Source organism: Schistocerca serialis, chromosome 2 (assembly GCF_023864345.2).
Source record: "Schistocerca serialis cubense isolate TAMUIC-IGC-003099 chromosome 2, iqSchSeri2.2, whole genome shotgun sequence".
In the NCBI taxonomy this organism is placed as follows: Eukaryota; Metazoa; Arthropoda; class Insecta; order Orthoptera; family Acrididae; genus Schistocerca; species Schistocerca serialis.
Window position 1 is genome coordinate 760,254,627 of NC_064639.1, and position 144,179 is coordinate 760,398,805.

At 39.7% G+C, this 144,179-nt stretch overlaps 1 protein-coding gene and 1 non-coding gene across 2 annotated transcripts; both read right to left on the bottom strand.

Annotated features, from left to right (window-relative positions):
- Positions 1-2,009: 2,009 nt before the first annotated feature.
- On the bottom strand, positions 2,010-107,446 carry LOC126457966 (uncharacterized). The gene is made up of 10 exons (XM_050094724.1): positions 107,056-107,446; positions 73,568-73,867; positions 72,222-72,856; positions 71,596-71,805; positions 56,572-56,829; positions 39,494-39,698; positions 34,760-34,932; positions 25,776-25,873; positions 17,895-18,156; positions 2,010-3,298 (listed from the first exon to the last, which is right to left on the bottom strand). Exons 1-10 carry the CDS (start codon positions 107,186-107,188, stop codon positions 2,750-2,752), a joined length of 2,823 nt encoding a protein of 940 aa, XP_049950681.1. The 5' UTR covers positions 107,189-107,446; the 3' UTR covers positions 2,010-2,749.
- On the bottom strand, positions 103,602-103,674 carry Trnat-agu (transfer RNA threonine (anticodon AGU)). The gene has a single exon. It is a non-coding gene; the product is annotated as a tRNA-Thr (tRNA).
- Positions 107,447-144,179: the final 36,733 nt, after the last annotated feature.

Genomic DNA, 144,179 nt, shown 5'->3' on the forward strand with positions numbered 1-144,179 from the left:
TTTGTACACTGCACAGTTATGCTTCTTGCTTCATACCTAGTGTTTATGAAACTAGAGGGTTATTTTGGAAGAGAGGGTCTAACTCCAAGCGATATACATCAAACATGCAAACTGACAAAAGAGACAACAAAAGACAAATGAACTGAAAACATACAACGATGAAGCATAAAATCATAATACTATTTGTAAATACACAGAGATAAAACATAAAATTGTAATAATATTCGTGACATAAACAAGAATGTGATAGAAGTAGTACTTATTCTGCTTTTCAGCAACATTGTGAGCAATGCTTCATTCGTACAGGCAGTGGGATGCATGCCTTTCTCTCCAAATCCTGGATACACTCTTGAAATATCTCTAAGAACTATCAGCAGAGTACCACAATGAAGAGATTTCCCTGTCAACTGTAACTTATGGAAACAGAGGAACTGAAAAATGTGTAATTCATTCCTGTTGCTGGGTCTGCCCTCTCTTTTAATAGATGATTCCAGCGAATTCCACAACTGCTCTATGTTTTGAGTATGCAGTGATGGATCGTCAAAAGATACAGCTCTACCAAGTGGTTCATCAACTCATGATCAATGCCTTCTCTCTTCAAACCTTGGTTGGGTTTCCATGCATCAGATATGACTAAACTTCCTCAATTCTTTTTTGATCCCTCCAAAAAACTAAAGGAGATCCACTTCGTTTTTCAGCTTCCTCCCTCTTCCATACTTATGAGACATGATATGTGACTTGTCGATTTCCTCTACCCTATTCTCACATCTGATGGGGATACTTTTGTTTGTCACTACCACATAGCATACCTTCCAATAGAAACCACAATAATCACACACAGTCTTGAATGAGACCTTATTTTCTGATGCTGTGGCTTATAGTGTATTGTCTTTTAGCCAGCAAGACACAATGATGACTCTGGTCAATGCCCAAATTACAGCTATCAAACCAAGTGTTCTTTTTAATCGCAGTCCTTTTTCTGCATTTGGTGCAATATAACTCCAACGGAAATTGAACACGGGCAGTTTTCTTGTATAGTTTCACACAGCTTTCACTGCAATCTAGTATAGTTTGTCACAGCTTTCACTGCAACGCTCGACCCAGTTTTTGGGCTCTTGATTTGGCAACAACACATCTATGCTAAACAAATTTTTAAATAAATACCACCATGTAAGAATATCCAAACTCAAAATTGTAGCACATTCACTCACTGTTACTGATAAAACAAAACAACACCCGAGCTTGCTGCTGTGAGTATCACGTTCGTCTATTGTTGTGTCCTTTGTCAATTTGCGCATTTGATACACATTGTTCGCAGCAATGCCCTGACATCAATTCCCAATGATTCTTGCAAATTACCAAGTAACGTTCACTGTAGGTGGCCTTCCTCTTAAAAATCAATAAGTAGTACACATGATCAACTAGGAACTACTTAACCAATGACATTAACATAGAGAAATTGAGGACAGTACAACAAACTGCAACATAGCATTCAACAATGGTTATTTCCAGACTACTAAACACAATATTATTGGACTGCCTTGACCAGACACAAAACACTAGGTGACCGAAGTTTTCCAACTTCTATCAATTCAGAACTAGAAATCAAAAAGCAAAGAAAATACAGATGCACCATACAATCACAGGTAATAATTAATGGAGGAAAGAGAGAAAACATGCTGTCCATATGTCTTTACATGCTGGTAAAAACATCCTTATTTGAAAGTTCAAAATCTGAGGCTACTGTTGCTCCCTCTCTGCATAATAGCTTCGTTAAACAAAACTATAAGAGGAATCAAAGTAATATACAGTGTGTTCCTGAATGTTGTTCTTGCTCATGTGTTTCTTTATTTCTCTGAAACACAAATGTTGGTGAGATACGTGCCATCTTCAATTTGAAAATAGGTAACACACAATTCTACATGTCATTTCAAAAGAAACATTCCACCACTCTTTGGAAACTTTTTGAGGTAATCACAGACAACACTGAAAGATTTAATCAACTGTTAATTTCCTTTATTCATCCTAAAACATATTTTACACAGTTCTTTTATCACAGTTCCAAACATAACTAATTCCATTTTTCAAAACCCTCAAGAAATGAGTTCCAACTATGAACAATAATATTTATTCAAGGAACTCATTTTCTGACAACTCACTGTACACCTAGTCTCATGGTAAGTTTCTAGCAAAATATGTGCAGAGTCAATATCTGCTTAAAAATCACTAATATACAAATACATATTGTAAATGTTACATTTCACATCAATAATTTCATTATACTCAGTGACTCATTACTTCCCGAGGTATGCAAGCAAAAACATACTGAAATGTTAAAAATAAATGCATAATAATGAGGTTTGTTATTTTAACATGATTGGTATTTTTTGCAATTTTTTTCTCGTCTATTTCATAAAAAAACCATGAAATATTGACTGAATTTTTCATTAATTATTTTATGGAAATGAAAAATATGTATCTTCAGTTACAATTAACAGCCAATAAACTATAATAGAATACATAAAAAGTCAAAAACATTTAAAATATTTTCTTCAGTTATGATAGTGATCCAACATGTTTGTTTCTCATACAAAAATATTTACATCAACCATTAATAAAATACTTTACAATGGACTGCACATCTCAATCTTATCTTTTTGTTTTTTATGTTCTGTATTTTGCAAAACTGCACAGTTTAATTAAAATAAATGAATTGGCACACAATATCACATACACAGACTGCGTTCTATCAGTAACAATCAATAGCATTGTATTCTTTAGCTTCATTTGAAGCTAGTATATCATCAAGTAAAGAACCAAAGTCATCAGAGTAATATTCAAGCCAACGATTCTTTTCTTGAATCATTTTCTGAATGTTGAGTGTTCCAAGAGCGTGAAGAAAATCTTCTGGACTTACACTGCTGCATATTGTTGTCACACGATGATCAAATGGATGTGGAACACTCAATTTGCTTCTGTATACATCCTGCAGAAGTTTCATATCTGATTGTTGGACTATAGAATTTATGACACAAGCAGAGGTTTCTGTTTGGCGCTTTTGTGGAGTAGTAGGAATAGAGTCAACCTCACTGTTGCTGGCAAAACGTGGTCCTTGCACTCTGCTAGCAGGCATGTCAGGAAATCTTTCAGCGCAACCGGACATCACCAAGTCTGGAAGATGCTTTGCAGCTGGTGACAGCAAATCATGTTCTGATAATGATTTTGAAATTGATGTTATAACAGATGCTGCTTTGCACACAACACGCATATTACAGTCTTGAATCAACACAAGAAGAACCTGAAATCAAATAGCAGTATTTCACACACCAATACCACTTGAAAATACATAATTTTAAATCAGTGATATATTTTGAGTAGTACCTTTCTTTCTGAATTGTCAAAGCTTGCATGGATTCATTTATTCATTCATTCATCTCGTTCCCATTAAGCAAAGAACCCTACATGACATGGAACGAGTCAAGGGAAATGTTAATAAAAGAAAGCAATTTGTAGTAAAGTAATCTGTAGACTTCATTAACAATGAGCATTTTTATTGGCACAGCATTGTTTACAATACATTGCTGCATGCCGAAAAGCTAAATCTTCAAGCTTTGAATCTAAATAATCAGATAATATGTAGAAGGTGTTTATAATGAGGTTTTTATAATTTTCTTTTGACTTGATAGAGAATCCCAACTTTTTGCTTTATGTTAGATGAGAGCTTGTTGAATACCTATACATACAAGCACATAACTCTGCACTGAAATGTAGGCATGGAGGCCACAGTCTGCATGAAAATTACTTTTTTGTTGTGTTTGTGCATATTGCAGTTCATCTGAAACTCTTTTATATTATCCGAAAAACAAGCCATTAAAGAATAAATGTACTGGGAGGAGTCGACCAAGTTGTAGATATCTTGTAATGACTGTTTTAAATATTTACAAAAAATCTTACTTTAATGAAAAGAGAAGTTTTACTTTAGTTAGTCCCATACCTCTTTCAATCATAGGATCTGTACACTGATTCTGAAGGCAAACAACACCATATTACATGAAATAACAAGAAATGAGGAAACACTTAAACAGGTAATTATAATACTAAGACTTGGAAAACTGAGAAAATTCTGTACAGAAGGCCAATAACTAGAGACCATCACTTTCACCTCATAAACCACTAATAAGTGTGAGGGTACTGTGTTCTCAGGATGCCTAAGAATTCAGTGATAAAGTTGTGAGTGCATTAAACAGTAGTAAATTGCAAAATTTGATTCTAAGCAGTCACAGTCAGCCTCATTTCATCAAACATAAAAAATTTACCACAACACTGAGGGATGCAGACGCACAAAACAGTGGAATTTGCACCACTGTGGTGTGTCTTGAGGAATAAATAAATAAAAAAACAATCAAACTATTGTTGCATAACAACAACTGTTGAAAAGGAAAGCCCCTGAGTTTAGAAAATGATATTATATAAAACTTCCTGGCAGATTAAAACTGTGTGCGCGACCGAGACTCGAACTCGGGACCTTTGCCTTTCGCGAGCAAGTGCTCTACCATCTGAGCTACCGAAGCACGACTCACACCCAGTCTCACAGCTTTACTTCTGCCAGTATCTCGTCTCCTACCTTCCAAACTTTACAGAAGCTCCCCTGTGAACCTTGCAGAACCAGCACTCCTGAAAGAAAGGATACTGCGAAGACATGGCTTAGCCACAGCCTGGGGGATGTTTCCAGAATGAGATTTTCACTCTGCAGCGGAGTGTGCGCTGATATGAAACTTCCTGGCAGATTAAAATTGTGTGCCCGACCGAGACGCGAACTCGGGACCTTTGCCTTTCGCGGGCAAGTGCTCTACCAGGTGAGCTACCGATACTGGCAGAAGTAAAGCTGTGAGACCGGGCGTGAGTCGTGCTTCGGTAGCTCAGATGGTAGGGCACTTGCCCGCGAAAGGCAAAGGTCCCGAGTTTGAGTCTCGGTCGGGCACACAGTTTTAATCTGCCAGGAAGTTTCATATCAGCGCACACTCCGCTGCAGAGTAAAAATCTCATTCTGATATTATATAGTTTATCTAAAAACAAAGATGATGTGACTTAACAAACGAAAGTGCTGGCAGGTCGATACACACACAAACAAACACAAACATACACACAAAATTCGAGCTTTCGCAACCTAAGGTTGCTTCATCAGGAAAGAGGGAAGGAGAGGGAAAGACGAAAGGATGTGGGTTTTAAGGGAGAGGGTAAGGAGTCATTCCAATCCCGGGAGCGAAAGACTTGCCTTAGGGGGAAAAAAGGACAGGTATACACTCGCACACACACACACACACACACACACACACACATATCCATCCGCACATACACAGACACAAGCAGACAAGACGGATACAATGACAACACTGTAGGCTATAGCAGTTTCTAGAGGAAATGTTCTCTTCTGCTCAAGCTACACCATTCTGTACATGCTCATTACCTATTTGTTAACACTGTGCAGTCCAAAGGCAAAACCAGTATTTGAGGCCATTCAATCTAGAATTTGTTTTATGTCACATTTTGTCTATATGTAAAAGTGTGCATATAATGGCAGCAAAATCATGAAGTATTTCACTTTCTGACATGCTGGCTGTAACAATCTGCCCAAAAATATTTCCCTTTACCCTATCTGCCAACCTTCAGAAGAGGCTGTCAGAAATCAAATAACAAATATGGAGGGGGGTCTGTGGGCCCTCCCCAGAAAATTTTAAAAATTCGAAGCCTGATTTGGGCCAATAAACATTATATTTCATACACTAACCGATCCTAATTAGAGAAGAATTTCCAAGGAAAAAAATGAAAAATTCAGGCCAAGTGAAAAAGGTTAAAAATTAGTTCCACTTTCCTTCTTACTATGATTGAAATGATAAGTAAATCCACGACTACCACCACTTGGAACATCTAAAGGAGCTTCCATCTTATTATTTTTTCAGTTTCACTCCATAGACCATTCATACTGTTTAATTATGCATTATCATTTCCATCACACTTGTCCTTATGGAAACTGATAAAACAAAAAACCCTTAGTGGCTAACACTACATACACCGTGCTTTTGAATTCTAAAAAGATGAATAAGTCCAACAAGCACAGGTAATGTCACAAAATTATCAACAGTTTCATTCAGTAATAATTCACTCCTGGCACAATTTTTAAAAAATTAAAGGAGATGTCCGTTATTATAACAGTATCAGCATCACGTGTATGATTAAGTAAGGATAAGTAGATGAACTGCACATTTTGTGACATCACCTAGTTAGAAAACCCACAACAGCTTACAGAAGAATGCCTTGAACCTTGTGAAGTTACTTGGTTTGAAAGCTGTTTTATTCCTATCCTTAAATTGACACTTGGAGAATCAAAAATTTTTGTCGTCACTCAGCATAACGGTCTTAGTTAAGTCTTGGCCACAAAATAATTCGCATACAGGTTTACTACATGCCCAGGAAGGAAATCATTACAATCTATACAATATTTTAGTAGCATTTGATAAGTGAAATATAAACAGTACCATTTTTGAATTTTTTAAAACAAACTGTGAAATACCTATTTCTAAGTTCCTTAACTCTGTTACTATTGTGACCATCTGTAACAGTTGGCTGCCATGCATTATAGTACTCGGAGGGCAGGCTACTTATGAATATCTTGCACTTCTGAACTCGCTGGGATCTTATTCAATACAGACGGCACAAGTCAAATGCTGTCAACTGCCAGCCACCACCCAAGTGACCTTTATGTGTCTCAGCAACCTGTCTTCTACAAACTGCACCTGCTGCTCTCATTGCTTTGGCAGCCTGGTATAACCATATCAGCACCAATGGTCACTTCTACAAAGTTTTAAACTGTATGTCCCAAGATGAGCCTATCGTCTAAATCTCTGGTATTTTCATATTAACTTACGAAGGTGTGTAGCTAATGGCAAAATAAAACCCTGTATTTTGTCCTTTGAATCAAGGGTGTACCCAGTGAGGGGCATGGGGGGCAGCTTCTTACACTCCTCCTCCCAGAAAACGTCTGAACTCATTCCCCCAGACTTGGGCGTTGTTTTTAAACCATCGACACATGGATGTCAGCACAGGGAAGTTTATGGAAATAACAAATTTTGGCAATAAGCAATCCGCTCTGCTACTGGAGGGCACTCTGACGTCACCATGACCATCATAATTTCTCACACCTTTTTTAAATAAAACATGCTTTACTGCTGCAAAAATATTAATTTTAAAAGTGTTTCATTTTCTAAAATAGGCTTATTCCCCGTACATTTGTAACAGATCAAATGACATACATATTTTGTCACTGGTCCATTTTTTAACTCAAACCATTGACTTAAAAATTCAAGAACTTGGAACACGATCTATTGAAATACATTAACACAAGGAATTAAATGTTGCATACTACTACCTACAAAAAACAATTCAAGTCTACCTTCTTGCCAGTGACGCTCTCATGCAGTGTGATAAATATTCCAAACTTTGGCATTATCAGCCTTGTAATGCTGCAAAATAATCGTAGACATGTGGAAGGAACAAGAAACATCAACCAGTTCCACCTAAAACATGTATTCTGCCTTTAATTGGTTTCAGTTATTTTATATATCTGTTGTCAAACAACAATACTGCATGTCATAATCGAGGACTGTATGTTATAACATCAAAGTACATTTACAGTTGACGATATTTTGAGAGAGGGACACATGCACATTAGTAAAGGAGCTACGCTGCACAGTTATGACCCGAACTGAAGTTCTCTACAGCACTTTTATTTTCTCAAATTTTTATTCAGTTATTCCCTATTAGCAGGATAAAACTACCATGTTGTTCTTTTTTGAGGTGAGTTGCTTTTCTTACTTGTTTTTGGTGACAGCATGAAGGATGAACATTCGCATTCTGCTGGAATTTTTATTATTTTTCGATGGATACTGGGGAACCACACTGTAGGTGTTGTACACAAGCTTCTAAAGATACTCCTTTTTCAGAATAAATTGCTGCATTTATGCACACGAACAAACTTTAATTCAAAGCCAGTTTTCTGATGGTTCGAGCACTACTGCATGGCAAAGTATTTATGGAATGTATCTACCTGAAACACTCTTTCATACAATAATGTTATTGATTATGATTAATGAAAGTTTCTTACTTAACCAAGCTCTTGGAAACGATAGGAGCAAATATGACCATTTGCTGCATTCAGATTGTCTTTTCTACACAATTCCAACAACAAAACTCCTCCTAACCTTGCATGCTACTAGGGAAATATGAAGTAAAATTTCTGTTACAGCTTAGAAAGGCACAGCCTAGCACTGTGTATGACTTACATACTTTACATACTTTACATACAAATTATGCCATCCATTGAAGTACTTGAAACAATGGAAAACAAAGATGACAATGCTGGTAAACTCAGTATATCTTCTACATACAACAAGTGCATCAAGCATCCCACAATGACGTCATACAAACAACAATCAGAACACATTTCCATCTGCTGTGGGCAATGGGTTAATGCGTCCCCATGGACGGGGCCAAGAAAGACATGTGCACCACAACGGCATAAAAGAGCCAAAGTCTCGGCAGATAATTAGTTTTGGGAGACAGTCTTTTGAATATATCAGTTATCAAGTTTGTGATTGCTTCAGGGAGTTATTGCAGTCATCAAACGGATATCAAGAATTTTTTTTTTTAGAAAAGATGAGCTTAGTTACAATACCTACTTCTTTGTTAATGTTTTTAAAAAGGCTGGATAATTAACCAAGTTTTTTATGTGTAATTTAAACTAAAATGTTATTTTATTATACTGTACTCTGCGACACAACAGTAGAATCACTAATATTTTGATGTTCTGTATATAAATTGATGTAACATGCAATATAGCATGACTACTCTCCAAAGCACACTTAAGTGTCTGGCAGAGAGTTCGTCGAATCACTTTCACACTATTTCTCTACCGTTCCACTTTCGATTAGCGTATGGGAAAAAAGAACAAATGCTCTGATTCCTACTTTATTACAATGAACATTACTCTACATGTAGGTGGCTGTCAACAAAATATTTTTGTATTTGTGCGAAAAATTTAAGAGACTAAAATTTCATGAAAAGATCTAACCACAATGAAAACACCTCTGCTTTAATGGTTGACATGTCAACTCGTGTGTCATGCCTTTGACACTCACTCATAATAAAGAAAAACAGAACATTATCGGGAGAAGATTCTCAGAGCAAAAGTACATTCTCTAAGAGAGTTCTTAATTTTGTATGAATAAAATATCTGAAGCATATTCCCTGAGGATGGAGTTCTTCTTCAGTACCTTCCCTCCTTCTTGAGAAGGCTCTCTGTGTGTGTTGCCTATCATATCTGGCTCAGAACACACACATAATCTTGTATTCATTAAACTCGTGCAAACAGGCAAAGTATTCAACGTGCAAGTATGGAACTGGCATCAATGTGTTCTACAGGGGCTGCACTACATTATGATTTTAGTTTTATGTGTGGCAACACATTATTAAGTTGAAACACAGGCAGTTTATGAAAATGCATTTTCTGACAAAGTTCCAGAATTTTTGGCATGTGGGAAATGTTTTTGATATTGAAGTTAGGTGAACAAATTATTGAACGAAAGCTTAAAAATACATCACATTTTCATCTACTCCAAAGTGGAAATCTGACAGAGCTTTCTAACAAGAGAGAATTTTTGTTAAATATGACTCATAATGCACATCAAGCACATAAGCTGTCATCCATACCAAAGCCACAAAAACAGTAGGAGACCATAGGCGCATCTGTGCTTGCTCGTCATCAGTGGGCCAAGTGTCTTTATGCTAACACAGGAAAACAAAGGTATGGTTGAGCCAAAACAATGCAGCAGGTTCCCATACAAAGACCTGCAACGCATCTACAAAAGATAATGTTATGCATCTAGTGCAACGGCAATGGTGCGGTGTACTACAAATTGCTTCCCCAATGTGTAGCTATCACTGCTGACATTAACTGTCAAGAACTGAGACATCTTGCATCTGCAATCCTGGAATAATGACCAGGAAGACTGAGTGAAGTGATGCTACTCCACAATAATTCCCGCCTGAATTCTGCTACAGTAACAAAAAACACTACACAGTAGTTGGGTTGGGAAGTCATTCGATACATCTTCTTCATCTTATCTTGTACCCTCAGATATTCATCATTTCCGCTCCCTATAAGACAACCTTGAACTTCCTTTCCAGATGAAAATGCACTCTGAACATGGCTCAACGAGTTCTTCACCTGAAAACGATGTGATTGCTACCGTCTTGTAATCGAAAAGTTACTCCTGTGTTGGTAGTCTATTGTCCATACTGAAGGAGAATATATTATTGATGACTGAGGTCTCTCTTATGTTTATCTGTGGTGTTAAATAAACTTACGGAAAATGCTACGAACTAATGCATCAACGCAGTAGCATTGTGTCTGTCACAACCTTTTAAAAAAGACACCCTAACTAACTAACATAATGGACTTTGAGTAGCAGAGCCTATTGTCATCAACACCAACTGAAGGAAATACACAATGAAGCTGGTAGCACATCCCAGAGTGCTAGCTGACCCATCAGCCACTGCTTGTGTAGAGAATTAAAAACAGCACTGACGGAATGCATCTCCGCACTGCACACATGTTGAGCGCCACATGCTGTAGCATTATTGTTAGCGTTGAACAAAAAAAGAGTACAAAATGCCTGCTGGCATACATCTGTCCACTCTTCCTTAATGGGTTTCCATGGCTAAATCGAATATAAGAATAAATGTTTAAACAAATAATTAAAGTAGTCTGGGGCCTCCAAAAGTACGGGGCCCCATTCTCATGGAGACCCACATCCTCCCCTCCCCCCACACTGCGGGGGCATTATTTGTGCCACAGAACTTGAGAATGTTTGCTAAATTTTCAACAATAAATGCATTCTCCACTTTATTCATGCGACCCACTGTCTCCCCTTTCGTGGTAATTCAAAATGAGCTGTCTTTACTTGAACTTCTTGGATGTCCTCCATCAGTCTATCTGATAAGGGTCCCACACCACAGAGCAATTGTTTATTGGAGGACAGACAAGCATAGTATATGCAGTCTCTTTAGTAGAGCTGTTGCATCTTCTAATTGTTCTGCCAATAAATTGCGGTCTTTGGTACACTTCACATTATCCATGTGATCATTCCAATTTAAGTTGCTCAAAGTTGTAATTCCTGGGTATTTAGTTGAGCTGGCAGCTTTTAGACTTGTGCGATTTGTAGTGTAACCGTAACTTAACAGATTCCTTTTAATACTCATGATGACCTCACACTTTTCATTGTTCGGGACCAACTGCCACTTTTCACACTGTACAGGTATTTTATTTAAATTATTTTGCAATTGGTTTTGATCTTCTGACAAGGATCGTATAAAACAATCTAAGATGGCTGCTCAGATTGTCATTTATATAGTTTAGGAACAGCAGAGGACTTCTAACACTTTCTTCAGAAATTGATGATTTTTATACTGGAACAACTCTACTGAATAATGCAACAAATAACATGTAATGAAATGTGCTTAAAATGTACTGAGAGAGTTAAAACACGAAATTACTTTAGTTCCACAAATAAACTGATTATTGCCTGAATTACAAATCCTATCTTCTTTGTGCCAAATTTATCCAATCAACCACAGCAGTTTAAGTGACAAGGATAAATTAAAAAGTTCACAAACTTATAATAATAATTTCTTATGGCTCAGGGACTGGTGGAAGAAATACTCTAGTTACTTCGCACTTGAAAGTTATTATATTTCCGATAAATCTGTCTGTCTTCCATTTATATTAGCTCTATTTTCATTCTATGGCTAAATATTAGGAAACAAAATTACATTTATCTATATTGTAGGGTCTACTGCTCATTAAAAGAAAAGGAGTCGAAATAGTGGCAGTGGAAGCGATGACGATCATAACAAAAGTGAAGTGTCGTGCTCAACACCTAAAGCTGATACTGAGCAACAATCAGATTCAACAGCAATACCTGTAACTGTATCAGACCCTGTCCATAATTCTCAGTCAGCATCCCAAGTAGAATGAGATTTTCACTAGGCAGAGGATTGTGCACTGATATGAAACTTCCTGGCAGATTAAAATTGTGTGCCGGACCGAGACTCGAACTCGGGACCTTTGCCTTTCATGGGCACTCCGCTGCAAAGTGAAAATCTCATTCTGTCTCCTTCTGAAAACATCCCCCAGGCTGTGGGTCAGCCATGTCTCCACAATATCCTTTCTTCCAGGAGTGCTAGTTCTGCAAGGTTCGCAGGAGAGCTTCTGTGAAGCTTGGAAGGTAGGAGATGAGACACTGGCGGAAGCAAAGCTGTGACGACAGGGCATGAGTCATGCTTGGGTAGCCCAGATGGTAGAGCACTTGCCCGCGAAAGGCAAAGGTCCCGAGTTCAAGTCTCGGTCTGGCACACAGTTTTAATCTGCAAGGAAGTTTCAGCATCCCAAGTAGCTTGTATGTTCAAAGACAATTTGGAAATTGCAATTAAAATTGACTGCAATGAAAATTATCTGGGTTGTTATATTGGGCTAATTACTCAGATGAAAGTGGAAAAGAAGGAAGAGCTCTTGCTAAATCCTTGGACCCCCTCAAGGAATTATGACTTTGAAAGTGATGCAAGCCATTTGCAAAGATTTAATCTTGCTTGGTTAGAACAATATGCATCGTGGCTGGTATATTCCAAGCTACTAAAAAATTCCCTACAGAAGCACTGTGTTTTATTTCCTGTTACTGGCACTGTTAGAGGCATTTTGGGATCATCTGTCATTAGACCACTCACAAAATTCAAGAATAAGCATGAAGACTGTCAGACAAATGTTAAAACCCAGCTTCACTTAAGAGCATGAGCTGCAGCAAATCTTTTCTTGAACAAGTACCTGTAGATGTCCAACTGCATAATGTGCATCAAAAAGTGATCAATGAAAACCAGCAGATATTATCATCAATTCCTTCTTGTATGATTTTTTATGGTACACATGATATGCCTCTTAGAGGAAAACAGGCAGATGATGGTCTTTTATTACATTTCTTGAATTTAATAATCTATTCTGGCGACGACAAGTTGAGGAGTCATCCGGAAAATTATTGCTGCAATGCTATTTACACTCACTAGAAATACAAAATGAACTAATAAATTTGTATAATGCTGTTATTAGGGAGAATATAGTCACTGACATTATGAAAGCAATGTTTTATGCGTTCTTGGCTGATGAAACAGCAGACATAGCTGGGAAGGAACAGTTATCAATAGGCGTGCGGTTCTAGCGTGAATGCAAAGTGAAAATCCAGGAAGAATTTGTAGGTTTTGTTGAAATAAAGTCACAAAATGCTTCATCAACCGTCAAAGCAACTGACAGTTTCCTAATCTTCCAGTAGAAGATTGTGTAGGATTTGGCTTCGATGGCTGTTCAAAAAAGGCAGGTAGAGAGAGCAGTGTGCAAGCCATTTTAAGAAAGAAGTATTATCGAGCCTCATATGTTCGTGGTTCAACACACATACTCAACTTTGTGGTGAATGATGCAAATTCAGTGCCAGAAATTAGAAATACTGTTGCCACTGTAAAAGACACTATAAACTTTTTTTTAGAGAATAAACTATACCACAGAAATATGCTCCAAATTTATCACGACTGTGCGAGATGAGATGGTCTGAAAAATATAAATCCGTCAGACTGTTTTCTCAACATTTTGCAGAGATTGTGAGAGCTCTAGAAAATTGTCCATGGAGGGACATTATGTGTATTAGTTGCATTCAGCCATTACAAAACTGGTGTTCCTCTTAGCTTTACAAACAATAGCCAAATCTTCAGCAGTTTTAGAACCAGTGGCTAATGTCCTGAAATCTAAGTTTATAGACATGATCGCAGTGAGCGAGAACATCACAGGAATCCTTGATGTTCTCAGTAATGACTGAAAGGAAGCAGACAGAACAACTAGTGAATTACTTGGAAAAGCACAAGCCACTGCAGAGGAAAGGGAAATAGAAATTGCTGTTCCACACTTTGCTTGTAACCAAAAATTCAGAAGCAATCTGCCTTCGGAAAGTGACAGCAAATACTGGCGACATTCGCTGGTAATACCGTACATTTAATCACTCATGTCATCATAAAATATTCAATTTTCACCAGAAAATACTCCAGCTATTGCTCTAAATACGTTACAGCCCTTGAATATGAGCAAAACTAGTAAAACAGAATTTCATAAACATGGCGAACTGTTCAAAAAAATTTGTAGTTTGGATGATATTGCCAGAGAACTGGACCTATGGTACAATTTATGGAGGAAAAAGAATATACCTGGAGCTAAATTAAGGGACACAGAAATCGTTGACCTGTTTAACGTGACCAATGTCTTTCTCCTTAGCATGAGAAAAGCACTACAAATTTTGAGCACTATTCCACACACAACAGTAACTGTGGAGTGATCACACTACACCATGCACAACAGTAACTGTGGAGCGATCCTTCAATATGCTTCAACGAGTAAAGATGAGACTTAGGAGCACTATGGGAGAAAAAACATTAACACTAAACTAAAAGATTTTGTTGTTATGCAAGCGCATTTGCATGTTTAAAATGTTTATTAAAAGCAATTTTTCACTGGTTTTCTGTTTTATTTGTTAAGAAACACTACTTGTTGTTCCTGCTCCCTGTTCCTTGAGACTAATATGAACCACTTGGACTGCCTTCATAAATACACAGAATTCAAAAAAGTTTCAGGATATTTTAATCAAAGTCCACTGCATGACTTGCAACCAAAGCAAGCCTTTTGACATTATGAGGTAAAAAAAGTTGTTAGCAATACAGTTATTTTCTCTCGTGCCACTGAATTCATTTCCTTTTGCGATTAAAGTAACAGTCACTAGAAAATTTTGTCATGTATCAAAATACTACAGCTGGATTGTTTGAATTCTGTGTCCATTCTAAGTTGTTCATAAAGTTATATCACAACAAAACGAAAATGATTAATGAAGCACAAATTCATGGTTTTCCCTACAATAGCTACAGGGAAAATTCTCTTCCAGGAAATGCATTGGTGCTGACCGCAAGTAAGTAGTCAGCATCTAATTCACTCAAGTAACTACATAGATTCACAGGAGTCCTGAAGCAACTAGGGATTCCCTGTACTCAGGAGTCACAGGAAACTGATCCATCTGCTTCAACCCAGTTACACCACTGATTTTAGCAATTTTATTCAGAACTTCTGATCATTAAAAACTTCAAAATTACATTATTTGGGCTTTAAAGTATTTGCTATCAGATGCTGACTGTGACATCATCCAAAGTCAGAATATAAGGTGTGATCAAAAAGTAATAGAAATTTTTATTTTTCTTAAAGAATCTTTATTTAATCATCAATATCAACTTTGTCCCCTTCAAAGTAATCCCCCTCCTCACATACAATACATCTGCACCACCACTTTTTCTAAACTTGAAAGCACTTCTGCAATTCACTTTTTGATATGGTGTTCCGCTCCTTCAGCGATTCTGTTTCCATCCCACAAACGGTGGCAAAACGAAGTCCTTTCATGGTTCACTTCAGCCTCTGGAATAGAAAGTAGTCACAGGGGGCCATGTCCAGAGGATACCGTGGCTGAGGCAACATAATAGTTTTGTCTTTTGGCAAAATATCAGGAACAAGCATTGAGGTGCGAGTGGGATCACTATCATGATGCAATTTCCACAAGTGACTTTGCCACAATTCTTGTCATTTTCTTCAGACTGCTTCACACAAACAGCTCGTAACTTCTAGGTAGTATTCCTTATTCACAATATGACCAACTGACAGGAACTCATGATGCGCTATCCTGTCTGAAGAAAACAGTGAGAAGACCCTTCCTTGTGATCAAACTTGTTGAATTTTTTTCAATTTTGGCTCTTCAGGCGTTTTCTTCAAGACAACTGGGCCTTAGTTTCGGTGTCGTAACTGTATACCAATGTTTTGTCACCTCTTATAACCTTCTTTAGAAGTTCTGGATTACTGATGACTTCACTCAGCAATTCGTAAGCGATGTCTATGTGATGTCGTTTTTGGTCAAAATTCAACAATTTTGGAACAAACTTTGCTGCTCCATGTTTCACCCGACACCCCCCCCCCCCCCCCCCCCCCCCCCACACACACACACACAAACTTGGCATCAGCCAAAGGATATGAACTGTCAACAATAAACAAAATATTCCACACAGCTGAAAATGCAAACATGCATCATGAACATGTGTACCAACAAGTAAAAAACTGAAAATTGAATGTATAAATCCTGAGAAATTAAAAAAATCCCTTTACTTTTTGATCACGCATCATATGTTGAAATGATTTCACAGTTTTTGAAAACACGTTAGAAACAGTAAGAATACATATCTACAAGGACTAATTGCAGCCACAGATCTCTACAAAGATATCCATTATAAATAAGTTTTAAAGTTCAAAATTTTGAATATTTTGTGATTTCCAATGGTAAATGTTTTGAAATGTGTAGAGCACCTTTCTAAGTTTCCACAGTGTATCACAGAAATGGGGCTTACATGTTTACCAGTAATTAATCAAACCCAAAACTCCAAGATACATGCATGGAGCAAATCCATGGTCCATAAAATTCTTGGAAGTATTTAATTTGATAGTTTAGTACTTCAAGCCTTCTCCACTCAAAGAAACCCATTATAAATTCACTAGTGCTTAAAGAAGTCATTGCCATTGCATAAACTACATTAAAACTGTTCAGATAAGGTGTCTGTCTGAAACCAACCAGTGTTGAGTGGTGTCATTTTATAGCAATAACAGGTAAAATGTAACTATCATCTAACAGTACACATTTAACTGAACATATATCTCATCTGCAGAAAGTGGTACTAAAAACATAGCTTATCTTCAAGCTATAAGTAGAATTTTACTGGTCTCACAATCAATCTTGCATCTAACACTTTACAACAGTACATACCCTGCAATGCTGGCACAAAATAATTATTATATGATGTAAGAAAATAGTAACACTGAAAATTGTCATCTGAAGTTACACAGCATTCACTTCTCTCTCTTTTCTTTAAAAAAAGGCTTCATTTGAAAACAAACAGTTCATGGCACTTTACATATCTGTTCCAATCACAATACATTTCATACTAGATAGAACTTTGCTTATACATATACTGAATTTTCCTTTTACAAAGAAAGAAATGAAGTGTATGTAATCATTCTACATTGTGTGTATACTAGGGTGCTTATGAAGGAAGTGCCTCAAACATTAGAGTGAGCATGTTGACAGATGCTTCCCTTTAGAATTAGGAGTTTTCGGTATGTTTCTCTGCTTGTTCTTGAGGAAACCATTACAATGTACAGCAGAAAAGGTGCCCATAATTACAAATCAGTGCATAGTTTGCAGAGCAGAATGAAATAGCCAGAGCGTAATCAGAGTGATTCCTTATAAGGCAAACATTAACAATGCCACGACATGACTAGCACATTGTTCATTAATGCCAATTTCAGTGATAAGTTACTAACCATTATTAAAAATAGAAGTTTTACAGTGTAATACAGTATCATTGAATGAGCAGTCATACCATTAAGAGTTGATGTCATATAGCTAACATTTTCAATTAGTTTCACAATTTCTGTAAGGTGAGCAGCTAGTTTGTAGTTTCGCATAATGTTCAGGTGCAATGACTCCAAGCTAACCCATAAATTAAGAGCAGAAAGTTGTTTGTGGGAGTCTCTTCTGCAGCAGTTGCCCCCCCCCCTCCCCCCCCCCCTCCAACAGTAACTGCAATTTAAATTGTGAAGCTCATTCACCAGAAGATTTTCACTTTTACTAGTAGAGCACTTTTTGAAGCTTAAGCTTACTACGTACCTGTAAACATCCAATTTGTGACAGTTCTGAGAGAACTTTTCTCAGGCGTGATTGTATTTCCTTTTCAGTCAATGTCACAATTTTACGATTCTCCTTTGAAAATGTGACACTAGGAAATGCACCATCAATCATGCCTTGATTTACCATTGCACGATCGATAACTTTTTCCCAAAAGGTAAGAGCATTTACTTGGACTTCCCAGTACAAATCACCAAGTGCAGCAGCAGACATTGTGCTGTACACAACAGGTAATATCTCTTTCCTAGAACACCACATTTAAAAATCAGAAAACAATAAGTATCTGCTACTTATTACAGAAATGTCCATATAGATGACCAAAATTATCATTAAAACACTGGACAGTATTTTTATATTAATTTAACTGATCTGACAATATAGAGAAATGAGACAGGCGTGAAGGAAAAAAGTACCATTTCTTAAAAACAAAGCTCATTACTATTGAAAAACTGTGCTTACTGAGCACCAAACATTCTAATGCTTCCCCTTTATAATAAACACCTACTATTATAATGTACTTCAGTTTGTATGAGAGTTTTACCTATTATTTTGCCAACAGGATGGTAAAGTTAAGGTACATGGGAATACCTTCTACATTCAGATTTTTGTAGTTTTTGACATTTTCTGATAACATGAGAAGAGACATAGGAAATTGAATGTACAATGCTACTGGAAGCTTTCAGAACATGGAGCCATCTCTCTTTTTTAGTTGCAAAGACAACAGTGGCGAAATAGTTCTGAGATTTTATGACAAATGGTTCTTTTTTGGCTTTCTTCACACGGCACTGAATTTATGTTTCTGTGTGATGGGGCAAAATGCAAGCTTGGTTTTCAAAGATCAAGGACCATGAACATGATGTCACCCAATTCTGTACTTGTTTGCCAGTGTTGTGGCGCACACTTTTGCTGTCAGTAAAACTTTCATAACTACCATTCAAAATCATACATCAAACAAATGAGAGATCTGCATGTAAGGTGACTTGATTATAATCCAAGTAGTAATTCCTATTTAGTTGTCAGCACTAATTTTTAATGAATTGCTGTTATCCTTGATCTGTGTCATAGTACGTAAATGATGGGTGGGTTTTAATATTGTCAGTTTTGTCTACAGTACTATCAAAAAACCGTCAATGTGGATACGTATCATTCATCTACTGCACGCAGTGCATAAAAGTCTTGATTTTTTTTTGCTGTTTTTATGCCAGGTTCCAACTAAATGCTTTGGTAGTAGACACTGTGTAAATTAATTAGGTTAATATGGTATCAGAAATTCTGGATAGACTACAGATAATGCTGCAAGAGGTTGTGGCAGGCACGGGGTGTGAGACAAGCAAGGAGGTGAGAAGAGGAAGAGAGAAGTGGGAGGAGGGATGGCTGACAGCTGGAAGGGCAGGCTGCAAGATAACGGGTCAGTAATTTTGCGTCAGTAATTTTGCCTTAGTGCAGACAGGAGGAGCAGCATGTGGCACACACAATGGTGGAGTGGTCAGTGGGAGATCACAGAGGAAGAGGGAGACTGCACAAGGGAAAATATGAGAGTAGGTTAACCGAATGAAGTGGGAGGCATGGGGTGTAGGGTTTGGGACAGGGACACAGAAGCCAAGTTTTTATTTATTCTAATAATGACAAAACAAAATAAATATTAACTGGCACTGAAATATAAATTTGAATCTTGTTCTTATTTAAAAAAATGTTCAAATGTGTGTGAATTCCTGAGGGACCAAACTGCTGAGGTCATCAGTCCTAAGATTTACACACTACTTAAACCAACTTATGCCAAGAACACACACACACACACACACACACACACACACACACACACACACACACACGCCCGAGGGAGGACTCGAACCTCTGGTGGGAGGGGCCGTGCAATATGTGACATGGTGCCTCAAACCGTGCAGCCACTCCGCGCAAATGTTATTAGTTTCTTCCACATTATGCAAATATCATTAATTAAAGCACTGAAATGCATATTTTTAAATGAAACAATATATGGTTACATAAGATATTTTGTTAAAATATAACCTTGAAAATGAGTCTGCCAACCCACAGTACAATATCTTCACCAATTGCTCAGCAGCTTGGCTCACAAAATGGTAATAACCAGTGTGACTTAAGTAATTCAATATGTTTCCATGTCTATTTTCCAGAATAATATGGAGTGTTAATCTAAAAACGAATCATGTGTTTTTAAAAAAAGGCAGACATCTGTGTGAAATTTTCATCCAAATTCGCGAGATGCAATTACTGCTGCATTTTCCCCCTTGCCTCAAGCCTCTTTGAAGTCTAGGTAGGAGTGCTTGAACCTTTGCAAGGTTGCTGGAAGAAACCAATGTCAGGCACTCAATCATAAATAAACTGACTGCCAACAGGGGCCCTTGTTTGTTAAAAGCTAATTACAGCTTCAACAAAAGAATGAGACAAGGACTTTAAAAACTATGCTAAAGATACAGCTGAAACAAAATAAAATAAAAATTGAGATCCATATTTCAGAGAACTGACGGCACACCTACAAACTATACGGTCTCTCACAAAGAACACAGATTTTGGTCTTCATTTTAAGAAACAGTGTCTGCCACTAGCAAGGCACCACACAGCAACTGATTTTTTCACATGGTCAATATTTATGATGTGTGACATTCAGAACTCAGATCTCAATCTATCACAGCAATTCAATGAAACTCGCAAAAATTATCAATGAAATTGACTTTGAAGTACTCTGAGTGACATATATTCATTAAAGGTACAACAATTTCTGATGGGCCACATGGCTCTGTTGATAGTGCTGAAGACTGATAATCAAAGTGTAGCTGGTATGAGTCTCACTTTACACAGAATCTCTCTTCCTCCCCCCCCCCCCCCCCCCCACCTACCTTCAAATACCTATGTCATTTACATAATCAATATTTACGTGTTAATTAAAACATATTTAATCATAATTTTAAATGAAAAATGCACATCTTATTTCTAATTACACATTGCACATGAAATTCCAATTTTCATTGCAAATACAAAATCCTAACTGCCACTATTTTGAAAAAGAAATGTTATTAGGATTGGTAATTTTTTAAAAACACAAATTAAATTTTTGGGGCACAAATGAAAAAAATTTAATTAGAAATCATATACTCTTTATTTGGACTGTATTCATTATTTTATACCACAGATATGGTCTCTCACACCAGTGATAAGCATGGTTAAAACAAGGCAAACAAACATTTGCACAGTAACAAGCATGCCATACTGCAATTTTTTCCCAGTATATCAATTGGAAAGAAAACTTCATTCACATTTCTCTTTTATCGGAAACTTTTGAGCAAACCATGTATATGTGATCATTCCAACCAAGATTGGATTGACAACTGAATGAAGTTTCATACAGTCTTCTCTGTCATTTATTTCATGACCTCCTTCAATCAGGTACACTTAGGCTTAGTTTTTGTCTTGCAGTAAAAATACATGACACAATGCATACCTGATCATTTCACCTACGATTGGAGTGAACAACTGGTGATGAACAATTGAATGAAGTTTTATGCAATCTTCTCTATCGCTTACATCACATCCTTTCTCGATCAGGTATGCTTAGTTTTGCAGACAATTAATGAAGTGTTTTACTTCATGGGAAAAATACACATCACAAGACTGTATTAAAGGGGTGTGTTTTGTTCAGTGCACGATGCTCCAAAAAACTTCACTGTAGAACATGGATTTGGTACGTGCTGCCCAAGAACCAATTAGTTAGAGACACTTGTCCACTTTTACATACGGCTTTAAAGTGTTGACTAAAAATCTTTAAACAGCTTTGTAGTAGACTCTCCCAATTTTGATGATGTGACTGCAATGTTTCGGTATTTCTTGAGATATTCAGCGACCGAATCTTGAAGCCTGGGTTCAAATGAACCTGTTGTTTTTTGTAGGAAAGGGCAATAATTTTGCTGATAGGGTAACAGAGTTCTGTGCAGGATAGGAATGGGAGATTTTATTCATTTTCAGTCTTGTCACTAGCATCACCTTTGATCCTTTACTCATCAGAGATCTTCAAAAGTTACTGGCACCCAGGGGAAAAGTGAAGCTACAAAAAACACTACACTCAAAGATCTATACTTTGATTAACTATGAAAATTAAAAAAAGAATTTTTTCAATAGCCGTTTGGTCTGTATTAACGGCAAAATTGGGATCAAAGTTTGGTATTTGTAGCATCCATACTTTCACTCATTGTTGTGATTTCTCTTTCCATTACAAACTTTACAATTTTTCTTTGATGAATCTGATACCTCTGTTTGAATTTCTGAAACCACCTATAAGAAGCTCTGAAATAAAAAATTTTCAAACTGAATTGCAGCAGCCTCCTAGTAGTAGTTCCTGGTCATACCTTGTGGGTAGCCCTGTCAAGCTTCCTCAGAGCAATGTTTCTTCTATTTCAGCAATTCCTCCACAACAGTTGTCCTTGTATGGTTTGGCCTTTTTCTCCTTTGGCTCATAATTTCCCAGCGAATAGATGCAAGTTCATAAAAACATTTTTTTGTCTTCTTCAATATACACAATTAACTTTTCATGTGTTACAAACTTTTCATGATGTAAAGTCTATAATGTATAACAGAACAATTACTGCTGACGATGTTGGTTCAAGATTATTTTCTGTGACGATTTTCTCGTAATTTACAAGGACACTCTCAAGTGTAATCTTGAAACTTCAGTGCATAAGGTGTCTTCAACATCATCATCTTGTGCCATCAAGGGACCAAGAAAATTTCCACTGTCCATGTCTAGCATTACAATCTTCTTTTTACCGTATTAGAAGATATTCATGCACATCATCGCAAAACTCTATCACAGGGTGTATACGTGGACAAGGGAAAAAAATTCCCAGATTTTTCCTGGATTTCCCGGTTAAAAATACACTTTCTCTGTGTTAAGTGACAGTATACTTTCCATTGGAACTTTAAAACATATCAACCCTTTGAATGGTTAAGGATTCATACGCCAGCGTACACCAATTTCCAGGCACTTTAGAAAACAAACCACCCCCACCCCAAAAAGAAAAGGATGCATTTTGAAAAGATCTTTGATGTGCAGCAACATCTAGACTGCATATTTTTGCATTATGAAAGTAAATATTTGAATTCCACCATACACAGCACGTTAGTTTCTGAAGCATTGCAATCGAGATTGTGATTCACTTTTGTAAGCCAATCATAACTCGTGTCATGTGATCTCGCCAGCTGATTCGATGATAGCAGATATTCAGAGCACAGGGCACGTGATATAGTTAGCCAATAGCAACATCACTGTTCACTAGCGTGAACACTTAAACAGGAAAAGTTCATGGTTTAAATTAATGTACATACTGTAGCACCAGGAAAAGCTAAGCTTTCACATATAATATTTGTCTTTTTTTGGTACATGATATACTTTAACCCTTTAACTGCTCTGGACGTGTTAACGCGTGCGTCTTTGTACCTGTCCCTGTGTGCTCTGAACGTGTAGACATGTTCAGAGTACCAGGTAGAAGGACTGGTGGCGCACGTAAACACATTCAGAGCACACAGGGACAGGTGCGCGCGTTAACACGTCCACAGAAGTAACAGGGTTAATATACATCATACAAATGTGTTAGTAGAATTTTAAATAATGACCTAAATGCCTGGTTTTCTGGGATCAAAATTCTTCTGGGCTTCAAAGTGTTAAGCTTTAAATGAGAATCAAATGCTCTGTGATTTAAGAAATTCAAAGCACATTCGCACATGTAACATAATTCATCTTGCATAAAATGAAACTTACTATAAACATAATGCTTTTCAACCACCATTTGCAATATTTTCCTGCGACCTTTAGAATTCAGCAGTTGTCAGAGAGCACCAGAAAATGGCGTTACTGCACGTTACTCCAAGAAAATCGGAATCTCATAAGCCACACTAAAATGGCTAATTTGGCTGAGAGAATACATTTGTATGTCTAGATTCACAGAGAAGTAGGCTGATATTAAGCTTTTCAGTGTGGTTTTCGGGCTGGATATTTTCTTGGAGTACCAGTACTGTATTATCCCATGTTTGGTTCTTTATTATGGCATAACGCCATACATGCCATAAGATTACAATGGGCACCTGTAATTCAGCAAACAGTTGAACTAGCCAATAGTGTGGAATGAAACAGTTTCAAATAAATTGACTGCCTCAGCAGAAAATATTAATAAAAGCCAAATTTCTTTAGCAAATCGACAAAAATAATTTCATTGTTCTGCAAGGCAATCAATGCTTGACTGCCAAAAACCTGGTAATAAAATAAAATCAGGAAACTGAAACTAACAACATATTTTACTCTTCCATAATTACATGAATGTATTTTAATTCACTTGCTAGCTCAGGGCCACAGAAATCAGTTTTGTTTTCATTTGAATGAGAGCTGTAAACAAAGAGGAAACAAGAGACTAATAAACCTAACAACTGAGACTACTCTGGGTACGCTCGAATCTGGCAGCTTGGGCGCACCAGAAAAATTTTTCTGGGTAGCATCTAGTTTCTTGTTGCTACTGTTGATGCAGCTAACAGCTGCACCTAAAGTAGCCATAAGTGAGACCAGGTACTGCTCATACGTGACTCAACTGTGCATGCGACTGAACACGCTGGCAACTGTTCAAATGAACCTAATGTAAACCATTGTGACATCATGCTCATCAGAAGCAGTTTGTTGTTATGAAGTACTGCATAGTCTTCGTCCTAAAGCCTTTGACACATTTTGCTGTTGGCAGATGCTTGTGTGTGCTCTGTTTTTTGTTATTATAAATGACACATTTCAATTGCAACTTAAGTTTTGTTTTGCTTTTCCTCGTTTTACGTTTTATTGCTGCAGTATCATTCTGCAGTGTGGGCTAAAGCAAAATTCTTTGTTCAGTATCAGTTCTTACCAGTCAAAATTACAAAAATTTAACTGGAAACTAAAACTCATAAATTCCCAGAATTCTAAAAAATTCCAGGGTTTTTACTAGTTTTCTCCTGGATGAAAAAACTCCTGAGTTTTTATCGGAATTTCTGGTTGTCCTGGGGAGAATACACCCTGTATCAGCTGCTTCACAATGTAAGTTAATGCTGCTGCAGCTACATCTATCCCTTGCAAAAGGTGTCGGCTCTATTCCATGCACTTAGGAATTCACCAAAATCTTTTTGCCTTCAGTTAGCTGCGGCCAGCTTCACAGGTAATTCTAATAGGGTAAAGGTTGGTGTACTGGCATTGGATCTCAGTTTCTACAACTGTCGTCAACACCATCAACTCATAGCGACACACATACTGAAAGTTTGTAAACATATCCAGATAACAAGTACTGTTAAATCTATCTGGAACAAGGCATTCTCTATTATTACATTTACACTCAACTCACAGGCAAAAATATGTGATACGTAGCATATTTTTGATAAATTTCACATTTAAATGACATATGTATCCAAACTGAATGAAACCACTGGCAAACGAAAGTAATACTGACTGAATTGAGACTCGAACATGTGATAACCACTCTCAAGTGCTACCAACATGACCAAATGGCTCATGAAAAATTGTCCTACCTTAGTGAATTAAAGTCACTAGGAAAACTTCAAATTTGATTTTCTCAAAAATTCTGAGAGTCCATTCGAACTGCTCTGGGATGTCGATATTTGATTGTGAACTTCACATACCATAAATACAAAAAATTACAGAAATACAATTGCTGTGTGGTCACACTGGCTGAAAAAAACTTGCACATTACCTTAAATAAAATGGCACATATGTTCTTAATTTATTCTATATCCAAAAACTACATATCTGAGAAGTGATTGGCATCCGTAGTGAATGTTAGCCTGTAATGCACCTGGAAAACTCACCTCAGCTTATCATGTTCATACAGTTCAGTCATTAGAGCTGCTGCTTCCTTTCGCACTATACCTTCTGTATCTTTTTTCAAAATGTTGGTCATTTTACCCTGAAAAAAAAAATGGGGTTCTACTATCAATTATTTCCTCGTTTTAGAGGTATAATACATATGAGATCACACACAGATTAATTATTACATGTTTAAAGATTCACAAAACATTTTGGCGAGGGAAATTTTTGTGTTGATCACTGTGTTCAGAGCACAAAATTTTAGTCAGCATCATTTAAAACAGGCAGTAGCATTACTGGTGGTCTCTGAAAATCTGGTCACAATATTTAATCACTACTTCCACTGTTGATGGTGAACTGTAAATGTGATTTAAATTGGTAACAGATGTGGATATAATATGCAACCAGTCACTTTTTTGAATTCTGATAGGCTCATCAAACAAAGGTGTTACAGGTACATTATTTGGAATTTGGACCATGTGTAGCTAGACGGTAGTGGCCTCCGAGGGGGAGGGGAGTGGGGGGGGAGGGGGGGGGGGGGGGTACGAAAGTGGACGCCACCTAACAGACTTCAGTACAAACATAATTTAATCATCGCTTACACTTGGTTTAAGACTCATTAAAGAAGAACATATATATAAGACACAGACCTGGGGACACTGGAGAATTTCTGACTTTTACATCAGAAGTGTTCAACCTTTTTGGGTTTGAGATCTACTACATGCAATTAAGTCTATTTAGAGATCTACAGACTTAAGAACATATAAAGGTTTCAACAGGAAACAACACTATAGCCAAAATTAACTATTTTAATTACAGAAAATACATAAAAGGTTATTTTCTCTCCATCAAAAGTTACAGGCCTGTTACTCAATTTTCAAGATACTACACAAGTGAAAAAATTAAAAAAGACACCGTAATAAATATTCAAAGAGTTTAGTGAAATACTTGACTTTGCACATTATTCAGTTTATAATAATCCGGTGAATAATTTGCCAGAACCGACCTTACACAGTCTGAAAGATGAGGCAGTTACTTGACATGTCAGTACTAACAGCAACCTCAGTTTCGATAACACTAGGTATTTAATGACCATTACCTCCGTCATGTACATTGTCGTTTCATGGAAAATCACAAAGATCTGTGTTGCCTACTGGAGGCAGAGTTCGTTCCGTCCTGCACCATGCTCCCCATCTCATCCCGCAGCACAGAGAGTGCTCTCCCCTCTCACTGCAACCCCCACACACTACCTAAAAAGTTACAGTACACAACTAGTAATCTCACCATGCAGGGGGAAAGACTGTTGCTTTGCGTGAGTGTTAAAGGTGGCAAAACGTAGATGGAGATTACAGAGATGGAGATGGTGTTATCAGATTTACCACCAACAAATACCATGCTAAATACTCATTGTAAACACTGGAACTTTACAAAAGCAACTCATTTAAACAGATTTCACACAAAGGTATTAAAAGATCGACTCATAAAGCCATGGCGACCAACTAGTCGATCACGGTCGACAGGTTGAGCATTGTAACACACAGATTTCAGAAACAGATTTTGAACTGCACACATATCCTGGGACAGATATGGACTCTGACCACAATTAGTTGTTTATGAACTATAGATTAAAACTGAAGATACTGCAAAAAGTTGGGGTATTAAGCAAAAGGAACCTGCATACAACCAGAGTTGTCGAGAATTTCAAAGGGAGCATTAGGGAATGATAAGATGAAATAGGAGAAAGGAATAAAGTAGAAGACAAATGGTTATGTTAGGCAATGATTTAATGAAACAGGGGAAAGGAATAATAGTAGAAGACAAATGGATACTTTTGAGAGCTGAACTAGTGAAGGCAGCGAAGACCAAGTAGGTAAAAAGACAAGACCTACTAGAAATTGTTGGATACCAGAGGAGAAACTGAATTTAATTGATAAAATGAGAAAATATGAAAATGCAGCAAATGAAGCAGGCAAAAGGCAATACAAACTTCTAGAAAACGGAGTGCAAAATAGCTCAGCAGGAATGGCTAGAAGACAAATGCAAGGTCATATAAGCATGTATAACTAGGAGGAAGATGGGTATTGCCTATACAAGGTGTTCGGAAGTTCCCGTTGCAAACTTCTTGGACTTGTAGAGGGGAGTGAATACATGATATTTTTAATAACAACCTGTGTCCAGAAATGCACTGTTCTCATTCTACGATGGTTTCAATTCCGATGTTTAGCTCATCCACTTCTGCTTGAGGAATTTAATTAGGTATGATGCAGTACAATTATTAGGTAACAATTCGAAAGGAAACATAACAAAACATCCATTTATCACTTAAGCACGTCGAGCCGCTGTTGTAACACATCAGTACTGTTCTGTGCATGCAGTATGCTGGGTTCTTTTTTGTTTTGGAATCATGCAGACATGTAATGTTTACATATTAATACAAACAAATATGCTTAAGTGACAAATGAATGTTTTGCTATGTTTCCGTTCGAACTGTAACCTAATAATTGTAGTGTGTCACGTCTAATTCAATTGTTCAAGCAGAAGTGGACGAGTTTCACATCTGAATTGAGAATGGAAATGGTATGTTTCCAGACATTGGTCCCTATTCAAAATATTGTGTACTAACTCGCCTCTACAAGTCACAGAAGTTTGTAATGGGAATTTCTGAACACCCTGTATCAAAATTAAAGAGGCCTTTGGGGAGAAGAGTATCGAGCTCCAGTACTAGTAGATGAAGATGAGATAAAAGAGCTGATTCTGTAAGAAGAATTTGACAGAGCGATGAAAGACCTATGTCAAAACAAGACCCCTGTGGCAGGTGACACACCCTCAGAACTACTGGTAACCTTGGGAAAGCAAGCCATGACAAAACTATTCCACCTGGTGTGTAACTTGTACATCTGGCAGAGTACCCTCAGACTTCAAGAAGAATGTAATAATACCAAATTCAAAGAAAACAGGTGCTTACAGATGTGAATATTAATAAACTATTAGTACAATAAGTCATGGTTGGAAAATACATGAATTATTTGCAAAAGAATGGAAAAACTGGCAGAAGTTGACCTTGGGTTCTGGAGAAATGTAGGAACTTCCAATGTGAAACTTACCCTACAACCTTTCTTAGAAGATAGCTTAAAAAAAAAGGCGAACCTCTGTTTATAGCATGTGTAGACTGGAGAAAGCTTTTGATAAAGTTGATTGGAATACACTGTTTATTTACAACTTGGCTGAGAAGCAAGCGAGACACAGTTGTAGCCTATCCCCAATCTTACATTTGCAAGCAGAAAAGGAAACCAAAGAAAAATTTGGAGAAGGAATTAAAGCTCAGGTAAAAGAAATAAAGCCTTTGGGGTCTGCCAATGACATAATTCTCTCAGAGACAGCAAAGGACTAGGGGGAACAGCTGAACGGAATGGACAGAGTCTTAAGAGAAGGATATAAGATGATCATCAATGAAAGCAAAACAAGCATAATAGAACGTAATTGAATTAAATCACATGGTGTTAGGGAATTAGATTATGAAACAAGACATTCAAAGTAGTAGACGACTTTTGCCATTTGGGCAGTAAGATAATTGATCACGGCTAAAGGAGAAAGGATATAGCAAAATGGAGAATTCCAACACACGCAAAGCTTTTCTGAAGGACAGAAATTTGTTAACATCAATTATAAATTTAAGTCTTAGGAAGTCTTTTCTGAAGGTATCTGTCTGGAGTGCAGACTCATATGGAAGTTAAATGTGAATGGTGAAGCAGTTCAAACAAGAAGGGAAAAGAAGCTTTTGAAATGCGATATTACAGAAGAATGACAAAGATTACATGAGTAGATCACATAATTAATGAGGAGGTATGGAACAGAATGGAAGAGAAAAGAAATTTGTTGCACAACTTGACTAAAAGTAGGGAGACACAGAGTTATCATTTTAGTATTGGAGGAAATTGGGGGATAAAAACTGTAGCAGGAGACCATGAGACAAATACAGTAAGCAGGTTCAAATGGATGTAGGTTTCAATAGTTACTCAGAGATGAAGAGGCTTGCCCAGGACAAGTAGCATGGAGAGGAGGAGGAGATTAGTGTTTAATGTCCTGTCAACGACCAGGACATAGCATGGAGAGCTGCATCAAATCAGTCTTCAGACTTAAGACCACAACAACAAGTAAGACACGACTTTTGCAAGGCTACTATAAACAATTCACTCATTTTCAAAGCTCTATATTTTCCAAAGTATTGCATGTACAAATGTGACTGATGCATGAATAGAAACATAAACTCACCAAGTTTGCATTGTGCCGACCAGCTGGCATTACAAGTCCAGTTTCTTGACATAATGCCAGCAAACTAACAAAAGAGTTTGTGTGTGTTGGTATACATATGTCTGTTACAACAGTGCATTCCAAAAGAATTATGGGAAAGACCTACCATGTAAACAGAGCACTGTGCACTGGTATTGACAGCTAGGTACACTGGTTGTCTCTGTAAACACACAAGTACCAGTAAACCATGTGTGTCTGACATAACTGTGGAGAGGGTTACATAAAGTTTTGTAAACAGTCCACAAATATTAATGGTCCACACAATCCATAAACTCTGAATAGGCAGCAAACTGTGTGGAAGATTTTATGATGGCGCTTATTTCTTCAACCATACCAACTGCAGCTTGTACAACAATTAAAACCGGAAAATTACAGCCGGTGCCTTCAATTTTGCATCACAATGCAGGAAGCACTTTGGATGAACATCTCACCTCCCAGTCGATATACAGCAACGAAGTGATCTTCCACTTATCTGGAAAGCTTAATCACCACTATGTGAATGCATGGAGCACCGAAAATCCTCGTGAAATCGTGCCACATGGATGAGATTCGCCAAAGGTTAATATTTTCTGTACAAGCAACACAGATGAAGTTGTATGGGCCTTTTTCTTATGAGAGAAAACTTTGAATGGGTACCTGTTCCCTTGATATAATGCAGTTGTGGTTGTTTACAAAACTGACTGCTGATTCCGAGAATTTGATCTTGTAACAAGAGGGAGCACATCTTCACTGGTGCATGTATGTTCAGTGATACCTAAACAATGAACTTAAGCATCATTGGATTGGGCATAGTGGTGAAGATGATGTGGTTCCGTTCCCTTGGTCACCTGATGTAACACATTGCATCATTTTTTTCCCCTTTTGGAGTATAGTGATAGTGCATTTACATACCCCCACTGCCAAGAACACTGGAGCAGCACAGAGAAGGCATTAATGCTGTTGCAATTACCACTGACAGGATGTTTCCACATGAGGTATGAAATGAACTTGACTACCACTTGGACGTGTGTTGTGTGACCAGAGTGGCACTCATAGTATATTTGCAGAGTGTAAAATGCTAACTTGGTAAGTTCATGGTCCTATTCTGTAAATGCAATACTTTGGAAAACATAAGAGATCTCGAAACAAATTAATTATTTATAGTAGCCCTTTATTTAACATATCATTAAATAAAAATGATCTGTAACTAACTTTGGAACAGCAAGCACTATGAGATTGTTCACTGACTGTAGTGCTCTCAACAGGAAAATATGTTGAATGATTGGAAGGAAATTCAAAAGGACTTAAACAAAGTTTGCAGTTAGAGTAATGAATGGCAGCTCTGTTTAAATGTGGATTAATGTAAGGTAATGCCTATAACAAACAGAATAAACCTGAGGGTATCTGACTACAATAGCAGTGGCAAACATCTTGAGCACATCACATCATGTAAGCATTACAGAATAAACCTGAGGGTATCTGACTACAACAGCAGTGGCAAACATCTTGAGCACATCACATCATGTAAGCATTATGAGTATGAAACAAGACAACGAGTTAAAATCAGTAGTAGAGAAGGCAAATGGAAGACCTGGATTTGCTGGAAGGATTCTGAAAAGTGTAGTTCACTGTACAGCAAAATGCATACAAGGCCCTATTGCAACCAATACTAGAGCATTCTTGTAGTGTTGGAGTCAACGAGGCATGACATATCGTAATGCCTTGACAATACAGAAAGCCAGCATCTGTGGAGGCCACCAGCCATTCCCATACATTTCCAGCTAGTTGAGTGGTTACACTATCATCATGAAAGAAAATGTATCTGCACCATTAACAGAACATGATCACTTAATTTTTTTCACAGACTTTATTGTGTTTAGCAGATGAATTCCCTCATGATCTCTGCACTCTAGAACCTCCAGGTAATATCTGTCAGACTTTCCTTGTTCATGAAGGAAAAGAGGGCACACAGATAGCTGCAAAGAAGAGAGCAGTATACATGAGTGAGACAGGAAAAAAGGAGATTACGATTTATCATCAGTTCAATGATCAGTCAATTAGAAACAGAGCACAAACCTAAATGTGTAAGTTGGTTGTTTGCTTTCAAAAGAAGCAGTCTAGCATTCGCTCAAAGCAGTTCAGGAAAATCAATGGAAATTTAAATCTGGATGGCCAGACAGGAATGCAAATGCTATCCTGTCAAATATGAGTCCAGTATCTTACTATAGTAAAACAAGCTTTGCCATTCTCATGCACTGTCGGTACTACATAGGGCTTTATATTCTGTACAGATCATTTACCAAAGTAAAAGTGACCTTTTTTCTGCCAAGTAATAGGTAGTCCCCATATGGGCCAAGAATGGCTTTATTGTTCATTTCAAAGCAGAAAGACACTATGACATGACATCTACTATTATGTGGACACTAATGTGGCAGTTTTAGGTGAGGTTGTGTTTTGACTATGATTGTGTAAGATGTTGCTTGGGGGGTCTCAACTAACACATTTATGACACTGCCAAACTAAGCAAGCAATTGTGTGGTAGCTGTTAGGAAACACTGGTTTGCTTTGGGTCGTGCATTGATCAGCATTTTCTTTTCTTATTTTTAAATGGGTGAAGAGAATATTTGTGGTCCAATCACAACAGATAAGATCAATAATCCATATGACAATTTATCAGTTTTCATTTTGCACAAATGGCAGCTACCAGTCCAGTGAGGAGGAGGTGCGGTTTGTTCCCCTGCACATCTCCTAGCTCCCATCTGGTAATGGAAGTTCTCGTTTGTTTACACTTGACTGCCACATTAGTCCACACTACACATAATGGCTACTACAATTCTTCACAAAGTATTGTATCGTTAGATCCATAGGTTTGGTACCTGTGGATCAGAAACACTAGCAGGCCAACTCTTTTACACAGATTCAAAAAGAGAGCTCAGAAAACAAGATATATTCAGGAAATTGTGGAGTTGTGATGCTTCCATGGAAGCACCAACTAAATGAGCTTTAAAACACTGTGGTCAATGGTAAATGTAACGTTCAACATGACATCAACTTGGCATAAAACAACAATGGTTACAAACATATTGGTATCTCAAAATAGTTCTAGATAGGTTAAGCACGAAGTCAAATTGAAAAAAATATAAGTGTACTAAAAAGAAATCAGAAAACAAGCTCTAGAAATGACTTGTGTTTTGTCCAATCCACCTATCGTGTGGAAAGCAAAAAATGTCTAGACCAAGTGGGTCCGACACTTTTCTTTTCCATCTTCTGGAAAAATTCTTGTACAGACTTCACAAGAATGGGTAGCTTTGAGATTCTTATCAATTTGATGTGAGGGTTGATTGACAAGCTTTGTAAAACATATATTTTTTAACAGCATAACAATGTACTTAACATAATCGACAATGAGATACAAATTTTATGCATTTAGAAAATAGTGTGTTTCACAACAATAAATTCATTTACAGCACTCTTAAATTCTTCATCTGAGAAAATCTTCTTCGTTCCAAATCATTTTTTGGGGTTAGGAAAGCGTTACATTAAATCAAATGAGGGATACTTGGATATTATTTCTAAGATGAACTGGTGCACTTCTGTCATTACAACATTCAATGTGTGAGCAGGCACATTTCTGTTGTGCAAGAGCATTTTCTTGCACAGTAATACTGATTTTACTGCTTCAACTCATTAAAAAAAAAAAAAAAATGGTTCAAATGGCTCTGAGCACTATGCGACTTAACTTCTGAGGTCATCAGTCACCTAGAACTTAGAACTAATTAAACCTAACTAACCTACGGTCATCACACACATCCATGTCCAAGGCAGGATTCGAACCTGCGACCGTAGCGGTCACGCGATTCCAGACTGGAGCGCCTAGAACCGCTCGACCACACCGGCCGGCGCTTCAACTCATAACATAAATGGTAAAACAATGTTGCATAACAACAGCCAGTCACTGTTTTATACTTCTCAAATTAGTCAGTCATGATAACAGTCAATAAGTTCCTATGTTACAAGAACAGTGTACCATCACTTTTTCACTGACAAAATGGTTTTCACTTTTTTCTGTGCATTATCACCAACTCCAAACTTGCAGTTCTGTCTACAGAAGTGCTCCTCAAAGTGCTCCATGAAGAAATTTGCGACTGCTGGAGGCAGTGGTGATCCCATGGCTGTGCCATCCGTCATCTCATAATATTCATCGCAGTACAAAAAAGTACGTTGTCGTTAGGACGCGCGTGCCACATTGGGTCTATCTGTTTGGCTACTGATGATGTCATCATGCCTATATAAGTGAGAAACGGTAGCAGCCTTGGCAGTCAGTGAACTCCTGAAGACGATGGCGGAGATGGTCATCGAAAGTTCGAGGATTTTATTCGAATTGACATGGCTTGAAAACCGAGAACGTTTTATTCATGTATGCCATCATGAAAGACTCCGAGGACAAACAGTCACATTTAGCAAAATTTCGTACTGCTTTGTAGAAAATTGTTCAGGTTTATCAATTCACTTTCTGAGACTTCATATGGTCTTATCATTTAATCAAAAGAATATTTATTGAATAACATATATTACAATACTAACGCATTAGTAAGGACAAGTGAATCTCCCTTGGTTTAGGCAATATTGATTTGCTCACTCATCCCAAAGCCTTTCACAATTTTCCACAGTCACAAAAATATGAGTTCATACTTACAGATAAGTCCTGAGCAGAAAGACATTCAGCCCAAAAGCGTTCAATTTTCACCATATGACATAAGCAGTTTATTGCAGATGCGCGGACATAACTTTCTGCATCATCTATTGACATTGCTACAACCAAACCAATTAACTCATGTTCCAACAGATGATCCTGGAAAACTGGGAATTCTGCAACACATAACAGAGATGTCTCTATCAGCAATAAACATGTGAGTACATCAAACACATATATGGCAAAAATGTTAATTTTTGGTGACTTTTAAATACATGTAATCAAGAGAAAAACAAACATATACAGAGCTATTAATATTTTGTATAGGTGGTGTTGTGATCTTCAGTCCAAAGATTGGTTTAATCCAGGTCTCCAAACTAGTCTATTCTGTTTTGAGCCTCTTCATCTCTATATAACCACTGCAACCTAAATGCACTTGAATCTGCTTAATGTAGTTAAGTCTTGCCCTCCCACTACAGTTTTTACCAATCAACCTTCCTTCCATCATCAAACTGACTATTCCTTTGATGCCGCAGTATGTGTACTATCGACTGATCATTTCTTTAGTCAAACTGTACCACATAATTCCTTTTTCCCCCATTCAAACCTTTAATAAGGCTAAAGTCTATGGAAGTGGAGACTATCAACTGAACGAGTTTTATTGCTTCACAACAGGCAGCAGTACGCCCTCAACTATGCCCTTGAGCCACAAGATGAAGTATTTACAGTTCACAAAAGGACACTGCCTGCCAAGGCAAAGCCACTAATGCTAGACAGAAAACAATGGACCAGCCAACATGCCAACCAAGGTCGCTGTCGCCTGAGCTAGCTGCACTGCCAAACTTTATGAACCGACTCTTGTACAATTTATCAGGCCATTACTGTGCACACCAGCCAGCTCCAGTGCCCAGTTATGCTTATCTGGCAAACTTAGGCATTAGACATCTCAACCATCAGTAGTGTAACATGAAGTTATGGATTCTCCTTGCTGGTCAGGCTGAGCTAGCTTATTCAGTTCTCCATTACACAAAATTAATCTGTGAAGTACTCTTCCAAGTTGCCCATTAGCAGTGGTACATTTTTTGTTAATAAACAGAAGTAAGTTTATTGTTGCTGGGATGCAGTAGAATCAGTGCTTCTTCATTAGTTACTCAAGTGCTCCAGACAAATACCTTCATTATGTTCAACTGAATCACAATGTCACTGCCAATTCCTTCTACCTGAACTTTAATTCTGTTTCTAAATATCTCTTCAGTTTCCTTTATTGCTTACTCTACACCAGGCTGATTAACACTGGGGTAAGCTACAACCCTGTCTCACTCCAATCTCAACTGCTACCTCCCTTTCATGTCCTTCAACTTTTATAACTGCAATCTGTTTTCTGTACAAGCTGAAGGATAATCTTTCACTTCCTGTGTTTTTCCCTGCCACCTTCACAATTTCTATTCCAGACAAGATTATTAAAAGCTTTCTTCTAAATCAACAAATACTATCAATGTACATTTGCCTTTCTTTGTCCTATATTCTAAGTTAAGTTGTACAGTCAGTATCACCTCACATGTTACTATATTTCTCTGGAAACCACACTGTTCCTCTCTGAAGTCAGCTTCTACTAGTCTTACCATTCTTCTCTAAATTATTTGTGTTAAATAATTCACAACTGTGTCTTATCAACTAATGATAAGATAATACTCACTTCTGTAAGCACTTGCTTTCTTTGTAATCAAGTTTATTACATTCTTCTTGAGGTCTGAGTGTACTTTGCCTTCCTCATATATCTTGCATATCTTGTGGAATAGTTTTGTCATGCTATGTTCTCCCAATGATTTCAGTAATTCTGAGGGAATGTTGATTACATCAGGTGTCTTGTCTTGACTTAAAGTCTTTAAATGCTCTGTCAAATACTTCTTGAAGTATATCTCCCATCTAATCCTCATCTACTTCCACCTTCCGTTCCATAATATTCACTTCAATGTTATTTCCTCTACATACGCCTTCTATACATTCCTTCAATCTTTCAGCATTTTTTTCTGTTTCTTAGTATTGGTTAACCTCTGAGCTCTTGATAGTCATACAGCTGTTTTTCTATTCTCCAAAAGTGTCTCTAATTTTTCCATAGGCAGAATCTATCAATCCCACAGTCATGAATGCTTCTACAGCTTTGCATTTCTCCTCTAGCCATTCCTGCTTTCCCATTTTTTTAGGCACTTGGAGTTCCTTTGGACTGCTTTATTTTTACATACTCTCCTTTCACCAGTTAAATTCAATATCTTCTATCATATCCCAGGATTTCTACTCAACCTTATCTTTTTTCCTATTCAATTCCTTGCAGCATTCACTATTTCATCTCTCAAAGCAATCCCTTTATCTTCTACAGTGTTCCTTTCCCCTGTTCAGTTCACCCATTGCCTTATGGTCCATTTGAAACTTAGAGCAACCATTACTTCTTTCAATTTATACAGGTCGTATCTACTTTCATGAGTCTTAAACCAAGAATTTGGAATGATTAAATTGCTCCTTATGCAAAATTCTACTGGGCTATTTCCCCTTTCATTTCTTTTCCCCCATTCCATGTTCTGCTACATTTTCTTCTTCTCTTCCTATTTTCTAGTGTCAAATTCAATAATACTATCACAATTAAATTTTTATCTCCCTTAATGATATGAATAGTTTCGTTTATCTCATCAATCTCATCATCGTCCATGGAGCTAGTAGGCATACCGACATTAACTACTGTCAATATAGCAGATTCAATAAATAATGTTCTGTTCAAGAAGCTTTAATAAAGGAAGTTAGTTGTATTTCCATAATTAACTTGTAAAAGAAGGTTTCTCTCTTAAATGCAACAAACACATTTACAATAAGTATTGTTGCTACAAAAAGATAACGTCACAGAGTGCTACAAGCATGCTAACAGAAATGATTACATTAGCCATTTTAAAATTTTATACGGACCCTGAACAGGATTTTCTACATGTATGTAATTACAGATCTTTGCTAATAGGTAGAAACATTTAGCATGAAGTAATTTTTTATGTAATAATTAATTTAATTTACTTGTATACACTATTATTAACTCTATCTACACCACAAATACAGATTGTTTCAGGAGGAACAATAAATGTTTAAGAAGGGAATAGCATAGACTAATTCAAATAAATATTCCACACAATGCGTCCAGTTTTCATCAATTACAGAAATACAGCTGTTACAACACAACTCAAACAAATATTCAAGGGTGGTGTTAAATAGTGGGAAATGATTAAGTTCTAAGTTGATTTTCATAAATTCCAACTTGGACTCTGAGGCTCTTTCGATTTCTCTTGACAACACCACATGTAGTTCATCTGAGGTCACCTTGGCATTCTTTTATGAGGGTAGTCATAATCCGAACAATCAATTTGTCTCTTGTGTTTACTTTTTCTTAGCAGACTTCGCCTTTCACCCATGCCATCATGCAAAAATGTAAAGGAAGTTTTGGAGACCTAAGTGGTTGAGAAACATAACCATTTCTGCCAATCCACCTTCTGGATTTATTTATTTATTGCAGGATGTCATGTTCAGATGATGCGTCACCTGACAACTAGAATGTGCAGAGGCCCCCGTCACACATCCTGCTGGAGGAACATACCCACATTTGTAGCCCAAGGCACCTCTTACAGTAACGCTGGAAGCTCATTTTGAAGAAAGTCTAGATGACGGGGTACTGTAAGACGACGAGTAACACAAGTCCAATCAACTGACTGTTTATCATATAACACCAGATATTTATGGAAGTGTGTTCACACATAAAGTGCACCATATTCTTGTAATGGAAATCCTGTGTGCAACCAAGTCCTCTACTTCATCCAAACTCTGTTCATTGCATGTTTAGTGAAATGTAACTGCTGGACACTGCAGAGTACCATTCAGTTTTGTTGGAACATAAGTACTCTTGACTCTAGTACTCTTTGGTTAGGAAATAGTCTACCATATTTTCTAGAAGCAGTAGCATTATTAAACCTGCACACAATTACCATGTCACCATACTCAGCATTTGTAAATATGTGCAGCATGCTTAAACAATACATTAGGATTGGTCAACAAATCACCATCAACAGTTAAAAAGTTTAATTGTGAATGGTCAAGCAAAACTTCACAAACTGGTCTTCAAAACAAAAATAACAGTCAATAAAAACCCACAGCAGCTGGAGTATCAATACTCATCTCTGTGACCAACTGTAGCTCTGTAAGAAAAATTGGACACATTTTATATAGAATGTTTTATATTATCAGATACTAAAATACTTACTATTCCTCCTGAGACAACCTACATACAAAAGAACTCTGGAAGCAAAAATCACTAGTATGCAAACCTATAAAGCATCCACCACCTCATAAAACAAATGACCAGCCACATACCCGAAACCAGGCCTCCTTAGTAGTTATGTCTGATGAATGAGATATTAGTGACTCAGTAAAATTTAAATGCAGTTCCTTGAGAGCATTATAGCTTATCACTGAATTTATAAAATGCTGTAGAGAATCAGTCAAGAAATTCTCTATCTAAGGTGCGGCCCCTTTTGTCTCTGATTTACACACAATCATATATTTTTTTAATGCCACCTGGGAAAAACAGTGAAGGCCAATGAAGTGGGAGACTATATATGTTAAGCATCCATATGTGAGACTTTTTCAGTCTGTCTGAATTCATTTTTAAATTATAGTATAATCAGGCACTCTGATTCTCACACATACTGATTTCAGATATTGTGACGACGTTCCGCAGCACCTCAAGGGCAGAGTCTCGTACCTCCCAGTTGACATCATGTAAGCGTTGCCTCACAACTGGTCCAAGATTATTTATTGAACTGTCCTTCACAGGGACCACTAAAAGTGCCAGATTTGGAGGCATGAAGGACACTAAAACTTCTCCCATAAGCTTCAGGGCCTGAACTGCATCCTATAAATGACACATCAAGTTATTATTGGATTACTACTTTAAAACAGCCTAAAATGTCTACAAAATAAAGTCTTTAATTTTAAGCAGAATGAATATTTTTAAAAGCCTCACAATCCACTTCAAATGTAACCTAATGGGCCTCCACAAATTAAACTTTTCTGTCAGAAGTGGCTGCTGTGATAGTTTGTGTAATCCATTAAGTCTGTCGGATTAATGTATTAAACGACACTCTGTTTATATATCATTTATTTTCATGAACAGGCAGTCTACAAGCCTTAGTCCTCATGCACAACAATTGACAATGGAGAAATGGCAGATAAAGATCTATAAATACTAAGTAAAAGAAGACAATTTAATAGCAAGAGATTAGGATTGTGAGAAATGAGACAAGTAAAAATGTGGTATGAGATGTGAAAAAAGGACAATCAAAACAAAGAAAGAAATAAAGCAATAAATTAGAGTGAGAAAAGGGAGATAGTGCATGTGTATAGCAAAAAAAGATGTATGGGGAGGAGTGGTAATGAAGAAAGAAACCCACACATCATATCCTTGGGAGGAAATGTCCTGAAGGAGAGGTCCAAGGAAAGAGAAGGTTTGAACAATGATTATGGTCAGAGATAAGCAATGATCAAGGTGTGTAGGGGAGTGAGTTTGAGCGAATGAATGTAGAAAGTTGTATGTGGTGTGAGTTATTTTTTTGAATCATTTTGTAGGTCCCTTCTTTTGTCATAATCAATCCATTTTCATCTGACTTCCACATAGGTCTCAACGATTAATTGTCTCACTTCAATTTGGTGGTATATTTTGTCATTTCTGATGCCATCCCTCCTTGGTTTCTGAACCACAATTTGTAGTTTACTAAAATTTCTGCCTATTTACACATATTTTTTGACTGAATGGCTTCTGTGTAGTACCTGCTAAAATTTAACAGAATTCTATTAATTCCAATGAGCTATCTGTTCTGTCATATCAATAGCATAGAACTTTTGTTTCTGTTGTTGTTTTTTAAGATGATTGTAGTCCAAAAGTTCGGTATTAATATTACCTTGCACAAAGAATAAAAAGTTCTAAATGGTAATCCAGTTATAATATCTTAATGCTAAAATTTTAAGATATTCTCAACCCAAAAACTCTAAGGAAATACAGGAAAAAGAGTACAGTTTCCACATCTGTTGTAAACATTTTGTTATTTTATTCATAGCTGTTATTTTTCAGCAACTGTAGTACATATTTCAGAATAAAATCCAGACATCATTAGCAAACATATTTTTATGTCAATTTACCAGTTTCAATTTGTCATGTTCAGAACCCTACAAAATTACGGATATCATAAATCTTTAGTGCTTGGTTACACATTTATGTAAATTATAAGAAGGGTATTACTTATTTAGTACTGATTTAACAGATGTCAATCTCTTCTTCACAGAAGCATAATGCCATGATATGTCCAAAAATGTCTATGTGGTATGTGATTACCGTAAACACATATTGACAGACTAATAATTTACAGTAACTGAATCATATCTATATACATTTCCAGCTGTTGTATTAGCAGCAACAACATATATCAAAGCACATAATGAGTATTATTAAGGTACATAAGGAAGTTATATACCATATATTTGAAACAACATGGCACACAGATCTAACACACAAAAGAAATGGGCACTTTTCACATTATGTAAGAGATGCTTTGCATTCAAGATAGTGTCTATTTTTAAAGCAAGTTGATCATTCAACAAATCTTTTGAATTTACATGAAAATCTTTACATACTTCAAATTATTCTAGAAGGATCATTTTGTACACCTTGTCAACTATGTGCAAAATCTCCATGTTAAGCACGTATGGAGGAGGAAGAGAGTGTTTCTCATTTTTAAGGTGTTCTGCAAAAGTTGGCTTATATGAATTCTCATCATCTTTGTTGACCAAGTGTTAAGATGGCAGGTCTTAAGGACCCCTCCTGTCTGTCCTACAAATAAAGTCAGACACATATACTACATTGTATTTCATATATCCCAGATTTGAGGAATATGTCAGTGGGAGATTTCTCATTATTTATAAAAAGCAACTGTGTTCTTCACCACCAATAATGTCACCCAGTTGCTCTAAACCAATATTAAGTTTCTGTAGTACCTTTCTTAGACTTTACATAAATGTATAACCAAGGCCTAAAGATTTATAATGTCCCTAATTTTGCAGGCTTCTGATGATGACAAATTAATCTGTCAAAACCAGTAAAGTGAAATCAAAAATATATTTACAACTGATGACTGAATTTTATTCTGAAACAAACATTTTGTACTAATGATTTTAAAAATGAAGTTGCTAATCTTTTCAGCTGAGTGTGTGCTCCTTAAAGTTAAATGCCCAAAGTCTCTGATTGCAGAATGAATGTTTTAAGAGGAACATGAGACATTCTGGATGCTTCTGTTTAACATAAGAGGTGAAATACATGGTTCTTCTTTCAGTTGTTAGCTTCTTAAAACATCTTTTTGCTCACTGTAAGATCCGTGTGAACCTTTTACAATTTCAGCTTTGACTGTATCGTCATTTTAAGGTGGAAGACAAAAGCATACTCAAACATTTCACACCATAATCGAGCACATTTTGGAACTTTCTTATATTTATTTAATCTTCACCATGTCTCCGTAACGTTACATTTCAAAAGCTCCTATTCTCTTCTTGGCTGTACTGTAAACTGTCCATGTATCACTTCCACATATATCTACACTACACATAAATACGAGGGCGGTTCAGAAAGTAACCTCCGATTGGTCACAGTGCGGGTTGTGGGGGGAGTAGCGACGCCATCTGTGCGTTCACGCACTCAACAGGTCAGTCGGCATCAAGCCGTGGTCGAGTGAACGTCGTACCTGCGCTAGTTTAGTTTTTGTGGCAGTTTGAAATGTGTGCTGCAATAGAAAACCCCGCCAAATGTGAAGTGCGTGCTGTCATAAGGTTTTTTACAGCCAAAGGATATTCTGCAGCAGCTATTCATCGTGAGCTTTGTGCCGTGTATGGACCAAGAGTTATGAGTGAAGGAGTTGTCCGTGAATGGGTACGTTTATTTAAAAGTGGACGAGAAAACGTTCATGATGAAGAGAGGAGTGGTAGACCATCATTGGTGACTGACGAACTCGTTCAGACAGTTGATGCAAAAGTTCGTGAAAATCGACGTTTCTCAATGTCGGAGTTGTCTACTGGTTTTCCACAGATTTCTAAGACTCTCTTGTACGAGATAGTGACAGCAAGATTGGGTTACCGTAAGTTCTGTGCACGATGGGTGCCCAAAATTCTTACCGACCACCACAAAACTCAAAGAATGGCCTCTGCATTAGACTTTCTGTCACGTTATGAGGACGAAGGAGAACCATTGTTAAACAGAATCGTGACCGGTGACGAAACCTGGATTAAGTACGTGAACCCTGAGACAAAAGAACAATCAAAGATGTGGGCACATTCAAATTCGCCTACCAAACCAAGAAAAGCCTCGCAAGATTTTTCTGCCAGAAAACTGATGGCAACGGTGTTTTGGGATGCCAAAGGGGTGTTGTTTGTTGAATTCATGGAACGTGGTACGACCATTAATCAAGACGTGTATTGTGAAACAATAAAAAAGTTACGACGGGCTATACAGAACAAACGCCGTGGTATGCTGACTTCCGGTATCGTTTTTTTGCACGATAACGCCCGTCCTCACTCTGCTCGCAGAACAACGGCCCTTCTTGAGTCCTTCAAGTGGGACGTTATCAACCATCCACCTTACAGCCCAGACCTGGCGCCAAGTGATTATCACCTCTTCATGCATTTGAAGAAATGGCTCGGGTCAAAGCGGTTTGATGACGACGAAGAGCTCAAAGATGCGGTCACAGGCTGGCTCCAGGCACAAGCGGGTGATTTTTATGCAGAGGGAATTTCAAAGCTTGTGAAGAGATACGATAAGTGCCTCAATCGCTATGGAGACTATGTAGAAAAATAGTGCAAAGATGTAGTTGTAAGATGTATATATTAAAATATTTTTATTTAACTTGGTGTATTTTTTTTAAATCAACCGGAGGTTACTTTCTGAACAGCCCTCGTATTTTCAGAACAGATTCCTTAACACTCAAATTCATCTTTCCCTTCTTCAGCAAAGCTTTCTTGCTATTGCCAGTTGATATCAAACATCATTTTATGCTCTCATTTTATTTCTGCTGTCATTAGTTATAATACAAAGAAAATAGCAAAACTCTCCTATTATGTCCAGCATCTCAATTCCTAATCTAATTCCTCCAGCTATCCCTTTTCATACCATTACTCTTGTTTTACTTTTACTGTCTCTTTTAAAGGTATTACTCATGCCTTTCAACTGATCTTTCAAATATTTCACTATCTGTAACACAATGACAATGTCACTGGCAAACTTAGTTTTATTTTTTCTTCTCAAACTTTAGTTACATTTTGGTTTCATTTTCTGCTTGCCCCATGTACAAATACTGATTAACAAGAGAGACAGTCTGTAACCTGTCTCACTCTCTTCCCAAATATTGCTCCCTTTCAAGTCCTAAGCATCTTATATTATCAATCTAAAAACACAAAATAAAAGAAAAACTGTGATGGATTATTAAATACGTAATACAGATGGAGGAGAGTTAAGCTATAATAACATGCAATACCCCATTGCACACACCGAGTTACATAATAACAGTGATGTCAGTTCTTATACTCCATTCAAAGTTACTTTAGGACTGCGACTTTGGCAGGAGCGCACAGAGATGTGGAGCAGAGTTGTCACAGAACAAACACATGCTCTTAAATTTCACTCAAATAGCTCAAAAACACTAACTACTTGATGTACAAAGATGGAATTAGTGTCGTGTGTTTTGGAAGAGTTTGTTTTCATTTTAGTTTATGTATGGCAAAGATTTTTAACACAATACATGGAAAGGATACAAAACAGCATTTCCTGGTGATGTCACCCGGGTAACTTTTTTGTTATTGAATTTAGACGAACACATTATGCAAACAAAATATTAAAAATTCATCAGGTTTTCATCTGCTCCAAGTTGGATCTCTGTCGGAAAATACTAACATGAGAAAATTTGAGTTAAAAGTCATGCTTAATCCTCTGCATCAAGAACTAAGCAGTTGACCACTTAGTTTCATTACAAGAAACAGTACACTATGGTGATAATTAGCTTGTTATTTTAAATTCTGATCATACTTTTTACTTATCTCTAACACAACAACATCAAAACATTTATGTCAATAGCAGTGAGGAAGTTTGTCTAATTGGTTTGGAAGAAAGAAGAATAGTGATATGAAAACACACTATCTCAATAGAGCAGCAATCATATTGCATACAATTAGAGAGAGACTTCTTTTGTGTGTTAACGACTGTGTTCCTAAGAGGAACTTTTATTCAAACTCAAAACCTAGGGGGGGGGAAAACAATTTTACTGTGCAGGTAGTTAACACTGGAACTGCCGATGGGACATTTTTGTCCCGCAGCACAAGTTTTGCTCCTCTCCTCCTCCTAATGTTTTACGGCATGGACGAAACTCCATGAATTTTAATATTTCATGGCCCATTTTATTTTCAAAAAGCAATCAACATCGTAAATTCCATAGTTTTTGAGAAAAAATAAAACACCTAGAACCATTTACGGGGCATTTTTGTCCCATTGAATAGCCTAGGCCTACCAATGCCTACACATTATTGGTAGCCTTTCTTGTGTCTGGTGCTGCAATGCAGATATCAAACTAAGTGCAGTCTCTTTTACAAATAAAAGAAACAGATACTGTGAAATACACCAGCATGGCTTTTCCTCCCAGTCTCATGAATGACCAGATATTAGTTTTGATGAATAATACTGAAGAAGCTGAATCTGGAGAATACAGAGATAGTAATTTGATTTTCACTGTGATACAAAACAAAGTAAAGCAGGGAGCCCAGATGAGTCACAGGGCAGCAACGAAGATTCTGATTAATCCCCATGTGTACATAGTAATGTAGAAGGAAAGAAGTAAAAAATTTCTGAGGTCGTATATTGTTTTACTGATGAACCTGCTCTCAAACACATTCACAAATGCAATAAAACAGAAGCACATACAACATTGGGAGGTGAAGTATTGTCATTACTGTGAAAACAACTTGATGCATTGCTTGGTATTCTGTACGGTAGACATGTTTCTGAATCAGAAGGAATAGAAGTGGAATTTCCTTGGTCACAGATATGGAGAGTACAGTTTTGCAAGCCTGTGATGTCACATAATCACTTAACAGAAACTATAATGTACTTGATGTTTGATATCTGTTTGTTATGGTTGAAACAACTAAAAAATGATAAGCCTGCTCTTGTCAAAACATACGCAAGAGAGTCATAGCAAATTGTCAAAACATTCCTTGTTCCTATATTTGTGTTCATGAGCAGTAGTTCCCAACCAAGTGAAGATGTCAGGTCACTCACTTCATGGCTTTAAAACCTTACAAGTATGGGCAGAAATACTGGTTAGCTGTAGATAAAGATTCCAAATGTATGCTAAATGTTTTCTCATGTCATGTTAAAGATGAAATTTGTCCTGGTAGTGCACATCTTAGTAACATTGTTGTAAAGAAACTTGTATGCCCATACCTAAATAAGGGAAGAAATTTTACATATGATAACAGCTGTGTCATCCAAACAAGACACAGCCAGGACAAAAGCAGCACAGGAGCAAAGATGCGAGCTGGTGCCAATGTCCTAGAGACTCGTCACTTGTGCGAGTTCCACCAGCGCCACAGGCAGCGCAGAGGATGAAGATATCAACTTTTCCACGACCAATTGCTGGCTGAGTACAATCCGCCAATGACCGTTCGACAATGGAGAAGCCTACGCGGAAGATAGAAGAGCATCTCTCACTCACTTGGTTATAGGTCATCATCCAGGGCTGACTTAATACAGGCAACATCAATAGTGAACTGTTAGAAGCGAACAGACAGTTATTGTAAACTGGCTTTGCTATGTACTGTGAAGTTTACATACACTTATTTGCACTTAGTCATTGGGAGCCTTTTTTGTGTTATATTACAAGCAGTGTTGCAGATTTCATTATTTCACTAGTCACAAAGATAAGTAAAACTTTTAACTCATTTGTGTGACTTTGTTACTAATTTGTTGGTGTGTTGTAGAACCTTTGTTTTCTATTGTGTTACTTGACCGTGGGGCATAAGTGTGTAATAGTGGCAGGGATAAATTTTCATAGCAGTGTGCTGCACCAGAAGCCATTTCACAAACTCACAAACTTGGCCTCCACAGCAGTAGCAACAATGCCTTTACAAAACTGGCGATGAGGGTTTACAAAAATAACTTCTTCAGCTGAGTATTACTAGAATGAATCTGAAAGCAAACCCAACAATCTTGTTCATTACAATAAACAAAATCAGAAGGATAGTACCTGACTATTTGAAGAAAGCTTGCGAGAAACTACGCAGAACTGTAGCTTTCAAAACCAACAATTTGACCCTCACACTGATCACGCAAATTCAGGTGTGATTGTAGTAATCCCCAGTTCCTTGCAGTCAAATGTACAAATTGAAACTGACATGTACTCAAAGCCTGATGGTGACATGTTACAATAAAACTACATACACAGCAAATTATGTTGACCAGGTGGCTCACAAGAACTCACTGAAAGCTGGTGGAAGAATGTGACCTGTTCATATTTTTATAACATTCTAGATTTAGCAAGTATCAACGCCTGGGTAATCTACAGAGATGTCGAAAAAGATCATAATAACAAGGTGACATCGTCTTCTCATGCTCACAGTGGAACTTGCCAAAGCTTATAAAGAGACTAGGGCCAATTTACAAGAAATGTTTTGTTACAGTTTCCTAGCAGGCTGTGCAGATTGTAAAGCTCTGTCTACAATCTACAATGATCTGTAGGTATTAAAAGGAACACATTCACTTACACAGCCTGTAATGTTTACCTTTAGGCAGTGTGTAGCAAAGTGTAGACCTCTCTTAGATTATGGTAACATAATGATTATATACTAAATGTTCCTACTTATTTGTTGAATATGATTTGACTGTATTTCTATGAATAACTCAAAATTTCATTTTGTAATGATGAAGTTTTCATGTATTTGGATATTTAAGTTGGATTTGGAGAAAAAAATATCAAAATATTCGATGTTCGCAATTAACCAACCACTAGAGTGTCTATCTTTACAGAAAAACTCATCTCACCCATAAAAAAGACTAAGAACAAGCTGTACATGCATTGACTAGAGGGGGCCATTTTTGTCCCGACTGTGGTTATAAGGTGGACTGTGGTTATAAGGTGTTCAAAAATTCCAGCAGTTCTAGTGCTAAACCACATATTCCAAACATTCAGTTAAATCTGCCTCTGACAATGGACAAACTGTATTGACACTACTCTTGTTCTTACAATAGACACTCGAAGCAACCATCAGTGTCATTGTTTAATAATGTGACCATTTTGTCTACTGAATTTTTTCTAAATATCTTAATTCTCACAATAATAAAATATTCCAGGCTATTATGCCATGTTTGAAGGGATTACACTTTAAAATGCGACGTTTTGTCCCCATCTGCGGAGGACATTTTTAAGGGGGATCGTAGCTTTGTTGAATGTCTGACTCACACCTCAGTAGCGAGCCAGGGTGTGAATCGGAAATTCAACAAAGCTGCGCTCCCCCTTGAAAATGCCCCAGATGGGGACAAAACATGGGGTTTTTGAAGTGAAATCCCTTCGACCACGGCATAATAGCCTGGAATATTGTATTAACTGTGACAATTTCGGCCTTGAAAGATTATATTTTACCATTTAATTCTGCAATGCTTTCTGCATGATGCTCTACATATATTTGTAGCTTTCTTCTTGTCTTCAAGGCTGACTTTCTAAGAGTTTTGTTCAGTTGCAGACAGTAAATTTTGTTTACTATTCCTGGTAAAATAACCTATAACTTAGTGCTGCATCTATCTATTGGGTTGAGAGTCTAATGACTATGCCCACAGGTTTCATATCTGGTGTATATGGAGAGATATGCTTTCCATAAGTTCCGCCTTTTTATGATTATCAGTTACCTTCATACAGCAATACTGAAGCCAATCAACCATCTCCGTCTTTTCATTTTGCCATGGTAACCATCTTGTCAATAACAATAGAAGCTTAGGCGCATTATCAAGAAGAACTGTTACCAGGATTCACATATTCAGTATTAGTAAGACTAAGAAATGCTTCTTTTTATCATTTCTCCATGCCAATATCCTGTTTTATTCACTAAAAAAAAGCAGGAGAGAGTTCAATAGGAAAGCTTGCATGCAAAAGAATAAATCGTGGCATCTGTCCAGTCCTTCTTTAGAATGTGGTAAGAACTGTCCCATGTTTCATCAATCGCCACAATTTCACTGATATTTACCCCACGTCTGCCTCAAAATTGGCATCACCACCTGCAGCGACCGTCCTGTATGTCTGTGACATCGGCATCTCGCATGACGGAACAGAGATGCGGGATGCCTTCATCACAGCAAGTGAAACAAAAGCAGATGTTTACAGGACAACCAAGGCCGCTGCTGGAGACAAAAACACAGCCAGGGGCTGCTGTCCAAGCACCGTGGATCAACAAAAGCACCGGAAGTCGCGATCAACAAGCATACTATTTTTCTACACCACTCACATGATAAAAAATAGTCGCAGAAGATCCATCCGCCAATTGGTCTTATACGCCGGCGCATCACCGGCCAGAAGGCAGTTTGACACACTGCCCGGACTTGTAGAGATTTGCCATCCCGGCTGCAACATCCATGCGCCTCACCTGCTAGTTGCCGAATCGTCAGGAATGGTAGCTCTGGACTATGACTCAAGAGTGTCGTGTAACTATGGTCTGGCCTCCCTGGACAGCTTTGTGGTAATGCTGTGCTGACCATTCATTAGTAGTTTTGTTTCTGTCTTTTCTTTCGTGGACTTTCTTGAGCGAGAGACTTGTGAGGGAAACCATTTTATTTTGTTATTCTCTGTTATAAGATCCAAAGTGGGCTCTATACTTTATTTCTTGCTTAAATTGTGTTTTGCTTCGAGTACTTTGTTGACATCAGCAATGTTCTTGTTTATTGTTTTTTTTTTTTCCAATCAAAACAGATTGAGGAATATCATTTGTGTTTTGTCTCTGTTATCGGAGATACAGCACCACCCAGCTAAAACTTCTGTCTCCATCAATAGCTTACAGCCTCAGAAATATCCATTATAAAAATCCAGGTTGTGCACAACTGTAAAATAATGATGTGCAGCTGCATTTAAGACAACCTGCTTGCTTAAAGTGGTCAATAATTTTCTCTTTTGGATGCTCCTTTGCACAATAACAATCATGAAAGTGACAAGATATTGCATCTTCAGCAAATTAATCCCCAGTCACAGACAATGCAGACATATGGGTTCAGCACTTTACGGACCATTTCTGAGGAGCCACGATTATCGCAGATGTCATAATTTCTGCTCTGTTTGCACATCAGAAGTCGTGATTTTCCCATCAAATACTTTTCTGTTGCTCTGGAACATTGGAGGTCACTATTTTCCAGTCTGAAACAGTGGGAGTCACGTTTTACATGTTTTCAAGTACCACTCATGTACTTACACGTACACCTTCTCGTAGCAGCAATTTTGTAACCAGATTCTCGAGCTTGTGTGTGTGGGATCAGAAAATTTAACAGTAAGTTTATTCTGTTTTTATAATGTTGAATGCAATTTTTGCATTTTCCGTATTATTTAAAAGCACGTTTTTGGTTTTCTTGTTACATTTCTATAATTCTATCCTTACAACTATTCTAATTATTTATATATATATATATAAATCCCTATGATTCTGTACAGAAAAATGGAAAATTGCCCATGCTTCTAGGGTTAACCTCTCTCTGTAATCCACTTAGCCATACAATGATTTCCCGTTATTTTCCAGTTTCCTCTTCTTTTCCACAGATTTTCTAGCAAATCTAGTATACATTCAAGCCTATATATAGCAGTTCTTTCGATCAACTTGTTAATGGAAAGAAACAGACCACAATTGAAGTTTTCCTTTGATAGAGTACACAGGTAATGAACAAACTATTTCTTTATTGGCCTCTTATGACAATATCCTGGCCAAGAGAGTGATGAACTTTCAGCTGAATAACACTTGACCAACAATTTTGTTGGTGTGGCCATCAACTGCAGAAAGTATATAAATATTCATTTTTAAAATTGAAACACCTTTTTCTTGCTGCAGTCTATATTTATTTACATTCCAGACGTGTTTTGATTGTAACATTAAGACATCTTCAGTGGGTTTAATCTGGAATAATACAGTAGAATTACTATTTACAGATACTCATTTTTCTGGTCAATAAATGATTGACCACATGAGAAGAAATGCAGATTTTGGCCAGAAAAATGAATAACAGTCAGGAGCAATTTATTGACATAAAAATTGTGACGTGAACTGTTTTCTAATCTGTAAGTACTGCATATAAAAACAAAACTGTATTATTCCAAATTAAATCAATCAATAATGCCTTAATGTAAAAGAGGATATGATCCTGGAACATCAATAAATTTAAATTGCAGCAAGAGAAAGGTATTTTAATTTAAAAAAAGAACATTTGACCAACCACCTCTTGAAATTCTTCAGTACCACACAACAAACAACAGTAATGATACATAAAATATTAACCCTGCAACTATAAGAAATTAAGACATACAAAATCTCATCCTGAAGCAAACTATCCCAAAGGACAATACACTGCCTGAACCTGGAGCATAATGCAAGTGGTGAATGTAGGAGGGGAGGATGGGGTGCACGGGGGGGGTGGGGGGGGGGGGGGGGGGGGGGTACTGTGGGTGGATGCTATAATACGGTTACAGATAGATCTTGCAGGATACTGGACTACTGGATGAATGCTTGCCGTGGCTCTTGATGGACTTCTCCTCCAACCCCCCCCCCCCCCACTCCACCCTCCCCCACCCCCACAATCACCCATATTTCATTCGTATCTGTCAATCCTAAACTAATTCTGAAGCTAATGTATAATTCAGCACATTTAGTTAATTAGAATTATTTCTCTTGGAAGCAATCCCTTAAAAATTTACAGATGAGACTTCACATGTTTGGATCCTACCATCCACTTGGTCTTTAGAGTAATTAATCATAATATCAAGTACAATCTATCTATCTATCTATCTCTCTCTCTCTCTCTCTCTCTCTCTCTCTCTCTCTCTCTCTCTCTCTCTCTCTCCCTCTCTCTCCTGTTTTGTCATTTTTACCATAACATTTCTGTTACTCCACACTCATTTATTTCAGTTATTTATCTTCCCTCTTTGAGCCTTCCTTTGACTTTTCTCTTACATTCCCTTTGTGACATTTCCGTTATTTCTTAATGCTGCTTCTTCGCAACTTGCCTCTCCTCTTATTTTTATCTGTTGCTACCCGTCCGTTTCTTATGCTAGGTAATTCTGGTTCCTTCTCTCATATTTGTTGGCTGTTCAGCCTGAGAATTCTGATTTTTCATGTTTAAAAGTCACATTCTTAAGAGCAGTATCTGTTTTCTCGTAGTTCTCTTCTTGGCCTGACATGGTAACTACAAACTGCAAAAAGCTAGTATTTTAGTCACTTTTTGTTCAAGTGCATGTTAGCTGCCATTGTATATGCAGAAGTTCTCCTATGTTTTGTATGACTGAAGACATGATGAAACAAATAACACAGCCAAAAGTTACTAAAAATAAAACCCAAATGATTTGTAAAATTTTATTTCCTTTCAGTTCAAAGTAATATAGGTCTACTTAATGTTTAATGTAACTAAGAAAGAAAATTAGTCATCATAAGAAGTAAAGTACAGGCAAGCATTCATGAAGTTGATGAATCAGTTCAAAATGTTTCACTGTAATTATATTGCTATATATTACCAGATTCCCAGCTAATGGTACAAATTTTATTTTTATCTTATGTTTGGTTATTGTAGTTTACAATCACCCTACCATTGCTTCTAAGGCAGGTATTACACTATTGTACTTCTTTGCCATAGTTGATATGCCAAATATTTATGTCAAAGAAATTTGATGGTGTAATAGGGAACTTTGTCAAATCTCGCCTGTCGTCAAATAAATATGATCAAACCTAGGGCATCGCTGTAGATTTGATCACAAAAGTCACTTGTCTTCTGTTCACTACAATATGAAATGTTACCACTTGGAGCACTTGAATCACTGCAGCGTTCTGTCACCAGTAATATGTTTGTAAACATAGCTGCGAAGTTTAAATCGTGTGTGCTGTCAACTACAAAATTAATAGAAATGTATGAAGCTGATGAAGCAGTTTACAACATGAGGCACGCTGAGTACAAAAATAGATTAAGAAGATTGGAGAGCTACAAAAAAAATTGCAGAAGTCATTAGCCGTGACATATAGCCAGGGTGCATGGCTGACAACATAAAAAAGAAAATTAATGGCCTCAGCTCAAGATACTCTCACGAGAAAGCGAAAGTATGTGTATATGGTGTCCCATTTATCTTGACCACCCTAAATAACTGTTTGTCCATACGAAAATTACAAAATGTTTCACGCAAATGTTCTTCAGCCATCCGGGGGGCATCAATCAGCATGATTGCCTTTGTTGTAGCTTTATTTTTTATAAAGATAGGAACAGCAGTATGACTTTTTAAATGGCACCCTATATTTTTTATTGGGTAATTCATTTCCTCTCCTAATGACCTATTCAAAAATGTATCACAGTGTACCATTCACTGAGACACAACATCATTAATTACGTAACACAACATTGACTTTGAGCCTGAGGTCACACACTCGTCCACTTGCTGGAGTTGTCAGACAACAAATGAAAACCAAGTACAAACATAACTGAAAATTGACTTTGACTCTCTTGTACCATTGCCCAGGAGTAGAACATTCAAAGGCACTCAAAGCGGTGACCCTGGACACTGATACACTGGTGCAGTCATTGAATGAAAGAATTATTTACTGCTTCCAGAGTTGCTTGCTGACAAGAATTACAAGCAAGCATGAAAGGTTCCAGCATGTCCTCTGGATTTGTTGGAATATTGCGATAGACGTCGTCTTTAATACAGCCCCAAAGAAAAAAGTTCAGAGGATTTAAATCAGGAGACCTAGCAGGCCAAGTAACTGTTTCTCTTCGACCAATCCATCTGGCAGGATACCTTCGGTTCAGAACATGACGTGCACGCAAGGCACGTGCTAGACATCCATCGTGTGGATACCAGATAAGCATTCTGGTTCTTAGCAGCACTTCATCCAGAAAAGGAGGAAGAATTCATCTGAGGAAGTTGGCATACGCTGTGCCATTTAGCTACCATTGATGAAATAAGGGCCAATAATTGTAGTTCCAAGCATTCCACACCAGAAGTTAACTCTCCACTAATGCTGATGTTCCACCTGTCTAAGCCATCGTGGGTTGTCGCTAGACCAATACCACATGTTCCTTGTATTTACCTGTCCTTTGTTTGAGAAGGAACATTCATTGATAAACAGAACATTGGAGAAGTAGTTCGGGTTGGCGAGGATTTGCTGCTGTGCCCACTGACAGAACTGTACACGATTCTGGAAATCATTCCCATGCAATTCTTGATGCAGGTGTACACGGTAAGGATGGAACTGGTGATGTGTAAGAATATGATATACACTGGTTTTAGAAATGCCAAACTCGTGTTCAAGCTGTCATGTGCTCACATGTGGATTCATAGCAATGGAAGCAAGATCAGTAACTTTGGCAGCTTCGTCTGTGCGAGTGCTACAATTGCGTTGTTGTGGGTTGAAACTTCCCGTTTTCCGAAGTGTTGCAACAAGACGAGAAAAAATTTGTTGGGAAGGTGGGTTCTTGTCAGGATATCACTCTCTGTACAGTTCCACTGCCTGCGTAGCATTCTGCCTACCTTCAACAACAATAACGACAATAAAAGAAACATTATGTCGATGCAGTTTGTAGGAAGGACAGCCTTTACTGTATGCCTACTCTACACAACAGTATTTAAAAGGACTAAACTACTGTACTAAAGGTACTCATAAATAAGAAAACAGTATTGCAAATTACTGTTCTAACTTACATTCCCCATAGATGAGTAGCATTTCTACCTTCTCTTCGTTGGTGTACATTCTACTCACACAACTCTTCAACTGACGATGGTTGACAGAATGATGGGTGTGCATTCTACTTACGTTCACATTTGTCCTCTGCTAACATCAGCACGTGGATGTGCTCCATTACCCCGAGTACCTGCACTAAGCGCTGGGATCATCAACGTCAATTTTGTGCTATGTAATTAATAATTTTGTGTTTCAGTGAATGGTACATTGTGACACATTTTTGAATAGGTCTTTAGGAGAGGAAATGAATTACCGAACGAAAAAATACAGGGTGCCACTTAAAAAAGTCATACCACTGTTCATATCTTTGTAAAAAACAAAGCTACAATGAAGGCAATCATGTTGATTGATGCCCCTCTCACGGCTAAAGAGCATGAGCTTGAAACATTTTGTAATTTTCATCTGGACAAACAGTTATTTAGGGTGGTCCAGATAAATGGGAATGGGACACCCTGTGTGTGTGTGTGTGTGTGTGTGTGTGTGTGTGTGTGTGTGTGTGTGTGTGTGTGTGATGAGGCGCTTTACTTATATATTTTCTGACCTCACCAGTCTTCTTAATCTATTTTTGTACTCAGGATGACTCACATTGTAAAGTGCCTCATCAGCTTCATACATTTCTATTAATTTTGTAGTTGTGGGACACCAAATGTAATTATTACTTTGAGCTACAATAAAAATAGTTATTAATGCACATGAAGTGTATTGAACATTTATTTACTTTCAGATTTTGGTGCTTTAGTGCTTTATAAATTGCTTCACACGTTTCTGGTATTATTTTAGTTTATGTCCACTGTGGTATTCGAGTGCTGCACTGACAGCTAGAGTAGCTCTCTCCTGTAGCAAGAAATCCGAGTGTTACTGTGAGCCTGTCTTCTGCATATATACCAGTTCTTATGTGAGTATTGTGCTTTGTGATATGATGAGACACTTCACTGAGCAAATACTGAAATGTATGCTCATCCATTCTTAAGTAAGTTATGTGTAACTTGACTTCCTCCACTAGAAGCTCACATAACATATTTTGTTGAATGCTTTTATCGTCAAGTCATAAAACCTGCGGCTTCACCCAAGTACATTTCTTTTTCTTCCCTCACTTCTCTTCCAAATGCGCACACAGTGCTATTGTGGTACATGCAACTGCTACACATAGTAACAAGTTGTTGTTGTCGAACATCTTGAATTTTGACGAAAAATATGATGACAGTGTAATACCCCTTTCTAGTGCCACTTTAAATATCTTTGTCAAACAAATGTGACAAATATTTGATCATACCTTTTATCAAACTTTGTCAAAGAAATATGATAGTGTAATACCGGCCTAACAAAGGTTGTGAAGGATTCATGAATGTCTGTTGCAATTCACCTGTTGTTTTCAGTGGCTTTTCAGTATCTACACCTCTGTGAGAAGTCAGGATTCTGAGCAGCTAACCCTTCCCTATATTCTTACAGTTTTCGATAGCTTGCCCTTCTTTCCTTCCTTGTGTTGTCTCTAAGACAAGGAATGCAATTCAAAACACACAAGATATTTAATTTTTTGATGTTCCCAGTTACTGCGTCTAAACAGTGAATGCACATACCTTTCAACAGTTAAAATTTTCATTTTTGAGTGTTTTTCACTAATTTTGTTTCACATACATTATAGTTCCAGTACTATGTTTCATACTTTCACAGTATTTCAATACTACACATATAAATTATGTTACATAATCAACAACAAAATTACTAATTATCATCATACGTACCCTGCAACTGAGGTTTGGATTTTGGAGTAAAATTGATAGAAATGTGAAGATGCAAATGGATTCTACACTTTGTGACCATACAATGTGGAAGTTTGTGATTAGCATCATTAAAGCCTCCAAGACTGTTGAGAGTAACTCTGGATACTCTATTGGAAAGTCATACGAATCAATGGTGAATCCTGGAAGACACTGCACAGATGGTGGCATAAACTCTTTTAAGCTATACATTAAAACCTGGAACACAACCACTGCTTTATCCTGGAAAAAATGAATAATTGGTGAAATCATGAAAGCTATGAAAGAAAATATTGCCATCACAATGAAAATAACAACTGTTAGCTGAGTTTGACTGATCTAGGTAAATTTCTACATTATGTACAATCAGGGAAATCAGAAAAAGAGAAAGTCATAATAAAACAGAATAAATATAAATCTAGTGGACACATTACATACAAAGAAACAAACTGAGGAACACAAACTAGCATATAAACCTGAAAAATCAAATGATATGAATAATGTGCCAACAAATTTCAAAGTAACATATGGGATAATTAAGATATGGAATATTAGCTCTGATGGTGTAAGCTGAGGAACAGAATTAGCTGTGGTCTATTTAAGTAACCTCCTCAACATTTTCCTGACCAGATACGGGGACACAATGCAAACCTAAATAGAGTGGTCAGTAATATGAAGCCCTTTCATCCTCAATGAAAGTCCAATGTCTCAATCATAGCACTTGGTTTGGGCACATCATGCTACTACACTACTGGATGTACTACTACTACTACTACTACTGAGGGCACAAAGGTCCAGTCTTTTCATACGATAAATGCACACATAAATAGAATGAGTGCTACATTATATGATCATGAAGATGATGTCAACATGTGACCACTCGCTACTGCACTTAAAAAAGTTACAGGAAGATACAGCTGTTTAACTATGGTCATAATTTAATAAATAGTATTAAAAAGGGGGAGGGACAGGGGCAGAGGCAGAGGCAGAGGCAGAGGCAGAGGCAGAGGGGGAGGGGGAGGGGGAGGGGGAGGGGGACGGGGAGGGGGACGGGGAGAGGGAGGAGGAGGGAGGAGGAGAGAGCGCATTGACGATGGGTCGATATTAGTTCATAGTTGGACAGAAAGAAGACAGTGGAGCAGAGATTTGCTGAGCAGGTCAATACAATGATGATAACATGCAAAGTTGCAGGTAGCTTGAAGTTATGCTGTTGGAGCAAGAGCCAAAAGCAAATTCCAGGAGGTAACAGAGCAAAGGGATGCACCCCATAATTGCGATCAAAGGAGCCATCGAAGAAGGAGGCATACGATGCGTGGCCACACGTGGCAGACAAATGGTATGCATATATGCTGATGAGAAATTCACGGCAGTAGGACAGCAGTAGTTCGGCAGATTCCGCAGACAGACGCTCAACCGAGACATTGTAAAAGGTGCCAGTGGCCAAATAGATGCTACAATGGTGGATAGTATGGAGATGGCGTAAGAGGGACACACATGCAGATGCACAAATGAAACACCCAGTTTCGAACGGACAAGGGACCAGCACAAAGGGAAGAGGGCAGTTCGATCTGCACCCCAGGATGCACCACTGAGGACACATAGGACACTGAGGGACCACACACAGTGGGCTGCCAGGTAAGGCACTGGGAGAACCATGAAAGCTTCCTATCAAGCGTGAGCCCCAGGAACTTCATAGTTTCAATAAATGGAAGAGCAACAGGTCCAAGATGTAAGGACGATGGAAGAAACCAATTGCACCGCCAGAAATTCATACAGACGGTTTTGTCAGTGGAAAAATGAAAGCCATTGTCGATGCTCAATGAGTAAAGATGATTGAGACACCACTGAAGACGCTGCTCAATGAGACACGTCCATGGAGAACTGCAACAGATGGCAAAATTGTCAACAAAAAGGGAGTCGGAGATGACTGGCGGGAGACAGGTCATTGGTTAATGACAATAGCAAAGAGGATGACAATCAGAACAGAACCCTGAGGCACACCATTTTCCTGGATATAGGTGTCCGACAAGGCACAACCCACACATACCTTGAAAACTTGGTCTTTTGAAAATTCCTGAAGGAAATGGGTAGGTGGCCACTTGTACAGAGTACGAAGGATACCAGTCCTCCAGCAGGTGGCATAGGCTTTCTCCAAATCGAAAAACACGGTCACAGTCTGGGATTTCCGCAGAAAACCATTCATGACATGGGTGGACAAAGTGACGAGATGGTCAACTGCAGAACGGCGCACTTGAAATCCGCACTGTGCAGTGATCAGTAAATTGCAAGACTCAAACCACCATACCAGCCAGACATGAATCATATGTTTCATCACCTTGCAAACACAGCTGGTGAGAGAAATGGGGCGGTAGCTAGAAGAAAGGTGTTTGTCCTTACTGGGCTTAGGTATGGGTATGACAGTGAAGTCACGACACCATCTGGGAAACGTGCCCTCTGCCCAGATTTGATGGAATGTAAGAAGGAGAAAGTGCTTGTCCGCAAGAGAAAGGTACTGCAACACCTGAATGTGAAGATCGTCTGGCCCCGGGGCAGAGGATCAGGATGAAGTGAGAGCATGATATGGCTCCCCCATAGTTAAGGTGGCATTGTACCACTCATGATTCTGAAAAGAGAATGTTATCACTCAAACATCCCCTGCTCGTTTCCAATGGAGGAAGGCAGGATGATAGTGAGAGGAGCTTGAAATCTCCGCAAAATAGCGGTCCAACATTTTGGAGATAGCAATAGGGTCCACGAAGACATTGTCTGCAACTGTCAGGCCAGAAATTGGGGAATGGATCTTGGTCCCAAAGAGCCATTGGAGGTTGGCCCACACGACGGAAGAGGGAGTGGAACTATTAAAAGAACTAGGGAATGAAACACCCGCTAGCTTTTTCACTATCACAAAGAACGCAACTACACTGTGCATGCAACAGATTATATTGAATGAAGTTTGCCATTGTAGGATGACAGTTGAAAACATGGAGAGCATGTCTCCGCGTGCGAATTGCATCACGGCATGCCTCAGTCCACAAAGAGACCAGGACACAACATGGTAAAAAGAAAGTGCGAGGAATGGAATGTTCTGCAGCAGTAAGGATAACGTTTGTAAGGTAATCTCCCTAGTCGCCAGGGAGGAGTAAAGCCCACGAGAAATGGTAACTCAAGTATGTGGCAGAGAGAAACTACTCGAGACGATGAGCAAGCTGGGCAGTGCTGAAGGATAGGTCCAAATGGGAATTGGTGTGCTTGGAGTCTGAAAAGAACACACGTCCTCCTGTGTTAAGGCAGAAGACATTAAGTTGCTTGAGGTCAGCCATGAGGGCACTTCTTGGACAGGTTCTGGGCAAACTCCAAAGGGGATAGTGCGTATTAAAGTCACCAAGCAGCAGAAAGGGATGAGTTAACTCCCCGAATAAGCTGGAGGAAGTCTGCCCTGGTGACATCGAATGATGGAGGAATGTAAACGGTACAAAGGGAAAAGTGAGGAAGGAAACGGCGAAACGCAACAGCTTGCAGGTGGGTAGTCAAGGAGATGGGTTGACTATGTACGTCATCCTGTATGAGCAGCATGACTCCCCCGAGATGGAATGCCTTCCTCAGGAGAAAAGTTAAAACAGACTGGGAAGAAATGTGAGAGATCAAAGCAGTCGTGAGAACACAATTTTGTTTCCTGAAGGCAGAGAACAAGGTGACGCTGCGAGTCTAAGAGCAGCCATAAATCTTCTTTGTTGGATCGAAGACCACGATCATTCCACTGGAGTAGAATAATGACTAGGAAAGAATGAAGGGATGTCACTTCGGCAGCTGCCGAGTGCCAGCCTTCGAAGACTCACTCCTACAGGGCACAGAGGCAGGAGGATCCTGCTCCACGAGGTCAACAGAAGCATCGGTGTTCTCCTTCTGTCAGCCTGAAGAGTCCAGGGTAGAAAAATGGTTGGTGGAACACACCAGTGACATGGAGGGTGACTAGTCGAGAGAATTACGTGGCAACACTGTCGAAGAGGATCTTCAAGTCAACAAAGGATAAGACCATTTGGCTCTGTTTGACTTCTTGGAGCCCTTCCAGTTGGCACAGGAAGACTCAGATGCTGGTTGGCTGGAAGGGCATAGGAAGTCTTCATGGGAGTATTCCTTCTGTCCTTTCTGGCATGCCAGTTGTGTAGCTGGTAACTTTCCCCCCTGAGGCGAAAGTTTGGTGGCATGCTGCACAGCTGGAGGAGGATACATGGACACTACCATGATGCTGGGTGATTTCACAACTGTGGTGCTGGGCCTGAGATCGCATGTCTGCGTGACCATGTCCTTCATGGAGCAAGATGCAGCAAGAACAGTATTGTAGGTGCCATACAGTAGAACATAGGGTTTCCAACTAGCCAACAACCTTGCGAATGACTGGGTAAGGCACTTTTTCCTTCACCCATGTCTCCTGGACAGCCCACTCATCGAGATACATGGGACTATTACGGCAGGAGGTGGCATGGTCATCAAGGCAGTTGATGCAGCGGGGAGAAGGAGGTAGACAACTGCCCTCGTGAGCATCCCTACCATAGTTACACATTTGGCTGGGTGTCAACAGGACACTTGAGTGTGGTTGTAATGACGACACTGGCAGCAGCGCATCGGGTTCGGAATATACAGTCTGACTGTGATAACTTTATAACCTGCTTTGATGGAAGAACCAGACTATCCAAAGTGAGAAAGAGAGGGCATGTGGACACTAAAGAGGCACCTATTTTTTTCATCACCCAATGGACTGCAATGACACCCTACTCAGAGAGGTAAGTTTGGATTTCTGCCTCAGTCAAACCATCGAGCAGCCTAGTGTAAATAACACCAAGGAAAGAATTCAGCATTTGGTGGGCCCCGACATGAACAGGATAGCCATAGAGGAGTGAAGCTGCAAGCAGTTGTGCTTGAGAATCAGAAGCAGTATCCAAAAACAAAGTGCCATTGCGTAAACAAGAGCAGGACTTCACAGGGCCAGCAATTGCATCAACACCTTTCTGAATAATAAACGGATTTACCATAGCAAAGGACTGACTGTCTTCAGTATGTGAAAACACAAGGAACCGTAGTGCAGCTGGGAAGGTCTTAGAATCGCTAGCCTCATTCCGTTTACGTTCCGCAGCCATTGACTGTGAAGATGATTGGCTCACTGTGAAGAAATCCCCATGATTGCCAGCATCTCTGATGGCGCATTCCTTCCAACTGGGGACCCACTTCATAGGGGGGCACACCCGCCTTAGGTGGTTGATCACACCTCAGGTCATACCCCCCGAACCCTTGACAGAGGGTCTAATCAGCAATTTGGGATCAGGCAATCACCCTTCCCTCGGCGTGGCCTATACCAGAGAGTAAGAGCGAACACTACCTGTCGACACTTGGGGCTGGGAATTATGGGTTACCCAGTCACCTGTTACACATCAGATGTGCATGGATCAGCCTTCAGGTGTGCACAGGGAGGGAGAAGAAAAAGAGGAACCTCGAACGCTGAAGCGGAAAAGGATAGGAGAAGGTGAACAAAGAAAGAAAAAAGTAACGAAAAACAATGGAGAGTATTCTGAAATTGACTACCGAAAATGCAGAATACATTTCCAAAAACAGCCCAGACATGTTCCCCAAGGGAGGGGAAAAGAACAGCAAGAGGACAGACATGCAGCATGGAAGGGAAAAGATGCTGCAAAAGCTGGGACTCTGCGGTAGCCAAGCACAAACCTGCCAAACAGCAGCTAGCTCCCTGGGGGACAAAGAATGTTGTGCTTTGATTAGAGATAATACAAAATTTCACATTATGCTACGAGGTAAACCCTTGTTTCTATTAACCAAGTTGTCTGCCATCTAATTAAATGGATTCCTTATAAGCACTGACTCAAAAACCTGACATACCAACAATTATCGGAGTCTCATTCAATCTCCTTCCACATCCTTCATTGAAACAATGTTCTACTACTGCTGATTTTTAAGGTGGTTGTAGCCTTATATTACAGCAATGTTCCACACACCTTTCCTGAATTGTGCGAACCCCACAGAACAATTATGTATTTTGTAAACCATTACCTCCAAAACTGGAAGATTCCTGTCTCTTCCATTCGCCATGATAAATTTAATACTAAGATGGAGACAGCTAAAGTGTTCGAAAGATCAGTTGAGAAAATTATATCCTCAGGCCAGACAAGAAAGGTGTTGCCAACATATTTCCAGGTGCACGTTGGATGGAAAACCAGTCCTCAGTACCCTATCCTCAAAGTCCTCCATATACAAGTTGGCAACTATGGGTGGTAAAGGACTACAGGACCCTTGTAAATAGATGTACCACATCAAAAATCACATATAAATCCAAAGGAATCAGCCTCAAAGATTTCAGCCTTTCAATAAAAACCACAGAATTGAAGTTGTGGTGTTTACACTTGGGTCCACTTCAAGTGTCTTCATCCCAACATCAAATTTACCATGGAGGTTGAAAGCGATAGGGCTTTGGAAGCCTGGCATACATAAAATTGTGTGTCAATGTGGAAAGGCTTACATGAAACAGTGATAACAGAATATTGTTTAAATGAGGGATAAACTTCCATGAAACTGATAGTTTTTGGGTCAGTGTTTATAAGGAATAAATGAAAATTAGGCTGGCAGACAACTTGAATAATAGAGGCAAGATGTGGAATCCCCATTTTCCCAAATCAAAGCACAACATTCTTTGGTGCTGCCGGCCCAAGTGTTTGGGGATAATCTTTTGGGGGTTATAGATTGTTGATACCAGTGTTCTGCTATGAGTGGACACAGGTTTCTGGTGTTGGCAGCAGCATCTCTCCTGAAGATTGCAGACAGAAAAACTGTCCAAATTTTATGCCTTGTCGATTTTAGGATTTGGCAGCAAACCCAAGGAGACTACCACTCACATAGTTGATTTGGCCAACTGGTCAATCAGTTTTAAAACTATCAGCTGTCCCAATAGTATTGATGGGCTATTGTTACATGGTACCTCTCAGATGTCATTCTTGAGTATTTGATTAATTAAGACATTTGAACTCAGTAGGAGGTGTACCATTAACTACAGAAAAATTGCACCCAATAACTTGTACAACAACTATGGTGACATTTTCAGTCCTGGCTATGCTTGTTCCATCATTATCTAAAGCCCCACTAGAGATTCTCATGCTCTTGCCTCACAGTGTGGATGCATAATCATGTTTTACAAAAAACAGATCTGTCATGAAAATGCCACCTTGTGGCTCCTAATTTATACCAACATGAAACCTGAATGATATTGAAAAATTTGTTTAATTCATATGTAGAAGCATGAAACACAGGACTTGAATACAATCCCAAAGACATGCTGTTTTCTGCCACAGTGCTGCAGGATTCGATTCATTGCATACAACAGAAATTGCATGCTGATTTTCACGTTGCAAACATTACGTTTCATTTTGTTCAGCAGTTTCCTGTGTACCTCATAATGTTCAGATGTTGGATTTCACTTTAATCTTCTATGCATAGACTCTCCGTGCAAGAACATCTCGCCATGAAGCAGGAGTCCTTTTTTTTATTTTGATTGAATGCTGAGTTGCAACTTTTTCATAAGGTGCTGTCAGTCTGACACTGTGTAACGAAGCAGGGTTGCCCACTGCTATCCTGTTTTGGTTTTACACTCCTTCAGTAACTTAGTTAAGCAATGAACTTTTTTTTTTCTCATTTTCACTACTCAGATTCCCACTTCAGATTCTGTGGCCTTCAGCCTCATAGTACAGAATTCAGAAATAGTTTAAATAAAATTCCCCTAGTAAAAGCTTATTATTTCAGTACATTCTAATATCTATTCTGAAAGTAATGAGCTAATCAGTTTTATTGGAAATGCATACTATCAACAATTATGGAAAATGACGTATATTGTGCAATACATATTAAGTAAAATTTGAGTGAGCTAATAGATCAAATTCAGCTATAAGACTGCATCCAAAAGAAAGCATAAATTTTACTGATTCCAGCAAAGTGTTTGAATTAACCTAAAGTCTGTTAGTTAAATAGATATTAAGACTTAAAATCTGTAGCCTGTATGACTTTCAGTGCCAATTATGACCAAACTACCAAATAATTCCAAGATCTGTTTCGATACTTTTGCTACCTTTATTTTTCTACATAAAATAACTCCAGTCTTAACTTTGTAAGTGCATTAATTAAGTAATTTGAATATGTAAAAATCATTGTTCAAAAGGGCTGCCGTGGGTATAAGTCGGGAATTCCCACGGCGGATGCATAAGTTAGTTCCACGTATTTAAATTGATACAGCTCACTCATGTTATTTAAATAATAAAACCCAATAGTTAACTTCAAAACCAGTTAGAAAGGATCATTTTAACCCTGGGAAATTATTAACTATAATATATTAACAGAAATAGTCAAATATTCAAGCGCTCGTCTATGTAAGGTCTGAGCTGGTGCAGTTCTCAGTTAGTTCTCGGTCAGATTCTCTTGGAGCAAAAGTGCGCAAGTCAGTTAATTTTTCCGGTCGTACCAAAAAAATGTAATTGTGAACATTGTTAAATACTGGAATTTTTTGACCTACCTTATGTGACAATTAAGTGTAAGAGGCCTGGTCACATGAATATTGTGTGTGCGAGTAATAACTAATAAATCGTACTGTGGTTGACATAAATGTTCAACAATGAATACGAGCTTGACTTTTGATTTTGGAAAAATTAACCGAGGATCCTGGCTTCTTAATTTCAGTGTGATTTAGATGAGATGGACGCAGCTACCAGGAAGACAATATTGAATAAACAAAGCAAGGTAGGTCGAAAACACTGCGCACTATCTACTGGGTGAGGAAATGTTTCAATACCGGTACATCCGGTTGTGACGTGAACTAGTAAGAGGCACTAATACGAGGATACAGCCCGGCACGTTACATGTGGTGCCCCGGGTGAGGAAATGTTTCAATACCGGTACATCCGGTTGTGACGTGAACTAGTAAGAGAGACTAATACGAGGATACAGCCCGGCACCTTACAACTGAATTCTCAGTCTTTGGCAACTAATATTGACCCATTGGTTATATCATGTCTGAAATGTATCCTGTAAGAGGTAGGGCTCTTGTGAAAGCAGTCACATCAGTTATTGTGACTTCTGCATAGCCTCTTAAATGGGCATGACCTTCAACCAGCTATCCTCGCATATTAACAACCACTGCCACACTGAGGCTACGAGAAAAGTTGATCACCCAGTGGCAGAACACATTGCTGAGCACAACACGCTTGATTTCAATGTTTGCTCCACAACCCAAGCAATCTGTATGAATCCCCTCTCCCCTCCCCCAACAGAACATCTCTAAATTATGCAGATAAGGGATATTACTCAACCCTATATTCCTTCAGGCCTCAGACTCTGCTAACCCCCTCACTCACTCACACCTTTGCTTTCCGCACTCCTCTTCGCAATCTCCCTCTTCCTCTTTTCTATCTCCCCCTGCCAACTCACTTCCCAACATAATATACGTCTACACTCCACAAGCCATCTTTGATCTTTGATGCCTGGTGTACGGTACCACTGTCATTTCCTCGTTTACTTGTTGCAGACTTGAATGGTCTGAGGAAAGAATGACTGTTGGCAAGCCCCCATGTGAGCTCAAGATTCTCTAAAGTTATCTTCATAATCTTTTTGTGAATATATGAGGAAAAGCTTAACCGACCCCGTCATTGACTTTCGATCTGTCTGTGTATATGCATACTGAATTAAAATAATCGTGGAGGACCAAGAGAAGCAAGTGTCAGAGAAGGGTAGCATCAACATCCTTTATAGGTTCACAACAGGTGTACACTCATATCACAGGATAGAGTACATACCATGGAGGGGGGTGTCAAGAGGGAGCTCTAGGAACACACAGGAGGCTGTTGGAGGTCCTTGAGTAGAATATTGAGTCGGATCCCAGCTGGTCTACCAACTTTTGGGCAACGAGCAGTCTGAACCATTGGTTGTGGAACAGAGTTGAGTGACATGGGTGAGTAGGCATATGACAGATTGTGGCCGCGTAACTTGTCAGAATCTGCTGTCATCTAACACACAGTAGTGGGACACCAGCTTCCACCAGGAGGCTGTCAACAAGGCTCATACTGAAGGGCCACATTGCCAAACCACGTCGGTGTGGTGAACAGGGTCCAGCAAGCTCAGTACAGATGATGCTGCTAACCCATAGTCCTAGTGGGATAAAATCAACCAAGCCAAGTTAGTTTGTTATCAAATAAAATATCTAACAACTGAAAAGTTTCAACGACTTCAAGTAACCAGTTACCCAAGATAAATTTCTGGGTGTGAATGCACAGTCCAGAGTCAGCAAAAATACATGACTCATGATTTTGCAGGAGAAAATTGATAGCCATGATTCAGGACCCAGTCATGAACTCTCCAGACAACACCCTGCGCACTCAGCAGCGCGCAGTGATGCAGACACACAGTACAGGCAAAGATCATTCATGCATAGTGATGGAGAGACTGTGGGTCCACTGAATTTATTATTTCGTTGATGGTGATAGTGATAGTGAATAGCATTACACTAAGAACTGATCCCTGAGGGACTCCAGTTTCCTACTGACGGTCAAACCTATCCAGACATGAAAAAGTTGGAGAGATAGGAAATTCTGGATAAAAATGGGTAAACTGTCCCAGAAACCCCACTCATGCAGTGTAGATAGGATGTGATATCATCAGGTAGTATCGTATGCCTACTGCAGGTCCAAGTACACAGCAAACAGATGTTGGTGACACGTGAAAGAATTGCACACTGCAGATTCCAAACAAATCAGGTGATCTATGGGAGACCAGAAAGCCCAAAAATCGTTTTGAAATTGTGATATATGCCCTCCAGCTTCAAGGTATCAACAAAGACAGCTGTTGACCATTCATTTGAATAGCTTACACAGCCCATTCATCAGAGAAATTGTCTGGTAGTTAGTTAAAATATGTGGGACCTTTCGCGTTTCAGGACAGGAATAACAGTACCTTCCTGCCATTGAGAGGGAAATTCTCCATCCTGCCAAATTTGATTAAAAAGCTGGAAAATGCATTTCATACTATCAGCACAAAGATATTACAGAATTTGGTTGTGGATTTTGTCAGGTCCAGGAGCCGTATCTTGACACTCTTCCAAAGCACTGTGAAAGGACATCATAAAACATTTGGCAAGTACTGCGGGATTAGTTACCATTGACAAGGATGACAGGGACTGTCGTTGAGGTTGGATGGCTGTAAATGCGGCTAAGTTAGCCCATACTTGGGACGATGGAGTTTGTTATCACATAGATGATACATATCGCTCCTGACATTCCTGCTTCCTTTTCTTTATTAAAAACTACATTTTCACCTGGAGTCTCTTGAATGCTGTTAAATTATCCATATAGGGATGGCACTTGTGCTACTAAAGTGCCCTGCAGTGTTCCTTGAGAGCTGTGGCTATATCTCCAGACCACCATGGCACCAGCAGTCTTCGGAATGAGCCGGAGGAGTAGGGTATTGTTGATGCTGCAGCGTGACTGATAGTATCTATAATATCCTGTACCAATCTGTCTATATCCATCGCATGACTGGCTGCAAAAGTGGCTGTAGAGGAGAAAACCTGCCAATCAGCTTTCTGAAGCAATCAACATGGAGCATGTTCAAGATGTCTGTGAGTGGAGAGGGGGAGAACAATAGGAAAATGGTCACTGTCACAAAGATTGCTATGGACATGCCACTGGATCAAGGTTAAGATACTCTGGCTGCAAACTGGAAATCAATAGCTGAAAATGTTCTGTGGCCCATACTGAATTGGGCTGCAGTTCCAGTGTTGAGTACGCAGATGTCCAATTCTGAAAGGAGGTATTCTAGTAATCTGCTCTGTGAGACATTGTGTCGCCGCCCCACAGAGGATTTCATGGGCATTAAGTCCTCCAATAATAGGAAGGAGGCAGGGAGCTGTGTCACTAACTCAAACAGTTCGTGATAATGGAAAGTTCCACCTGGGGAAAGATAAACATTACATACTGTCTTCCAAACTGACAGGTAGATACTAACAGCCACGGCATCTAGTGTAATGATACGGGGCACCCGCTCAGTGAGAATATCAGAGCGTATGAGGTTACAGACCCCAGCAGATGCTCTCTCAACATTAATGCAATTGGTACAGTAAGGTTTGTAGCTTTCCCGAGCAGGGACGTGTGTTGCTATAAACAGCGTTTACTGAAGCGCTATGACAATTATGGAGTAAGTAGCCATTAAATAACAGAGTTCATTCAAATGGCGATAGTAGTCATTGTAATCCCACTGAAGGAGTGTTGGAGTCAGGGCTGAGAGAGTGGCGAATGGAAAATACGGATGTTATTACTTCGCTACCACTTTGTGGTTCACCTGAATGCCTGATCCATTATCCATATGCATACGCTTGACTGCTACAGGGATGGAGAGCGGAACATCTGAAGCCTCAGAAAGTAGTTTACCTTTCAGCTTATCCTTCTTATCCTTGTGAGACTTAGATTTCTGTGAAGATTTCCCAATTTTGTCTTCTGGGAGTGAAGAGGAGAATACTTTTCTTTGGCTTGTAGCCTGTGGCTGCTGGTCTTTGTCTTGAGAGAGGGGCATGTTGACAGGTGTCCTCGTCCCTGACGATGCCAGAGGATGACTAGGCATCTCTGTCCACACCGATGATGTAGTAACTACCGGTGCTATAGGTGTACGGAATGATGGAGCTGACATTCCCTCCCCAACCAGGGCAGGTCCTGGAATACGACCAGGGCCGGATTGTGTCGTGCAAGACCTTGTCATGGTGTGAGGTGTGGCCTGTGACATGTCATTCACAAAATTGGAGACCATATCAGTCAGATGAAGCCGTTCAACCTTTTTCTTTGCATCTTGGTAAGACAGATGGTTAAGCACTATGTACTCTTGAATTGACTTCTCCCTGAGCATTGTGGTGAATGAGGAGGGTGCAGTTCTGGACAGTTGACATACTGAGGGGATTAGTCACAAGGGGTGCCCTCACAGGACACCTGTCCACATGCCCTACAGATAGCCTCATTAAACCTGTGGGAGGACGTGTCCGAACCTTTGGCACTTAAAAAATCTCACTGGAAGAGTAAGAAAGTAAGGCCTTACGTCACACCTATAAACCATGACCTTAACCTTCTTAGGCAAAATGTTGCTGTAAAATCCACGATAAAAGCTCCACTCTTTTATCCTTGGATCCATTCTGGATGCAGTGAACAAAGTGGACTCCACACCATGCGAGATTAGTGTGCAACTCTTCAACAACATGTAGTCTCAGATCAGCTTGAATTCTTTTGTGCTTGTTGTGAGAAGAAATGGTGACTGGTATATCTCCTAACTTGACAAAGGTCTGAAGTGCCCATGATGGGTTGGCATGCGGTGTTTTGATCAGCAAAGATCCATTTCTCTGTTGCCACAACCTCCCCAAACACATCTTCAATATTTTCAACAAAAAGCATTGGCTTTGTAGTAGCAAAAAAGCTGCCAACAGTGTGGGAACAAACCAAGAACACAGCAAACTGTCCGCTTCCATTTTTCTGTGCCTTGGTTCTTATCTTGAGGCATCGTCAGTGATGGAAATACTGTAGGATTGTAAGCCTTTGCATTAAAATCACTGTTCCTGGCTGATGAGATGGCACAGCTACCATTAATTTTGACCTGTTTCATCGCAGACAATCTATCCCGATGTCACTCACTCCAATCAGAGACTCTCCCCATGGCGCCATGTCTCCAAGGCAAAGGCCTCTTGGCACGGTAAATTTTGCCCAAGTCCTGGTACCCCTAAATGGACAGCCACCTACTCATTGGCTGATGTGGAGAGGGTACAGCTCAGGCATCAACAGTGTGACCCCTGCATTGTCAGGGGGCTACCACCGAGAGGGTACATGAGAACCCCACCACGACGGACTGGCTAACACGCTGGATTTTGGGTGCAGAGGTAGATCCACTTGAATGATAGGTGCAAAAGATAACAGTGCACAGTGGAGGGTTAATGCACCAAAGTAAAGGGTCGTTCCACATATCGCCTGCACTTCGGTAAAATTTGGAAAGTGGAAGTCAAACCCAAAAAGGGGCACCAGAATTTAAAAAGCCAAAAAAGGTTAGGTAAAAGTGTTAAAAAAGGGGGAAAAAGAGCAAAATTTTCAAAAGTTCAAAGAACAGTCGCAAGACCAATCTAAAAATTCTAGCCCAATAAAAAAGACTCCTATTAGTTGCCTCTTAAGACAGGCAAGGAGGGGCTACGGGTCTATTCTAGCCCCCGACAGTGCAGGGGGAGCACAGTTAGAGCTTGGAGGGTACAACAGGGGCTGAACATTAAAGAATAACCAGACATTCATATGAAGCTATTTTCAAAAACAGACAACCCTAAATCTGGAAGTCTAGCTGGAAATTTTGTCTTAATTACTGCACCACATTCCTCAACTGCATCAGAGGGTGCACTCCTGAAACGATGCAGCATTAGACAATGGTCATTTTACAATATGTAATACTCTCTAAAAGATCAAACATTCCCTTAAGTTTATATCGAAGAACCTGATTCATCCTATACATATGACCAATAGAATAAGACACAGTTCAATACAGACATCACGAGGTTGAATTTAACAGAGAAAGGGCAGAGAGAAGATCATCTAGAAAATAAGTACCTTACTCCATTAAGAAATTCAGTTGCAATATGCATTTCATTCAAAAAGAAAATAGATAGAAGGAAAATAAGTGCACTCTCAGGTTCGCTGTTCTTACCACATTTAACACGTAATTTTACCAATGGGAGATTTCAGTTTCACTGTAACATATTATGATAATTCAAGCACATCACTTTATGCCAATCAGTAAAATGGAAGATATCAGCATAACTGCAACATTTTCAGTTTGACAAACATAAGAGAAATAGCTCTTGCATATCTGTCACAGCTATCAGAAAATTAAAGTATAAAATTTATCAACATTTACTAATCTCACAGAAGCCACAAATACTTTGCAGTCTCTGATGCCTACCTTGTCCATTACATCCTTTATCTGTAATATACTAAGTACAGCCATGTGAGCAACCTCATGACTGTTGGGCTGGTCCCTCAGCATTTTCTTAATTGCATATACTGCCCGAACAGTTTCCTGATGCATCAAACCAGTCAGTTTTGTGCAAAATTCATCGAAATATTCATGTGAGATCGTGGTACTGGACAGAATAGCAAGAATTGGTCCCACCTAAAATAAATATAAAATAACTATCTTCACTCTGTTAACTATTTTAAAATGTTTGAAAGTATCACAAGGGGACTAATGTTAGATGTATGGCAGCAGTAGCTGAATATACTGTATTTTACTTTTCAAAAAATATTGTTGTCACTATTGTGCTTTCTCATACAAAAATGCTCATAAAACATTATGCCATAAAAACTGTGCTCCCAGAAAAGACTCAAATTGGGAGCATTGACTTTCTTGAAGGCTGACATTCATACTAATTACACTTTACATGCTCAACTAGAGAGATAAAAAACAGTTTCAATATCTCAGTAATCATACTCAACTAACCAAAGAAAAATACTGTAGTCACTTCTGAAACATAATTAACTATTGCTCCTGAGAGAAAATGCAAGCACACTTAAATTTTGTGAACATACCTGTAAGGCTAACAGCTGATTCTCAAATTCATGCTTCCTGGCTTCAGGATCAATTTGGATTATTTTAATAAATTCGTGCCACTGGAAATGAGACTGGACAATAATTTTCAGAGCGTTTCTCACAAAACCTTTTGCAAACAATGCGGACAACAAGTTCACAATACTTGCATCTATTTCCTTCACATGTTCTAATGTTATGTGGCCAGACGAACTAGCCTTGTATTTGAACAAAACAAAGTAAAGGAGTGCTAGGAATCTTGATACTTGTGCAACAAATATATTGTCAAGGCTGCCATTTAACAGTGACCATGCCACTGTCTCTAAACTGTATTTGTTTATTATGCCACACAAAACAGCCAAATTTCTTACATCCATTGAGGTTTCAAAAACGTAACACATTATACCTATACTTGGTAACATTTTGTCTTGTTTGCTTTTTACGTCTACTGCGAAGCTGTTTCTGCCAATAAGAACAGGATTCATGGCATATCTCATAATTTCTTCAACAGCTGCAACACCAGGTGTTCCATCCTTTAGCAAGCTACTAAAAAGATCTGCGACAAACTTTTGACCTTCCCGAGCAACATATATGCTTGCATCGCTAAGGCAGAAGTTTATGACATCCTTCCACAACCCTAAAATTGAGCAAAAAGAAAAATAATTAAATGATAATGCTTATATTTAACTGAAGGAAAAAAGTTGTTTGTACACACACACACACACACACACACACACACACACACACACACACACAGAGAGAGAGAGAGAGAGAGAGAGAGAGAGAGAGAGAGAAAGAGAGAGTCTACAATAAAAAACAACAAATGGCAAAAGTACAGACTCATCAACCAGAGACTGTGGTCACACGTGTGTATGCAAGTTGTGTTTGTGTGAATTTGTGTGTGTGTGTGTGTGTGTGTGTGTGTGTGTGTGTGTGTGAGTGTGTGCTCGAATTCCAATGAAGGCCTTTCCAGCCAAAAGCTCACTTGTTTGAATTTTTTTGTTGTGCTTATCTGTGACTCAACATCTTAGCTATATGTGAGCAGTAATCTATCCTCTTCATAAATTTATACTTATATATACTGTGCATATGTCTATTGTGAGCAGCTTGTTTTCACTGTATTATGATGACAAATCCTGTATTAATGTGATAAGTACCCTGGATGAATACATAAATCAAACCAAAGTTTTCTTCATATGACGAAATAAATAACTGCAACATTCTTAACTTACAGCTGATTAAAAATTATGACTTAATCTGTAACAATTGAGTGCTTTCCAACTAGAATTTACACAAAATCATAATTGCTATATACACAGGTGGTAACATTCACATAAAAGACATTTACCATTAGCTAGTACCCATCTTCTTCCTTCCTTATGCTGTATGACTGACGACAGCAGAATAGTATAAGCTAAATTTAATGAAACATTTTTGTTGTTCTGAAGCTTCATTTTTTGACAGAAGATACTGACAGTGTTCATTTTCTGTAGAAAGGTAAATCTCTGTTCATCATGTGTAAGCACTGCCAATAGTCTCAAAGCAAATGCCATTAATGAAGGGTGAGGTGGCAATAACTGCCATGACTCCTGCACTTGGTGGAGCCACTCAAGACACAGACCACCACTTGTTGACCAGTTACCATTTTCTGAAATAAAAACAAGGTGCTATTTAGCATCACAAAAAAAAATCAACACAGAGAGCAAGCTAATGATAAAAAAATTCACTATGGGACCCAAGGGGGAGGGGGTGGGGGAGACTGAGCTAAAAATGGTAAAATGTAAGTTAATGATGAACACAACTGGGAAAAACCATCTTTTATTATTTGAATGTGCTCTCTGTGGTACTGGTTGAGGCAGTCACTTTGATTAAATATCGAAGCATAGCATCACAAGTCAACATGAAATGGAACAAGGAAGTTGTACGGCAAGCTAATAATCAACCTGTATCTACATCTATACTCTCCAAACCACTGTCAAGTGCATGGCAGAGACTATGTCCCAGTATATCAGTTATCATCACTTTTTCCTGTTCCACTCATGTATGGAGAGTGGGAAGAATGACTGAATGTTTCTATGCAAGCTGTAATTAATCTAATGTTGTCCTCATGATCCCTACAAGATCAGTAAGTAGGAGGTTGTCATATATTCCTAGAGCAATCATTTAAAGTCTGCTCCTGAAATTTTGTAAGTAGGCTTTCTCGAGGTAGTTTACACCTATCTCTTCTTTCGGCATCTCTGTGACACTTTCCCACGGGTCAGACAGATCTGCGCTCTTCATGCTGTCCTTCTCTGTATACGCTCAATGCCCCTGTTAGTCCTCTATGGTATGCGTCCCAAATGCTTAAGCAACATTTTAGAATGGGCCACACAAGTGATTTTTAAGCAATCTCCTTTGTAAACTGACTGCATTTTCCTAATGTCTACCGATAAACCGAAGTCTGGCACTTGCTTTATTTACAATTGAGCCTACATGATTGTTTCATTTTATATCCTTCCAAAGTGTTACACCAAGGTATGAATTCATCGAGTCATTGATATTATAGTCTATAGGATGCTACTTTTTTTTCATTTTGTTAAGTGCACAATTTTACATTCTTCAACATCTAAAGCAAGTTGCCAATCTTTGCACCACTTTCAAATCTTATCAAGATCTGACTGACTGACTGTACAGCTTCTTTCAGAGAGTACTTCATTATAGATGACTACATCATCTGTGAGATGTCTGAGGTTACTATTAATATTGTCCACGAGATCATTTATACACAACATGAACAAAAGGGTCCCAACACTATTCCCTGGGGCATTTCCAAATTTACTGATGACTCTCCAACCGAGATAACATACTATGTCCGCACTACCAAGAAATTCTCAAACCTGTCACAAATTTCACTTGATAAGCTCATACAATCATACTTTCCATAATAAGTGTAGATGAAATACTGAGTCAAATGCTTTTCAGAAATCGAGAAATACTGAATCTATTTGACTGCTTTGGTCTGGGGATTTCTCATGAGAGAAAAGTGAGAGTTGGGTTTCACATTATCAATGTTTTTGGGATCAACGTTTGTTAGTTTGAAGGAGTTCATTCTGTTCGAGGTATCTCATTACATTTGAACTCAGAATATGTTCTAAGATTCTACAACAAATGAATATCAAGGATACTGGATGGTAGTTCTGTGGGTTGCTTTTGCTATCTTTTTTGTAGACAGACCTGTGCTTTCTTCAACTACTGGGCATGGTTCGTTATTCAAGGGATTTATAACAGATTGTAGTTAGAAGAGGGACTAACTCACTTACAAATCCAATGTAGAATCTCAGGGATTCCGTCAGCCCCTATAACTCCATTCAATTTTAACAATTTCAGTTGACAGCATTGACACTAATATCTATTTCACTCATCTTTTCAGGGGTACAGGAATTAAATTGGGGCAAAAGTCCCGAGTTTTCCTTTGCAAAGGAAAATTTGAAAACAGAGTTAAGCATTTCTGCTTTTGCTTTGAAACACTCAATTTCAAATGGTCAAAGTGCTGCGCATGGCAAACTGGGGCTGTCCAAAACTGGCACTGAGGCAAGTGTGGTGCGCCACGGACCACAGATGACAGTAGTGAACAATGGCTCTGGAGATGTGTACAGATGAACAGACGTGCAACTGTTGAACAACTGACCGCCCAGATGAACGAAGTGTTGTAACTGCGACCAGGATGGTCGCGGGGTAGCAATGACGGAAAGCACGGCGAGACCTGCGAACAACAACACAATGGAAGAGGGTGGACACGACCAACGAAGGACAGAACGAATACAACCAGACCGAACAAAGGAGTCACAAGGAAACAAACACGTCCCCCCGTACACAGAACGAGGAAGTAAGCTGTCTAGTGCGATGTGAGGTGTAAACCAACGTACGCGAGATTAAACTGGCTGGCTGAGCGAGAGGCTATCGGGGGCGCCGCTATTGGCCGCTGGGACCACGTTTTCCACTGTGGCACCCTCACACTAAAAGCGGGCCAGGAGGCACGCGCTGCCACAGCTTACGGCGCGATGGTGCAGAGACCTCTATGGGTCTTCGACGTCCATGACGTCTGGCGCAGATTCAAATTCCACGGCGCACGGTACCAGACCAAGCACCTATCAACAGTGTCTCTTCAATGAGCACTCAGCAAATGTTGTTGCGTATGGCTCTCCGCAGCAGGCACCTGGTTCATGCACTCGTGCTGACCGCTGTTCATCGGCAACGAGGCTGAAAATTGCATGCTAATAACACAAATGGATATCTATGGCATGGTGACAGGTGGCTTTTTCAAATGAATCATGTTTTACACTCAAATGGAGAGGTGGCTCTTGGCGTGTACAGCATGAAACATCTAAAAGCAAACACAGGAGGATGCATTATGGTCTGGAAAATGTTTTTGTGGCATTCTCCGGACGATCTCATTATTCTGGAAGGCACAGTGGATCAACACAAGTATGCATTTACCCTAGGATCATGTCCACCCATACACGTAGTTTATTTTTCCTCGGCATAATGGCATCTATCAGCATGACAATGCAACATGTCACACAGCTTGCAGTGCACATATGTGGTTCAAAGAGCACCAGGAGCAGTTTACTTTACTCCCCTGGCCAACAAACTCCCCAGTTTTAAATCCGATCTACGATTTGTGGGGTCACCTTGATCGAGCTGTTTGCACCATGGATCCTCAACCGAGCAACCTAGCACAACTGGCTGTGGTACAGGAGTTGGCATGGTTCTATATTCTTCTCAGTACCTTCCAGAACCTCACTGACACTCTTCCTGCACGTCTCTCAGCTGTCCGTGCTGCAAATGGTGTAATTCTGACTTTGGACAGTTGGTCACATTAACATGACTGGACAGTGTAGTTTAGGGGACATATAAACTCCTCTACTTCTTTTAGTTGCCCTTTGTACCTGCTGCTACAACTTTCTCATGGTCACTGATACCAGTTTCAATGTGGATGTCCTCAAAGTGGTCTGGTCTATTTTTTGTCATTAGACCCAACATATTTACATCACGAGTCCCGGGGTCCCAAATTATTTGCCCTATTTAGTTTTCAAAGAAGGCATTTAGTAATGTTTGACAGATAGTTTTGTCCTGTCAACCATTTACAACTCTGTAATTATCCTTATTGATTGATGTTAAAGTCACATAGGTACAAGCAAACTGAGAGTTTCTCTAAAGTTTTCAGCTACACCAAGAGGTGAGTCTGATGGTAGGTAGAAGCATCCATTATAATATTATGCCCATTCCTAGTCTTGCCCAAACGATTGCATATCCAGTTTCAATTTCTATCTCAATGGATTGAGTTTCTTGTCTACAGCAACAAATACACCATCTCCATTTCCCAGTAGCCATTGCTTTTGGTATACATTTAATTTTCCCCAAAAATCTCACTGCTGACAGATTTAGATTTTAACTAGCTTACTGTACCTAACATTATGTGAGCTTCATTACTTTTTAGATCTACAACTGCTCACAGAATATGCAGTGTAGCCAGAGCTTTATGTCCTTGTACGCTATTCTCCAGATCAGGAAGAGTCCGGATACATCCCTGATAGACACAATCTTTCAGATATAGTCACGACCAGAAGTCACATGGATTTAGGTTGGGTGTTCTGCAACTCCACACGTCCTGAAATTGCACAGAGATCATGCGGTCGTTACTGAACGTTTTTTGAAGCAAATCTTTCAACTGTCAAGCAACATATGGTGTCACCCCATCTTGCATGAAAATAGTGGTGTCGACACGGTTGTATTCTTGGAAAGCTGGAGTCACGTGTTGCACAAGGAGGTCCTTATAACATGCAGATGACACAGCGCACCTAACAGGCTCGCGAGGTGTAATCACCTCAAAGAAAAAATGTACTGAGACTGAAGGAGCTTGTGAAATCACACTATACAGTCACATCAGCTATGTGCAGTGGATGTTCCTGCACAATGTGTGGCAGAGTATATCCCCATATGCGACAGTTCTGGGCATTCATGGTAATGCAGAGTAAAATGTGTCTCGTCTATCCAAAGAATATCCTCTGGCCACATGTCATCTGTTTCCATGTCTCTTCTGAACAGTACATTGCAAGGCATCCCAAATATGCTAAATAATGTTCACGTCTGGGGAGTTTGGTGGCCAGCAGAAGTGTTTAAACTCAGAAGAGTGCTCCTGGAGCCACTCTGTAGCAATTCAGGATGTGTGGGGTGTTACACTGTCTTCCTGGAATTGCCCAAGTCTGTCAGAATTCACAATGGACTTGAACGGATTCAGGTGATCAGACAGGATGCTTACGTACATGCCACCTGTCAGAGTCATATCTAGAAGTATCAGGGGTCCCATATCACTCCAAGTGCTCACACCCGACACCATTACAGAGCCTCCAACAGCTAGAACAGTTCCCTGCTGACAAGCAGGCTCCATGGATATTTGATCTGCTTGATACAATTTGAAACGAGGCTCATCTGACCAGGCATGTTTCCAGCCATCAACAGTCCAATGTTGGTGCTAAAGGGCCCAGGCAAGGCATGTTTCATTAAATGGTTCACACGCTGACTCTTGTTGATGGCCCAGCATTGAAATCTGCAGCAATTTGCAGAGGGGTTGCACTTCTGTCAAGCTGAACGATTCTCTTCAGTCGTCGTTGGTCCCATTCTTGCAGGATCTTTTTCTGGCCGCAGTGATGTCAGAGATTTGATGTTTTACCAGATTCCTGATATTCACAGTACTCTTGTGAAATGGTCATACAGAACAATCCCAACTTCATCACTACCTCAGAGATGCTGTGTCCCATCACTCATGTGCCAACTATAACACCATGTTCAAACTCTTGATAACCTGCCATTGTAGCAGCAGTAACTGATGTAACAACTGTGCCAGACACTTGTCTTACATGGGTGTTGCCGACATCAGTGCTGTATTCTGCCTGTTTACATATCTCCGTATTTGAATACAAATGCCTATACCAGTTTCTTTGGCGCTTCAGGGAATCTCATTTCCTTTATGTAAGGCTGTTTGTGATTTAGCTTTGCTGTCATGTATGATAACCTGTTCATCTTCAAATAAAATAAAGTTAATATGTTTATTCCTCCCAATATTTACGTCTGATTGTGTTCTCTCTCTTTTTTCATTCTCTGGTCATGCCATCTATGTAGATATTGAATAATATTGGTGACAAGCTAAATCCTAGTTTAAAGCCTTGATTTGTTTGTATCTTAGGTGTCGTTTCCTTACCCATCTCAATTCTAATTCTGGTGATCATATATAGGCTTTTCATGACTTGGGTCACATGTTTAGGGATTCCTCTTCTCTCCTAAATTCTCATCTCCTTTGAATCATCTGTTTCAGTGCCAAATCATCATCTATGCATGATCTTTCCTTTCAGAAACCTGCTTTTTCCTCCATTAAAATCATATCATAGGCATCCATTTATTATTTTGCTGTAGATTTCATAAGAAATTTTCAGAATACTTACCCCCTGTAGTCAGATGCACTATTTCTTTCACCTTTGTTATATAACAAAATTACCCTTGCTATTTTACATCCCTCCAGTACCTCATATTTTACCCAGAACATTTCTCTTTTTGGGTATTGGTGTGACTTGCACAATTTTCCAGTCTTTAGGTACAAATCTTTCTGTGAGCAAGTGGTTGTATATAATTGCTAAATATGGAGCTATTATATCAGCATACTCTGAAAGGAACCTGACTGGTATACACTCTGGACTGAAGGCCTTGCCTTTATTAAGTGATTTAATCTGCTTGGCTACACTAAGGATATCTACTTCTATGTTTCTCACCTTGACAGTTGTTCTTGATTGGAATTCAGGAACATTTACTTCATCTCTTTTTGTAAAGGAGTTTTGGAAAACCACGTTTAATAACATTAGTGGCACTGTCATCAATGACTTCACCATTGTTGTTATGCAGTGAAGGTACTGATTGCGTCTTGCCATTGGTGTGTTTTATGTATGACCAGAATCTCTTTGAGTTTTCTGCCAGATTCTGTGACAGAGTTTCGTTGTGGAAATTATTAAAAGCATCTTACATTGAAGTACATGCTATATTTCGAACTTCTGCAAAACTTTGCCCATCTTGGGGATTTTGCGTTCTTTTAAATTTGGCATGCTTTTTTCATTGCTTCTGAACCATCGATCTGACCCATTTTGTGTATCATAGGGGATCAGTACCATCACTTATTAATTTATGTGGTATATATCTCTCAATTGCTGTCGATACTATCTCTTTGAAATCATTCCACATCTTTTCTACGCTTACATGGCCAGATCGGAAGGAGTGAAGACTGTCTCTTAAATAGGCATTAACAGCAATATCAGATTTTTTAAATACATGTTCCTTTCTGTTGGTTGTGAGTGTTAAAAGTATTCAGCCTAGCAGCAACTGCCTTGTGGTCGTTAATCCCTGTATTCGTCATGATAGTCCCTATTTGTCCAGAATTATTGGCTGCTAAGAGGTCAAGTATGCTCTCACAACCATTTATGCTTTGAGTGGGCTCATGAACTAATTGTTCAAAATAATTTTCTGAGACAGCATTCCAGACAATTTATGCCTGCCACTGGCTTTAAATGTGTAATTTGTCCATCATATCGAGGGTAGATTGAAGTCATCCCTCACTATAATTGTATGAGTGGGGTACCTATTTGAAATGAGACTCAAGTTCTCTTTGAACTGTTCAGCAACTATATCTTCTGAGTCAGGGGGTAAGTAAAATGATCCAATTAATAGTTTAGTCTGATTATTGAGTGTAAACTCTACCCATACTATTTCACAGGAACTATCTACTTCAATTTCACTACAAGGTAAACTACTTCTGACAGCAATAAATACTCCACCACAAACTGTATTTAATCTATCCTTTCTGAATACTGTTAGCTCATTTGAAAAAATTTCGGCTGAACTGATTTCCGGCTTTAGCCAGCTCTCTGTACCGACAACTATTTGAGCTTCAGTGCTTTCTATTAGGGCTTGGAGCTCTGGTTCTTTCCCAACACAGCTATGACAATTTACAACTACAATACTGATCATTTCTACAACTACCTTACTGTGTTTTACCTGCCCCCTTTTAGACGGACGTCCATTCTGTGATTTCCTGAGACCTTCTAACCTAAAAAACCGACCCCCGGTACCCGTGTAGCTCCTTCCTGTGTGTAGTGAACTCTTGACCTACTAAGCAGAACCCAGAAATCCACCACCCGATAGGGCAAGTAAAGGAATCTGGAGCCTACACAGTCACAGAAACGCCTGAGCCCCTGATTCAGACCCTCCACTCGGCTCTGCACGAAAGGACCATAGTCAGTTCTACAGACAATGCTGCAGATGGTGAGCTCCGTCTTAATCTCACAATCTTTACCATTTCCGCTAGCTGCCCAAAACCAGAGAGAATCTCCTCCAATCCAAAGCAACATACGTCATTGGTACCAACATTAGCCACCACCTGGGGTTGGCTGCACCCTGTACTCTTCACGGCATCCAGAAGCACCCTTTCCACATCTGGAATGAATCGGCCCGGTATGCACAAAGAGTGCACACTGGCTTCCTTCCCCTCCTTGGCAGCGATGTACCTAAGGGGCCACATTACGTGCCTAACGTTGGAGCTCCCAACCACCAGCAAACCCACCCTCTGTGAATGACCAGACCTTGCGGGCCAAGAAGCTTCCTCTGGAACAGGGTGGACAACCGCATCCGGCTTACAAACTTTGTCAGCCGCAGACAACACCCAAAACCTGTTCGTCAAACGAACCCGGGAGGTTCTACGATCGGCCCCATGGAAAGTCTTTTGCTGTCTGCCGGACTTTGGAATGATCTCCCACTTGATCACATGTGCGGGGTCAATCTCAGTGCAGGCTGTACCCAGGGCGGCCACAGCAGTGGACCAATCGAGGGACACATGGGACGTGCTTGAAGTCACTTGCATCCCCGCATCCAACTCCCCATAGTGATACCCCTTGGCAGCAGCCTTGACCTGAGTGACGGAAACCAACACAGGCTGGAGCTGTGAGCGAAGGGTCACCAACTTGACTCGTGTACACAGCAATCGCATTTCCTATCCATTACTGAAGTCACTCATGTGTCAAGCTCGTAAAAATATGTAACAAACAAATGGTGTATTCGCCTTATTAGCAGCAGGAACTCGAGGTGTTCTGTCACTGACGGCCTAACCGACACTGAGCTATACTAACCAAAACAAACAAAAGCCTTTACAATACGAGGGGCGATACCCAGGTCGGTAACAAGGGCGGTACTGTACGTTACACTGTTATTAAAATAAAATGTTGTGCCCAGTAAGCACTCGAACACTCATAAAATTACAAAAATAAACTAGTTACTACACAGGTAATTGAAAATAAGTCACCCCTGTTTGAAGCTCATAAAAATGTATAACAAATGAATGGTGTACTCACCTTATTAGCAGCAGGAACTTAAGATGCTCTAAGAGAATTCCTCCATATTTAATCAATTCAGTACTAATTCCATCTAGTCCTAGTGATTTAAAAATTGTTTTCAGTTCCATGACTTCTATATTACATATTCCTTGCAGGTGTTCTTCTTTATCTGTTCCTTTGATTTCTGGATGGTGCCATAGTTCTTTATAATGTGCAAGTCAGTCATATGTTGGTATTACATTTAGATTTATCATATCTCTTTCTTCTCTGTTGAGATGTTTCATTAACCTGAATGTTATTTCTTGTCTCCATGGATATTATGTTCACCTCTGCTTATAAACTTGTCCTACAGTGTACTATGTGCTGATCTTACTATTGCTTTTGCTTCACTTCTTTTCCAACTGTATTGCTCTTTAGTTCTAGTGATTTCTTCTGTAAGCATTCATTATAAGCTTTCTGTTTGTCGTTAATGGCTTTTTGTATCTTTTCATTTCAATTGGTCCTACATTTTTCACCTAGCACTTCACTTGCTATCTGCTTTACAGTGTTTTAACATCAAACTATTCTTCATATGTATTGACTAGTTTGTATTTTATTGAGCAGTTATGTGAGTCTATTCTAATACTGATTTCTTAAGCTTTCTTCTTGCAATAGATGTACCTTAAATCTTTTGTTTGAATTGTTTCCAGCTTTAATTTTACTTTTTATGGACTGCTTTTTCCATCTTGACCATAGCTGGAGTTCTGGTCTTGCAAGGTAGTAGTTCATAGTTATATTTTTACCTCTAAATACTTGAGTGTCTATTATCCTTGGAGCTAACATTTGCTTAATAATTAATTAATCTATTAATGAACAGTAACCTTGTGCAAACCATGTAAATTTGTGAATGTCCTTTCTTCTTAAAGAAGGTGTACGTTACTTTCAATTCATTAAACATTACAAATTCCCTTAGGTTTGCTCCATTCTGATTTACAGTATCTTCCCCATTAGCACCTATTAAAATAGGAATTGGCACTTTTCCAATTCTAGCATTTAAATCTACCATTAAAATTACAAGGTCTCAATTGTCTGTTTTATTTAGCCATTTCTGAAGTTCTCCATAACAAAGCTTTTCTTCTTCCTTTTTCCCATCCTCTGCTGCATAAGTTCCTATTATTGTTAGGTGTCTTTTGTCACATTTTAATCTTACTGTTGTTATGAGATCTTTATTTAATCATTAGTATTTTAATACTCTCACCTGCAGGCGATATTTCTTTGAACCTTACACTGATACTTCTGGGACAGCTATCAGTATCTGGACTGGATGGAGAGTCATCTAATCTAAAAAAAAAAAAAAGCTTTGTGCACCACACACACAGTCAGCTACCTGAGTATCAACCTGTGATGTGTAAGGCACTCCTGGACCATTTATGTTTACTGAGTGAATTGTAGGACAGTGTAGCTCCTCTATAAAGGAGACCGCACACTGATCACTTGTGCAACCCATTCTTGAGTACTACTTCAATGTTTGGAATCCCCACTAAATGGGATTAGAGGAAAACATCAAATCAATTTTCAAACATGCTGCTAGATTTGTTACCAGTAAGTTCCACCAACACACAAAGAATACAGAAATGCTCCGTGAACTAAAATAGCAATTCCTGGAGGGAGAAGACATCCTTTTTGTAACATACTTCTGGGAAAGCAGGGAGCTGGCATTTGCAACAGACTACACACCAATCCCACTGCTACAATCACGCATCTCGTGTGATGACTGCAAACTGTGAAGACCAGATAGGAGAAATCAGGGCTTATCTGAAAGCATATAGACGGTCACGTTTACATTTGTGAACTGAACCATATGGTGGCTTGTAGAGTATGTATTTAGACGTAGATAAAAGCCACAAATGTGTACCACTTCAGAAAGTATGTATGTACATGGGAAAGCACAACTGCACAAATAACAAATATAAATCTCCGATAACACGCACCAAATGCAGAAGCAAAAATTAAATTTGAGATAAAGGAAAGACAAAAGTCAGTCAAATAGTGTATGAAAAGGAAACTGTCACACAATTTGGGGCATTGGGGCAGGTGCAACCATTATCTAAAGAGTAGAGACCGGATTATATGCATTTGCATGTTGCATATGTACTTGCATATTTGGCTCCTTTTAACCAGGTATTGCATATTTTAACTAAAAACTAGTGACAATGCATAGTTTTGCTGTATGTTTACAATATTTTAGAAATTTAGATGGGCGGTCTCTAGCTCAATCTGGTTTTGATGTCTCAGATTCACAGATTGACCGCGACCTAGAACTGCATGCAATCTCTAATTGAGAGGCCACTGCCTAGAAAAATCATTACAGAAGAGGAATAGGAACAGGCAGACAGAGTCAATGCTTGGTGCATTAAAAGAAGAGCCTTCTTCTTCCTATTTAGTGGCCTGCAAAGAAATGGAAAAAGTAAATCATTCTACTATCGCCATATCTGTGAATGAACAGGAAAATCCCTCCGAGTATTTTATCCCAATTTGATTCATGTGATGTACTTTGCTCATGGAGTGCACCACATTGTTGAAGAAGTATGTTCCACGTTTGTGAATGTAAATAAACTGATTTTGTCCACAAAGAAAGTGTTTCTAAAGGCTCCCGCTAGCATCAAGACCTACAAAGAAAAACTACCAAATACGCCTTTACCTCCCGAACCAGTGGTAACTCACTGGGGTATGTGGGTCGAAGCTGTATTGTTTTACAATGAACATTTCGAGGCCATTAGAGGGGTAGTAAATGACTCAATAGTGCAGAGGCTTTGGCAGTTTGCCAGTGCAAGGAAGCTTTTAATGATTCCGGTATTAAAAAAGACATTACTGTAATAGCACTCATTTTTCCCATACACCTGCAAGTATTAAAAAGCTTGAAATTCGAGGTCTGGTACTGAATGAATCTATTTAGTTAATAAATCAAATTATTCTAGTGGATTCCTCATTGTCAGAGGTATTCCCAAGAAAACTTAAAGAAAAGTTTGAAATGTTTTAAACAATAAGCCAGGCTTTGAACCCTTGTGCCAAATTGATAGTTTTATTAATGGGACAAGTGAACTTTCACCAGAAGCAATAAATGCGAACATAGCACCCAAATTCAAATACTGCTCAGTTACCTCAGTTGATGTTGAACGGTCCTTTTCTTCTTATAAAAATGTTTTGAATTATAGAAGACACAGTTTTACTACCAATCATTTGGAAAAGTACTTGGTTGTTTATGTATACAATAATAGAACAATGTAAAATAAATTGTAAATGATGATTTAGTCAAATAGTATTAATTAAAAGTAAATGCTGTTAAAAAACTCATGATGGTATGTTGTTTTTTACATAAAATATTACGGAGTTTTTGAGCGTGCCCCTCTGCGTGCGATATATCCCAAAGGCAGTTCTGTACATAGCGATGTTTTGCTGCGACACTCGCATCGCACCTGCATCCACTTGTTACTGACAACAATTGCAAAGAAGGAACAATTCTTGTAACACGGTATGCATCCCCATTTTGCAATTTTTTAGAAAATAATCCCAGAAAGGCCCCCTTTCTAACCTCTATCAGAAAGTACTCAGAAAATGATATCAGCATTCTAAATGCACCGACTTCTCAAGTGGCCGGCACTCTTGCTCGTAACTGATATGCACAGGTTCAACTTTGAGATATAATGTACACAGTAACTATCATGTTTTTGATTATCTGATCTGGCATATTTCGACACTTTTCGTGCATTATTTAAGCATTTTTCATGTATATTTGCACGCATATTTTAAGGTTTTTATGATGCATATAATGCAGTCTCTGCTAATGAGCTACAATTATCATCTACTAATAAAATGGGGGGGGGGGGGGGGGGAGAGAGAGTGGCGAGTGTACGTGAAAATAACTATCAAGAGAATTCACTATCCACAAATCTGTGTTTTTCACATATCCAAAAGTATCTAAGCAGTCATGGAAAAAGGTTAAAAATTAGTTTCATTCATGATATCATACTTTCTCCATTTCCATATTTATAGGCATCAAATCAATTGACAATGTGCTGCGGAAGGCATTAATATATCAGTTTCATCCATGTTCCTAATTATTCCACAATGAATAATGGTGTGAAGGGCAAATTACTAAGCATAATGATCATTATCAAAAATATGCACCAATCAATTCCAGTGTGGTATTTACTTACTTACTTACTTAGAAATAAGTGACAAGTTTCTTCTAAATTTTTGTTGACATTAATAATGTGATGGAGAAAAATTCTGCTGACGTATGCTCAAAAATTAAACAATTTTTCTTACCAGAATGAGATTTTCACTCTACAGTGGAGTGTGCGCTGATATGAAACTTCCTGGCAGATTAAAACTGTGTGCCCGACCGAGACTCGAACTCGGGACCTTTGCCTTTCGCGGGCAAGTGCTCTACCATCTGAGCTACTGAAGCACAACTCACGACCGGTCCTCACAGCTTTACGTCTGCCAGTATCTCATCCCAGATGGTAGAGCACTTGCCCGCGAAAGGCAAAGGTCCCGAGTTCGAGTCTCGGTCGGGCACACAGTTTTAATCTGCCAGGAAGTTTCAATTTTTCTTACCGTAACAATAAATCAAATGAGCACTATGTCTATTTACATTATGACATCTCAAACATTTGTAATGGATGAGCAGTTGTAGATGGTGTTTCTGATCACAACAGCATATTCCTAAAATGTTGTGTGTTAAAGAAATATCTCAAACAAACAATAGCAACCAGGATAGTGAGACAGTTAAAACATTCAAATACAACAAATCTCAAGCAAAAGCTAATATGTCAATGAGAATAACCAATTTTGAAAATATAATATAATTGGATATAAAAAAATCTACTCACCAAGGAGCAACCGGAGAAAACACGAAGAAGTGAAGGAAATGTGCAAGCTTTCAGAGCCAGTGACTCCACCTTCTGGCAGAAGAGCAGAAGGGGAAGGATGATGGATGAAGCAAGAGGGATGAAACGGACTGGCGAGGTTTAGACAATGGGGAGAGTTATGGAAAAGTCACCCAGAACCCCCATTAGGGAAGACTTATCGGACAGGATGAGAAAGAAAGACTTATTGCTGGGGACTGCACTGGGCGAGATTTAAAAACCTGAGAGTTTAAAGGTGGAAGATAGGGTAATAAGCAAACAGAGATTACTGACAAAACATCAGGCAAGAGTGAATACGAGCAGAAAACTAAGTCATATATGTGGTAGGCAGGTAAGGTGGGGGAGCAGGAAAAATAGACAGATCAGAAAATAAAAGATACAGAAAACTAAAATGGAGTGAAAAAAAAACTGAGAAGAAATGCTGACATCAAAGAAATTAACATAAATTAAGGCAAGGTGAGTGGCGGGAACCAAGGACATGTGGCAGTGTCAGTTCTCACTAGTGGAGTTTTACGAAACCTGTGTCTGGGGGAAGAGAATCCAGATGGCACATGTGGCAAAACAGGCACTGAGGTCACAACTGTCACATAGTACAGCATGCTCAGTAACAAGGACATTGTGTGTTGTCCGTGTACACATTCTGTCTATGCTCAATCGTCCTAACTGATAACTTTGTGGTAGTCATACCACTCTAGAAAGCTGAAAAGTGTTTATGTAACAGCTGGTTTCACAAGTGGCTCTTTCTTTGATAGTGTTTGTGACAGGGCTGGGATAGGTGGCGTTAGGAGGGTGCATAGGGCAAGTCTCACAGGGAGGGCAGGAGGGCAGTCACAGGGGTAGGAGCCAAATGCTAGGGAAAGAGATGTAGAAGGAATATAAGGTCTGACCAGTGTATTGCAGAGGTTGGGGGGAGGCGGAGGGGTGGGGGGGGGGGGCTATTTTAGGTGTGGTGTACAAAATGCCACATAGAATGAACTTCATTTCAGGGCCTGATTTCAGGAAGTCACAGACTTCCTGACTAATACTTTGACAAGGATATGACTTCCTAAAATCATGCCCTGTGTTGTAGCATGGTGATGCACTGCTTCTGCATGGCTAGTGGGCATGATTACGTAACACAGACTACTGGTATGGTACCAAAAGTTAAGAATTGATATTTAGTTTTGAGTTATTAGTAATTTTGCATTGTTAATGTTTCCAAGATTCATGGCTAGCCCACTCTTTCCTATGTCCTTTCTTCAGGAATGCTAGTCCTGCAAGTTTCAAAGGGAAACTTCTGCGAAGCTGGAAGGTAGGAGATGAGGTACTGGCAGAAGTAAAGCTGTGAGATGAGCCGTGAGTCATGCTTGGGTAGCTAAGTCAGAAGAACACTTGCCAGTGAAAGCCAAGTCTTGGTCTGGCACACAGTTTTAATCAGCCAGGGAGTTTCAAAGGCAGGTCATTTATAAATAGATAAAGTAATTATTTTATCTTATGTTTAGGAAGGGAAAGTCACTGGCTTTTATGTGGCGAGTGCTACTGGGAGTGGGTACTATTTTTAAGTACTATTTTGGGTGATCAAAATTGGGATCGGGATTTTTGATGCAGCTTAATGTCAGTTTTATTGAATCAGTTTGAGTGCGCTATTTGTGGCACCTCAATCAACTCAAACAACTCACTTTACCTCTACTTTATCATGCTGCATTAGTTTTCTAATTTCTAATTAATATTGACAATAAAATCTTCTGGAAGATTACAACTGTTTGCCAGACTGGGACTTGAACTCAGGACCTTTGCCTTTTGTGGGCAAGTGCCCTATTAACTGAGCTACCTGAGCATGACTCTCAACACATCCTCACATCTTTACGTGTGTCACTACCTCATCTCCTACGTTCCAAATTTCAAAGAAGTTCTCCTGCAAAACTTGCAGGACTAGAATTTCTGGAAGAAAGGTTACTGTGGGGACTTGACTTAGCCACAGAATGAATCCTGGAAACATTAAGAATATTTACACTTAAAGTATGTGTAAAATAAGGAAAAATACTAATATCTCAAAAATAAATATCAATTCCTAACTTTTGGTACCAGATCAACATTCCATGTCATACGGGCAACTTCCTTTGTGGCACTGCTTAGCTCTGCTCCTCTAATATATCAAAAGATATTAATTATCTTAAACTATGATATCTTCATCTTTATGGCTTTATAACTGCCGAACTATCTGGCTTGGTGGAAGAATCCCAGACCACAAATTCACGGATCTCAGGTTTGATTCCCGGTCAATCCTAAGACTTTTATCTTCCACATCACTTCATTCATCTTAGGCACTGTTTGTTTACGTGAAAACAGGATGCATAAACCCATCGGACGATACACCACATGATGCAACACTACTCTAAGCACAATGTGAAGGTGCAACCCCACTGAACGTGAGCTGAACCCTTTGGAATGTAGTACGACCACAATTTTTGTTCTGTCATACAGGGTAGAACCATTAGGGACCATCCAAAACCATTCAATGAAATTTGAATGTGATCCGAAGCAACAACGGGTGCTGATGCTTTTTCAGATCTTCTGTTTCATGCCCTCCTGTAGCGTGACAAAAGAGGGGTGTGACATAGACACATGCACGAATACAATGGCACGGGTCCCTATAAAGCCCCCCAGTTCGGCAGTAGCCTCAATGGCATTCACCCTCAATTATTGAGAATTTTAAAAATTTGTCTTAATGGAGAAAATCTACGAAGTAGCCCTAGGCACCTGCAGGCACACAACTGTCATTGTAGATATGTCAAGTGGTTGCCTACATGCAGGTGCCTAGGGCTACTTCGCAGGTTTTCTCTGTAAAGGTATGGTTTTAAAATTCTCAACACATTTTGGTTGCATCTCGCGATGTCCATAGAGTAGTGTTGAATCGTCTGGGGACGGGGGGGTTATCTGCAGTGTTGAAGGTTGTCCTGTTGCTCTTCACATTGCAAACTGTCATTTTCGAATACAAAATGTGTGGGAATCAATGCCCAAGAGGAAGGGATGGTTTCATTGACGCCCATTATGCCACCTTCTGAGGCCTTTTCATTTCGATTCTGTGTATCTGAAACATTTTCCTCAGCCACTATTAGAAAACCATGTGATTTCAATGCACTTCTGAGCTACATCACAGAGGCATCAAAAGGAGGAGTGAAAGGTGTGCAAGAGGGACTACAATCTTCTTCCCATCATGCACACTTCAATGGTGGAGCTGGGCAGAATTTTGGTGAAAATTGGTGCCAATGTGACACTCATTAAACCACTTCACATGATACATGAACTTCAGAGCTCTGCCCTTTTTTCTGAAAGTGTCGACACCTTGCTGTTTGAAGCGTCATCGAGCCAGAGGGTGACATTGCATGTCACCACGCTTTTGCACCATTACGGAGGAAGGCTGTAGGCACCTTTAACAAAGGGTTTTGAAAAAGTGATCCTTTAATTCTGTTGTGCAATGTATTTCTCTTTGCACCCACTCACTGTCACATGTGACAAAAACATTACAACAAGGGTCAAAGCCGACGTCCAGTACTGGTAGATTCAACTGACCCAGTATAAAGTATTTACAGTTTGCAGGTTCTGCAGACTCAAAGTATTGATGTACGCCAAAGATAATATTCACCTGTATGAAATTTGATCAGATATGTACATATAGAACTAGAACTGGGAGTTCAGGAGATTCCATTCAATAGATTAAGTAAAAAAAAAAAAAAAGTTCCTTAGATGATGGCAAAATAGTCTTCAACAAGCTACCATATGAGACAAGAAAACTGCAAAAACATAAATCTAAAGTCGTACCACACTTGAGAAGAACAAAAATATTTCTATAACACAGACAACTTCACAGATATAAAAAAATTATAAATGTGAATATGAATAAAATGTTTGTAGCCCACTGCATGTAATTTAATTAATATTGCAGATAATTATGTAATTTTGACAAATAAATTACTTGTAAGATATGTAGAAGATAAGTTACTTCTACGAACCATGTTGTATATATAAACTATCAGCTTTCTTAAATCTGTATTGATGATTTTTTTACGCAATACAATTGTTGATAAACAAATATATACACCTGAATTTGAACTTCCCACTGTTAAAACTTACGAGCTTGTTAAATCACTTCAGATGGATGCCCACACTTAATTTAACCCCAACGAACAGTTTATTTGCTTTCACAAACAAGTGTCTTCTAATTAAATATAGCATCTTTCCAAAAACTGAATGGTTAAATTACATTTTGTTACAAGGTGGATCAAGTTCCTGCCTCTGAATTGCTTGTTACTGCTCTTGGACCATCGCCTTTAAAGCTTCAACGAATTAGCAAAAGGGGTTCATCACCAAGATTCCATGACCAAGGCTATAGTAGAAGCTGCTGGTGTGAGGTGCTCTGATGTCGTGGAAACACAAATGGTGAAGCAATGTCAGAAATGTAAGGATATGGACATTTTAATTAATGAATTAAAAATTACAGTGCATAATTCAAGTCATTCTAACAAAGTTCAAATTTTGACCCTGGCTCTTAGCAGCTGGATTATAGAACAAGCAGCAAAAGAATTTAGTGTTTCTGTGAGAATGGTTAAACAGTCAAAGAAACTAGAGATGGAGGCAGGCACCTTGGCAGTAATTGCAAAATTAGAGGGAAAAAGACTCAGTGATAAGATCAAACATAAAGTCCTGAGGTTCCTGGAAGATGATGAACAATCTCGGCTGTGCCCAGGTAAAAATGATTACAGCAGTAAGAGTGGATGGTGAAAATGTTCATAAGCAGAAACGCCTTCTACTTTGTAACTTGAAAGAAACGTTCACAGCCTATTGCAAGCAATATAACAGCGAATTCAACTTCTGAAAAATTTGTGAACTGAGAACAAAGTGGTATCTTACAGCTAACATTGTTGGTACACACTCAATCTGTGTATGGGTAATACATCAAAATGCCAAATGATGTTGGCTGAAACATCTACCGATGATGATGATTACAAGGAACTAAACGAAAAAAACTGTGTGCTGCTTGGAATCAAAAGACTGCATGCTTTAACATTGTGAACAATGTCCTGGCAAACCTGACCTGGAAGATGTATTCAAAGGATATGATCCAGCGGAAATGATGGAATACAAACAGTGGGTTCATACTAACAGGGATATACTAGAGACTTGTCATGCAATTGAACAAAAGATTATAAGAGGAATTGTTTCCAAAAATTCAAGGTCTTACGAGCCACCACTTCGTTTCAAAACATCGAAAGTTCATGTCTGAGGAACTTGAAAGAAAATCTTGCAGATGGTGAAGTGATCATTTTTATAGATTTTGCTGAGAACTATTTATTTGCCATTCAAAGATGTTGTTCAAGGGGTTTAGTCAGAGAAGAGCCAAGCCACATTACATCCCTTCATGGTTTACTTTGGTGGTAAAGAGCTACAGAATATCAGTGCCCATATTATTAATGACTGATTTGGTCATGATGCTACTGCAGTTCATGCATTCATAATGAGGCTGATTAAATATTTCCGGATGACAATAGAAGAAATCAGGCACACTCGCTACTTCAATGATGAATCTGCTGCCCAATACAAGAATTTTATCAATTTACGTCTACATGAAAAGGACTTTGATATTCCTGCTGAAAGGAATTTTTTCATAATCCGCCACAGGAAATCTCCCTGTGGTGCAACTGGAGGAACAGCCAGATGACTGGCAGCTCATGCTAGTTTGCAGAGGCCTTTAGATAACCACTTTGATCAGGAAAGTAGCTTTCCCAAAGAACACACAATTGCTGGGACAAGATGAAACCACAATTTCAAGCCAAATAGTTTAAGCAAAATCAGAGTAAGCAGAATTTCCAGTGGTGGTGTAGTATTCATGCTTAAAGCAGATGAAAACATTCCAGCTGTTTCAGCTACAACATTACAACATGGGCATTATGTTGCCTGTCTGTGTGACAATGCTTGGTGGCTGGGCAATGTATGTGAAGTTTCATTACACAAAAAAGGTACCTTAGTCAGCTTCAAGTCTCCGTGGTTCTGTACATTCCTTCCGCTGGTCATCTACTAAAGATAATTGCTGGATTCCAGAGCAATATGTAATTAAAATCATAAAAGCACCATCCCATCAATAACACCAGCAACGGAATATATTTACTCAGAATCTGAACAAGACAGTACAGGAAATTTATTCAGTCTGAGTAGAAAAAGTATTATTCCAGATGTGCAGTGTCTTTAAAGTTCTAAATTTTTGGATTTTCATTTGTTATATTGCTGCTTCTTGCTTGAATTTGATTTGCACACAACTACAGTTATATTTATATTGACATAAAAGCAGTTTCCACTGTTTTGTCTTTCTGTTTATTCATTACTGTCACATTCAAGCATTTAAATGCTGTGTAGGAAAAGTAATAACATTGAGTGATGTTTCTCAGCCATAAGCAGGCGTGGGTCAAAAATTAAACTACATAGGTCTAGCTTCTGAAGCGTAAAGAATGCTTTTCAGAGATATCAAGATAAAAAATATTAAAGATCACACAGTTGAGATATAACTCTACAAACTATCCAAAATTTGGCACTAACCCATTTTCATCAAATTTGCAGATGTATATATTTTGATAGAGGACAGAGACCACTGTACAAAAACCACTAGAAGACAGGACAGCTATGTGTCATATAATCAATTCTTGACTCAATCATCAAAATTATGCTTTATGGTTGATTAAAGAAGGGTTCTCGAAGTTGTACAACGAATTTTATGCCATTTTTGAATAAGTACTGCTGTCACCAAACGCGTTTAAAAATCTAATCAGTAATATATTCTTTCTCAGCCTAAACAAGTTGTTTAAGTATACAAAAGCAACGGATTATAAGTCAAAGATATATACATAAAAGTTATCAAAATTTGGAACTTTAGCATACATGTAGGTGGTGCAAAGTTGGCACACGACACTAAGAGGGACTAGAGAAATTGAACTGAGGGAGACATTGAGCTGAAACTCTGTACATATCCATCGAAGACATTGTTGAATACTCCCATAAAATTTCAATTTGATTCAGAAATGGATGAGTGGTAACCATTTCTAAAGCTAGTCCACTTGATGTAGGATGACCTGATAGTAAGGATACGTCATCAATTCAGTCTCTCGAATGGTCAGCCTAAACTACTCATACAATAAGCTGCCGACCCTCCCCCCACCTCCTCCTCACTTTTCCTCTGATAGAGCGCCTTACATTGTCCCACCAACACCACCGCATATACTGGTCTCAGATACAACAACTTTGGTCAATCTTATACCTTCTTCACATATAGAACACTCCATATACTCAGAAATTTACATCAGAACCAGTGATATTTGGTCATACCTAGAATGGCAGCTGGGTCACTTATGACCCAGCCATCTTTCCTTACATTACCCTGTCTCAGTGGGTTATTGTGGCTACTGATTAATCTATTCTTTGAAGTGCTGCAAATTTTATTATAAAATTGACAAAAAGAAAGTAGCTTCCCTCAGCTAGAGAATGAAGTCCCTAGATTTCAACTTTTTCTTGTTTAGAGTATTGTACAATACTCAGGCATCTTTTCAAAACAGCCTCAAGTTTCAATAAGGATGCATAGCACTGAATCAGGACGTTCTTGCTGCTCTTTTTCTGACAGTCAGTTTTGTATCATTCTTCTTAAACAATACTGTTCTGTATAACTCGTATTTGTCTTCTTGACAAAGATGTATAGCCATGCGAGATCTATTTATGGTTCCCACAATACTTGTAGCATTTGCTTTCAAGGTTTCCGAAACAGCCAAGGATGTAAAAAAATTGTCACATGTAACATTTCTTCTCTTATTCAAGTAAGTTGTACAAAAATGTAAACATAACTGAGAAGAATTCTTTCAAAAGTCGATGAATGTTCATTTTTTTCAAGATTTAGTGGATTTTTGTAGCTACAAATCGAGCTTGTTGCTATGCATGACCCATTGAAACAGTGTTGTCAAAAGCTGATATTTGTTGTTATAGGATGTTGAAAATTACAAGTTTTTGCAAAACTCGATATTGGCTCTCAGCCAGTTAAAACAAAAGTCAACAAAGGTAAACTGTGCTTTGCTTCTGAGAGACCTGAAGGGAGAACAATAATGCAGGACATTTTCAATGATAATGTGAGAGAGTTTTCTTCAAAAAAGGAAAGAACATAAACTGCAGACAGGCACTTGCCATCAGAACTAACAACAGACATAAGTGGTTTACACAACAACATTAACTCCTGATTATTACTCAGTTTGAGATAGTTTTGTCAGAGAGAAGGAGTATCAAGAAAGAAGTAGAATACTACTTCTATAAAGTACATCAGAAAGAAAAAAGATGGGCAAATAGTACCTGTATGTGCCATGACATTTCGAGCAACATCAGGTAAGTCCAGCGACTGACTTTCAAAAGGAATGAGATTTGGAGAAAAATAATCAATTAATATGAAACCCTTGATTGCACAAAATAAGTGCCAAAATTTTCTACGAAACAATGGAGGAATATTCAAATGTGATTACAGTATGTTTTGACGTATAAGAGACTCAGGTAGTACTAAAGCGATCCGTTCGTGTAGTATTCTATTTAATTTGTGCATTATGATTCATTCCCGAGCTGAGACAAAAGAAAGGATTGGTTTTTATATTCAGCTTGAAACAGAAAGACTGAAAGGATGCAACGAAGTAGTCTTTGCTCTATTGGAGTTTCTCAGAAACTCATGCAAATGCAACTCGCGCACACGACCGCAGTCTCTGTGGTTTCAGTTGCCTAAGTCTGCAGTTGTGTGTGTGAGTTGCATTTTTGTGTGTGTGTGTGTGTGTGTGTGTGTGTGTGTGTGTGTGTGTGGGCGCGTGTCCGCTCACGTGTCCATCTATTGTTGACGAAGGCCTTAACGGCCGAAAGCTGTAACTGTGAGAGTCTTTTTGTTATGACTATCTGCAACTCAGCATCTCCACTATATGGTGAGTTGCAACTTTCCTTCTCATAATACTGTTACATTCCATCCTGGATTTTCCAGTGTTTGATTTAAGCTTTTAACTTCCATCTTTGCATTTATGGATGTTTGAAAAAAACTTGGAAATTTTGTCCCTCTATCCCGAAATAAGCAATGAAAATTTTTGAGAAGTCAAACACACAACTGGAATTGCGTCTACAAAATTATCTCATTATGTCATTATCATTTCAGTATAATATTTAAAAAATGCATTTGCTCAAAAATTTACTTTATTGCATTTATTAGGTTTAGAAAAAACATTCCTCAATTGCTGCAATTGAAAAGTGTGTCTATGCCGCACATACATCAACAGTTATGAAATACACATATAAATATCCATGCCTTTGTGGCGACATCGAACATCATTATCAACGCCGATCATCTTATCAACTGCAGCAACTATGGACAGGGTCTACCCGTAGCTTAAGTTCACAATCTCTGATTGCCAGTTCCTGTTTGTCTCTCAAACTGTGTGTACCACATGACTGTTTCTTGTGTATGTTCAGCTTATGTTCATGGCAATAAAGTGTGGAATTCTTCATCAAGGTGTCTGTGTATCATTCTACTCCCTGGACACCTGTTATTTCCACACTGGTGATTCCAGACCAAAGCACATCCACCATATACTTAAGGTATACACAAACCACCACCCAGACAATGGATACCAGCGACCAAAAGGGACTTTTCAGATTTTCATTGACCTCAACAGTGTTCTACATGGACTACATGGTACGAGTAACCTGGGACACGACATACAAAAAAGTGTGAGTGAAAGCGACTTCTTCCACTCTCCCATGTGTGCACTCAAAATCCTCATCCTCACATGGCGTCAGCTGCCACCTCACACCACAACAAAGCATATCAACCCACTTCCTACAGAACATCATCTGGACCCAACACATGTAATCCACATTACCATCCTATGGGATGCCAGTGTTCACACTCAATGACAATCGTTCAGCCTTCCCCCCTACCGAGACTTGTGCTACCGCATTGGGCTCTCAGGCGATGAACCAGTTCCTACCCAGCAGTGGAACGGCCAGCCAAGCCACACCAGAACATTCCTGGTCTACCTATCGCACCATGTACAAGCAATGGGGTTCCACACACTGCCATCCCCAGAACTAATCAAATAACAGTGCCGTGTACACCACCTAAGATGCCTGCATTTGTAGTAGATCAACGTCATATTTGGCTTGTTATTGTTGAATCAATATTCACCACACACAACATGTTTGATGACGCACAGCAACACGTGACTTTATTGTGTCACTTAGTCAAACATATGGCCATGATCAGCAATAACATACTGTCTCCATCTAAATTGTCCGCCCCCGGTAGCTGAGTGGTCAGCGCGACAGACTGTCAATCCAAAGGGCCCGGGTTCGATTCCCGGCTGGGGCGGAGATTTTCTCTGCTCAGGGACTGGGTGTTGTGTTGTCCTAATCATCATCATTTCATCCCCATCGTCGCGCAAGTCACCGAAGTGGCGTCAAATCGAAAGACTTGCACCAGGCGAGCGGTCTACCTGACTGGAGGCACTCGTCACACGACATTTCATTTTTTCCACCTAAATTTAACAAGTCGAGACAGCCAAAATAGCATTGCTCCTGAGACTATGTGAGACCCCTGAACAACAAGTACTTCAAGCCATCCAAGCAGAACAATTAGCAGAAGTCCTCCTTCAAAGTCTTTTACAGACCATAGTGGATCCCTCACTAATGCCTGACATTTCACTGTGGGCCACATTGTCGAGTGAATTGCCACGCAAAATCCAAGCTGCACTAATATGCAATGAAGGACTCCTACTGGACCATAAATTAGCAGATCGCACATACACTTTGCAAAATGGCCACCCACACTACCCAGCAGCCACTGGCAGTACAAATTGCAGGCAGCCATGTTGCACACCGAGTTGGCAGAAGGCTTGCGAACGAAACTTACCCCCTCACCCAAGGTCCTCCGACATGTCCCGCACAGAACAGTGGCAGTCATCTTACCTCCCTACATAGCGGGCCATGAGCGACTGCTACCGAACTTTCCCGAAGGCACACAGCACCACCACAGCCAGTCATCAACCCCAGTTGGCTGCACCACACTCTCCCAAAGCTGACAACTACCGATGGCATGGCACCACTTGCATCGCAGGATACAGACAATGAATGACAGACCATGCAATGGTGATCGTTTCCCTCCCGCTTCAGCAATACTGGATGCAAGTGTTCCCTGCCCAATGCCCAAACATCTCCCACGACCTTAGCTAGACATCAGAGACACATCATCAACAAAGTTCACCACACATCACACCCAGTGAACCAAACCAGTTTGTTTCACCCATAAGTCAGCAGCGACTCCAGGCTCTATGTACAAGATCATCATACCAAACAGTACTTTTTGATGGACTCTGGGTTGGAAATCGGTACAATCCTGATTTACACTCTACTCCCTCAAGCCCCCGGCTCTGCTCCTAAGCTATAAGTAGCAAACAGTCAATTATTGACACTTATGGAACCATCACCTACAACATTGCCCTTGGCAGCAGCCAACACTTCACATGGACACTTCTTCGCACCGATGTCAACTAATCACTGATTGGTGTTGATTTCCTATGACAACTCCATTTCTGCCCGGATTTATGAGGAGTACTGTCTGCACACCAAGTAATGTCACCATCCATGGTACAACTGCTCGACCACTGGCCCCAGCCCCATCACAACACAAAGATACCTAACTTTCAGCATTATGCAGGCTCCAACTGCTACGATCTTCCATCGAGGATCAAGTGAGAACAATCAACCAACAGTAAACTGACTCAAGGAAAGACTGCTACAGGAGGCAAACTCATCCTTTCAGAGGCTACTGCATGGGCATCAAAATCAGCTAGCGGAAGCAGAGTTACAACTAAGGACTCTTCAGTCCTCACATACCACTGCTGCGGAACAACTACCATCTGAGGATATGAACCTGGCAGACTTACAGCATCAGGTGGAGGACCTCCACACCAGAACGCAGAAATTCTCTGCCAGTTCCGGCAATGACAACTAATACCATAACACTGATGAATCATTGACCCTGATGCTGCTCTACCTGAGCTCCACAGACACTACCGGTGACATGCACACACGCCACTGCCACAAACAAGCAGTGGAAACCAACTAACATTGCAGTAATCTGCTTGAGACTTCGCACATGTCGCCTCTTACCAACAGCAAATAACCACCTTCGAGAAACATTCTGAATGAAAAGGTCAGTGCCAGTCAAACAGGTGACTGGGCACTGATCTCCCCCTGCTATGGCATTACTAATGGCACAGTGGACAGAATCATAATAGGAGGACTGTCCATCTCTTGAAAAGTGCACCGCCTCTCTCCCGAGAAATGGCACATTGCCAAAGCCAGTTTAGACAGGTTGCCTAACTTGGTCACTATCTGTCCTTCAAACAGCCCTTGGGCTTCACCTCTACCTATGGCCTGCAAAAAAGATGGTACTTTTCAAATATGCAGGGACTACAGAATCCTCAATAATCGGACAATTTCGGATCATTACCCGCTATCCAACATCCAGGACTTTGCTCATACTTTATCGGATGCCACGATCTTCAGCATCACTGACCACTGAAAGGCATATTAGCAAATACCAATGGTGATTGAAGGCATTGCTAAAACTGCAATTACCACTCCCTTTGGGTTATTTGAATACATATTCATGCCATTTGGACTATAACATGTGGCTCAAACATGGCAGTGATTCATCGACTTTGCCCTATGCAAATTCCCATTCTGTTTCCCTATCTGGATGACATACCAATGTACTCTGCTAGACCCCAAGAGCACAAAGAACACATAAACAGGTTTTTCAAGGCACAGAACAGCTAGATGTAGTCATCAACACCGAACAACGCCATTTGCATTGGCAGAGCCTATCATTCCTAGGAAGTTCTGTTTTATCAGCAGGGATCAGGCCAACAGAACTACCTACCAGGAACTCTGCAGATTTCTAGGAATGGTAAATTTCTACTGGTGCCACATTCTGCAGGCAGTCAAAATCCAGGCATCCCTCAACAACACCCTTTCCAGAACCAACACCAAAGGCAACTGAACTGTTCCATGTTCAAAGGCTTTTGAGGCAGTCACTACAAGGGGTCATGACCCTGGCCCACCCCTCACCAATGGCCCACCTGTCAATCACTACTGACGCTAGCTACAGCACCATTGGGGCAATCCTACAGCAGACAGTTAATGGTACACCAACTCTTGCAATTCTTCTCACACAAACCACAGATATCGCAGAAGTTGTTGACCACATATGATGGTGAACTACTCGTCCTCTATGAGGCAGTAAAATATTTCAGAGAGGACATCGAGGGCCGCCCTCTCACACTTTTCACCAACTACCGCCCCTTGGTACACCTTAACCTGATAGGTCAGCTCTTGACAGACATAGAGCAGCATGGGGAGGGGGGGGGGGGGGACAAGGTGGCAGACTACATGTCCTGTATCCACACCATCAGTGCCCTAATTAACTAAGAGGACCTAACAAATGCACAAGAACATGACGAACTCTTATGTGAAGGCTTAGGTAACTGCAACAGAGACCTAAAACTCGATCAAATTAAGCTCCCCAACTCTTATGTCAAAGTTCGGTGTGGCACATTGCTGAGAATACAATCCTCACTGACCACCATCCCATTCAGAAAATCAATTTTTGACAGTCTTCATAACCTGTCACACACCATGGTTCACCACATGATGAGGCCCAGAACATTTTGTTTTGTCGGGGGTTCAAGCTGACTGCAGGAAATGGATGAGGGCATATGTTCTGTGCAAGTGCAGCACAACCAGATGGTACGCATCCCCCTCGTTCCCCCACAAGGCACCTTCATATTAACTAAAGGATGCTTCCAGCACGTAGACTTAGACTTAATCGGCCCCCTATCCAAGTCCAAAGGCTATAACACATCTTATCGGTTATCGATTGCATGACCCACTGGGTAGAAGCAATCCCCTTACATGCCATAACAGCCAAGTCAATGGCATGGGCCTTCACTAACAGTTGGATTTTTCGTTTTGGTTGCTCCCTATCCACCACAACCGACCAGAGCCAACAATTTGAATCCATCCTCTTCACTGAATTATGCAAACTATGTGGCATGCAATGATTCCATACAATGGCCTACCACCCTCAGAGCAAAATGTTAGTGGAAAGATGGCACCGGATTTTGAAGGCCTCCTTAATGTACCACAACACGCAATGGACAGACGCTCTACCACGGGTTCTGCTAGAAACCCGGGAACCATACAAGGATGACCTCAAGTCATCACTTGCAGAGGTGTTGTGCAGCGACAGCCTTACTCTCCCAGCAGACTTTCTCTTTCCCACCAATTATAATTGCAGAGCTACCCGCATTAGTTCAGAAGATCTGATGCCATGTCAACAATTCCCTCACACTCCTGCCGCAACACCCATGAGTTACAACCAACCTTTGTCCACAAGGGGCTAAGGGAGTGTTCTCACTAATGCCACATGATGACACAGTCCATGCCAAACTCCAGCAATTGTGTATTGGCCCGTACAAAGTATTCCGATGGGAGGGAGAAAACATTCTCAATGCTGCAGAATGACAGACACACAACTGTATCAGCCTCCAGCTTACACCAGCCTGGGTGTTAACAGCAGAAGAGAACATAAACCTCTCCAAACCTCATAGCTCAGCCTCCCACACCCTCAACATTCCGATGTGGTTCTCCACCCCCACACAACTGTGAAACCAGGACTGGAGACGATTCCACACATCACAAACACCGCTGATGATGACACTCCCTGTTCCTGGTATGGAAGTTCCCTCCACCCTGCACCGTTTCTATTGGACTATGAACGGGTGTAAACCATCTCCTCCCTGCCCGCTACACGGTGCTCCATACTGGAAGGGCAGGGGGGGGCTCCGTGGCGACATTGGCTGCCAGTATCGACAACGGCCAACTTATCAACTGCAGAACCTACAGATATGGTTTATCTGTAGATTTAGTTCACAGCCACTGATCACCAATACTCGTCTGTCTCTTGAACTGCTCGAGTGTTTCTTGTGTATGTTCAGTTTATGTTCATGGCAATAAGCTGTGGAATACTTCACCCAAGTGTCTGCACATCATTCTATTCAACCCTGATTGCCTCTTATTCCCACACCTTCTTGATCAGTATTCAGTAAATCATCATGGGATGTACAATCATCTTGTGGTGAAGAATCTGAAACTACAGGTTATGGCAATTCTTCCTCTAGTGAAAACTCCAGCAGCTCATCTCAGATTCATGAGTTAACCCATTTAATAGCATTTACAATGTCCTCTTCTGTTCTTAGATATTTGGCCATAACAAATGCGTATGTTGCAGACACTATTTATCCAGACAGAATGCACTACTAACGCTGTATTTCATGGAACAAAGCACTGGCTGCATTGTACTTGTGCACACATTTGAACATGTTTCATCCTGATCTCTCTTCCCTCCACTACTAGGAAATTGCAGAGTCATCTGGTAGTGGCATAAAAGTGAGTTTTGAGATTGTTGGACAAACACAATAGCTATAAAAACAAGTGAAGCGATACAAAATATGAGATTACTATAATGGCTGCAGCAGAGGGGTCAGAACTGACCAGTCTGCAGTTCTAAGTGAATCTGGGTCTTGGTCTGTTTTAAGGTTCCCCTCAATGTCTCAGAATTTCATCAGTCTGGGCAATAATGCAACACAGTGATCAACAAAAGAATTAAGGAACAGGTCACTAGTGACCCAGCCATAGTTCTAGTGTTAAACCAAACAACTGCAGGAACTAAATTGTGGTCAACATGTCATCCCCCCACTGTGGCATCCAGCAAGCTAATCATGAACTTCTTTGTCATACCCATACTAATAAAAAACAAAATTAAGTACAGGTGGTGTCTGTTCTTTCAGACATGTCCAAAAGAACAGACGCCATTTTGATCCAGCAGCCACTACAAATCAAAAACAAAGGAATTACAGATGTGCTGCAGCGGAGCATTGATATAAATCAATCAGGAAAGTTGAAAATTTGTGCTGGATCAGGATTCCAACCTGGGTCTCCTGCTTACTAGGCAGATGCTCTGACCACTAAGCCATCCAAACATGGTCATCACAACTGCACGGGATACCCTAGCATGCCTTCTATCAGATGCAAATTCTCAACTTAACCAAACACTACAAACGTAGAGCTCCTTGCACATTATCTTCATTATATATATTAAGGTGAGAACTGCCAATGATCTCTTCGGTAAGGATGCACACTAGGCTCGAACTCTTATGGGAAGTGGCAAAGTGCCGTGAGTAATGAGGATAATGGGCAAGAGGCACTACATTCGTAGTGTGTGGATAAGTTGAGAATTCAGGTCAGATGAGAGGTTTGCTAGGGTATTCCATGCAGTTGCAATGACCAATATGTCCAAATGGCTCAGTGAACAGAGCACCTGCCTAGTAAGCAGAAGACCCAGGTTCGAATCTTGGTCTGGCACAAATTTTCATCTTTACCCATTGATTTATATCAGTGACCACTTGTAGCCAATGCCTGTAATGCCTTTGCATATAAAATCAAATCTCCAACCATAAACAATGCACTACACTAATCAGTAACTTCAAACCTGAAAACTGTCCACAATTGCCAACATCAAAATAACTGACTAACTGCCAAAAGAAAGCTCTTCCAATACTGTTCTCACAAACAGCAATCAAGAAGTCCAAAGAATCACTAACATCACTCATAAACAATTTAGAAACATAAAGATCCAACACTAGGGAGTGCCACTGCATACACATATAAGCCCTCTGCAAACATGATCTATTTCAAACAAGCCTTGCCACCATAATGCCACGGAAAACAGTTACATCACAAGTCAAAGCAACAGGCACCACTGCAAACTTCGGGTGACCCTCTGATTTTGTGGTGCATTTATAGAATGGTGAAGGGGTTAAAGGTACATATTGGACACCCCCCCCCCCCCAAAAAAAAAAAAAAAAATCTTAGTTTTGTTGACAGACTGCTCTTCAACACAGCCAAAGACCTGGATTAGATTTAAAGGTGACAATTTGATTGTGGGTTGGCAAAAACCCAATGAAAAAAACAGAGATGTGAAAATCATGTTGCCCATTTGGTAACATCAGCCTTTACTATGAATAAGAAGGACGGACAAATTCAAACAACCACCTGTTATGCACATATCTAACAAAGCATTCGCACATAGCTCGAGTCATCTGGATTTTTCACTATATGTGCTGTGCTGGATGGCATCACTGCAGTACAGATTTGAAAGACTAAAGGTTTGACTAATTTTTATTTTACTTGAGGAGAAATTATATTTCTAAAATTTTGATGCGTGTAGACAACAGAGACATTCTGTATGCAGTACAGTTTGTTCTTGCCAGTGCACATGCTCCCACATGGCATGGTGAGATGTTTTATTGTTTTATGATAGGATAATTGATTATCATCAAGGAGTATAGGAGGAACTGTTTCAGTAAAATGTATGCTTCAGCAACTTTCAATGTGGTATGAGGATAACCTGTGACTTCTTTTGGTTTAGTTTAAGACAAAGAATTCAAGCCGATCGTGATACTGAACAAAGATTGCCATTTGCACCTGATATGTCAACAGTGATGATCTTAGGTCTGACACCCAGATACAACTGGAAGTTGTTAACCTGTATGTGAAAATTACAAGAATATTGCACAGGCAAATATCACTGATGTACAGTGGGAGGAGAGGAACAACAACAACAACAACAACAACAACAACAACGGCTCTAAGATTGAAACCTGTGTGACTCCATAATGCACATGTTTCCATAATACCCTCTTTTACCCACGTATGACTCACTGATACATATTTTGGAGATAAATATTGAATGAAAATACTGTACTGTTACAGAAATACAGCTGTTTCATTTCCATTATTAATACACTGAAATCAACAGTTTCAAAAGAGTTGCAGAAATCAAGCAGTGTCAAAACTGACACTTCACAACTGGATCATTTCCAAGCCATTTTCAGCGAACATTTGATATAACCCTTATGGTAATGTGAAGGAATAACAGTAGGGGACATCAATCACAAGGTTTTTGTTTAATTGTGAACTGTATACAAGCAAGCAAATCTATTTCATACAACAATTAGTCCCAAGTCATCGACCATTATCAACTATTACACCAAATGTCCTTCACCAAAATCATATTGTAGTTTTGAAACAAATTATGAAATGTTTTGATAAATGCAACCTTATGCTGTAAAACTCCAAAAGATTGAGAGATAGGTGATGACCTTCAGGCTAAAAGTCACAATACATAATAAATAACCATCCATGGCTTATTTTATGTTGTCAGCCAATTTGATTCAGGCAGTTTCTAAACTACAGTGTTTTCAGACGCTTGTTGCACAGAGAGCAGAAATCTGATCCTGCAACACAAGCAACTTTGGCTCCCTCCATGTAATGCAAGCAAGAACTTGTACTTTGAAAGACAGGTGAGCCACAATGGTGTCATACTTCATAATACAACGTCAGAATACATCAATAAATTAGGTGACAATAGGGATTTTACTAAAGATTTAGAACATTTATAATTGAATTGAAGTGTTTCACAATCAAAGGGAATATGATAGCCTACAGAAACAGGCTACTACTCACTGCACAATATAGCCTGTTTTTAATCTTATAACAAGTGCACAGTTTCCACTGTGTGTGTGTGTGTGTGTGTCGGTCTTTAGACAAATCATTTCTGATGTTGTTCATCTGTTTATCTCTGTAGATGATACAAATGCAAATACACCAACTCAATGTATTCACTCTGATGCAAGGTTAATAAAGTGGTGTCACTGGAAGTTTGGGGTAAAACTGTGAGTCATACTATTTCATCCAGTAAATCTTAGTCTGCTGTGTGATATGTTCCAATTTTGTCAGCTTACAATTTTTCGGTCATCTTCATAATTCAAAATTCTGTGAATATACTGCTACAACACTCTTAACAAGTTTGTTTCCTGTGTCAACAGAGTATCAAGACTGATGCTCTTTTTATCATAACCTCGCATCTTGTTTCTATATTCAAAAGTCATAAGAATAGATTATTAATTATTTGAACATATATTTCAATGTCACTCACTCTATAATCCATTGATTACATTCGTAATTGAACTCTTTGACTAATGTTATCGGTTTGAGGACATATCGAGAGATACAAGCAGGAAACGGCTGTGTCGCAGCATAAGCAGATGCCGTACGATATTTATCACACAGCAGCAAATACTTCTAAGGAATGTATGGCAACCTATCCATTTCGTCCATCAATCTTATTCTTAGCATTTCAATCACCTGAGCGCATTATCAGCTCAAAAAACAGAAGCTACTTACAAACGCTGTTCCCAAGTTATTTCTAGCATATCCTACTCGTACTAGGCTACACTTTTTCACCAGTAGCCTACGGCATATAATCACGTAATCAGCGTTACTAAGTAATGTATATTTACCTGAACTACCGACGATCGCAGGAATGTGGCTGAGGAGTTTTTCTAAGTATGTGTCGTCGACTAACTTGCAGTCAGAGTTCAATAGACCATGTAAAACCAATCTAAGTTTTTCTTCTGTGTTTACAGCAGACATTTTCAAGCTCAATCGAAAAAAACAACAATCGGTTACACAGCGTTGAACGGGTGGAAAATATCAAATCAACAACATACAACTGTCATTCCTTCCAAAGCTTGGTCAAACTTCGCAATACAACACTCCTCACCTTGATCAACACACAACATAGCCACGACTATTCGTGAAACAAACAAACACAAAGATAATGTCAGAGTCTCAAGTTATCATGGGAATCTTTAGTATATAGTCTCTGGAAACGGTTCGAAAAGCTACATTTTTACATTCTCTTTTATTTTATTGACTTCCAGCATGTAAACTTTCAGCATCACAATTTAAATAATATTGGTACACAAACACGCAGCAAAGTAACATTTATCTTCAGGTAGGGATTGTCCTGCATATGTTACAACGACACAATTTATAGCTAACCATTTAGTTGTTAATTCATTTCCTTAGTTAAGTTCAATGGTCACAGTTACATTTAAATTTTTATGTCTTTTTCAGCTAGTAATCTGTATATGGCGTTGCAGGTCCTTCTGGTTGTGTCTCCGATAACTGTGATCGTGAAAAACGGCTGGCAGTGACCAGTTTAAGAGCTCCTTTAAAATGTTGACTCCGCCTTTCTTATTGCGTCTACACTGAAGTAAGCTGTAGTTTATATCACCAATTGTTTCTTCTTCACACGACAGTACGGTGTCTCCGATACGCCGATTTTATGTAAATGAGAAGGGAAAGATCCATTTTCAATTACTTTCTTTGTGAACCATTGTACGTTTTGAATCAATATTCACCACACACAACATGTTTGATGACGCACCGCAACACGTGACTTTATTGTGTCACTTAGTCAAACATATGGCCATGATCAGCAATAACATACTGTCTCCATCTAAATTGTCCGCCCCCGGTAGCTGAGTGGTCAGCGCGACAGACTGTCAATCCAAAGGGCCCGGGTTCGATTCCCGGCTGGGGCGGAGATTTTCTCTGCTCAGGGACTGGGCGTTGTGTTGTCCTAATCATCATCATTTCATCCCCACCGACGCGCAAGTCGCCGAAGTGGCGTCAAATCGAAAGACTTGCACCAGGCGAGCGGTCTACCTGACTGGAGGCACTCGTCACACGACATTTCATTTTTTCCACCTAAATTTAACAAGTCGAGACAGCCAAAATAGCATTGCTCCTGAGACTATGTGAGACTCCTGAACAACAAGTACTTCAAGCCATCCAAGCAGAACAATTAGCAGAAGTCCTCCTTCAAAGTCTTTTACAGACCATAGTGGATCCCTCACTAATGCCTGACATTTCACTGTGGACCACATTGTCGAGTGAATTGCCACGCAAAATCCAAGGTGCAGTAATATGCAATGAAGGACTCCCAGCGGATGTTATGGTTTTCCTTTAATGTGTTGTAGAAACACCAGCAGTAATCTGCACAAATGATGGTTGCAGTGACGAGACGGCGGTTGCGTAAGAAGCGCTCTAGCTTTCGTTGGGCTTTGCTTCCATGTGATGTTAACAAATCGAACAACAGCGATCAGTGGCATTCCGTTGCAATACAAACACCTGGGATCTTGGGGATGTGAATACTGGGAGGTTTCACGGGCTCCCGCAGTTTTGGCACAGCGAGCGACACTGCGAACTTAAATGGAAATATCTGAGGAAACTATGACATTCCAAAACTGACTGGACATACTGTTCAACAGGGCATCGCATACCACACAAATATACATCTGGGGGAAGTTGGTAAGACTTTCATCTCATCCATTTTCAATTACTTTCTTTGTGAACCATTGTACGTTTGTAACTAAAAATTCTGATTTTATTTCTGCATGGACGTCTTGGAGAGACAACGCAATTTCAATATCACATATGACTCCCTATCTCTTTGTTAGGAAATTAGTAATATAAGTCTGTACATTTTCCTGTCGAAAAACATCAAGGAGCCCTAACCTATTTGTGGACTGCCCAGTTTTGACTTCAGTTTGATATATGTTTCTGCCAATACCTGAGATATTAACCATTTCATGTCTTAAGTTGTTCTGTAAAAAACATTCTTCCAAGGGCCATCGCATGTAACTTTTCCTACATTACCATTTTCTTCCTCAACAAAGGCGATATAGGGACCGCCGGCCGCGGTGGCCAAGCGGCTCTGGGCGCATTAGTCTGGAAGCGCTCTACTGCTATGGTCGCAGGTTCGAATCCTGCCTCGGGCATGGATGTGTGTGATGTCCTTAGGTTAGTTAGGTTTAAGTAGTTCTAAGTCCCATAGTGCTCAGAGCCATTTGAACCATTTTTTTCGATATAGGGACCCATGTCTGTTGGCTGATGTGTATTATCGTTTCTAGCGTATTTTCTGTTGCTAGTAAACGTCTTACGTCCTGTAGGATGAAACTCCTGTAGTCACTGAATTGTCAACGTCTTCACGACTAACAGACTCTCGGGAAGCATTCTGCCTATTATCATTCCTACCACCTGCATTTACCCTCATATTACTGTCTACACCAACAACTTCCACAGTTCAAATGGTTCAAATGGTTCTGAGCACTATGGGACTTCACTGCTGTGGTCATTAGTCACCTAGAACTCAGAACTACTTAAACCTAACTAACCTAAGGACGTCACACACTTCCATGCCTGAGGCAGGATTCGAACCTGCGACCGTAGCGGTCGCGCGTTTCCAGACTGTAGCGCCTAGAACCGCTCGGCCACTTCGGCCGGCGCTTCCACAGTGTATGCGACATTAGCAGCGGCTACCCTACCTACATCGCCTTAAACATTATTACTGTGCTTTTCACTTGCCTCTCCCTTCTTTGGTGCATTTGCGTCCAAAGCTGTTACCTGCTGGGATGATGGTGATGGGTTCTTGCCTTTTGTCGCTCGGTGTTGTTTGTTAGACACTGCGATGAGATATCTGAATCTGATGAATACTGATCCAACTCCATCTGATAGTTCTGAGAGCGGTAACCTTGAGAGCACATTTAGATTGTACCTCGTTGATGCTCTTCAGTAATTACTACTGTTGAAGGAGGGTGTATCAACACTATTTTAATGTTGTGATGCATGTGCAAAGCCATAGCCGACCCTTGGCCCAGTTCGACTGGGAACTCGTCTTTATTTTCTATTTTAAAAGATAGCTGCTGAGAGAAATCTCCCAGTGAGGATGTTTTAACACGTGTTACCTACGATTTGACGGCAGTATATCCAGCAAATACACTAAGATCATTTGATAACAGTTCCACGAAATACCTGATGGAAACGGTACCGTCAGCCGCATGAAGCCCAAGCGACTGCTCAGACCGACTGCCTCAACTGCAAACAACTAATCTGTTGTTACCTGCTTTGCTGAGAAATTTTTTTTATAACTCTTAATAATTAATCAGTCTTTCTCAATATCCTGAGAGCCATCCGAAAAACAGCGTTATTTCGTTGCTAACCTAAGATAACTCGAATTTTGTTTCTCATTTCTAGCTGTGCAACAGCACTTTTCAAGCTAAGATAAAAACAGGCTTAAGCATACTGTTGCTTTATATGGGAATGAACTGCATGAGTCAGACTGACTGGTGTAAAGCCGACTCACACTGAACGTCAACGGAATGGAACAAAAAGGCAGGCGAAGTCACCAACAAATTAGACATATGATGGACAGTTCATACTAGATGCAAGCTTAACACAATGTCATTTCGTTTATTCCAAAACAGAACGGTGAAAGTAAGGTTACAAGACACTACCTGTGATTCAAAAAGTCACAAGCGACTGCTCAGATCGACTGCCTCAACTGCAAACAAATTATCTGTCGTCACCTGCTTTGCTGAGAATTTTTTTTTTTTTTTTTTTTTTTTTTTTTGCTGCATACACTCTAACTCTTAATAATTAATCAATCTTTCTCAATATCCTGAGAGCGATCGGAAAAACAGCGTTATTTCGTTGCTAACCAAAGATAACTCGATTTTTTATGTTTTTTCTTATTCCTAGCTGTGCTGTGTCAAGTATCATAATTAACGCCAATTCACACTAGACGCCAATGGAATGGAGTGACATGCGATGTCACTGTAAAAATGTGCTGTGCTCAAGGTAGATGGAGCGTCAACACAACGATAATTCGTTTAGTTCAGCATCACACGTCTAAAATGAAACTATGAGATACCATCCATGATTTAGAATATAGTATCAGAATAAAGGATCTCGCAATGATAAAGTGTATTAATAGTCAATCGAACTATATGACTGACGTTCTTCAAAACGTTTGTGTCTCCAGCTTCAGAAAATAGTTGATAGCATATCTACTGAAGCAACAATGACTACTACCATTGTCCCTGTATGCGCTCTTTACCACTGTATATCCTTCTGTCCTTCCTCTTTTTCCTTGTATTCCTAGCTGGTGCAGTTTCCTTAAATTTTCTGTCTCCAAAACTTACAATGCAGATAACATCAATTTTGTACATCTATAAATTCTTTTTACATCTACCACTATCATGATTGATATTATTATCATTATTATCACTATAAGTGAAAGCAGTAGTGGAAGTGCTGCCAGTATTACGTTTATTAAGTCATAGCCAGTATTATTTACTCACGTTGAACCTACAGACAGTCAAATAATGTTAGTACTAGTTGTCATTTTTATTTCTTATGTATTTGTGATGTAAAAAAGGCACCCTATGCATGTAACTGTGGTCTAATGTAAGAGAAGGCCTGATGGCCCTAATCAGATAAGCTAAATAAATAAAATAAAGAGAAGGGGGCATGTTATTTGTGTTCTTCTGGGAGTTGAGTGGACGTTTTCGTAACAGGTTTGTTAAAATAAATGGAGAGTCTCAAAGTATGTTGGCATATACTACAAACATTATTGTTTAATCTGTTTAACCACTTTATATTTATCAGATTAGAAGTACTTTGTTGTCCAGCAGATCCTTAGTTAGGAGATCTTCCAGGATGTCGACTATTCCAGAAAAACAAGACCACACAATAAAAGTTACAAAGAAAGACAAATATGCAAATATATCTCCCACAGATCCCAAATCAAATAGTCCTCATAGATGTAGGATAAATCAAAACAATCTTTAAACACATATTTGTCAAGGTAATAAATAAATTGTCACCCTACATGTACATTCAACACACTGATGTGGAAGAGGTAATTATTATGCTATTATAGCCTTGCATCATGAAATAAAAAATATTTTACAACACTTATTTTCAATGACTGAATCTATATAAAAGTCAGACTGTAGTAATACTCGCAAATTTGATATTATTTAAATATATAAATTCATTTGTTTCTACGAAGAAATTCATTGCTGGAGTATATAATTCTTTAGGCTCCTCTAACTTTTTTAGTAACTAAAATTTTCATAGCCTGCTAGCACTTTATCGGAAATGTGTCTTCCTGAATAATGGACAACTTTCTGGACCAAAGTAAAGTGACTTTAGATGTTTGTGAAAATTATTCTTATTTCTAGTATTGACTCCATCACTTGAGCTGTTGATTTGAAAAAGAGATATATTTCTAATGACAAATTTCGTTAAGGAATAAATACACTGGGAAGCAAGCCTCTGTAGAATGTTCTTGGGTTCACACTACGATTGATTCTTATAAGATGTTTTTTGGACTCAAAAAATTTAACCTAGATTAATGAGTTACCAAAAAAACAATAATCTCATATGACATAGTGCAATGAAAGTAAGCAAATATTCTAGCTTTTTTATTTTTGTATTCAGATGTGTCTGACAACATTCACATTACAAGTAGAGATTTTTTTAGGAGTTTCAGCAGTTCTGTGATGTACTCCTCCCTGCTGAATTTATTATCAAACCATAATCCCAAGACAGTAACACTCTCAACTTCTTTTACCTATTTGTCATTGTATATTGAACATATACTGTCAGGAAACCTCTTACAAGTTCTAAACTGCACATAGTGTGAAAATTTCACTGACCAATCTTTCCAATTTATTGCAATGTTTGTATACCTGCAGAAAAATATAGGTGGCATATTTATGTTCAAGAATTAAAAAAGACACAGGCCTTAACCAGCAAAGCAAAAAAAGAGATTTTTTCCACCAGTCTCAGTTGCCGAGAAGCAACAGCAAATATTATATGAAATATGCAACCTGCTCCAGGAACAAATTCTGAAGCTCTGAATTCAGTATATGATATAAAATTAACTTGAAATGCTAATTAACAATAATTTATTTATGTGAGAGACAATCAATGCATATCCTTTTTTCATCTATACAACTTTAACAATGAACATCAAGAATATGTAAAGACCAACAAAGAATAAAGGAAGCCATGGCAAACAAAAAAAGACAACAGAAAAAGCAAGTTTTATGGTTTAATTTGTTGTAAAGTTATTGTTGTTGTTGTTGTGGTCTTCAGTCCTGAGACTGGTTTGATGCAGCTCTCCATGCTACTCTATCCTGTGCAAGCTTTTTCATCTCCCAGTACCTACTGCAACCTACATCCTTCTGAATCTGCTTAGTGTATTCATCTCTTGGTCTCCCTCTACGATTTTTACCCTCCACGCTGCCCTCCAATACTAAATTGGTGATCCCTTGATGCCTCAGAACATGTCCTACCAACCGATCCCTTCTTCTGGTCAAGTTGTCCCACAAACTTCTCTTCTCCCCAATCCTATTCAATACTACCTCATTAGTTATGTGATCTACCCATCTAATCTTCAGCATTCTTCTGTAGCACCACATTTCGAAAGCTTCTATTCTGTTCTTGTCCAAACTATTTATTGTCCATGTTTCACTTCCATACATGGCTACACTCCATACGAATACTTTCAGAAATGACTTCCTGACACTTAAATCAATACTGGATGTTAACAAATTTCTCTTCTTCGGGAACGCTTTCCTTGCCATTGCCAGCCTACATTTTATATCCTCTCTACTTCGACCATCATCAGTTATTTTGCTCCCCAAATAGCAAAACTCCTTTACTACTTTAAGTGCCTCATTTCCTAATCTAATTCCCTCAGCATCACCCGACTTAATTAGACTAGATTCCATTATCCTTGTTTTGCTTTTGTTGATGTTCATCTTATATCCTCCTTTCAAGACACTGTCCATTCCATTCAACTGCTCTTCCAAGTCCTTTGCTGTCTCTGACAGAATTACAATGTCATTGGCGAACCTCAAAGTTTTTATTTCTTCTCCATGAATTTTAATACCTACTCCGAATTTTTCTTTTGTTTCCTTTACTGCTTGCTCAATATACAGATTGAATAACATCGGGGAGAGGCTACAACCCTGTCTTACTCCCTTCCCAACCACTGCTTCCCTTTCATGTCCCTTGACTCTTATAACTGCCATCTGGTTTCTGTACAAATTGTAAATAGTCTTTCGCTCCCTGTATTTTACCCCTGCCACCTCTAGAATTTGAAAGAGAGTATTCCAATCAACATTGTCAAAAGCTTTCTCTAAGTCTACAAATGCTAGAAACGTAGGTTGCCTTTCCTTAATCTTTCTTCTAAGATAAGTCGTAAGGACAGTATTGTCTCACGTGTTCCAGTGTTTCTACGGAATCCAAACTGATCTTCCCCGAGGTTGGCTTCTACTAGTTTTTCCATTCGTCTGTAAAGAATTCGTGTTAGTATTTTGCAGCTGTGACTTATTAAACTGATAGTTCGGTAATTTTCACATCTGTCAACACCTGCTTTCTTTGGGATTGGCATTATTATATTCTTCTTGAAGTCTGAGGGTATTTCGCCTGTCTCATACATCTTGCTCACCAGATGGTAGAGTTTTGTCAGGACTGGCTCTCCCAAGGCCGTCAGTAGTTCCAATGGAATGTTGTCTACTCTGGGGGCCTTGTTTCGACTCAGGTCTTTCAGTGCTCTGTCAAACTCTTCACGCAGTATCATATCTCCCATTTCATCTTCATCTACATCCTCTTCCATTTCCATAATATTGTCCTCAAGTACATCGCCCTTGTATAGACCCTCTATATACTCCTTCCACTTTTCTGCTTACACTGGACTCGCATTCGGAAGGACGACGGTTCAATCCCGCTTCCAGCCATCCTGATTTAGGTTTTCCGTGATTTCCCTAAATCACTCCAGGCAAATGCCGGGATGGTTCCTCTGAAAGGGCACAGCTGACTTCCTTCCCCATCCTTCCCTATTCCGATGAGATCGATGACCACGCTGTCTGGTCTCCTTCCCCAAACCAACCAACCAACCAACCTATCTGCTTTCCCTTCTTTGCTTAGAACTGGGTTTCCATCTGAGCTCTTGATATTCATACAAGTCGTTCTCTTATCTCCAAAGGTCTCTTTAATTTTCCTGTAGGCAGTATCTATCTTACCCCTAGTGAGATAGGCCTCTACATCCTTACATTTGTCCTCTAGCCATCCCTGCTTAGCCATTTTGCACTTCCTGTCGATCTCATTTTTGAGACGTTCGTATTCCTTTTTGCCTGCTACATTTACTGCATTTTTATATTTTCTCCTTTCATCAATTAAATTCAATATTTCTTCTGTTACCCAAGGATTTCTACTAGCCCTCGTCTTTTTACCTACTTGATCCTCTGCTGCCTTCGCTACTTCATCCCTCAAAGCTACCCATTCTTCTTCTACTGTATTTCTTTCCCCCATTCCTGTCAATTGTTCCCTTATGCTCTCCCTGAAACTCTGTACAACCTCTGGTTCTTTCAGTTTATCCAGGTCCCACCTCCTTAAAGTCCCACCTTTTTGCAGTTTCTTCAGTTTTAATCTACAGGTCATAACCAATAGATTGTGGTCAGAGTCCACATCTGCCCCTGGAAATGTCTTACAATTTAAAACCTGGTTCCTAAATCTCTGTCTTACCATTATATAATCTATCTGATACCTTTTAGTATCTCCAGGGTTCTTCCATGTACACAACCTTCTTTCATGATTCTTAAACCAAGTGTTAGTTATGATTATGTTGTGCTCTGTGCAAAATTCTGCCAGGCGGCTTCCTCGTTCATTTCTTAGCCCCTATCCATATTCTCCTACTATGTTTCCTTCTCTCCATTGTCCTACACTCGAATTCCAGTCACCCATGACTATTAAATTTTCGTCTCCCTTCACAATCTGAATAATTTCTGTTATTTCATCATTCATTTCTTCAATTTCTTCGTCATCTGCAGAGCCAGTTGGCATATAAACTTGTACTACTGTAGTAGGTGCGGGCTTCGTATCTATCTTGGCCACAATAATGCGTTCACTATGCTGTTTGTAGTAGCTTACCCGCATTCCTATTTTCCTATTCATTATTAAACCTACTCCTGCATTACCCCTATTTGATTTTGTGTTTAAAACCCTGTAGTCACCTGACCAGAAGTCTTGTTCCTCCTGCCACCGAACTTCACTAATTCCCACTACATCTAACTGTAACCTATCCATTTCCCTTTTTAAATTTTCTAACCTACCTGCCCGATTAAGGGATCTAACATTCCACGCTCCGATCCGTAGAACGCCAGTTTTCTTTCTCCTGATAATGACATCCTCTTGAGTAGACCCCGTCCGGAGATCCGAATGGGGGACTATTTTACCTCCGGAATATTTTACCCAAGAGGACGCCATCATCATTTAATCATACAGTAAAGCTACAGTAAAGCTGCACTACCAATATAAATGTTGTTGTAGGACATGATGTGCTAGACAGTATTTATTCTGTGATAGCTGTTTGCACATAGTTAGGCAGAGCTAATAAGAAGACATTGCCATGAAAAATGTGTGCACACAGTTGCAAGCATTATTGAAATAATGTTTATGATAATTTCGATTAGTAATTATAAAATTATTATTTCCTGTTCTTAAATTAAAATAATGTACAGTAACAAAATGTATGCCTTTGTTCTATCAATTGAGAACTATGAGTTAAAGTGAGCTAATGTCTAAACTAACTGAATTGCTTGTTGTGGTTTAGGTATATTAATTTTACTGACAACATTTAATAATATTGTGTCCAAGGACACACAACACCCTCAGAAATCATTAAAAGACAAAGCCAAGTAATATTTATGTAAAACAAAGAATAAACATGTGTCAGCAGTCATGTTGTGGAGCATCAACACTCTGTGCCTCAGTCACATTTGACAATGCAATGCACAATCACTTTATCACTTCTTTCCCCCCCCCCCCCCTTCCTGAGTGCTGCAGGTATTTTCTGTTGATGCAGATGTCACATCCAGGTCACATGACAACAGGTTTTGCCAAGGCTGCTGTTGAGTCATTAGGGTTGCGGCTTGTCCATGATGGGTGATGATAGTAGTTGGTGAGTCTGTCATGTCTGTGATAGATCTATAAAGTGATTTGTTCATACCAGTGTAGGAAATGCAGAAATCAGGTTCAAAGTGATAAAAGGAGATTGCAGTTGGGGTACCCACAAGATCAACCTTAAACATATTCTCAAACCTGCTGAGGACTGGATTCAGTACATCATGTGGTGGCTGCAGAGAGTAATGCCAAACAAAGACTTGGTCACATTTTCAAGGGTTAGAGATGATAAAAATGTGGCGAGTCTGTTGATCTCTCGTTGCAACAGGACGTAGCTGCTAGATTTTATGAGCACATCTTGTGGACAAGGGCTGATGCCTCGACAAGATCATTTGGCATGTTGCCAAGGAACTCACTGGGCAATTGAATCGGTTGCCCATAGACAAGATGCACAGCTGTAGCTTCTAACCTTTAGCTATTCCTTAATGAATGCATGAATGCCCAGAAGGGCAACTGGCAGCGTTTCTGTCCAACATTGTGGTTCATGGCACCAAAGAGATGTTTTTAATTGTCGGTGTAAAAGTGTCACTAAGCGGTTTGCTGTCAGGGGATAAGCTGTAGTTTGGGTGCACTTCATGTCTAACAAGATGGTGAGTGCATTAAACAGGTAAGATTCATATTGCTTGGCTTCGTCAGTGGTAATATGAAGGGTATTCACAAACCAGCAATCCGTCTCCATAAAAATGTGGTTGTAACTGTTTTGGCAGTGGTGTCAACCATGGGAGAAAATTCAGGCCTACGAGCGAAGTGGTGATGGCAGTTAGACAGTAAGTGTACATTTCATGTGATGGTAAAAGCCAGATGATGTCCAAGTGTATGTGGTCGAATCGTTGGTTTGGTGGGACAAATGTGCCAATGGATTCACTGACGTGACTACTGATCTTATTTCATAGACAGGCCACTCGCTGGTGTACAAATGCAAAGCAGTATTGGTCTGTATTTGGCCACAGAAAAACTCACTTAACCAAGCTCCTCATATGACGGAGATCAGGGTGAGACATATCATGCAACAACGTGACTGCCTACTGTCGAAAGATATCACAAACGGGTGTGCCTTCAGTGTAGAAACTTCACAGTACAACAATATGTTTGACAGCTGTACCTAGACTCAAAGGAGCTGTAAACCAGGTAGCTGTGCCAGCAAATCTTGCAGCTCGTTATCGAAATGCCACGCCAACACGTGTGCATTATAATCAACTGTGCCTGTACTTTCTTCTACACGAGATAGGAGTCTGCTGGTATATTCAGTTCTCCCTCGATGTGGACTACACAAGTCGTAAATTGCTCTATGTAGTCCAAGTGTCAAAGGCACTATGGTGATGTTTTGTCTGGTCTCTGACGAAAAGTGTACATCAATGGCTTGTGATCAGTGACCAGTGCAAATTGTTGACCTTCAAGCACATGACAGCATTTCTTGATGGAAGAATAAGCCACATGTAATTGGTGGTCATGTGTTGACCAGCTCTGCTGCTACGGAGATAGCTTCCAGCCAAAGAAAGCCAAAGGCTGCCAATGTTGATTTACTCATTGCTGAAGTTCGGCATCTATTGCAGTAACACGTGCATCAACCATTATAGCGAGAGGCTCTTGAAGAACATGGTGTACTTACAGTGCAGCCTCAGTGACAGCACTCTTCGCTTTGATAAAGGCCATCTCAGCCTTGCTAGTCCACGGCAGTTTGTCATTCGTTTTTGCTGAACCTCTCAAGAGTTAATTCCATGGTGTGGCCAAGAGTCCGTGGTTGGCGTGAAACAGCGCTTGAAAATAGTGATGTCCAGCAATTGTCACAACTCAAGAACTTTAACAGGCTGTGGGGAGTTGGTTAGATCTTCCACTTTTTCCTGTGGCGGCCGTATTCCGTGGGCATTGATAATGTAACCCAGGAATTGTTGCTCCAAATACGCACTTCGATGGGTGTATGAGTAATCTGTGAAAACAGAGGCGACTAAAAATTTGCTAAACTTCACGCCTTCTGGATTAGGGGGCCACATGTGGACCAAAGTATGGCCTGTCTTGGCTTTGCTTGCTAGAAGTATCCAGTACAGCACGACATTTCATTTTGAACCGCAGTGTTACATTTTTCGGTAGGCAAAACTCCCTTCAGTTTGGCAGAACTTTGATGTTAGAGCTGTCTACTTTACGCTATTTGTTCATGGTATGAAGGACGTTTGTAGGTCTAGGGGCCGTTTGCACAAGAAGCGACAGTCTAGCGATCTATCGTCACAGGCCTTTAAAATTGAATGGGGGTGATGCAAGAGAGGAATGAGAATTCTCAATATGTATATTAAGCAGTTGCATAAGCGATGGGTACTGAAAATTTGCTATGAAACGACATTAAAATACCATGCAGAAAGAATTTAAAAATGTAATTGACTGTGAAAGAGCAAAAGATTAAAACGATCGAAAGACAGTATTCATTGTTCCATACATTTGTGCTAAATTTGTAAGTATGCAGCACATGAAGAACTTCGTGGTACGAATAGTAAAATTTCGAGGTCACACACATTATTCCACTGTCAGCTGCAATAGATTTAGTCGGAACTGCAAGAAGAGTATGTAGAAATTATATATTACTGCAAAGTACCTTCATTAGGTCAAGGGGCATGCCTGGAACGAATATTCGATTTAAAACTCGCTGTTGGCGAATTTATGAAGGAAAAAGAAATACAGGAAAGAAAATTAAAACATCTGAAGTGAATTGCATACCCCGCATTTTAAGTGGATTTGACTGCATACTGGCCATAATAAACTGTTACAAGATAAGAAACAACTTCGTTCTGATTCGATGGGGATACATACAAAAAGAAAATCACGCTGTAGAAGGGACACGTTCTGACATATGCAGTCCAGTTCTCTCAGCTCAATGTCATTAAAGAAAAGGCGAGGAGTGAAGAATTTATTGTGACCTTGAAAGAATTACAAGGATAGTTTCCTAAATGTTTTGAGGATACTGGCATGCTTACATCTGTTTTCGAGCTGTTTTCGAGATAGTTTGCTGTTTCAGTGCACATGTGCAAACGTAACTGATTGATTCCCGTTTTGAAAACAAATGCCTTTGTGTTAAAGTATCAAAGAAGTTTACATTTGCTTTCCCACATCTCCATAATGTGGTTGAGGATGCAAAAGTGCTACAATATTTTAATCAACAGATGTATGTGGAAGACCTTTTTTCTATAACGAAACTAAAAAGTCATGATTACATGGCTACCTGAGTGCGAAAACACGTTAAATTGTCCACATCTGTCTGTATGCCGACAGTCTGATCAGATTAAAAATTAGATTATGCCATCAGTGTGCCAAAAATAATTAAATAACACTGAAAATTTGTTTTCTTTGGGGTCTATGTGAAATACAAAATTACGTCATATGCAATATGACTGCATTGTCATTTAAATGTGGTATGTTCACAGTTTCCTCTCTTCCCCCTCCTCGCACTCAGACAGTGTGATGTGGCGGTGGGGGAAGTGTGCAGTAAGGTTGAACGCTATGACACTTGTGCCAGGGCACAGATCACAAGCCGAATTATTGGCCACCCCTGATGTAAATGTTCCAGGTGATCCGGTTCAGAGCTGTACACCACCAAGACATCATCACTATAGACATAGCAGAAGTCGAGATCACACATGATTTCATTGCATATCAGGCTGAAAGGCATCCTAGTAAAGTCGAAGAGACCAAATGGAGTACAGACAGCAAATTTAACTACTCTTTCAGAGTGATGAGTGCTTTATAAAACGCATGTACTAAGTCCAATGTGGAAGGAATGTGATTGCAGTAGATGTGAAATGCAGAACCTTCGGTGTGTGGAACCAGATAATGATCAGGAATAGTTCCATTGTTAAGCCATTGGTAATCACCAAACGGGCACCATCTGTTGGAGAGGTGAGCCAGGCTACTGCTTGATGGGAGGCAGATTCCTTGAGCGAGCTTGAAGGAAAACTCTTGCCTCGCTACTTTCAATTTCCCTGGTGTCAAGCGATGAGGTCTACCCTGAATCGACAGTCCCGGCTTAGTTAATATATAATTCACGGTTGAACGCTGTACTGGTGCTAGAATGGGTAGGTGCCAAGTGATCTACTGAAACTGCTTTAAAGGTTGTAAATATGGAGAATCACTTGCGATCATTCATACAAACTAGTCAACACAGTGCAAATGTCTATGGCTGGCTAACTTAGTGGTAGTGTCAAGGAGGCGATGATAGCGAAAGTATGGTAGTAGTCCGTAAAAGGACAAAAAGTCTCCACTGAAGATAGTGTGCACCACATCTATCACAATGAATTGCCACTTAAACTTGCGGTGGACACGTAAGTTCAGCGACAGCGTCACATGATCATATGTCAGGATTGTAGAAGCACTGGCGGCAAAGACGCACTAATCATCACTGCAGAGGTGTGACAGACGGGAAGATGGGTACACTGATATGTCGGCACCTGCGTGCACGAGGAATTGTAGCTTTGTGTAGCGCTCTTTGACAGCTAGCATTTGGAGAACAAGTCGCCGTCATTATTGACTTCTGGGCGGGTTTCTCGTCTCACAAGGGGAACTGAGAGCCAAACCACCTGTGGTACCAACAAGCTTTTGCACCTGAAGGCGATCGCTTCTGTTCCCTTGTTGAGCGGCGACCTTGTGCCTGGCTATTGGAATGCTGTGTTTGCAGAGCAACAACTTGAACAGGAAGTTCAGCAATTTGTGCTTACAATAGGAACAACTTGAGCAGAAAGTTCAGCAATTTGTGCTTGCAACGATGCGAGAGTATTACCTGACTGTGGGCATATAGGTGCTGCAATACGGTCTGCAGTTTGCGCAAGTGTCTCAAGATCACTGGCACTTTCTGTGTCTTCTGCACATTTGGTGGTAGGCACGACAGGCAGATGTCCCATAGAATGTCTTCGTTGATGGCGCTGCTTGCTAGAGTCCACAGGCTGTGCAGTAACTGTGAAGGGGTACAGTCACCTAATTCCTCAGAATGAAGCAAATCTTCTAGACGTTTTATTTCAGGCTGTAACAGGAGGGTGATTGAGGTTTTCTTAATGGTTGTGTATCTATCTGTACTTGGAGGTGAAGCCAAAATGCCATTTTCTTCCACAACCACACCTCCATTCAATGCAGCAACAATGTAACTGTACAGTCAATCAGGATAACTTTTTACCAGTCAGGGCACCTTTGTACCTTTTACCACATTTGTTTCTAATAGCTCCTACTCCACCTACTTACATTATTTTGTACTAATAGTGACAGTTTTATTACCTCTGTGATTTCTAATTAGTATTTCAGTTGTCTTTCCAATTTCCTACACACTCTTAGGCTTATGATTATCTTTTAATTGTATTGGCTTTGAAGAGACCTTGTGGCGACAGCGATTTAAGTTGAACAATGCCAGGTCAATACAAATATCTTGATATTTCGTACTAAACTTGAAGTAGTGAATTAACACTGTTTTTACTTCTTATTAACACCTGATTTCCTTCTGCCATGATCTAAATTCACCCAGAGCATTAGATATAGGAAATATTCTTTGTTTTTTAGGACCAGTCTGAAGTTATTTTGAATGGTAGTGTAACTATGTACCAGCATTAAAATTAAAATTTTACACTAAAAGGGCATAGTTAGTATACATTTTCACTTCTCCAAGCATTTTGAAACTATAGATGTAAAATGTTATAATATCGGTTGTGATGTGTAATTTATTTTTTTGTCAAATACTTCCAAAAAATGCTAAAAATCGGTAAAAATTACCCCAATTGACTGTACTCAGTTTCATTGGCAGCCACGAGAGCTAGCACGAACTGGTTGTCAAGATGTGCATACCATAAGACTGGGTTGTGTTGCCAGAATGTTGGTAGTTTGATCATGACACAGTTAATCATTGTTCTTGTAAGCTCATGAACAGTTGGTGGCGGGTACTGCACTGTAAAATTCTGGTTCAGTATTCGAAAGGCACGCAGCACGGTTGATGCCATTGTTTCGTATTTGACGCTTGAAGTGGCACTGTACAAACCATCAGTTAACATCGATAATCGCGTCAGGAACGCCGGAAACGTTGCAGCTGAAATATGTTCATTTTACTGGCAACATTTAACAATATAACATACAAGGACACACAATAGCCCAGGAAACATCGAAAGACAAATCCAAGGGATAATTATACAAAACAAAGAATAAACATACATCAGCAGTTGCGTTGTGGAGCATAGCCATTTTGTGTTTAACCTTAGATCCATAACAGTGGTCTTTTGGACCCAACAGTCTTCCATTTTAGCAATGAACTGCCTTAAAAATAATTTATTATAGTTTACTTTCTGTGTAATCCTTGGAGCTACTTTTGAATTTCTGTAGGAAAAACATTATGTGGTTCAAGTCATGATAATTATTTTTCTTCATTAATTTTGTAATGATACACATACAATGCATGGCTAGGGTCTTACAGCTCCCTCAACAAACAATCCATATTTCAATCAGTTTATTTATCTTTGGGCTGAAATATTCATTAAGTTGGCAAGATTACTGACAACAATTAGCAGTTTGGCACACCTACAGTCATTGTTGAAAAATTAAAAGCACTTCAAAAGCTAAAGTTGGGCATTCTTTGGAAAGTACATGTGTTTCTTTATGTCAAAAATTTTTATGTGATCATAACTTTAATTTCACAAACAGTATAATTATGCAAATTTTACCCCTTGCTTACAGCATAGATTTAATATTATGTGTTGGAGTCAATGGAACATTATCTGAAGGCAGCACAGAGCTAACAAAGACATTGTGAAGAATCTCAGCAAGTATTATAACACATGATTTTTTTCACACTTGCGTCATTATTTGAAGAAATACTGCAGAAAAAGAGTCCAGAAATGGGAATTTTGAGGCAAAACAACAAGAAAATCCCACCAGATATGGAAGCTTCCAAATACAGAGAAGTTTTATTTTCACCATATTCTTCTGAAGGCAGTTTGGCAAATGTGGGTTATGTGCCCAAAAAGAACAAAAGTGTCAACCTGTTCCAGTTCTCTGTGTCACTGTGCTACAGTAGATGAACGTAAAAACATGTCAGATATATTTTATTCAAAAATAAAACTGAAATAGGATTTTATTCTCTTGGACAGAAAGTATGTACATAGTACTCTAAGAGAAAATCGTCATGACAGTTTTTTTTAACTTATGTATTAATGTAATGGACGTAGAACTCATATTTTCACAGCAACATTCCAACTACCAGGAAGGCAGAAGTTTCTTCAACGATTTAAGACAAGAAATGATATTTCTTCATATGAAGAAGAGTACCGACAACCCATACCTCCAAAAGAATGTTCTATGAACTGTGGCATGTTGTGGAGTTATTCACCAACAGCCAAAGAGTGTGGAAAATAGAAGATCACCAAAAAGAAAATATTTTGTGGGTCCACATTGATTAGACAGAAAAAGTTGTCAAAGATGCAGGAAACACTCAAAAATTATTTGCAAAAACATAGTGTATTATTTATGGTTTTCTACTCATGAGAAGATCTCTGGTTTGGGCCCAGTAAAACTGAGATTTTGTTGTTTAATCTCAGAAAAATTATGACCTAAATTATGATAATATAATTAGTATACCAAAATAAAGGTCACTGTATCATAATAAATACTTTCTTGTTCACTATCTGTTATCAAACTAATCATAATTTGATAATATTGTTTTAATAAATAGTGTTTTGAATTTTTTTCGAGTTAGGGGGCCTACAGACCCCTCGCAAGTATTCTTGTGAGTCCAGGCACTCAGGAATCCAAGGGTTAATCACATTTGGCATTGTGCTGCACAATCACTTCAAGCTAAATAAATTGACAAGAGCAGTGATGGGAATAACTGAGTTACAGAAGGATTTAGCAACAAGGGTCACTGACAGTAATAAGTCGTAAATGGAATGAGCACGAGCTTTGTCTGAACAGAGCCTTCAAATTGGAGCAATAGAAGAAGTCTTATCAAATAAATTCAGAAACCACACACAACACTCGGATAATAAATTCCAGAAACAAAAATAAAAATTAGTGGAAAACTTCTAAAAATTGGAAACCTCATTGGAAACAGAATTCAGTACGTGGAGTCAACAAAAAAAAAGAGTTCATAGAAACGTTTGACAACAAATTTAAAAAGTGACATGGAGTGCAATACAAAAAATTATCAGAAAGAATAGAAGCAAAGCCACATATGATGAAGTTGAAAAGGCTTTTAACGATGAAAAATTGCAAACTGTAGTAGAAGTGATCAGACCACAAATCATTTCACAAGAGAGCAGCCATGAGAAACACAAATGTGAGATTATGGGAAAAAACATATAAGCTCTATCAAACCATTGATCATAAATAAAAAACGCTAACAGAAGCAGTAATTTCTCATATGTAAGCTCTTAAATAAGACGTGAAGGAGAGTAAAGCTCACCTGAAAGCAGTTTGTGTACAAAGACAAAATGTTGATGTTTTAACATTGCAAGATTTGCAAGCAAAACTCAATCAATTTACATCATAAGTCAGAAGCATCAGAAGTATTGGGAATTTTGCAAGATTTACCAGTGGCATAGGGGCAAAAGCGATGATGATTATATAAGTAATAGATGATAGTACGATTTGGCAGAGGTATTTGTCTGCATTTATATCCAGAAAATGTGACATGCAACCAATGGTATTTACAAAGCCTTTCATCAGTAGATCACGATAGATTTGGACTGAAAATCAGAAGATCACTTTGTTGGAGGCTATGTGCAAAGTGAACCTTGTAATGTCGCAGACTACTGAAACTATCGATACCATCGGCTGGCGAGCCATGCGGTGCCATGAATTGACATTAAGGAACAATTATATTAATATAAAATTACAGTGAACTTAAACTGAAATATTATCATTTTATTATAAAAACTAATAATTTGCAGGACAATCGTATTATGTATTGCTGCAGAACTATTTGAGAACTCTATTCAATTTTCGTACTGTTTTCATAAGTGTATACATGTGATGTATAAAATACCTATGCTCAATTCATGTTGGGAAACCTGTGTACTTTTTAAGGTCTTTGATTGTTAATGCAGAAACAGTTTGCCGGGTCAGGCTAAGGGACAGTCGCGTTTTGATGAGTCTAAGAGACAGTGAGTCTTGAGAAGTCATGAGAAAAGGACGATTTTGAGACAACGACTTTTGTTGGAAAAGCTTATATTGGTGAAATACTGATTGTTATGAAGATGATATTACGAAAATATATGCAATCTTTAAACAGTATCAGTTCTTACATAGCATATTACAAACCCAAGGACCCATTGTAGTAACAATTACAGCAAATCCAGTAGTTAACCCTACACAACGAGCAAGCAACAACGAGTATTCAGGGTAAGGCAATTAAATTATTCCGTATTCCTACTGTGAAGTTACGTTCTCCTGTGAAATACTTAAGTCTCTTATGCTCAATTAAAGGAGTGAAGAGACTCACGGGGACTTGTGGTCCACTATTGAAACCAGGAAGACCACACAGGTTTTTAAACACGTGTCATAATTTGTTATAAAATAATTGACGATATTTAATATTTGCTCCCCGGACGAGAGAGGTAACAATACAACCTCCATTGTCGGCAACAGAAGTCACCTACACATGTCAGGCAAATCAAGAATTTGAGAGTGTAATTTTGTCACAATATTGGTCACATAGAGTTCAAGAGAAATTGTGCAAGGTTTCCTGTCCAGAGCTATGCTATGTAAGGTGAGGAACACTCTGCAGATATTTCGAAAAGTATCTAAACAAAACTAAGTACTGGGATCAGGACATGCAACAAGCCAAAATTTTAAGGATTTTGAAGATAAAACTTTCACTCTACATTAGAGAAAAATGATTAACGGCACCATACTACGATTTAGAGGAATTTTTTAGATTAATTGAGAGCACTGACATTTCGTTTCAGAAGACAATCTAAGAGCTGTAATCAGACAAACTCCTAGCATGACACGGAAAGTAGGAAGAAAAGAAGAAAACAACAGAAGTACGAGATCCACAAGATCAAATGGGAGAGATGTACGACATGAGAACTATGCAGGAGACAGAAGAAAAACAAATGGCTGTATGTATAACGTATATACCATAGAAGGCACTGGCAGCTGCACCACAGTTTCAGGTACCAACCAGACTATCACAACGACATTAACTGGAGAGACATTCAACAACACCTTATGAACAATAGTAACGATTGAAATGACACACCCAAAGAGATTAACAGAGATTGGAACCTGAACAAGGAGGATGATTAGGAAAAGTAGGGATGGTCAGTCATAGCCTCAAATCGCTGGCTTAAGTTATGGGAAAGTGCAATACAAAAGATGTAAGGCTATTACATGAAAACAGAGGGGAACACACTGAAGAAAGCGTTCAGGAATAACACAACGAAATGTAGCACTCAAGAAACCAAGTAAACAGCAGCCAGTGTGAACATAAACGAAATAATGGTTGTACCAACTGTGTACATAGGTGTGCATCTGAGTTTGCTTTCTGTAGAGTTATTTTTCAGGTTATATGAAAACAATACAATTTTAACATTACCAGTTAGTGGCATAAAACTTATAGGAGCTGCTGGACACAGAACCAAGTTTATTAAGCCAAAACGCATTTAAATTTAGAGTTGAATGGAAAGAAAGCGAAACATTCGATTTTGGCGACTGAAAGTTTGGTAGCTGACTCTATTTTAGAGTTTCATTTATTACAGGAGAAAGACACAAGGATGGCTTATCTGCTGCCAAGTTAATGATATGTATTAATGAGATTTTATTGAGGTTGACTTGCTAAGATCCAACACCACTCACAGAATTTTCTATGCACAAATAAATATACATGTAGTAAGTACTGAGAACAGGGTGCTATGAACAGCGTACATACAAGCAAGATATGTAGGATGCAATGTATGATTATACCGATGTTTTTGAAAATGATGTGTAATAATTAAAGACTTTGAATGCGATCTTGATGTAAAACAGAATGAACCTTTTTGCCTTCCCACATATCCTTTACTTTTGGCCAAACAATCAGAAGTAATCAGAGAAAGTGTACTGAAATCAGACTGACAAATACAGAAAATTATGAGACCATACTTTAATCCATTTTTAGTTTATCAAAACAATAAAGAATAATTCCATTAGTTTTGTATGGAAGAGCCATCAACGAAATTTTAGTACCATCAATGATGCATCCAGAAAATTTGGAAAAATCATATACAGAGATTTCATGGAGCATATAGTGCTTGTTAAATACAGATTTACGATAATCTTTACATCAAACCCTATGATGAAAGAAGTGTGAAAGTACACAAAATTGATAAATTCTACAGATGTTATCAGCTTTTAAGTTCTATGGTTGGGGCTGAATATTTGTTCAGGTACATTCACTGTGGCCTTGGAGAAAGTATTGGGACCATAATTATTAAACTAAGTGCACATTTATGTTACCAATTTGTTAACAGCTATGTCAGCATGGCAAGTTATGTCAGCAAGGAACATCTGGAATGGATAAAAGAGCTGGAGACAGTCAATCTTAAAAAGTGAGAATTCAGAAGTAAGGAGATTTAATTTTTTGGTTATATTGGTTCAAATGGCTCTGAGCACTATGGGACTTAACTTCTGTGGTCATCAGTCCCCTAGAACTTAGAACTACTTAAACCTAACTAACCTAAGGACATCACACACATCCATGCCTGAGGCAGGATTCGAACCTGTGACCATATCGGTAGTGCGGTTCCAGATTGTTACCCCTAGAACCACTCGTCCACTCCAGTCGGCTTGGTTATATTATTTCATCATACGAAACAACACCGGATCAAAGCAAAACTACAGCAGAATTAAATTTTTCTGTGCCATCTAACAAAAACAGTTAAAAATCACTGATGGGATTGTGTAACTTTTACTTAACGATTGTTCCATAGCACAAACTGAGTAGTGTAACTTTATACTAGCTGTTGAAGAAACATACTATGTGGGAATGTACAGTGGAAAGCCATTCAGATTGACATAAATAAAAAAGTACTGTGTCAGTCCTAGATTTTATACCATCCAGATTTAAGAATTTATTGATTTTTTGTATGTTGAACTTGCAGCTTGTTTGTTTCAGATTCAAACTATTAATGGAAACCGAAATTTTGCATCATAGGATTTGGAAGCAGAGTGCTAAGTCATCTTCTGTCTTAGAACTTGAAGCTTTAGTCATAGCATGAGCATTCCAGAGACTTTATTCTTATTTGGTAGGTCACCATACCTAAATATACAGTGACCATAAAGCATTAATAATCCCTATTCAGTTGTAAACTACTCCATGCATGTTTACCACATTGAGCAGTATACCTAAAGGAATGTAGTTTTGGAATAACTTATATTAAAGGACAACAGAACATAGCAACAGACAAATTACAACATTTACTAGAATGATTAGACGAATTACCTTCATGGAAACAAAATACTGGACACATATAAGTTTCATTGAGAAATACAGGACATGCCGTAAATACTTTCTGGATACGTGTAAAAATAGAAAACAAATGGAAGACACGGATCTCACCCGATCAAAGTAAAAGAAATTTTGGAAACTGACCTAAATTGCCCACTTACCACTTGGTATATTGTCGACTGAGAAGTATGATTTTACAGAAGGCTTGACATGGCTTATTACTTTATTTGCATTCATCTGGAACCTGAAAAGCAACTAATGTGACACACACACTATGTGTGGGGTTCTTTGGCGCCATAAAATTTGCTAATAAATTTAAGCATGTACTGTTACTTTCTACAACTTGAGAATAAAAGTATAGAACGTTTTGAGATCTTGTCTACTAGAAAAACACAAAATCACGTAATAAATGCAGAAAAAGAGAGTCACAGTTGACTATTATAAATAGTTATTAGAAATAGCTGATGTGAATATTTGTGGTGCCTTACGAAATGGATCATGGCATGTGAAATATATTGCGTTGCATGATGTGTTCACAAAGTATCTGAAACTACATGCAGTAAATAGTAAGAGAATCATGGTGATTACCTTTAGGGGATTGGAAAATCAGATGCAGTGTTAACAGATAATGGAAGTCACTTTACTTTTAAAGGCTGTAGCAATTTTCAGTAGGTTCAGGGATTAAGGATGTACCTATATCAAACTTCCATCCAGAAACCAACTCAGCAAAATTATTGTTTCATTAACTGAACCGATTTACGAGGTTATGTTGCTCTAAATGGCAAGGAAAATGCTTTGACCATACAAACCAGTTTCAGATCATGAACAGTCTTGCACACTCAACTACAGATTTCATGCCTCCTGATTTAATGTCTGGAAACAAGAAACGTAACAAATGGTTTCAGCATTTATCTCAATATGACTGAACTAAGACCTGGGATACAAGTGAGAGTTTTTTATTCTGAGACAGTCTGATGCTCTCTGATAGTACTTGAGGAATTCTTTACACTAGAGGTCAATTTTCACGGATAGTTGCTGCCTGACAAGCAGATGTCAGAAGAGTTTACACACAGTAGGCTGAGAGTGTCTGTGAGAGCTGAGAGATCTGTGAGATTTTTCTGTCATTGGTCGGTAAGTGAAGGAAGAGGTTGTGATGGAAGAGCATTGTGTTGTAGTTGCACTTTTAATACTTTTAGCGATAAATAAAAAACGTAAACGACATGACAGTGTTGGATAAGGGAGCAGATTAGGTGGTGGAATGATTTTGCAGCATGCAAGAATGTCTTTGTAGAGCTTGTGATGGAAAATGATGGAATGATGGCGATAGAGATGGAATAAATACTCTTCATAATTGAAACCAAAATTGCCCGTCTAGATACTAGTATGTGTAAATCCATTAGTCCTAAAGAAAGGGTCCTTGTGACACCAGTACTTTTGGCATAAGATACATTTCTCCCCTAATATTTGATTAAATAACAATTACGATGTAATAACATTACTCTAATTTCATCTTGACACTCACAGATGTTCAAAAACCAAATAGGGACGATATGTGACAAATGTAGCAATTCCCATTTATTTCAACATTTTTACTTGTGCTGACTTAAGGAACCATTCGTAAATTCCTGAAAGGTTATTCTTCAGCACCAGTATAATAATATGACCAATAAATACCGTGTCACACAAAATTATAGACATTGTACAGCTGTGTTGCTTGAAGTTATATAGCAATTTTAAAAGTTCAAAAACGATTAGTTTCAGAAATAACTTCACTTTTTCCTCTATGTTAATTAATCTATGCTATAAAATTACTTTTATGATTCTTTGAGGTGTAGATATTCTAGTAAACTTCTTCCGTGGAGATGTTATAAACTGTAGCCATTTTGGCCAGCAAATTTTGCTTCTTATCTCAGTTTCTGTAATCCAGTAACTGTACATTTCATAACGTTAACCTTTCCTCCTACAAACTAATTAAATGCACAGCTTCATCCTGGATCCACTACCTGACAGCTTTCATCATTACTCTTTCTGCCATTACATCACTGACATTCACTCACAGTGTGTATCCATCGTGACAGTAGTTTCAACTTGCTGCAAATGTGGATATACATTTATAGAGCAACTCGTTGCAGTGGTGATGTGATGCTAGTTTTTAATTCATATTTTCTCATTAACATTAGATCGAGTTTGTTTGGTAACGAATTTTTAATTTTCATTTGTTGATTGTATATAATATGTCTATGACATTTTAGATGTTATTTGCTGCGTAGCATTGTTTAAGTCTAGAACTTTAGAAATAGGCTAATTCTCGTGTTGTTTGTTTAGGAGGCAGAATGGGCGATTTCTCCTCCAAAAACATGCCACGGCCATGTTTTATGGCTCAAAATCCGCAGTGTCATGGGTACTTTTATTTAATGTGTGAATGAGTACTCAAAATATGTGTCAGTGTACAAACTGTGAAATACGGCCTGAATCTGGATCGTAATATGGCCTCTGAGCACTCACTGACTACTCGCAGCTCTCCTGACAATTCTGGTGTAGTTTTCCTTGTCTGAGAGCTACAGCGAGCAGTAATCAGGAGATAGAGGTTTCTGTCTACATGAGAGATCCAAACTCACAGACAGCGAATATCCGAGATCTTGCCCCACTCTCGGACACAGACGGCGAGCTGACTCTCGTTGCTGTCGACAAGACGCATACCACTCGCAAAAGCACTCTTAGAGTTAAAAACTCTAACTTGTATACCTCGCTTAATGTTATATCAGAAGATATAGTGAGACGGGCAGTTAACAAACCGAGAAAAAGAAAAAAAAGAAGTAATCTGACATAAATATAACTCACAAATGAGAGTATAACTTGGGGAACATAGTCCTTGTTCAAAATCATATCATGTCATCACTGATGCCTATATATATGAAGAAATGGGAAATGTTATATACTTGACCATACAGAATTTCAGGATGCATATAAGGGTTATAGATTCGCCAGGATTTAAAGTAGTTTTCCACTTAGACAAAGAGAGGACGAATGTTAACCAGCAAGCATAAGAAACGATTTAATATGCAGACACCATTTCGTGACAATTTTAAATGGAGGGTATTTTGATAACTGGATGCTTAAGATATCGGTGGAGGTCGAACCTGTATTATTAGGTTAGTGACACTGTCAAGTTCAGCAAACAACTGTTAGCAAATGTTTTGTGTACGTCTCTTTGTTTTGTGCTGTACATTGTTTGGTTTCTTTACTTATTCTGAAATGAGTGAAGAGGGTCCGAGTAAAATCCTCACAACACCGGAAGGTATTAACGATTCCTGTGAGTTTTATGTAAGTTTTGCTTTCGCAAGAGTATAGAGCATGGACATAGGCGGCCAGCCTTGTGAGAGGGAGGCAGAGCTAATTCTCCCACTCTGCTCATCACCCCATGGGCGGCCCAAGTTTTGGCCTGTTTAGGCCACAGCTGACTGCCTTAACAAAGTGTCCTAATTACACTGAAGAGTCAAAGTAACTGGTACACCTGCCTAATATCGTGTAGGGCATCCACGAGCACGCAGAAATGCTGCAACACGACGTGGCACAAACTCGACTAATGTCTGAAGTATTACTGGAGGAAATTGACACAATGAATCCTGCAGGCCTGCTCATAAATCTGTAAGAGCACAAGGGGGGCGGGGGGGGGGGGGTGGAGATCTCTTCTGAACAGCACGTTGCAAAGCATCCCAGATATTTTCAATAATGTGCATGTCTGGGGAATTTGGTGGCCAGTGGAAGTATTTAACTCAGAAGAGTGATCCTGGAGACACTCTGTAGCAATTCTGGACGTGTGGGGTGTCGTGTCACATTGCCCTGCACTAATTGACCAAGACCATCGGAATGCACAGTGGACATGAATGGATGATGGTTAAAGTGATCGCTGTAGAAAAACTCTTCTGATACCAGTATTGTTCGCCCCTGTTCTGATCACAACCGAAGTAGAATCTTCCTACGCGTCAGTCTGGGCCTGAAACTGGTTGCCAAATAAATTAAGGTTGGAAACTAGACAGCTGAATCCTGAATTGATGCAGGTGATAAGGCAGGATGCTTACATCTATGTCACCTGTCAGAGCCATATCTATACGTATCAGGTGTCCCATACCACTCCAACTGCACACGCCCCACACCATTACAGAGCCTCCACCAGCTTGAACAGTTCCCTGCTAACATGCAGGGTCTATGGATTCATGAGGTTGTCTCCATACCTGTCACATCCATTCGCTCGATACAATTGGAAACCAGACTCGTATGACCAGGCAGTATGTTTACAGTCATCAGCAGTCCAATGTTAGTGATAACAGGCCCAGGCAAGGCGTAAAGCTTTGCATTGTGCAGTCATTCGGGGTACGCGAGTGGACCTTCGGTTGCAAAAGCCCATATTGATGATGTTTTGATGAATCGTTCGCACGCTGACAGTTCTTGATGGCCCAGCATTAAAATCTGCAGCAATTTGCGGAAGGGTTGCACTTTTGTCATATTAAACAATTCTCTTCATTCGTCGTTGGTCCCGTTCTTGCAGGATCTTTTTCCAGCTGCAGCGATGTTGGAGATTTGATGTTTTACGGGATTCCTGATATTCACGGAACACTCGTGAAATCGTCGTACGGGAAAATCCTCACTTCATCACTGCCTCGGAGGTGCTGTGTCCCGTCGCTCGTGCGCCGACTACAATATCATGTTCAGACTCACTTAAATCTTGATGGCCTGCCATTATAGCAGCAGTAATCGGTCTAACAACTGCGCCAGGCACTTGTTGTGTTATGTAGACGCTACTGACCGCCGCATCGCATCCTACCTGTTTACATATATCGGCATTTCAGTATGATACTGACATTCAAATGATTTAACGTGTTGCATTTGCGCAAGAGACTCATCAGTGAGCATAAAGAGACTTTCTGGTCTGATTAAAGTATATGTTTAGGTAATACGTTGAAGGAACTTGTAGCTGAGACTTCTGTTTATGAGGAATGTATGATGTTGTTAATGGTATGAAGAACCTTCGTACCAGAGATTTAAAATGTAGTAGTATGCAGACGAATATTTTAAACTCATGTAAGTAGTCAGGAAAGTATACTTTCAAATGTTATTTAGTGGGTAATATTAGTCACAATAGTGAATTCCGAATTTGTGAGACAGAAAAGAACACATTATTTGTGGCATGTGTGTTAGCTGAGGTGCTTATAGTATCCAGTCCCCACAAAATTATTGAGAATTACATAAAAGTGAACTAATGTGAGTTTAAAATGGTAGTAAGAAGAAGAGTGGCAGGAACTTACTGTAAGCAACCAGCAATGGCAAAAGACAGTAGGAACTACATTGATGTGTTGTTGTTGTGGTCTTCAGTCCTGAGGCTGGTGCGATGCAGCTCTCCATGCTACTCTATCCTTGCAAGCCTCTTCATCTCCCAGTACCTACTGCAACCTACATCCTTCTCAATCTGCTTAGTGTATTCATCTCTTGGTCTCCCACTACGATTTTTACCCTCCACGCTGCCCTCCAATACTAAATTGGTGATCCCTTGATGCCTCAGAACATGTCCTATCAACCGATCCCTTCTTTTAGTCAAGTTGTGCCACCAACTTCTCTTCTCCCCAATCCTATTCAATACCTTCTCATTAGTTATGTGATCTACCCATCTAATCTTCAGCATTCTTCTGTAGCTTCTATTCTCTTCTTGTCCAAACCATTTATCGTCCATGTTTCACGTCCACACATGGCTACAAAACATACAAATACTTTCAGAAACGACTTCCTGACACTTAAATCTATACCCGATGTTAACAAATTTCTCTTCTTCAGAAACGCTTTCCTTGCCATTGCCAGTCTACATTTTATATCCTCTCTACTTCGACCATCGTCAGTTATTTTGCTCCCCAAACAGCAAAACTCCTTAACTACTTTAAGCCTTTCATTTCCTAATCTAATTCCCTCAGCATCACCCGACCTAATTTGACTACAATCCTTTATCCTCGTTTTGCTTTTGTTGATGTTCATATTATATCCTCCTTTCAAGACACTATCCATTCCATTCAACTGCTCTTCCAAGTCCTTTGCTGTCTCTGACAGAATTACAATGTCATCGGCGGACCTCAAAGTTTTTATTTCTTCTCCATGGATTTTAATACCTACTCTGAATTTTTCTTTTGTTTCCTTTACTGCTTGCTCAATATACAGATGGAACAACATTGGGGAGAGGCTAAAACCCTGTCTTACTGCCTTCCCAACCACTGCTTCCCTTTCATGTCCCTCAACTCTTATAACTGCCATCTGGTTTCTGTACAAATTGTAAATAGCTTTTCGCTCCCTGTATTTTACCCCTGCCACCTTCAGAATTTGAAAGAGAGTATTCCAGTCAACATTGTCAAAAGCTTTCTCTAAATCTACATATGCTAGAAACATAGGTTTGCCTTTCCTTAATCTAGCTTCTAAGATAAGTCATAGGGTCAATATTGCCTCACGTGTTCCAGTATCTCTACAGAATCCAAACTGATCTTCCCTGAGGTCGGCTTCTACTAGTTTTTCCATCGTCTGTACATAATTCGCGTTAGTATTTTGCAGGCGTGACTTATCAAACTGATAGTTCGGTAATTTTCACATCTGTCAACACCTGCTTTCTTTGGGATTGGAATTATTATACTCTTAATCAAAATATCCACGGGTGTACTGCCGGTCTACAGTGTCCAATGGGCACAATATTTCGGCGCTCATATATGTCGCCATCATCAGGTGAACTGACGGACTGACCTCCTGTGAACGCGCCGGTACGGAGATCCGTAGGCTATGGCTGCTCAGGGGGAACTGGGTTCCGTCTCTCCACGCATATTAGACGTATTCGGACGTTGAGTAGTCTTGTGGTGGAGGTTCGTTGTCCCTTGACATTTCCTCCAAACTAATATATTAAATTTTTGCGTGTGACATGCACCTTACTTTTTGTTTTACCCTTCCTTTTTATGCTGAATTTTGTGAACCGCTATTTTGTGTTTATGTTTAATTTGATTTTTAATTTAGGATGCACTTTGGCCTCCTGTATTTTAGATTGTTGGTGCAGTAATTCCCTAAGTTATTTATCAGTTGGTTTTCAGAGTGGCTCGCGGTTTGGTAGAATGCTACCGCGAGTTCTCTGAACCTATCTTTTAACATCTTTACTTCCGTTGCCTCGTGGGTGTCGGTAGTGGGGAAGCGCGTCCTAACGTGAATTGCCCATCTGAGTGCCCGATTTTGGACTCTCTGCAGCCTTTGCAGGTGCGTTTTGGCTGCATAGCCCCAGACTGTGCAGGCATACTCGATGATAGGGCGGACAAGCGTACAGTACAGCCTCACTCCTGTAGTTGCCGCCAAGCTGCTTTCGGTGTTTAGAAGGGGGTAAATGTCGTTGAGTCTGGCGCTGGCCTTCCTTCTGATGTCGTCGATATGTGTGCGCCATGTCAGTCTTTTGTCAAGGGTGACACCCAGGTATCTGGCCGTAGCCCTCCATGGGATGTCGCGTCTGTGTACTCGTAGTTGTCTGTTTTGTCGTGGGCCGTGGGCAGGATTGCGTTTGCCTCTCCTTTGGGTGAGTATTATAGCTTGTGTTTTCTCCCCATTTATTGTAATCCGCCATTTCCTGGCCCAGGCTTCCATCTGGTGTAGTAGATTTTGGAGTCTTGTCACTATCCTCCTATTTGTACTAACGGCGAAGAATGCTGTGTCATCAGCGTATTAGGCTGTCTGGGTCTGTGGGGCAGACGGTGTGTCGGCCTTGTATAGGTTGTACAGTATTGGGCCTAACACTGAGCCCTGTGGTACTCCAGCTCTGATGGTGCGCTTTGAGGACCTCGCAGTGTCCACTTTGACGCAAAATGTGCGGTTGGCTAGGTAGCTCTTCAGGAGTTTAACGACATGGCCAGGGAATCCTAACGTGTATATTTTGTACAGTAGTCCAGTGTGCCACACACTGTCGAAAGCCTTGGCTACGTCTAGCAGCACTAGTCCACAGTAGCCTTTCCGGTTAAAGGCTTCTGATGCGGCTCCGACCACTCGCATGAGTTGTTGGGGTGCTGAGTGTTGGTTGCGAAATCCGAAGTGGAAGTTGGGGAGCATGTTCTCTCTCCTTATGTGCCTGTCTATGTGCACTAAGAGAAGGCGCTCGTACAGCTTACTCAGTGTTGGGAGTAGGCTTATGGGGCGATGGTGCTGGGGAAAGATGGGATCTTTTCCAAGCTTAGCGATCGCGACCACTTCCGTGTGTTTCCACTGTTTAGGGAATTTTAGTGATCGCGTGATTTCGTTGAACGTTTCTGTCAGTTTTTCTATCGCTAGCTAGGGCAGGTGCTTAAGCAGTTTATTGGTGAGAAGATCGTGACCTGGGGTTTCTTGTTGGGCAGCGATTTGATGGCTTTCGCTACCTCCTCCGTTGAGAAGACAGGTGGATCGTCATCGACGTCGTCATCCGCTGCCAGAAATGCGGTTAGTTGTATGCTGACCATTCTTTCATGTTCGTGATCCTGCGCCTCTGCTGGTGTGAATTGTTTCTCGAAGACGTCGGCGAGTGCGTTGGCTTTATCTTGGGCGCTGAACACTAGTCCTCTCTCGCCATGCAGAGGCGGCATTCTTGCGCGTCTTTTAGTGAACTGCTTGGTGGCTTGCCAGAGACTGTTATCCTGCACTTTGAGAGCTGTAAGGCGGTTTGACCATTGCTGGTTTCTGTGCTCAGTGAGCGCTACCTTAAGTTCTCTCTGTAACCTATTAAGCAGCTTCCTGGTGTCCGGATTTCGCGTAAGTTTCCATTCCTTCGCGGTCCTGTTTTTGTGCCTAATCTGGGCAAGTAGCTGGGGTGGCAGTCGCTGTGTGTGGGGAGGGGGCGGAGGCGGTTCAGGTGTTACGCCCTGTGCTGCTTGCAGGACCGTGTCAGTGAAAGTACTCAGCGTTTGTTCTGTATCCTCTGTCGGGAGCGGGGTGTTAGTAAGCTCTTCCATTACTTGTGTTTTGAATCTTTCCCAGTCGATGCGTACGTACGAGATTGAACGCTAGTTGCGCGGCAGCCAGCCGCCCATGTCAATCTCGAATGTGACAGGATTGTGATCGGACGACATTCTATTCAGTGAATGCGACGTCACAAATCCTGCGAGACCTTTGGTGATTGCTACGTCGATTCAAATGGTTCAAATGGCTCTGAGCACTATGGGACTCAACTGCTGTGGTCATAAGTCCCCTAGAACTTAGAACTACTTAAACCTAACTAACCTAAGGACATCACACACATCCATGCCCGAGGCAGGATTCGAACCTGCGACGGTAGCGGTCGTGCGGTTCTAGACTGTAGCGCCTTTAACCGCTACATCGATTACATCCGGTTTGTTTCCGTTTCTGGGAAAGTGTGTGGGCTCCTCGGGGGCCCACACGTGCATGTGGTGGATGCGTGCGATGCTTTTTAATTGTCGGCCAGCTTGGTTCGTCCTCCTGTAGTTTCGGTCGGAGTGCTTGGAGTTAAGGTCTCCTCCAAGTATCAGCTTGCCTCCAATTTGTCCTAATTTGACGATGTCGTCTTCAACTAACCTGTGGTTTTTGGGTTGTCGATATGCTGACACCACAGTTACCGGTCCTGTGGATGTCTGTACCTCTAGTGCTACTGTTTCCAACTGCGTCATTTCTGGTGTGTCAATCTGGTGGTGCGGAACCCCCTTTTTATATAGGTTGCTACCCCGCCCCCTGCAGTTGGTCGGTCTCGTCTGTAGCAGAGGTAGTTTAGTGCAGAAACTATGATAGCCGGTTTCAGGTTGGTCTCCTGCACCATGCATATGTCTATTTCTTCTTCCGCCAGGAATTGTCTAAATTCTAGACCCTGAGGGAAGAGGCTCATGGCGTTAAACGTGCATAGTTTAAAACCCTGAATTGCTGACCTAGCCATGTTGCGGTGTTATACCACTTGTTGCCGCAGTGGACTGCGAGGGCCTAACTGCCAATGAGATTTCGGCGGAGAGCTTGTCAAATTTCTTTGTCATGGTCTGCATCAGCTTGTCCATGAGCTTGATGATTTCCGTCAGGCTTGGGAGAAGTGGTGCATGGGTGTGTTTTGTGTGCTGCTTGTTTGTGTTGTTGTTGCTGCTGAGTCCGTCGCGGCGACGGCCGATTTAAATACCCTCCGCCCGGGGCGCACTCCCTCCGCTGTCCGCGCCCCGCGCCACGGTCGCGCGGTGGAACAGATTGCGACGGCGTCTGAGATGACGTCGGTGTGATGGCTATGTCCGCCGTGGTCGTCACAACTATACGTTTGCTCGATTTACTCTTGATTAACCCAATCTCTGGTTCCGAAGCCTTGCTAAGATTATAGCCACAGTCACTGTTTATGAGGTCGTCATTGGTGCGAATTTCGATGGCCTCTCTAACAACGCTGTCCCAGTATCTCGACGTCTGTGCCAGAATCCTCGTGCATTCATACTCCATAGCGTGATTTTCCGACAGACAATGTTCAGCGACCGTCGACTTGCTCCGATACATCAGTCGAGTGTGCCTCTGGTGTTCACGGCATCGATCCTCGACGGTACGCATCGTCTGACCAATATACGACTTGCCACATTGAAACGGAATCTGGTACACGCCGGCCTTCCTCAAACCGAGGTCATCTTTGGCGCTCCCCACCAGTGCACGAGTTTTATTCGGAGGACAACACACAGTTCCGACCCGGTGTTTCTTCAAAATGCGTGTGATTTTCCCCGAAAGTGCGCCTGTATATGGAATAAACGCAGTGCCTACCTCCTCGCTCGTGATTTCATCCATCTCAACAGGTTGTGCTGTAGTGGTTGGGCGGAGAGCACGTTGAATCTGCCACTCTGAGTACCCATGTTTTCGAAATACAGTTCTCAGATGTTCCAATTCCTGGGGTAGACTCTCTGCATCAGAGATAGTGCGCGCCCTATGTACTAGAGTTTTAAGTACCCCATTCCTCTGTGAAGGGTGGTGGCAGCTGTCTGCGTGCAAATACAGATGAGTGTGCGTTGTCTTCCGATACACCCCATGACCTAGGGTGCCGTCAGCCCTTCTCTTGACCAAGACGTCAAGAAAAGGTAATTTACCCTCCGTTTCAGTCTCCATAGTGAATTTGATGTTGGGGTGTATGGAGTTTAGATGTGTCAGGAAGTCAAGGAGTTTATCCATACCGTGTGGCCAGATGACGAACGTGTCGTCCACGCAACGGAAAAAGCAAGTAGGTTTCCATTTGGATGACGACAGGGCTTCCTCCTCGAAGTTCTCCATGTACAAATTCGCTACCACTGGTGAGAGTTGGCTACCCATGGCGACTCCTTCCATTTGTTCGTAGTATTCTCCATTAAAAAGAAAATACGTGGAAGTCAAGACATGCCTAAAAAGTTCAGTGGTCTTCTCGTCAAACTTCTGACTAATCAATTCTAGCGACTCTCGCAGGGGTACCCTCGCAAACAAGGAAACGACGTCAAAACTCACCATGATATGTGACTCGTCCAACCTGAAGCTATCAAGGCGTAGATGTCGTTTGCTAAGTACTCTTGCCTTTCAAAGAGATGTCGTTCCGAGGATGTTGTTCCAAATTTTGCTAAGGTTATGCATCACATCGATTCTGCAGCAGCTAAGAGAATCAAGAAACGAGCCAGCCTCGCATTGGTACGTGAGAGAGTGCAATTCACCCGCTAGAGCCTTGAGTTTATCTCACAGGAATTACTCAAACTACATTTGCAACTTGGTAGTAATTTTACTTCTTTTTCCTGGGATTGGATTGATGGTGTCACCTGGGTTGCAGCTGATTCTGCCCATAAGAAGGCAACGGGACGTCAAACAGCTAAGTTCTCACGCCTCCTTGACAAACCATCTCTGCAGGTTCCGTGCAAGACTGTCATCAATTTGAGTGGCATGGTGATGAGTGATGAGGCGGTCCTGGTTTTGCAGAAAGGTCTTAACTTCGCTCCCACCCCCAAGTTCACTCCGGTCGCAGAAATTGTTAGTGCTGTTGAGCAGGTTGCAGCTCGACTTCCGCCTGAATCAGCTGAGGAAATACGTCGTGAAACTTGTCGTGCGTTGACGATGAAGTCAAATATCACCAGTAAAGAGAGGGTGGCCATTCGTGATCTGAGGGAGCGCTCTGAAATGGTTGTCTTACCGGCTGACAAAGGCAATGCTACAGCTGTTGTCTCCCATAAGGACTACACTGATAAGATGCAGAGCCTGCTAAATGACGACTCCTACCGGAAGATCAGCGTTGACCCTAGAAAGAAGGTGGAGAACAAGACGAGGTCGCTTCTCAAGGACGCAGATTTACCGGAGGGTGACGCTAAGAAATTGTTAACTCAAGGTCCGGTACCACCTACACTATATGGACTCCCGAAGGTTCACAAAGAGGGGGTATTATTACGCCCCATTGTAAGCAACATCAGGGCACCTACATATTTGTTGGCCAAATACCTGACGGGAATATTAAGTCCTTATGTGGGTAAATGCCCTCATCATATCCGTAATTCCGTGGATTTTGTTAAACGCCTTGATAGCTTCAGGTTGGATGAGTCACATATCATGGTGAGTTTTGACGTCGTTTCCTTGTTTGCGAGGGTACCCCTGCGAGAGTCGCTAGAATTGATTAGTCAGAAGTTTGACGAGAAGACCACTGAACTTTTTAGGCATGTCTTGACTTCCAAGTATTTTCTTTTTAATGGAGAATACTACGAACAAATGGAAGGAGTCGCCATGGGTACCCCCCCCCCCCCCAACTAGTGGTAGCGAATTTGTACATGGAGAACTTCGAGGAGGAAGCCCTGTCGTCATCCAAATGGAAACCTACTTGCTTTTTCCGTTGCGTGGACGACACGTTCGTCATCTGGCCACATGGTATGGATAAACTCCTTGACTTCCTGACACATCTAAACTCCATACACCCCAACATCAAATTCACTATGGAGACTGAAACGGAGGGTAAATTACCTTTTCTTGACGTCTTGGTCAAGAGAAGGGCTGACGGCACCCTAGGTCATGGGGTGTATCGGAAGACAACGCACACTCATCTGTATTTGCACGCAGACAGCTGCCACCACCCTTCACAGAGGAATGGGGTACTTAAAACTCTAGTACATAGGGCGCGCACTATCTCTGATGCAGAGAGTCTACCCCAGGAATTGGAACATCTGAGAACTGTATTTCGAAAACATGGGTACTCAGAGTGGCAGATTCAACGTGCTCTCCGCCCAACCACTACAGCACAACCTGTTGAGATGGATGAAATCACGAGCGAGGAGGTAGGCACTGCGTTTATTCCATATACAGGCGCACTTTCGGGGAAAATCACACGCATTTTGAAGAAACACCGGGTCGGAACTGTGTGTTGTCCTCCGAATAAAACTCGTGCACTGGTGGGGAGCGCCAAAGATGACCTCGGTTTGAGGAAGGCCGGCGTGTACCAGATTCCGTTTCAATGTGGCAAGTCGTATATTGGTCAGACGATGCGTACCGTCGAGGATCGATGCCGTGAACACCAGAGGCACACTCGACTGATGTATCGGAGCAAGTCGACGGTCGCTGAACATTGTCTGTCGGAAAATCACGCTATGGAGTATGAATGCACGAGGATTCTGGCACAGACGTCGAGATACTGGGACAGCGTTGTTAGAGAGGCCATCGAAATTCGCACCAATGACGACCTCATAAACAGTGACTGTGGCTATAATCTTAGCAAGGCTTCGGAACCAGAGATTGGGTTAATCAAGAGTAAATCGAGCAAACGTATAGTTGTGACGACCACGGCGGACATAGCCATCACACCGACGTCATCTCAGACGCAGTCGCAATCTGTTCCACCGCGCGACCGTGGCGCGGGCGCGGACGGCGGAGGGAGTGCGCCCCGGGCGGAGGGTATTTAAATCGGCCGCCGCCGCGACCGAACCCAGTTCCCCCTGAGCAGCCATAGCCTACGGATCTCCGTACCGGCACGTTCACAGGAGCTCAGTCCGTCAGTTCACCTGATGATGGCGACATGTATGATCGCCGAAATGTTGTGCCCGTTGCACACTGTAGACCGGCAGTACACACGTGGATATATTGATTATCAAATACGCCCGGAGAAACTCAAGAATCATATTATATTGTTCTTCAAGTCTGAGGGTATTTCTCCTGTCTCATACATCTTGCTCACCAGATGGTAGAGTTTTTTCAGGGCTGGCTCTCCCAACGCTGTCAGTAGTTCTAATGGAATGTTGTCTACTCCCGGGGCCTTGTTTCGACTCAGGTCTTTCAGTGCTCTGTCAAACTCTTCACGCAGTATCATATCTCCTATTTCATCTTCATCTACATTCTCTT

Excerpts from the sequence above, each read along its gene's own strand:
- LOC126457966 (XM_050094724.1), bottom strand. The coding sequence starts at position 107,188 with ATGTCTGCTGTAAACACAGAAGAAAAACTTAGATTGGTTTTACATGGT. Across the intron at positions 72,857-73,567 it reads AAGATGGGTACTAGCTAATG|GGTTGTGGAAGGATGTCATA; the intron begins GTAAATGTCTTT and ends GCTCAATTTTAG. Across the intron at positions 18,157-25,775 it reads TATGAACATGATAAGCTGAG|GAAAGAGATATTACCTGTTG; the intron begins GTGAGTTTTCCA and ends GTGGTGTTCTAG.